The 134,121-nt window shown below is 69.7% G+C and overlaps 4 protein-coding genes across 9 annotated transcripts; 1 reads left to right on the top strand and 3 right to left on the bottom strand.

Annotated features, from left to right (window-relative positions):
• Nucleotides 1-40,019: 40,019 nt before the first annotated feature.
• On the bottom strand, nucleotides 40,020-56,713 carry PWWP2B (PWWP domain containing 2B). The gene is made up of 3 exons (XM_045854705.1): nucleotides 55,705-56,713; nucleotides 48,564-49,909; nucleotides 40,020-40,701 (listed from the first exon to the last, which is right to left on the bottom strand). Exons 1-3 carry the CDS (start codon nucleotides 55,827-55,829, stop codon nucleotides 40,691-40,693), a joined length of 1,482 nt encoding a protein of 493 aa, XP_045710661.1. The 5' UTR covers nucleotides 55,830-56,713; the 3' UTR covers nucleotides 40,020-40,690.
• Nucleotides 56,714-60,925: 4,212 nt separating this feature from the next.
• Nucleotides 60,926-75,643, bottom strand: LRRC27 (leucine rich repeat containing 27). 6 transcript variants are annotated; one of them, XM_045854268.1, is made up of 11 exons: nucleotides 75,567-75,643; nucleotides 74,672-74,943; nucleotides 72,941-73,071; nucleotides 71,766-71,824; nucleotides 71,253-71,387; nucleotides 69,674-70,043; nucleotides 68,658-68,804; nucleotides 67,778-67,871; nucleotides 67,212-67,330; nucleotides 66,377-66,506; nucleotides 60,926-61,062 (listed from the first exon to the last, which is right to left on the bottom strand). In XM_045854268.1, the coding sequence occupies exons 2-11, from the start codon at nucleotides 74,900-74,902 to the stop codon at nucleotides 61,012-61,014; spliced, it is 1,467 nt and encodes a 488-aa protein (XP_045710224.1). In that variant the 5' UTR covers nucleotides 74,903-74,943; nucleotides 75,567-75,643; the 3' UTR covers nucleotides 60,926-61,011. The 6 variants fall into 6 exon arrangements, with proteins under 6 accessions (XP_045710224.1, XP_045710223.1, XP_045710225.1 ...); XM_045854267.1 differs by lacking the exon at nucleotides 75,567-75,643 and adding an exon at nucleotides 75,135-75,417; XM_045854269.1 differs by lacking the exon at nucleotides 75,567-75,643 and adding an exon at nucleotides 75,135-75,417 and having other exon boundaries at nucleotides 66,377-66,454.
• A 6,392-nt stretch (nucleotides 75,644-82,035) lies between these two features.
• STK32C (serine/threonine kinase 32C) lies at nucleotides 82,036-114,884 on the top strand. Its single transcript, XM_045854325.1, has 12 exons — nucleotides 82,036-82,171; nucleotides 106,355-106,410; nucleotides 108,429-108,580; nucleotides 108,930-109,103; nucleotides 109,838-109,875; nucleotides 109,969-110,058; nucleotides 110,312-110,415; nucleotides 110,940-111,056; nucleotides 112,203-112,328; nucleotides 112,434-112,565; nucleotides 113,274-113,341; nucleotides 114,247-114,884. The coding sequence occupies exons 1-12, from the start codon at nucleotides 82,111-82,113 to the stop codon at nucleotides 114,368-114,370; spliced, it is 1,242 nt and encodes a 413-aa protein (XP_045710281.1). The 5' UTR covers nucleotides 82,036-82,110; the 3' UTR covers nucleotides 114,371-114,884.
• A 1,236-nt stretch (nucleotides 114,885-116,120) lies between these two features.
• DPYSL4 (dihydropyrimidinase like 4) lies at nucleotides 116,121-129,056 on the bottom strand. Its single transcript, XM_045854146.1, has 14 exons — nucleotides 128,941-129,056; nucleotides 126,333-126,421; nucleotides 125,602-125,786; nucleotides 123,665-123,829; nucleotides 122,818-122,879; nucleotides 122,649-122,729; nucleotides 121,813-121,881; nucleotides 121,411-121,531; nucleotides 120,714-120,870; nucleotides 120,240-120,381; nucleotides 119,484-119,654; nucleotides 118,933-119,112; nucleotides 117,684-117,849; nucleotides 116,121-116,936 (listed from the first exon to the last, which is right to left on the bottom strand). Exons 1-14 carry the CDS (start codon nucleotides 128,977-128,979, stop codon nucleotides 116,845-116,847), a joined length of 1,719 nt encoding a protein of 572 aa, XP_045710102.1. The 5' UTR covers nucleotides 128,980-129,056; the 3' UTR covers nucleotides 116,121-116,844.
• Between the last annotated feature and the right edge of the window lie 5,065 nt (nucleotides 129,057-134,121).

Below are 134,121 nucleotides of genomic sequence, written 5' to 3'. Positions count from 1 at the left end.
GTATCCAAAGGGACGGACGGGCCCCAGGGTCGTCACTGAGCCCCAAGTGACAACTGAGCCAGGATAGTCACACAGGGAAAATCTGGCTCCGAGCGGGCGACGCGCTTTTCCAGTTGTCAGAGCTCCAGCGCCGTGCGAGCTCAGCCTGAGGGGAGGGCAGGGACGGGAACGCAGCCTCTTCCTCCCGGAGCCCGAGTCTGACGCCGCGCCAGCGTGTGCTGCCACCGGTGGTGCCGTGTGGGCCGTCGGCAGCCCACGTGTTGCAAGGATTCTCGACTCGGCTGCCGTTGCTGCTTTGCAGCTTCGTATTAATGGGATCAGCTTCAGGAAGGTTCAGCTTCATCGTCCACTGTTCGGGCCGTCGGGGCTTCAAACACACCCTCGCATTCTTTCAAAAGAAACAAACAGTAAAAGCCCACAAGTATCCGGGCCCTTGGTCCGCAGCCGTGTGTGACGCGTGTGACTCCTCCGCTCCAGGGCTGCCGCAGCGGCGTCGCGGGTCGGCTCGTGCAGAACCGGGAGCGACGTGACCCACTCGGGGACCTGGTGGCCGCGAGCGGTCGGCGAGGAACCGGTGGACCCGGGAGAGGCGATCGCACTGGGCTGAAACGGGTCAGCAAGAAGACACCATTCTACTGAACGTGTACCCGCGTCTGAGTAGGGGCCTGCTCAAGGTTGAATCTCACAACCCACGTTCCGTGTTCCTCTCTGTCAGAATCAGCTTCTCCGGGGCCGGTTGCGGGCAGCCAACCGCAGTCCTCGCCAATAGCGTCTGCTGGCATGTGGCTTCCTCGGTTTCGAGGACAGTGGCAGAAACTGGTGAGCTGCAGTCACTGGACACCGACGGTCAGTAGCTCCGAGGGCTGGGAAGGACTCGGTGGCGCTGAGCTGACTTTCAGACTTGGCTTTGGCAGTTGAGGGTTGTTTTTTCAGTTTCAGCCACAGCGCGGGGGAGGGGAAGCAAGCCCTGAGGCTAGATGCATCCCTGAGACTTTCCCCTCAGGAACTGCCAGGAGGGCGGCAGGAAGTCGCCAGAGAGGAGCAGAAGGCACTGTGTCATAGGGTGGGAGAGGCACCGCCTGGCCAGCCGGGGCAGGGGTGGCCGCACAGACGCAGGTAGTGGAGGCCTGTCGGGCCTTCCTTCGAAAGCAGGGGTGTCAGCATCAGCTGACAGTAAGTGCTAGGGAGCCGCACGGAGCTGATGGCCCAGGTCCTCAGAGGTCAGCCACCAAGCAGCAGCAGCACTCAGTCTGATGACAGGGGGCAAGCATCTCTCATGTCACTCGTCACTCAGGTCCACGAGAAGAACAACTTGACCTGGGGGAGGACAGGTCCACCCACCGGCTCAGCAGGGATCGGCAGACCCAAAGGGACTCCAGCTGATGACTCACCGCCTGGGCAGTTCAAGCTCGTCAGGGAGTCCCTCCCTGCGGGACCCCCAGCTCTCCCCAGCCTCCTTGCCTCGTCCTGTTTACCGGGGCGTGGGGTCTGCAGGGGGCACTGCGCACAGGCCACGATACTTTGGAACTAGCTTTTCTGAGTTGGAAGGAGGAAGGAAGGAAGGGAGGGATGGAGGGAGGGAAATAGGAAAAATGAAAGAGGAAGAAGGAAAGAAGAGAAAGAGAGAAAGAATGAAAGAGAAAGGGAAGGAAGGAAGGAAGGAAGGAAGGAAGGAAGGAAGGAAGGAAGGAAGGAAGGAAGCAGGAAGGAGGAAGGAAAGCGAGCAGGGACAAAGGAAGGGAAGACCAGCCAGAGGCTGCTGCGTGCTTGTCTGGGGGCGACTGTGAAGTTACTGCTCAGGCCCCGCGTGCCTGTGTCTGAACGTGACGCCAGCTCTGTCCCACGTGCGGGTCATCCTTTTAGGGCAAACGGGGATGCTAGGCCTCGCCTTCATTAGAAAGTGCTCTGAAATATCTTTCTGTTTAAAATACTTACTCACTTCCAGCTGGTAAACACCCTGCTGAGACAGGTTCACTCCCGAACAGGAGCCTCTCGGAGTAGCCCTGGCTGTGCCAGCCGCCCCCCCACCCCACCGCGCACCAGCCGCTCTGGCCGTCCTTGACCCACAGCCTCGGGTCGCTCGGGCCCACGAGGGAAAATCAGAGAAAACCGAAGAGCGCATTTTCTTCTCATACACATCTGTGGGTTTCTCTCTCTTCAGCGTTCATCTTATTCAGAGTATTCCAATGCTATGCGACACATTCTTTTCTTTGGTGGCAAGTTTTTATTATCCCTTTTAATTATAAAGTTAAAATACGTTAATATCAAAAACAGGCCTTTTTATGAATGCAAGAATTCGTATGTATATCGGAGCAATTGAATTTTTTTAAAAAAAATGTCGCACGGCCTTCCTAAAGTATTCTCGGGCCTTTCGGTCTGGGGCATCGTCGTTAAGAATGCGATTGTCTGCCATCGCATGCTCGAACTGCCGCGGCTCGTGAACAGAAATGCTGCCGGATCGAAACGTGCACTTGATACTTGGAAACTATTGCTCCCCGTTGTCTCTGTCTAATGACTTATCGACACATTCTTCTGGGTTTTTCAGGTGGTCAATCACATTAACAGGTTTCAAATGACGGTTTTAATGCTAATTAAAAGCTAAATTAAGATACACCTGAGAATGGAAAGTAATGACAGACTTTTTTTCAAACCACAAATAGATTTAATTAAACTACTTTTGAAGTATGAGTCAAGTACAATGTTTACCACATGACCTACCATCATTCTTTCAGTGAGGTAGCCTCAGGAATAAACCGTTTCGAGCAATTATTTAAGGAGCAAGCCACCTGCCAGCCCTGCATGCCCCCCGCCTTTTTTTTTTTGCTTTGCTTGGGTCACCCAGTTGCCTCCCACTGACGCTAACCTAGGCCGGCCGGCCGGCGTAAACGGCCCCATTTTCGGCAGTGGAATTCCAGACGGCACACTCACTCACTCAGCAGCTGGCACCCTCACCTTTCCTCCCTGAAACAAGTCCAGGGTCAGCTCGTGGGACAGCTGTGATCCCAACTGTCATTGACAGATCCACTCGGGACTCAGAGCTTAGACACTGTGGATTCCGCCTGTTCCAGCCGAAGCCCAGACCACAGACCAGACGGCGTCCCTGGCATTTCGAGGGATGTGAGCCCACACCCAACCCCCGTCCAGCACTTGCTGGGCGAGGACGCCGGAGAGGGGGCCAGCCCGGCATGGCACTAGCCAGGTGGGGGGAGCGAAGAGCGGGATGTGGGCGGACGGGGTCTCCCCTGCGGTCGGAGACGGCCCCTCTGGCACCAGCAGGTGCCCCACTGCCGCACACGGGCACCATGTGGCCAAAACCCAGGCCCCGGCCCGACACAACTGCTGTGCTCCCCGGCAGGACCCCCGGGGGCCTGGCGCCCCACCCAAGCTGCAGGCACAGATGGGGGCTCCTGGGCCTGCGCCCTGCTCCCCGGGGCACAGCGAGCCCTGGTCCTCCTACGTGGGCGACACCGTGCACACAGGGCTCCGCTGTCCGGCTGACCCTGGGGATAGGGGGACAGGGCCGAGAGACCCATCCTCCCTCAGTCATCAGAATGTGCTGGGCCCCTCCCAGGGACCTGGCAAAGTGTGCCCATCTCCCTTTCCAGGCTGGTTTCTGAGGACCCACAGAGCCAGAAGGGACCATCCCCTCATGCCCCCGGTCCCTGTCCCTGCCCGAGGGCTCCCTCCGGGGACCTGGAGCCTCTGGGCACCTGCCTACTCAGGAGGGAGGAGGATTCGTTCGTGCTCCCCCTCATGACATGGGGCTCAGACGCACCTGGGTCCCTCTCCTTGGGGGCCCTTCTCCCCTGCTCTGCGGGTTCCGCCGGGACTGAGCTTACCCTTCCGAAGGGCTGGGCAGGATCTGGGGCCTTCACTCCCCAGGTGCGGGTGGGGGAGAAGGAGGCGGGTGGCAAGTTGGCTGCAGAGGGAAAGAAGAGGCCACCGGCAAAGACGGGAAAGCAGAAGTCTGAGGGACAGACGGACACACAGACAGGCCGACGGAGCCCGAGAAAGCTGGAGTCTCTGAGATAGAGACAGACCGAGACCCACGGGCCTGGCGAGGTTGCGGGCCCTGCCTGGAGCCCGGCCGGGGTTCCTGACTGCAGGGCTGCCGTCCACCCCCCACTGGCAGCCCCCGACGGCGGCACCCAAAGGGAGAGGCTGTCGGGCCAGGAGCCCCGAAGGCCACCCCGACCCCTGCTCTTGATGGGTGGCTCTCAGCTCCCCGGGCTCTTGTGCAACTCGGGAGCTGGGGTCCAAGCCCCGGACACCTCACCCGGGTGACAACATGACCTTGAAGTTGCTTGTGGTGACCACGCCGAGGGGTGGGGGAGGAGGGCCGGGAGGGCGGCAGCTGTCCAGGCAGGAGCCCTGCGACTCTCTCAGCTGGAAGCCAGGCCTGGGGCTCACTGAGGAGGGAGGGCCTGAGAGGTCCATGCGGCCGGAAACAAAGCCTGCGCGAGGCTGGAGAGGAGCGGGCTGAGGGAGGAGACCTGCCCAAGGTGAGCACACGGGTGCCGGCCCAGGGAGGGGGAGGGTGGAACGGTGTGGCTGTCAACTCAGGTCCTTTGAGGTGCTCACCCCTGCCCCCCGACCCCGTGTGGGCAGGGCGGCATCAGGGACAGAGGACTGTCACCAGTCCTGACAGGAGACAAGAGGGAGTGGCCGGAGCAGAGTCCAGGGACTGCCTGGGAGGGCCAGGATCGCACAGCCCAGGGCAGGAGGGTTGGGGAGGGAGGCCCGGCCCTGCTCTCCCTGGGCCCGGGCTCGGCCTCCCGGCCAGGGCAGCAGGGTGGCAGGAGGGACGAGTGAGGAGTGAGCATCACCCCACCCCAAGGTGCCCTCATGATGAGACGGAGGAGGACTACACTCCAAGAACTGGCTTCTGTGCATTTGTTTTCCTGAAGACTCCCCCACCGGGAAGCCAACAGGCTGGGCTGCTGCCGGGGAACCGGCCGGGGAGTGAGCCTAGGGTTGGGGTGTGGGTGGCCTGGCCCATGGGACTCGGCTCCCAGCAGCCCGCCGGCACCCAGCTCTGTGCAAGTGGGAGGAAACCCACTGCAAGGCCAGGCTGCTTCCGTAGGTCCCAGGTCCCAGTCAGTGGGGCCACGGCCTCCTCTCCGTGAGTTGGGGGTGGAGCGGTCATGGGGAGGCACCCTGGGGGCAGCCTGGCTCTCTGTGGACTGATGGGAACACCTGCTTCCCTCCCCATTGGGGTTCTGGAGATGTGCTCCCCCCACTGAGAGGCTGGGTGTCTTCCGGGCCCTTCCACCAGGGCCGCAGTCTGGGCAGGGTGGGCTGAGTGTGGGGGCTCCAGGCCTTTCCCCTCAGCTCTGGGGTGACTTCGGGCAAACCACTGTGCCCCTCAGCCTCAGCAGAGCGGCGTGCCACGGTGGACCAGGCCCCCGGGACCGTTCTGAGGATGGCCAGGTCCTGGCAGGGCACCAGTGCGTGCTGGGTGCCGTCCCAGGCCGAGTTCTATGGCTGCGGCGAAACGGCGGAGCGGGGGAGACAGCCACGGCGCAGGAGGCCTCGGCCCCGTCTCACCGAGCCTGCCGGGTGCACGTGGAAAAGGAAGTGACCTTGGGGAGGCAGCCCAGCCTTTACTTGACTTTCGAAGCATTAGCTGTGCGTGCGAACCGCTCGCTGCACGGGAGGACGCGCTCTCCGGCACAGGGGCCCGCCTGCCCGTGTCCGGCTGCGGGTGCAGAGCCAAGGCCTGGCCCGGGACAAGCGCACCAGAGGGCCCCGCTCCAGGCTGTTTCAAGCGCCGACTCAGAGAAGAAAGGCAGCTGTGAAGCGAGAGGTTCCAGGAACACGCTGGTTCCAGGAGTGACGGAGGGGAGAAGCTGGCCAACGGGCCGAGCAGCCGGGACCCCCCCCGGCAGAGCCGGGCCCCTGGGCCTCCAGCCGGCCATGTGAGTGCCGAGTGCCAGTGATTCATCCCGGGGGGCGGGCGGGGCACTGGGCGCAGGCCAAGGCAGGCGTGTCCAGCAGGGCCCCGCCGCGGGCCGGGACGCGGAGAGGAGAGGACAGCCCCGTCCTGGCCCGCCCCGCGTCTGCCCGCCTTGCCCGTGGGCCTCATCTGCCCCCAAAGCCGCCTCTGGGGCCCAGGCCGGGGTCCTCACTGGGGCCGGAGCCCTGCCGACACGCCTCTGCCAGCGGGTCGCCGGCCCGGAGGTGTCTGGCTGGACCCGAGGAGCCAGCTGGGGAGGGGACGAGGTGAGGCTACTCCGCCGTGGGGCAGAGCCCGCCCCGGCTCTCACCAGCCCCCACCCAGGCCGCTGAGCCCTGGGGCCCAGAGTCACAGGGTCAGCGGGGTTTATGCCTGGTCACTGAACAGGGTGCGCCAGAACGGCACCCCCGATGCCAGCCCCACAGTGAGGCAGAGGCTCCTTCAGCCCGTGAAACCAGCGGGGGAGGGTGTGGGCCGGGCCGAGGGCCCACCTCCCACTTCCCGAGGACCCGCCCCCCCCCCCCCCCGCAGGAGCAGACCCACAGCATCCCGCCTGACGGTGCTGGGCCCTCAGCGGCTCCTCCTCCGGCCAGCCCCTTGCTCCCCAGCCAGGGAGCTTTTCGCCTGGGGCGCCGGGGCCCCCCAGTTTTGGCCTGACTCTGGGCCGGGGGAGGAGTCACAGCCCCACCCAGAGCCCCCGCAGGGGCCTAAACATCCTCTGCTCCAGGGACCTCGGTCCTGGCCTGGGGAGGGACACAGAGCAGCGCCACCAGCACGTGACGCCAGCCGCTGGCTGCGTCATCGCGGCTTCTCGCCCCTCGGTGGGCTGGTGCCCGACCGTGACCGACGGGCGCCCCGGCCACTCCGACCTGCCACGTCAAGTCTGCAGGTCTGGCGTCTCCAGGCGCGGCCGGCTGATCCCGCCGTCTTCAGTGTCTCGGGTCAGCTGGAGCACGCGCCACCGGCCCTCCCCGTAGAGTGACACCTGCTCGCCGAGGGGGCCAAGGGGCCTCGACAGCCACCTCACGTGCACACGGCTCCAAGGCCTGGGGGCTGGGGCTCGCGGCCAGTGTGGAGACTTCCAGGCAGCTCGGAGAGGGCCGGGGTGCAGCCCCTTCCCGCCCACAAATTACGTCTTCATGAGAAAAACCCCTGGTGGCCACGAGTCCCGGGAGGCAGGCGTGGCCGTGGTCGCTTCTCTCAGCGTGGCGGCGGCACCGGGGAAGGCCCCCCCAAGGGGCTGGAGGTGGGCACGTGGACCTTCGCCTCACCGACGCCTCTGGAACGGGGAAGGACAGGCCCCTGCGGTCAGGGTGCAGCCGCAGCTCCACCGTGGGGCGGCCAGGCCCATGGGACGGCCGCCTGGGCTGTGGACGGAGCCCACGGGCGCAGGCAGGAGGGTGCTGTGTCTTGCTTCCTGGATGCTGCCTCCTGGGTGCGGGGCACCCAGGGCCTGGGTAGCTCTGGGGCTTCCAACTCGAGGGCCACCTCGCTGGTGCAGTCACGGCAGCCCCCACTGAGCCAGGCCCCAGGGGCAGTCCTGGGGGGGCGCTGTTTCCCTGGGGGGCAGCTGGCCGTGGCTGGGCTCTGCCAGCCTGCGCCCTGGGCCCCGCTCTTCCTTTTCGGGCGTGCCAGGGCGTCCGGCACAGCTTTCCTCCGGGCCCAGATGCCGGCTCTGGAGCAGACACGTCTGGCACCGACCTGTGGGTGAAGCTTCAATGGCAGAGCAGACCCACGTTGGCGGGCCAGGGCCGGTCCCCCGGGGTGACCGCAGTGAGGGCATGCACAGCAAGCAGGCCTCCGTCAGCCCCTCCTGGGCCTCAGAGCACTGGCTGCGGCCGGGGCCTGGCTCTCAAGCAGCTGCCTCCAGGGCCACCAGCTTCTCCCCCGAGCAGAGATGACCCCCCTGGGGCCCCTGCCGTCACGTGACTGGCTCACACTCACCAGGAGAGCCGCTGGCCTGGCCCCCGGTTTCCCCCGGGAACAAACCCCGGCGCCCTGATGTGGCCCCAGCCCCGCAGGCCCGTGGCTGTCCGCGGGTAACAAAAATGACCCGTGGGGACAGGGTGCAGGGCTGGCTTCTCGGGGTGTGGCCTGGGCAGTGGGCCACACACCGCGCTCAGAAGCGCCCCCTGCTGTCTTGAAATTCTCAGTCGCACGTGAACAAGGGGCTGCGTTTCCACTCTGCACTCCCGTCTGCTGGCTCTCTGGGGCGCTCTGACGTGGGGAGCCAAGAGGCACCCCCTGGCCCCATGGGGAGCAGGAGAGGAACCCAAGCAGAGGGATTTCAGCTCCTGGTCCCAGAGAGAGAGGGATCAGCTTGAGTGAGGAGGGTCAGGGTGCAAGCAGCCCGGGCAGCCCCACTGCCCCGGGGCTCGGAGAGGGGCGGCGGCCTGGAGGAGGGGCTCCGTCCCAGGCTAATAATAACCTGGACACGGCCCCAGCCGCTGGCTATTTTTAGAGTCCACGGCCAGGCCCCACGTGACCCTCCGCAGGGCCGGGCCGGGATGGGAAAGTTGCACGAGGGACGGCTGAGCCCGGCAGCCCGGCCCGGGGGCAGGGACACGGCCTGCCTGCCTTGAGCCTCTGGCCACTGGCATCCCGGCACAGCCCCGGCCCTCCGCCTGCCCGGCTCCGCAGCTCCCTCCCGTTGGCCAGGCCCCGCCCCCAAGCGGAACATGGAAAATCTGATGTCAGAATTCCAGCGTCCACAAAGAATGTGGCCTGACCTTCACCTCCCCGAGCTGCCGAGGTCCTGGGGGGCCGCCCGGGTCTCCCCCTCCTTGCAGGTCTCCAGGCCCGGGGGCCATCCCCCTTCTCCCCTCCCCAGCCCCTCACGCAGCTCTGGCCCCAGTGGCTCTGTGCACCCAAAGGTGCCCCCCAGTGTTTCCATTAGTTCCTGGTGGGGTTTCCGGAGCAGGGCACAGGGGCGGGCGGAGCAGGGGGCGGATCCCTGTCCCAGTTCTGGGCCCTGGGCTGCCCGGGCCGTGTGGGGGCCCCGACCCCCACCTCACTCCTCCAGGAAGGGGGGGCGAGCAGAGGGACCAGCAAGAGAGGTGTGCACAGATGCGTGTGCTCGTGGGGTGCTGTGCACACGTGTGTACGGACATGCATGGACGTGCACACACATGTGGCATGGCATGCAGCAACAAGAGTATTCGGGCGTGTGCCCTTGGGAGCAAACTGCTGTGTCTTCAGCGTTTCCTCAAGTGGAAACACCCTGAGTGACGGCCCCCCTCCCACCCAGGGGGAAGTTTGGAGGGGCCTCCAGCCCGGGGCCTGCATGTCCCCAGCTCTCCGTGTCGTTGGGGCTGACAGGGCAGGAGGGAGATAGCCAGGTCAGCCCCCGGTGGGCATGGAGGCTCCATGGGGACACTGGTGTCTGCGGGGGGACAAGCACTGGGTGTCCTCCAGAATCCAGGAGACCCAGCAGTGGGCAGAGACTGAGGCGCATACTGGCAGCTGGGGGTGTGGGTGGACTTGGGGAGCCCGGACAAGGCCCCAGGACACTGCGGGAAAGGACAGTTCTCACAAGCCCTGGCCCCCTCTCCCCGCAGTCCCCTGGGCCAGCCACAGCCCTGGCAAACACAGGAAGCAGACGCAGGGGAGGGGAGCTGCCTGGGGGACCCTGCCCCCCGCAGCTGTGCCCTGCCGGCCCGTCCCCTCCCTCCTCCCAAGTGCCCTCCCGTGCGCTTGCCCCGGCCCTGGGTCTGCACAGAGGGTGGCCTCCCGGGACGGGGCTGGTCAGGCAAACAGCTCGGCAGGTGTTCGCCCTGCGTCCACGGCCCCTGGGGGCGTCCCCTGCTTGTTTTGTGGCTTCGAGGGTTAGGATGCTGTTATATTTAGGGAAAAATTGCTTCCTGGGATGGATAATAACAGTAAATTGCACCTTGTTGATCCTGCCTCTTCTTTCATTCTTGAGACTGCGTGTAATGAAGCGGGGAAAACAAAGCGATGCACAAAAGCCATCTCCCAGCGCGGAACGCGTTATGCTCTTTTCATTCACTTCAGAATCGCTTGGAAAAAGGTTCCCGTTCGGAGTCACTGGCCGCCTGCCCCCGCGGCAGCCTTCCTCTTGCACCTCCCGCAGAAACCCGCTCGGGGGCGGCGGGAAACTTGGCACCCACGACACCTGGGGCCGCCGGGCTCCGCTCCGCTGCCAGGACCGCAGGGACGCCCACCAGCTGCCTGCGGACCGGCGTGGCTGGAGAGCGCCCTCGGCCACGGCAGGGCCTGCAGCCCAGGACGGGGGGTGGGCCCCGGCCAGCCCTCTCTCCGCGTCCCGTGCAGGACGCCAGGCTATGTCCCCTGGAAACCGAGCGGCCATCCGGGCCGGGGGCTGCTTCCCAAGGCAGCGGCCCTGTTCCGGGGACCCCCACCCCAGCCCCCAAGAGGCTCCGTCTGTAACCCCTGGGCCAGGGCCTCGGCCGTGGCGAGGGCAGCTCTGACGGGGCCTGAGCCGCAGGCGGACCGAGCGGAGCCCGGAAACACGCCCCCGGGACCCCCGGCCTGGCTCAGCCTCGGGGCCTGCAAGGCTGCCTCCAGCTCTCGGAGCCCGTGGGGTGCCCGCCGTGGCCGGGGAGGGGCTCCTGAGTGGGGCCGAGGCGGCCTCGGGCAGCTCCTGCGTCTGCGGCTTCCCGGGGACCTTAGGCCTGGGAGCGGCCCTGAGGGCTGGGGTGTGGCTTGGACTCGAGGACCTTGCACTGTCCTCCAGGAATGACCTCCGTGGCCGGGGCTGAGACCGCCACTGGGCACCTGCCTGGGGAGCCTCATCTGTGCCCTGTGGACAGCCAAGGACACTGAGGCCCCAGGAGGCCAGGGCCCGGGTCTCCCTGACCTCCTTGCCCCACGTCAGCTCTCGGTGTGGCCAGCTCCGTTCGCCCAGGGACCTCAGGGAGGGACGTGCAGACCGGGGTCCTGAGGCCGGAGCTCCAGCCAGCAGGTCTCCCCGGGCAGGTGCAGCCGCTCACTGCACGGGGTCCGAGGAGGGCTGACCTGGGGATGAGCCTGACACTGAAGGGTCCGTGGGGGTCCAGGTGTGTGGCCGTCATCCATGGTGCTCGGGCCATAACCTCCTGGGAGGCCAGCACTTCCCCGGGCAGGTGCGTGGGGGCGGGGAGGGGAGCATGGCCAGGGCTGGTGGGCACAGTGGAGCTGGGACAGGCAGGTGGGGGGGCGGCTGCCCCACCGTTGGAGCAGCGGAAGCCCCGTGCTGGGACACAGGCTCACAGCTCCCCGTCCCCTCGTGGCAGGGCCTGCGGGTGGCCTCTGGCAGTCCCCTCTGTGTGCCCAGCAGGGCCCCTGTGCCTGGCCCCGGGGCAGGCGCTGGTGGCAGTGGTTCTGTAAACATCCCCATTTGGAAGGTTTCCTGGGCCCGGCATCCCCGGCCGCCCCGGGGCGCTCTTCTGTGTCCTGGGAGTTGGAGACGTGAGTCACCTGCCCCAGGTCAGGACGCCCTGCCCTGGGAGGTGTCCCCACCGGGGGGTAGTGGTGTCCCACTATCCGCACCTCCCTGCACTGGGACGCCCTCTCCTCGTCGGGACAAGGCCAGCAGCTCTAGTGACCACAGCAAGAGTGTCCTCGTTGGAGGCCCGAGCCCACTCCAGTGCCCGATTGCTGGGACAGTTCCTGCCTGGCCGTGCAGCTGGCACAGGAGGCCCTGCAGTCCGCACGGTGGGACCCGGGTCTGGGGCCAGGCCAGGGGGTGTCTGCTTCCCGAAAGTGTCTGGAGAGACCCACGCTCTTTCCTGAGCGGCGATGGCCATGTGGTGGCCAGGGTGGCCGACGGCCGGCTTCCCCTGCGCAGGACAGGACGGCTGTCTCTGGGGGCAGGCCCAGCCCGTGGCCCCAGCACCCACCGTCCGCTGGGGCCTCTGCGCTTGCTCCTGGCCTGGGCTCCCTCCTGCAGACCCTCCCTTCCCCGGGGGCTCCAGCGGTCTGTGGGCCCGGCGGGTTCAGGAGGGAGCAAGCACGGTGGGCCAGGGGTGGGGGGGTGGAACCGAGCCCTCTGCAGGGGCTCTCAGCACCCACCAGCCTCCCCGCCCGCCCCCTCCGTTCCACCTCCTGGATCCACGGCCTCCAGGCAGTTGGGAGGCCAAGTCCTGGAAAAACTGGAACATTCGGTTTCTATCCGAGATTCAGAGCATATCCACCAAGAACACGTTCCTAGTCTCGAAGGCACAGAGCTGGGCCTGGGCTGACCCTTCCTGGGTGCGGATGCGTGGGGCCAGCCCGAGCCCATGGGACCCTCAGGAGGGGCTGAGCCAGCGACCAGGGGCCGAGCAGCACAGGGCTGGTCTCCAAGGTCACGGCCAGGGCCCCCTCCGGAGGTGGCAGAAACGCCAGAGCTGCCTTGGGGGCCCCCAGCTTCTCCCCTGAGCGGAGCACCCCCTCACGTGCGCATGGCTCCGAGGCCCGGGGGCTCGCGGCCAGCGTGGAGACTCCCGGGCAGCGCGGAGAGGGTCAGGGTGCAGCCCCTCCCAGCCCACGGACTACGTCTCAGGAGAAAAAGCCCCTTCGGAAACCTCCCCAGGGCCGAAGAGCGCGGGGCCGGGGTCCTTCCTGGCAGGAGAGTCGGAAGCCTCCCCGGCGTTCTCTTCTACGCCTCTTTAGCTTCTAGCGGTGCGGGGGGTGGGGGGTGGGGGGTAACCCGGCCGCTCCCCGCCCCCACCCCCACCCCCACGTGGGCCCTGGGCGGCACCAGCTCCCTCGGATGCAGAGGCTCCTGGAAACGTTCTTCTTAATAACTGACCTTTTAAGTCGGTGACAAGGGAGAGATCTAAAAAAAGGCTCCCTTTGTCGCTGACTCATCTTGGCCTAAATATCGTGGGAAGTTTCCATGACTCTGCGCAGCCGACACACCGGCCAGCCGGCCGCAGGCCTGTGCGCGCCAGCGTGGTGGAGGCCGGGCCGCGCTGGGAGCCGGGGGGCAGGCGGGGGGGGCTGCAGCCCCGCCGGCCTGCACGTGCCCAGCAGCCTCGCTCGAAGGCAGGGTCAGGCCGGGCGGCCCGCGGGGCTGCAAGGGGCGGGGGCGGGCTGCCGGGCGAAGACGTGGTCCTGCCGTGGGATCCCATGCTCGCCGCCGCCCCCGGCCTTGAGAAGAACGCCCTTTGGGTGGAGACATCCTCTTCTTCACAAACAGCTTTCTCGAGAGGCCGTCCGCACCCACCCGTTTCAAGTGCGCGATTTGGCGGCTCTGGTTTACGCACAGGTGTGAGCCGCCCTCTCCGCGGGCAGCTTTGTCTGGAGCCCGAAACCCCAGTTCACCCTCCCCTGTTCACGCCACCCCCGCCCCAACGGCCGCCCAGCTGCTTTCCGTCTCCCTGGCCGGGGGACCGCGTGGGAACCGGAGCCCACACAGGTGCTGGCCCGGTGCTCGGCTCAGTGACCACACCGGGGCCGCCTCACTCAGCATCCCAACCCCCAGCCACCGGCCCGTGGCCGTCTGTCCTGCAGAACACAAGCCCCAGACAGGTGCAGCCTCCCGCCTGTGTGCCTGACGGTCAGCCCCGGGCCCGGCCCTCTGTCCTGGACGCGCCCAGCTTCCCAGGGCTTTGGTTTCTAAACCCTTCCGAGTCCACTGGTGGCCACGCCGGCCTGATGGGACCCTGCTTCAGGGCTCGTCCCCAGCCCCCCGCTGCAGGGCCTGCCTGGGGGGGTCCTGCTCACGGGCCTCCCTGCCCAGCACCCGGGCTCCACTCAAGCTTCCAAGGGTCGGGGGGAGGGACCCTGGGCCCAGGGCTCTGGCGTGGCGGCTCCTCCAGGCCGCAGCCTTGCTCTCCACAGGCTGCGGCTAATTCGGGCCTCGCTCCCCCGCGCCGCCCTCTCCGAGCTTCAAAGCGGAGGATGAAACCACACCGGGCCCAGCTGGACATGTCCGCGTCAGGCCTCAAGCGACTTCCAAGGCCCCTGTCCTTTCCTGTGGAGCGTTTCTCAGAACTCCGAGGAGGAAGGGTTCGGCTCCGGCTGCCCGGAGCCCCTGCGGGCCACGGCCCAGTTCCTGCCCGGGCGGGTGGGAGCAGGGGCCCCACTCGGGCCGCGGGCCTGGTGCCAGCCCCACCCTGTCTGCCCCCCGGGTTCCTGAGCCGCCTCCCAGGACCTCCAGCTTGGAGGGCTTCACGCACTGTCGCCGAGGGCTCCCGGGACACGGGCCTGCGTCCAGCCCGGCCGCACAGCTGACGGGGTAGTCGGGGTCTGCAGGCTGGGTTCCAGGGACACGTCTAAGGTTTTGCTCCTTGAATGGCCTCGTGGCCTCCGCCTGCTCCCCAAAGTGTGCTCCCTGAACAGGCAAGACCACGGGCCCCCCGACCTGCACTGGGGGGCCACCCCAGTGGCAGCTAAGGAACAGCAAAGCACATGCCCTCCCACCCGACACCTGCCTGCACGGGGCGCCGCTGGGCCACCCGGGACGCGGAGCCCACGGCCTGGCCCCGCCCTGGGCGCTCAGGCGGGGGAGGGGGAAACAGCAGCGGTGGTGAGTGCCAAGGCACACGGGCAGCCGGACACTCAGAGGGCGATGTGACCTGCTTGGGGGTCTCGGTGGCCTTTCTGAAGAAGCGGCATTTGGGGGGTGACCTGAAGGGCAGTGAGGACACACTGGTGTGGCCGGCCCTCTGCCCGGCCTCCCATGGCCGTGGTCCATCCCCTGGCCCGTGGACCCCCAGGGGTGGCTCCCTTTGGCGCCCCCTTTGAGGTCAGACTGCCTGAGCTGGCTCCGGCTGTGCGTGTGTCCACGTGACAGTGCCACAGGACGCCAGACCCGAGAGGGCCCCTGTCCACTTGCTGAGCTCCACTGGCCGCCCCCTCCTGGGTTCTGGGGGAGGAGGGGAGGCTGGCGGTGGGGGTGCGGAGTCCAGCGCAGGCAGAGGGGGGAAGCCTGCCCTCCCAGCTGGTGGGGCCTGGAGTAGCCAGGCACCTACTGGCGCCTCGGTTTCCCCAAAGGCCACGAGGGCACTGGGGCCGCCCGGTCAGATGTGTGTGTTATTACGAGGGGTGTCGGTGGTGGGACTGGGTGGGAGCCTGTTGGCGATCAGGGCAGAGGGTGTGAGACCACCCCCGGGGTGCCCGGCCAGAGGCCGAGATGGACAGAGGGGACACGGGACAGAGCGGCACGGGACTTGGCTGCCAGCCTGAGTGTGGGCACCGTGTTGGGGTCCCGGGGGCTGAGGCCCGGCGTTGAGGAGCTCCCAGGCCTGCCAGCCGTTCACGGGCCGTGGGCAGCCACCTGCACGTCTGCTCTCGTGGCTCTGCGCGGGGCTGGGTCGGGGGCCCGTCCTCGGGTGAGGGAGCGCTCTGACAGCAGCCCCCAGCCCCTCCCGGTGGACGGGCCCTGCGGCTGCCGTGATGGATGTCGAGTGTCGTGGGGAAGCCCGGCTCTCTGACGCGGGGGCACGCCCGGCGGCTGACAGACGCAAAGGTTGCCGCTGATTACACCTCTCCACCGAAATGCCACACGGCCGTCAGCCGGCCCCCCTCCTGCAGCTGTAAATGGCTTATTGATCGTGGCTCGAGCTCCAGGGACCTGCAGATTGCAGAGACCCCTGGCCCCAGAGGGTCAGGCCGCTGGCCAGTGGACCCCGGCGGGTCCTGGCGCCCCAGCCTGGGCCGGACACACCCGAGGCCACACCCCAAGGACTCCCTCCACCTGCCCCACGTCTGTCTGGGCCTCAGGTTCCCAGGACACTGTGCGGCTGGGGACGGTCCCTCGGCCTGCAGCAGACGCTCCTCCCAGGGCCACGGTGGTCTGCCACTCTCTGCAGGGAGAGCCCAGCACCACGTCCTCACAGGGACAAGGGCCTGGAGCACCCACGGGAGGCAGAGGGCTGGCGGGTGTCGGGCAGCCAGGGCCCGGGTGCGCCAGCCACCGTCAGCCACACGGGAGGGCAGACCGGCATGAGGGGAGTCCACAAGCTTCCACTCCCATGACGTCTGCCCTCCAGGCCTCCGGGGCCACCTGCTGCTCCAAGACAACTAACCGAAAACACACTCAGGCTTGTACGCACACAGACGTGCCCAAATACATACCGGCACACCCACACTCACCCCACACAGATGCACACACAATCACATCCATGCACACATGTGCGCCCACACACATGCATGCACTTGTCTGCACACGCAGAACAAAACCCACTTGGGTCCTGCAGAAGCCCCCCATTGCCCACGGCGGCGAACACAGCAGCCAGAGGTAGATAAAACCGGCGCTTCGGTTAGAAGGCGAGACTAAGCGTGCAGAGGAAACAAGGGGATGGGCTCGGGTCTTCACAGGGAGGGTGAGATCTCGAAGGGGAGAGAAGCTGCCTAAGACCCAGGTGGCGAGGGGGCAGAGGGAAGACTCAGAGGCCAGAGGTGACTCGGGCCCAGAGGAGGTGGTTCCCAACCTAAACGTTTGCACTGAGCTTTGGAATCAACTGCACGTGGAAACAGGCTAAACAACTGTGCTGGTTCCAACACAGAATTAAACCTCAAAAACAACTCTGGAAAACAGCACAGTAGCGTGAGCTACCAGGGGAACAATGCGAAGCACAAGTACGATAAATCTGTGCATCTCCAAGAAAGGGGCGGTTTTCTAGAACAATGTCCTTTTCCGGAACTGTCTCAACAGGAAACTTGAAAACATCAACATCTGAGTGACTGTGGAAAGAACTGAAAGGGTGGCCAAAGAATTATTCCCAGAAATGGTGCCAGATCAGCGTGATTTCACGGGTTATCTCGGACTTTTAAGGAACAGGTAGTTCCAAAGCCAAATAAGTTGATAACCGATTTTTTTTATATGGAAAGCTTCCGCAAAACTTGGCAAATTAGCAATCCAAAAAATTATAACACAGCCCTGACCTGTGTGCCTCGGTGAGTGAGGCATCATCCCGCAGACCGCAAGGTCGCCGGTTCGATTCCCGGCCAGGGCACAGGCCTGGGTTGCAAGCTCAGTCCCCAGTCGGGGGGGCGTGCGAGAGGCAACCAACCCACGTGTCTCACATCAGTGTTTCCATCCCTCTCTCTGAAAATAAATAAATAAGATCTTTTAAAAATCTTAATACAATCTCAATTATGAAAATGTGTATGAGAATTCCAAACAAATTCTTTGCAAATGAAATGTAGTCACTGTCTTAAATTAACCCTCCATCAGTGACATGGGCCTAGAAGGCAGGAGTGAGTCAACATGATAAAATGGAAATCGTATCAATAATTTTATCGCATCAAAAGGTTCACTGAGAACCATGGTCATTTACCAGTAGGCTCCACGAAAACCATTTGATACTACGTACCGTCCATTAACCTCAACTGAATCAAAGTAATAACACACCGGTCACTTCTCTGATGAAGTGCTCTGTGGTCCCCCGCTTAGCTCCTCCTGTTTCTAGAAAACTCCTGCTCCCGGAGGCCGTGCTCCCGGGTCCTTCCAGAAACCCCTTGGGGCGCCAACCAGCACCCTCCCCCTACATCACCCCGTGGTCGTTGCCCAGTGTCTGAGCTTTGGACGCCCTGCGGACTCCTCTCTCCGAAAACGGAGCCCAGTCGCCTGCCTCTGCGGCCACACAGGTCACAACCTTCTCTCCCCTCCCCCAACCCCGTTGTTTGGGGCTGAATCACAGCTTTCCATTACATCGACGTCAGCGCTGGTGCCGTCGGGCCGGGCACCTGTCCCTCAGGTCCGTGCTGTGAAACGCAGTGTGACCGCATTCCCTTCACCACGCCACCTTATATTTTCCGGGGGTTAATCATGGCCGTGTTTTTTCATCAGCTTGATTTTTCTGTCTGAGGTGCCCAGAGCTTGCTGAATTCATGGGTCGATATCTCTTCTCCTGGGAGTTTCTGGAAAAGTCGAGGCCACCGTGGCTTCACATGCTGCTTCTGCCCCGTCCTGCACCCTCTCTCTGGAATCCTGGGTGCACTGGACCCCTGCGCAGACTCCCCAGTCAGTCAGCTCCCAGCTCCGCCCTCGGACCCGCTCCGAGGAGGGGGCCGTGGAGGTGGGGGCAGGAGGAGGGGGCCTGGGGACCGACTTCCTGGCCTGCTGTGCCAGGCGGGGGTCTCGGCCAGCAGCTTCCATGGGGTCCCCGGAGCTCTCTGCTCCTCCAGGCCAAGGTGGTCCCAGCTGCGTGCCTCCCGGGGACCCACAGTTCTCTGGGCTTCCTTTCAGCCCCCCACACCTGAGCCCCCAATACCTGAGCCCAGCCCACAACGCCCACAACGCCCCCAACACCCAGCCCCCCGTTGTTCAGCTGCCAGTGATGGACAACTCTGTTCCATGATGAATAAGTAATAAACATCCTGGGGTCATCGGTTAATTACTTGGAGAAAAGATCACTTTATATGTAAAAATATCTTCAGTAAATTAAAATCCAAGTGACAAACCGGAAAACACGTTTGCAGCGGACAAAGAGCTCTGGAACTACTGGAAAAGACAACGATCCCAGAGGAAAACGGTCGAAGATGGGACGAAACAGTTTCAGTAAAATGAAGGAGATGTCCAAAGTGAAGTGCTCCACCTCTCTGGTCGTTGGGGAGGTTCAAGGTCGTTGGGGAGGTTCAAGGTCGTCGGGGAGGTTCAAGGAGCACAGGACAACGTTCATCTCAGACCAGGCTGCCCGCCCCTCCCCTCCCCCTCCGCCTCCCCGCCCTGGACCTCAGCGGCCCCGAAGCCTGACCTTCCGCACCTCTGGCCCCCAGGAGCCTCCCCCAGGGCCACTCTGACCCTTGATGCCCGCTCCAGGCTGTGCCCTGGGATCTTCCTTTCAGAACCAGAAGGACCCTTAACGTGTTTTCCTGAACCAACTGGCAGCCTCCCCTGGAGGCCCACTTGGCAGCCCCACCAGCAGAGTAGGGCTGAGAGTTAAATCACAGGACGCACACCCCCCCCCCGCCCCCGGCAGCCCCTGCCGGTCCCACCCCGCACCTGCGGGCCCCACACGCCCCGTGCCCTGGCCTCTGGGGTCTGCGGGAATCCCCGTCACCCCATGCCCGCCCCCCCTGCCTCCCCCAGCTCCTGCCTCGGGCCTTCCCTGCTTTACGCTCTGCCCAGAACAGTCTCCCTCACCCACCAGTGCCTGCCTGGGACAAGGAGGTCCTATTCAAATGTCCCCTGCTCCCTGGGCCCCAGCCCCGCCAGGCCCACCGCCAGGGTGCCGGGCGCCAGCACCCTCGGCCTCACGTGCCTCCACCAGCCCTGGTTGCTCTCGCCCGTGCGCAGGGCAGGAGCCGCAGGGGGGCGGGGACACCATCTGCCCCCAGCCCAGGCGTGCGCCCGGCAACCCAGCAGCCCTGGGGCAGGGCTGACTGGACACAGCTGCTGGGGTCGCCACGGCCCCGGCTCTGGACGTCTGGGGGGGCATGCCATCTGTTGATGAGCAGCTCTGTCACTGAAGAGGGGGTCAGACACCAGGCGAGCCCCCCGAGATCCCGTGCAGAGGGCACTCGGCGAAGGACAGGACAGGGCCTAAGGCTGCAGCCCTGGGAGCTGTGCGCAGGGCAGGGGGCCGGGACGCAGGGACGCCGGCCGACACCGTCCAGGACGCCTGCCGGAAGTGTCTGGCTGCCCAGGGCAGGCGGCCAAGTGCCAGAACTTTCCAGGCTGTGGCGTCCTCCGCTGACAGCCCCACCTGCCCAGCCACACCCAGCTGTCGCCCCGGGAATTGACGGCAGGGGGCAGGGGTGATGTGAGGGGGCAGACCCACAGGGCCCCGTGCCGGGAGCTGCTGCCCAGGGTCCCAGGGCGCAGCCCTGCAGACGCCCGCCCTCCCCCCTCCCCTCCCCTCCCCTCCCCCTTTCCCCTTCTCTGGCTCAGCCTGGGCCACAAAGAACCTCAGAGGCCTAACCTGTCTGCATGGGACAGAAGGTGCCCGTGACCCCCTGCAGGGCTGGCCAGCTCCCACCTCTTGCCAGGAAGGCCCTGACCCTGTGGCTGCGCCCGCATCTGGGCCTTGGCCTTGACCTTAGTCCCTGCCAGACACCCTGCCCCCGCTCCGTGGAGGCCCTGGCACCTCCCAGGAGCAGTCTCTCTTCTTTGCGGCCCCGAGATCCAGCCGGCAGCCCGGCCGCCCCTCCTCAGAGCCGGGGCACCCTTGGGCAGGCTGCCAGGATGACCACTGGGACGGAGTGGCATCTTGCCAGGTCACCTGCGCCCCGGGAGGGGCTGCCACCCCCTGTGAAGACTGGAGGGGCCTGCAGGCCACCCCACCCTCCCTCCCTAGCCCTCCTCCCACCTCCCGGCCAGGACACTGCTCGGGAGGGAGCCCCCGCTTCCCCGAGCTGCCGCACGTGGGGCTGGGGCGGGGGCCGGGACCGGCCGCCGGGCCTGGCTGCCGTTGGGAGCTGTGGTAATGAGGTCGCAGCGGCCGCCCCCCCTAGGCAGCTCTCTGGGCCTTCAGGTTTAATTGCGAGTGTGTTTCCAGAAGCAGAATCTGGGGCGCTGCGAGGACGGCGGGTGTGCGGGGACGGCGGGTGTGCGGGGAGGGGCTCCCGGGCCGGCTGCGCGCCAGGCGCAGAGGTCGGGATGCTCTGGGGCTGGCCCGGGAGGGGGGCAGGCAGAGGGGCAGACCCCCGAGTGGGGAGCCCACCTTTCGAAGCCCCGCCCAAACCCGGGAGGCGGCTGCCCCCCCTCCCCTCCCGTCAGCCCCCTTCCGGACTGTTCCTTCACCAGGCACACGGCCAGGCGTGGCCTGCCCTTCCAGGCCTCCCTGCGGGGCTGGCCCAGGTGTCACGAGCCGCGTGCCCTGCCGCTGTCCCCAGGAGCCCCAGCTCAGAGGCTGACAGGATGCGACGTGGGCCAGTGGCCGGTCCAGGGAGGGCCTTCCGCGCGCCCACGTCTGGGGTGTCGCAGAGCCCCGTGAGGTCCCCGGCTGCCACCAGGGGCTGACCCGACGAGGCCAAGGACGGCCCAGGGCTGGCTGTCCAAGTCGTGTGGAGGACGGGGGGCTGGCCAGCCTCACAGCAATGCCTCCTGCGCATCTCTAGGACTGGCCGGGCGTGCAGGACCGGCGGCCTTGTCCCTGAAGCTGATGGCTTCCTCCGGGGCCCAGCTGCTGCCCCTGCAGGCCTGGCAGCCTTCCCTGCCGGCGGGGGGAGTGACCCTCTTTCCTGGGGCACCCACTCCCAGTGCACCCGCCCCCTTGGCTTTGCCTGGCACGGGGAGGGAGGTGGCTAAGTGGGGCATTTGGGGAGACCTCTTGGGAGGGACATGAGGGGCTGTCCCCACTGCCAGGGGCAGGTGCTGGAGCGGGGGCTGAGCCAGGCCGCTGGGCCTGAGTGCCCTCGGGCTCCCAGAGAGAGTGGGGCGGCGTGAGCTCACGGCCACCGGCTTTCCCTCCCGGCGGACGCAGAGGTGGGGTGCGCAGCCTGCAGCGGGGGCAGGAGGGCGGGTTTTCTGGGTTACCCGTCGGTGGGCCCACACGCCCTTGCGCACCAGCAGGGCGGCACCAGGGACTTCCTCGGAAAGGGTTTGAGAGTCATCATTTCAAAACAGGCATCCAAGCGGCACTGTGCAAAGACCAGGGTTCTGAGCTGCACTCACGCCTCTGCTGGTGGGGGGCGGGGGGGTTACTGTGGGTCGTTCTCGGGGAGCACCCTAATCCTCAGTGCTGGGCACCTCAGGGGGTCGGCGAGGTCCTTGCACAGAGACCAAGGGGGGCTTCCGGACGAGGGTCCAGGCGGGGGTCGGCGGGCTTCGCACCGGGCACACAGAGCAGAAAGAGCGGCAGGTCCAAGACGGGGTGGGGCTGGCCGGCCAGACGCCCAGCACGGAGCACAGCGTCCGGCCCGGCCGGGTGGCCCCTGGCCCGGCAGCGACACTGGCCCCACTGGGCCTGCGGCCGCTGGGCCTGCTGCCCACACTGCCCCTGCCCTGGCCCGGTGTGGCGTTCCCCAGCTACTGTCACCGCTGCCCAGGAAGAGCAAAGGCCCAGAGGTCAGCCCCGAGCCCCCAGCTCCCGGCCAGCAAGCGACCGAGTCGCAGGCCTGAGTTGGACGGAGCCCTCCCTCCCACAGCCGGGCCTCTGCAGGGCTGGCTCGGCCCGCCCGGCCTTCTGGGAGCCTCGCTTGGGGCTGGGCCGCAGCTCCCAGGAACCCCGCCAGAGGAGAAAACCAGACGGGCTTGCTCGCAGCCAGGCCCACACGGCCTTCCTTTCTGGCACCAGGGCCAGCGTGGGCACGGCTCTCCGAGGGCGGGGGAGGAGGCCTGGCGCCCTGGGCGACACGGGTGGGCCCCACCGCAAGCCACACCCCCGCCCAGTCTCTCCGGCTCCGGGGACAAACCCCCAGCGCCCAGACGGGGACACGGGCCCATTGGGGCTTGTCCGCAACAGCGCGGAGGCCAGTGGGCCGGGAGCCAGCAGGCCCAGCGGCCAGCCCGAGTGCCCAGGCGGGAGGCCCAGCGCCGGCCTCGGCTTCCCTCCCCGGCCCGGGTGGGCCTTCTCGGAGAGCAGTCTGCAGGGAAGACCTCGGCCGTGCAGGGGGATGGAGCGGAGGGCCTTCCCTCCCGGTGGCGGCAGGGGAGGGGTGGCCCTCCCGAAACCTGGGCCGGGTCCAGGCTCAGACAGAACAAGCTGGTTTCCACCGCAGCCAGAAAACTCGAGGAGCTGGCGGCACACACGGCGGCCCTGCCAGGGCGTGTGGGCGGCCTGGGCGGCCTCCAGGCGGCAGCTCCCCGTGGCGGGAGCACACGTGTCGAGGGGCCGTCGTTGTAGGACCGAGCCCAGGGAGAGGTCTGCGGGCCGGGCCCCCACCCCGGGGGCTGAGGGACCCGGACAGGGGCAGGCGTGGGCGCTCGGCTGTGGCCCGGGAGCTGCCGGCGGCTCAGGTCCAGCCCCGATGGACGACACAGTTTGGGCCAGCGCTGCCGCTTGGGGCTGGCGGCCCAGGCGGGTGGCTCAGCCCTCTGCCCCCCGTCCCCATCTGTGACGTGGGCACAGTACGCGGCCCTGAGATGAGGCGCGAGCCAGCCGCCAGGAGCTCAGCCGCCCGGACGCAGCCCCCTGGGGTCGGGGCAGGCACTGCTCCGGGACCCTCCGCATCAGCTCGGCACCCCCGGCCGCTTCTCAGAGCGACAGCTGGCTGTGCGTTTCCTGCCCGGTCCCCGGCCTGCCCCCTGGCCCCCAGCCACCGCCCTGCTTCCACAGCTGCTCCCTGGCCTCCTGCTGACGCCTGGGCAGAGCCTGGGGGTCCAGGAGGACCCTGCCCTCCAGGAGTGTGGAGTCCAGCAGAGGACAGAGGCCCACTCAAGGGGTGCAGGGTGGTCTCTATCAGGGCGCAGGGAAGGGTGCCTGCCCGGGCTGTCTCATGAGGGCTGGCCGGGCCCCTGAGGTCTGAGTGGCTCCATCAGCTCCAGGGTGCCGTGCCCGCCCGGCCTGGCCCCGCCTGGTCCTTGGGCCCACCTGTCTCCTGGCCACGTGCTCACCCAGCCTCCCCCCTGCCTGCCCTGGCTGCTCCCGCTGCAGCTCTGCCCTCCCCACCCTCCTCTCAGCCTTGAGAGGGGCTCGGAGCAGCCCCTCGCCCCGAGAGAGAGGGCCGCCCCGTCGGGGGGTGCTGCCCCCACACAGCTCCAGCGGGGCACTCCGGGGGGGCCTCAGAGTGGCGTGATGGCTCCACCCCCCTGCCACTGCCCTCGCGCCCCTGCGGGCGGGCTCCCTCCTTCGGAGGGTCTGGGTCTGGACGCTGCTAAGGTCCATGGGGAAGAGAGCGGAGAGGGGAGGAGGGAGGGAGAAGACGGGGTGACAGCCCGGGTCCCCCCACGTGGACCGGCGTCTGGCGCACTCAGGAACGGCAGCTGGTCGGGTTTGCTGACCGGGCGCCTCCCTGCAGCAGCCTTCCGGACCCGGGTCCCGGGAGGGGGCTCGGAGGGGCTGCAGGCTGCGTCCTGTGGGGTCTTCCTGGCAGGCGGCCTTCCCTCCCGCGGCCCTGACGGCCCCGATGGCCCTGGCGGAGGGCTGCAGGCCTGGAGGGGTTTCACAGGGTTTCACGGGGGGGGACCAGACCCAGAGGGCAGCCCCTCCCGCAGCCCCGCCCTGCCTGCCCTCCCCACACTGTCTTTCCCTCCCCGTTCCCCGCCCCCCCAAGGAGCCTGTCTTTCCTGACTGCAGGCCAGCCTCCCCCCTCGGTCCGGTCCGCCCCACAAAGCTCCACCCCCCTTTCCCAGGGCGGCAGGGCCGGGGAGAAGCGGCCAGGCTGGAGCGTGACTGGTGCCCGGGGCCCTGTGAAGTCCCGGCCCTGCGCATCTAATTTAGGAATGGCTAATGAGCCAGCGCCCCCAGAGAAGCGCGGCTGCTGTCCCGGTTTTGCCGGCTGCCGTCTGTCCCTCAAGGAGAAGCCACAGTGACCTGGTTTACCCACCTCCCCCCACCCGGCGAGGGCAGCCCGGCCCAGGGGCGAGCGGGGTGCGCAGCAGCAGCCAACAGCGGGGAGCCCAGCGGGGGCACGGGGCAGGCTGCCCCCAGCCGCCGGCCCTGGTTTCAGCGGGGACACAAGGACACACAGGCTCCCTCCAGGACAGAGCCGGTGGCCCTGCCAGGTCTGCAGTCACAAGGTCCACCCCTGCCTGAGGAGCCAGCGCCCCCCAGACCGCCCCCTCCCAAGCACTGCTGTCCCTCAGGGCAGGCCGAGGGCCCCTGGGCGGGGGGGGGGCGCGCTGCCGGAGAAGGTGCGGCTGAGCTGGGGCGCCTGGGGCAGGGCCCGAGGAGACGCGGTGGACGAGGGTCCTGGCAGGGCCCGGCTGGTGGTGCCCGCCAGCGGTGGCTCTGGCAGTGGCCTCTCCCCCTGCCACAGCCCGCTCCCAGTGCGCCCCCACGTCCCCTGGACACGGGGAGGTCCCCGCCAGGCCCAGCCACCAACGCTGGCTAGGCGCAGGCAGGGAGGGAGGGAGGGAGGGAGGCACCGCCGGCCCTGGGGACTGGGGTCCGACCGCTTGGAGGGATAGTGTGGCGCCCCCCAACCCCCAGCCAGCGGGGTGCCTGGGGGTCACCACACGAGCTCTGTCCCCTCTGCTGGGCGGCCAGGCCCCGCCAGGCCCGCGCCATCCTCCCCCGACGCAGGTGCCCTGGCCCAGCCGCGCAGCCGGCGGCCTGAGGCTTGACGGTTTTCCTGCGCCGGGGCGCACACGGCCCTCCTGCTCCGGCCCTCTCGACGCATCTGCTGGGCCTCTGAACTGGCCCCAAGCCCGCCCTGCGGTCAGGGCCGCTGAGCCAGGGCCTTCAGCACCCTGGTGCCCTGTCCCTGGTCCCTCCCGGGCAGGCCTCACTCCTCGGGGAAAGCCCTGCCACTGTGGGGGGCGGGCTAAGGAGGAGGGTCCTGGGAGGAGGGGGCCTGGGGACACCCGGACTCCGGCGGGGCCAGCCTGGGCCAGCCCGGCCGGCCAGGCAAGGGCAGGAGCAGGGAGGCCGCTGAGGGCTGAGCCGGGCCGTGGGCCTGCCGGGTGCTCACGGAACTACCCCGAGGAGGGTCCCACCTGCACGCAGGTTTGGCCCGAGCCCAGTGCCCCTGCCCCCGTGCTCCCCGCCCCACGGAGGTACTGTTGGCCTCCCTGGGGCCACACGGGGAGGCGGGGCCGCTCTGAGTCTCAGATCTGGCAGGGTGCCTGGGGCATGGCTGACACCCAGTATGTATTTGGTGAGTAGGGCAGAGACCCCTCGTGGTGGGGAAATAAGGCCCCCCAGGTGCCCATGTCCCAGACTCCAGGACCCAAAAACCTATCACAGTACGTGGCCAAGCAAGCTAAGGTTGCAGAGGGGGCGAGGTGGACAGTCGGCCGATTTCCAGGTGGCGAGGCTGCCCTGGGTGGTCAGGCGGGCAAGCGTGCTTACAGGGGAGGGGCAGCCGGGGGAGCTCAGAGGGCGGCGTGACCGCAGAGGGGGTTCCCGGAGAGGCTCCCACTGGCTGGAAGAGAAAGGGTCACAGGCCAAGGGAGGCGGCAGCCCGGGAAGCTGGGCCAGGCAGGACTCGCCCCTGAGTCCCGGGAGGAGCCGGGGCGACCCCGCCGGCCCTCTGACCCTGGGACTGCGAGAGGCCGACCCGCATTTCTGGAGCCGCTGCGCTGCGGTCATCTGTGGCAGCAGCCACAGGAAGCCCAGACACACCCCCCCGGGGCACAGTCCCCGTGGCTGCGCCCCGGCCGCTGCCTCTGCGGTCAGCCCCGGCGCCCAGCGTCTGCGGTCCAAGTCTGGGTGCGGACGCAGCCCCAGCGTGAGGACCGCCCGTCAGGTGCCCGGCCCCTCGTCCTGGGAGCCCTGCCGTCCCGGCCCGAGGCTCCGACAGCACACGACCAGGCCTCCCCTCCCAGCGGGCGGCTCGTGGCCACGCGGGGAGCCCTGCTGCGGCAGAGATAACGGACGCCCTCCCAGCCCTGCACTTGTTGGCCCTGCGGCCACGCCGTCCTGTCCCCAAGCTGAGAGCCCAGGTCAGGGGGACAGTCTCCTGCGGCTGCCGCTCAGCGTCCGGAGTCCGGCGGGGCGCCGGAGGTGGGGGCGGGGACGCAGGCGGCGCCCCTGGACGGGCCACGGGGCCCCCGAGTGCTCGGGGCTGGGCCCGGTGAGACGGAGGCGCACCCCGAGGACACACGCGCTGCCTGTTGGCGAGGACGCTGGAGAGGAAGTGCCCAGCAGGCCGTCTCTGGGTGGGACACCGCTTTCTTCTTTAAACTCCCACGCCTTCTGCAGCAGCACCCGCGGGGCGGGGCGCTGTGGGTTCTGGGGCATCGGGGGCATGGGCGGAGGGCGGGGTCAGTGGTCGGGGGCTCGTGGTTTCCCTGGAGGGGTTTGCAGGGTGTCTTCTCGTGCGTGCAGCGCGCCCTCTGCTGGCGAGTGCGGGCGCTGCAGCAGGCTCGGTGGGACAGACCCCCCTTCCCTGGGCTGCACCAGGTGACCCACTGGGATGGGGGCGGGGGACAGGGGGTGAGCTCTGGCAGGGCCCCCCCACCCCGTGCCATTCCCAGGAAGTGAGCAGGGTGGAGGCCACTTTCCCGCCCACCCACCCACCAGGCACTGAGGCCGCCACCGGCCCTTTCCAGAGTCGTCATGGCTGGGGGTCCCCGGGGCCGAGGTTAAGGTGGCTGTCGCCTTTGGGTGGACAGCGTCTGCCTCTGTGCTCTGTGGGTCGGGGAGCTTTTAGCTCTTCTAGTAACACACAGGCCCACCCCGCACGCCCCAGAGGCCTCCCGGCGCCCCCGCCCCGCCCAGCCCCAGCCAGGGCGGCAGCAGACACGGTGGTTTGGGTGCACTCGATGTCCGAGCAGGCTCCCCGGGGGCCCTGGCAGGAGCTCACCAAACTCCAGGTGGGGCTGAGAATGCCTCCTGTGGCCCGGGGGCATTTCCTGCCGGCCAAGGCTCCGGTGGGGCCCTACCCAGAAGCCCATCTGCTCCAGGGCCTCACGGTGCCCCCAGTGGCGGCAGGAGGAAGGAGCCCTGGCCGGGGTTCCTGGGCACGCACAGGTAGCCTGGGGTTGTGGGGCTCCCCGTGGGCACCCCAGCCGCCACATGCAGCGTGGACGTAAACACAGGCCCTCTCCTCCCCTCTCCTCCCTGAGGCCCTGCTCACCCACCCTGCTGCGCAGCTGGCGGGGGACGGCAGCTCCCCGCCATGGGCCTCCCTGGCCCACCCCACTGCCAGCTTTGGGGAGGCTGGGTCGGGGGTGCCGTGTGTGCTGGCGATGGGGTGGCTCAGGCTGCGGCAGGGAAGCTCACTCCAAAGGGAGATAGCCCCCGGCTGGAGGATTCAGGTGTCACCTTGGATGAGCTGCTCTGCCTCAGTTTCCCCTTCTATTACAGGGAGGAGGCTCTTTGCCTTTCAGCGTGAGCCTCTAACACCTGTGTGGGGAGAAAGCGCTAAAAAACTGCAGAGGATGGGGGCCCCTGGACAGGCCACGGTGTCAGAGCTCGGAGGCCAGGATGCAGTGAGGAGGCTGAGCCACCTGACTCCCCCACCCGGGTGGAGGAGGCGGAGCCAGCCCAGCCAGGCCACGGCAGGGCCCCAAGAGCAGGTCTCAGGGCCGGGCGCTGCCACCCACTGGCCCCCAGGGAAGCAGGTCAGCAGCCAGGTAGGAAGGGGCCGGAAGGCTCCAGAGCCTAGGCAGCTTCCCCAGCACACGCTGTGGGTGTGGAGCGTCTGTGCGCATCCACCTGCTCCTGGACCCTCACATCGCCGTCACCCCGGGAACATCACAGTCACTATGGAAACAGGTTGTCATAGGGACGGTGCAGAGGGACCCAGGCAGGAGGCCGCGATGCCGCCTTGCTTCACCTGAGCTCCTTCCTCCTGCCCCCGGTCGCTTCCCAGCCCTGGGCCGCACAGGACCCCCGTCTGCCGGCGAATCCGACCCAGCCGTCAGCCGCGGGGACGCCCCGAGGCAGACCCCGCCCCTGTCCCTGCTGTGACGAGGTCCTCACTGGGTGGAAGCCAGGGTGACAGAGGAGGACCCAAGCTGTGCCCCGCCTTGAGGTGGCCACCGTCTAGGGTCCCCGGCCGCATCTCCAGGGCCGGCCCGTTTCAGGGCGTGGCCTGGGGCAGGGCCGGCCCGAAGACCACCCTCCCAGATGCAGGGCCTGTGACGGGGGCGGGTCTCGCTCAATGGTCCCCAAAGGGGTACAGTGTGAGGGCGGGGACCGACGCGGCCTCTGCAGGACCTCCGTGCAGCTGACTGCCCCCCACATCCCAGGAGGGGGGACACGGCCCCTGCGTTCAGAAGGGAAACCGAGGCACGGAGCGTCCGCTGGTGCTCGGCCCAGGGTGGCCTGCCTGGAGGCGGCCTCGTGGGATCTCAGGGCCCCGCCTTCCCTGGGTCCCGAAGGCTCCTGAGCCCCACCCAGGTGGACCAGCCCACAGGTGGTACCTGAGGCCTGGGGAGCTATGCCGGGGCCCCAGTTCCGGGGGCGCTGGGAAGGGAAGGGTCTTAGGTCCGGTGCAGCCCCCAGAGCAGAGGCCCTGACAGGCTAAGCCACTGCCCCAAGGATGGAGGTGAGGCCCCGCAGTGGGAACCAAGCCTGCAGGGGGATGTGAAAGAGGTGGGCCTGAGGTCAGCGTGGGTGCCCTGGGGACAGCTCAGGCCTGGGCGCCACATGGGTGTCCAGGGCAGCACCAGCCGGGCTGGATGTGCCCCAGGGGGCAGGCTTGCGCCTGGGCCTGAGAGGCTGCCGGCGGCGCGCTCGTCAGTGCTTGTCTTCCGCAGTGCGGCCAGCAGAGGGCGCCCGCGCCCCGCCCTGGCGGAGCCAGCGAGGGAGAGGCGCAGGGTCCCAGGGCGCGCTGGCGGGTCCTGCGCGCTCCCAGCCCAGCTGCGCGCCACCGCTTCCAGGGACCAGGCTACCAGGAACACAGGTTGCTCTCCGGAGAGCTCCGGGCCCGAGGCGCCCTCCAGATGCTGGCCCTTTGGGCCCGTGGTGCTCTGCCAGTGGCTTTGACTCACCACACCCCTCCCGTGGATACCCGCTCCACTGGGTCTCCGCACCCCAGCCCACCCTGGGGCGAGACCGGTGCCCTAGTCTCCGGGGCCTGCCCTCCCCACCCTCCGCCTCCCCCACACCCCCCCCCTCAGCATCCGGACCCCACCTGCCCCTTCCTGGGCCCCGAGCAAAGCAGGAGTCCAGCCCCCTCTGGGCACGGGTGGCCCCTCCGGACCATCTCCCAAGACCACGTTCCTTCCGAAGCCACCGCGAGCCCTGCTCCCCAGGCCTTGTGGGCCCAGCAGGCAGGCGGGGGGCCCGGGGAGGGGTGGGCCGGGCTCACGTCCAGGTGCAGTGGCCAAGAGCCGGAAGCAGGGCTCAGCTGGGCATGCTCAGCCCAGCCTCCCGGGACCTGGTGGCTGATCTGCTTCGCAGCCACTGTCCGGGCTGTCTGGGGAGGGGGCAGGGAAAGGGGGACGGGGGTGGGGGAGAGAAGCCGGTCTGGACTCCTGGTCCAGGGTGCCGTGGGGTGACTAGTTCAGTGGCACCGGAGCGACTGGTCCCTACGGTCCCTTCACCGAAGACCTCGCCCGTCCGTCCGCGGGAAGGCCAAAGAGCCGCTTTGCCGGTGGGGCGGTCCCCACCTGCCCGACAGCGGACTGGGCCTTCCCTCCGCCCAGGTTCCAGCGGGAAGGCTTGACTGGACAGGACCCTGGGTGGTGGGGGGCCTCGGGGCACAGGGAGGGGCCTGAGGAAGGTGCAGCCACAGCCAGGGCGTGGGGAGGGGTTGGGCCTCCTCTGCCCCCACACAGCCTCTGGGCCCTGAGGGGGTGTCGGCCGGGTGGCTCAGCTGAGGGGCAGCCTGTGGGGAGGGCGCCTGCTGTGCGCGGGCCTCTCCTCCGGGCCTGCTGAGCCTGCGGCCCCGGCCCCGGCCCCGCGTCCTCCTGGCGTCCGGGAAAGGCCAGCCCGGGGCCCGGGGTGGCTCACACGGGAGCGTTTCTTGGGCGGCGCCCAGAATCGAGCTCTCGTTCGGAAAGACGGCTTCTCCGGCTGCGCACAGCCCGGTTTCAAGGGGGCTCCCCCGGGGGGCTGACGGCCCTCCTGGGCCGCCCGTCACTCGAACACCCTGGCTGACCCCACCTGTCCTCGCCTGCGCCCGTTTCACCCCGCACCTGGGTCCCCTCGGGACTTGGGGCCTTTCGGTGCTGCCCTGCCCTGCCCTGCCCTGCGTGGGGGCGGGGCCTTGGGACAGCTCGGCAGCCCCCGTCAGGGGCACCCCCCCCCCCGCTGCCTCGGGGGGCCCGGCCCGTGCTCTGCAGGAGAGCGGCTCCCTGGAGGGCAGACGGGACACTCCACGGCTGCCCACCCTGCCCCTTCGCTTCGTGTCTTCACTCCTTCTGTAGTGGGCGGCTTTATTTCGTTAACATGTATCATTCCGTTTTAAAACAGGCAGCGAGAACCGTGAACCAAGGCCGAGAGTCTCCCCCGAGGAGTCTGGGGCCCAGGGCTGGGCGGGGGGGGGCTGTCGGGGGCTGCCCTGCGGGGGTTCTCCTCCCTTCCTTCCTGTGGCCCAGCAGCTCCCGCTGCCCAGCGCATGGACCTCGGCTGTGGGGCTGTCCCCGTGCTGGGCCCGCCCCGCGTCTGAGCAGGGAACCTTCACTCACGTCGTTTTTAATGGAGGACCTTGACAGGCAGTTTGCTGCAGGCAGGCTGCCAGCCTCCGGCTCCCGGGTCCCCAGCCCCTGCCTCCCGCCCTGCACGGCTCTGACCTTCAGCAGCTGGAGTCCTGCCGGGAGGCCAGAATCCCCCGGCTGCTGCTGAGGAGGAGCCAGGGTGGGAAGGCTTGCCTGCCATCGGGGCACCCGCATCCCCGGGCCCCCAGCCGCCCCTCCAGCCCGCAGCTCCCTGGGCCTTCCCCGAGGGCAGCCGCTCCTCTCCGCATTCCTGAGCCCTGAAAGCCGCCTGTCAGCACAGGCCGGCCCGGGGCAGGGGCCCCGCCGAACCGGCTCTTCCAGCCGGCCGACATCCCAGGCCTCGCCCAGAGGTGCAGGTGGGCGTGGAGGGGGAAGAAGGTGGGGCCGCCGAGGATCAGAGAAGGTTCCTCTCAGTCTGGGCTGGGCCCTGCCGAGGGCTCAGGAACTCGGCTCTTGCCTGAGGCCAGTGTGGGAGCGGGACCCTCGGGACCGCCACCCTGGTGCGTCCCGCCACCCTGGCGCCCGGCGCCCAGAGGAGCCACCTTTCGGGGAAGGGCTGAGGGGAGGAACCCGCAAGGCAGCACGTGGGAGGAGGGAGGGGCAGGGGGACCCCGGGCTGTCCGCCCTGAGCTCTGAGCTCACACCAGGCACGCACACTCACCGCCTGACCCAGTGCGCGCTGGCCCACAGATGTGTGCACGCACGCTTACACACCCTCTCCCCTCCACACTCCCGGCCCTGGCAGCCTTCTCCCTGCCACCCCGGGGGGCGGGGGGCCAGCTCCGAGGCCTCCAAGGTCCTCTCCCCCACGGCACCGCTGGGGGGTGCAGTCCTCAGGCCCCAGGCCGGCTGGCAAACCGAGGCCCAGCACCCACTGACCCAGCTCACCGCTCCAGGTCCCCAGCTCCCACTGTGGGAAGACGTCTCCCACAGCTCCCCTTGGGCTGGGCGCAGGGCCGTGGGGGACCCCCACCCCTTTGCCCCTCCCCAGGTGCCCCTCTGTCCCCCACAGGCGCGTCCCTGCCTGCTGACTGGGGGGGACCAGGACCAGCCAGCATCCAGGGCTGGAGTTCAGGGGTGCTCTTGGCGCCCAGCCTGGGCCCTCCCCAAGGCCACAGGCCCCCTCCTCCCCCCTTGTCCCCCCCTCCTCACTCCGGAGCCTGCCTGTCTGTCTCTCCCCTCCCGCCTGAGGCAGCAGGGAGTGGACAGGCCATCCCAGCCGGCCAGCCAGCGAGAGGCCTTGCCAAGGCCTCCGGGTCTCCAGAGTGCTCTGCACCTGAGGCTTCCTCAGCATCGGAGCCAGGGGGTCCCTTCAAGGGAGGGGCAGCGTGGAGAAGCCAAAGAGCGCCCCTGGGCCCCCCCCACCGCCCCGCCCCCACTGCCTGCCTTCACTGGGTCTCCTGGGCCTCCCCTCCTCACCCCCGCGTGAGCCCCTTCGGGTGGGGCTGGGACGCAGGGAGGGGCAGGAGAGAGAGGGTGAGACGGGAGGGCCCCACCAGCCCCGTGAGTCCCCGGGGGCAGCTCGGCTGCCTGCCCCCTCGAGGCCACCCTGCCCGGGACCAGTCACGGCTGCTCAGCTGGGCCTCTGCCCGGGGCCATCCAGGAGGCGGCTGAAGCCCACCATCGCCGGCCCTCACCTGCCATCCTGGGGGGCCGTCCCCCGCCCCCCACTCCCAGGGGCTCAGCCAGCTCCTGTCCGACGGCACAGCCCCCTGCCCCCCCAGAAGAGAGGACACCCCTCCCCTGACCACAGCCAGGTGGCCACCAGACCGGGCCCCCGCCCCCCGCCACCCCAGGGGGAGGGCCCCCTGTGGGCAGCCCACCACCCTCCTCGGTCCTTCCCGCCGGCGCCGGGCGCCATCTTGGCTCGCTCCCCCCCACCCACCGCGAGCCCAGAGGGGGAACCGCGCTCGCTCCCGACGCTCACTGCGACCTCTGCAGGCTGCTGCTCTGTGGCTCGCCCCTCAGGCAGACACGGCCCAATAAGCAAAGACGAGAGCGTGCGGGGGACCCGGTGTGCACCCCTCGCAGGGGCCCCATGGCCCCTCAGGGGCGGGCGGGGCGGCCGGGCTCCTTCCTCCCAGGTGCCCGGGCAACCTGAGGCGGCGCAGCCCCCACGAGGGGCAACGGGCTCCCCGCAAGGGCCACCAGCCCCTCCGTGGGAGTCGCCGAGCCTCCGTGGGCGGTGCCGGGGCTGGGAAGGGCCGCAGGGCACAGGTGCTCCCCCGCTGGCCCGAGCAGGGCACACGTCAGTCCTCGGTGCCCCTCGGAAGCCGGGCACCCCCAGTCCCCGCTGAGCCCGTGGCCTCACCGGAAGCAGGGCCAGTGCGGCCCCCAAAGCTCCTGGGTCTCACATACCACGGGGCACAGAGCAGGCCGCTCCCACCGCCTGGGCGGCCCTGGGGCAGGCCACTCTCCTCTTCCCCCCACGGGGTCCCCCGCGGGCACGGAGAGGGGCAGCCGCCTGCCCCCCACCCGGTCATTCTCGCAGATGGAGGGAAGTTGGGGGAGGGGCCGAGGGGGCTCCAGGGCGACCTCCCCCCTGCCGCAGAGTGACCCAGAGACTTCCAGTCTCCCGAGCCTGCAGGACAGGAGACGTCCGGACGGAGGGTGACGGCGGGAAGGGGCAGGGAGGATGGCAGGGGGCTGAGGCTGGTGGGGTGCAAAGACCACCCCGAGGACGGCAGGCAGTGCCCGCTTCCTGCCTCCAGCCCCCTGTGGCCATGCCCCTCGGCCCGGTGCCCAGGGCGGGCTGGCCCACTGCCGCCGGCCTTCGGGACTTGGTCAGAGGCGCGGGGCCTCTGTCAGGGCCAGGCCCGGTGTGCCGCGCCAGCCTCGCCCACAGACACCGCCAGGGGGGCGCGGGGAGGTGCCCGCCCGTGCGGGACCCTCAGGCACGGAGGCGCACCCGGGCCACACGCCCACATGGGGACCCCTCACGGACTACACAGTGGGCACGTCCGCCCCAGGCACAGAGACGCACCCCGGGCCCCCCCTCCCCTGCCTGCCAACCCAGGCCCCGCCCCCACACAGGCAGGCTGCTGGCAGCTGGCTGTGGTTTCCTAGGAAACGCTGTCACCATCCTGGCGTTGCTGAGTCTCAGAGGCCTGCAGCGTGTGCCGGACAAGCCCCCGGAGCCTGCCCGGGGCCTGGTGCAGGCAGGCACGGCTGGACGCAGGGCAATGCCTGGTGGGCCCCGGGGGCCGGGGGGCCGGGGGCCAGCCCTGGGAAACCGCAGGGGCAGGGGCAGACCACCCACACCAGAGTTCCCCTGAGCTCAGGCTCTGCTGCCCCCGGCCCTGCCTCCCCCAGCCATGAACTGCGGCCCCTGCAGCAGCGCCCCCACACAGCGCCCCTCTGTGCCACGCCTGCCGTCCTGGACTGCGAGCTGGGGGGGGGGGGGGCGGGCGGGGGTCCCGTGTGCCCTCCGGGCGCAAGGTCCAAGGCCAGAGGCCTCACGCCCCCTGCTGGGCTCCACCTGGCTCCAGCCGATAAGGGACCACCTTCGCCCTGCCCCCAGGGCCTCTGAACGCCCTTGGGAGTGGGTCAAGGCGTCCCAGTGCCAGTGGAATCCAGGCAGGGCCTGGGGGTGAGGATTCCAGCCACGCCCTGGAGGTGCGGGGGGAGGCTCTGGCCCCGTCCCCAGACCCTGGCTGGCTGCACAGGTGAAGGCCAGCGCGGGAACCTGGAACACTCCACAGGGGCGGCCAGGCCCAGGGGCGGCCAGCCCTGACTTCCTGCCCCACACTCCCTGCGCCGGGGCCGGCGGGGCCCGAGGCCGGGCTGCAGTCTCTGTGCTTTGGCCGCTGCCCCTCTGGGAGCCGGGAGACCGAAGTGCCTGCGGCACATTCCTCCGCGGAGCCGCCTCTGCAGCCGGACCCGTGCCCAGGCGGCGCGGCCCAGGGCGAATGCGGGGCTGCAGAGCCGGGAGCCCCGAGTTCAAACACTGGGGCTTCCGCCTGGAACCCGCGTGGCCCCTCTGAGCCTCCCAAGCCCTCCGTGACAGCGGCTGGCAGGGAGCCTGGACGCCCTGTGCGTCCCACTTGGAGGGGGCTCGGGGAGGACCCGGGCCTCCGGGAGCCAGAGGGAGGGGCTGAGTGGGCGCAGGGCCTGCTGGGAGCTCCGGGGTTCGGGCCCGGGAAGGAGGTCAGGACAGCGCGGGGGGGGGGGGGCAGAAAGTGGGCGGAGCGCCGTGGCGGGCGGGCGGGGGGGGGGCGCTGGAGGGCGAGTCCGGGGGGCCGGCCCTGCCCTGCTCGCGCGCTCGCGGGCGCAGCGGTCTGCCGGGCACCGCGCCCCCCAGCCGGGCGCACGAGGAACCGCGAGCTGCTGCCGCGGGTGCCGCTGGCGACGAGGGGCCCGCGGGCAGGCCCTGGGCGCGCACACGGGCTCTGCCCACCCCCCACCTCTCAGGGCCGCCGCCAGCCATCGACACGCAGGCCTCGTGCTCGTGCAGGGATGGCGCTAATTAAACCACCCTCCCTCCAGCAAAGCCTAATCAAGTCCTAATTAACCGTTTTCTTCAACGAGAGAAGCGAAGTCGGGGGCCGGCGGGGGGCGGGGTTTCATTGGCCGAGGCTTTCGCCCGGGAAACGCACTTTCGCTCCCGTGGGCTCTGCCGACGCTCCCGCCTCGGCGTGGTTTCCAGAACTGGGGTCCTTCTGCGGGCTCTGGGGAACTGGGCAGGAAGCAGTGGCCTCTTTCAGGGAGAAAGGGGCCTGCGGGGGGCCGTGGCGTGTCCTCCCGCGGGCAGCGTGCCTCACGCAGGGGGGCTGGCGGGGGCTTCCCCGGCGGCCACGAGCCGCACCTCCAGCCGCAGTCCCGGGGAGGCAGGCTCTGACCTACCCACCCCCCCACCCCCGCACACATCTGCCTCGCGAGATTTGACGCCTACTCCAGCACAGCGGGGTTCCTCCCAGGCGCCCCCCCCCCGTCCTGCTCATTGAGGACATAAGTGAGCCGGCGTCCAGGGTCCAGGGCAGCGAAGCTGGGGAAACTGAGGTGATGGAGACACGGCTTCACATTCGTCAAATCCAGCTGAACAGACCACCCAAGGCACCGGCCAGACTAATGAGTAACAATGTATCCATGCTAATGAGCAACAATGTATCCATGCTGATGAGCAACAAGGTATCCATGCTGATGAGCAGCAAGGTATCCCCGCGGAAGCACAGGCCCCACACCAGTGCAGGGCGCAGGGCCACTCTCCTGCTCGAAAACGAAATGTCTACTGTTTAAACGTGTATTAATTATAAAAAATATCCCCAGACTGCCAAAGGGGCTTCTGGGAGGACTGCAGGTTTGGGGACCGCGGCCCTGGCCTGGCCTCTCTGCCTGGGGTACAACCTCCTCAGTCCCAGCCCTACCCACGGCCTGTCAGCCGCCCCAGGAAGGGGGGACACAGCAGCCCGAGAGGTCGGGGGCCTGGGCGGCAGCAGGACCCACGGCCGGAAGCCCGTGTCCCGGTCCTCAGAGCACAGCTGGGCGCAGGGTCACGTGACGTGGTCAGCGGCACCTCCGCCAGAGGCTGAGCCAGCACGGCCTGTGGGGCCGGGCACCCCCAGCGGCGCTGTCTGCAGCCGCCCGGAGGGGACCCCGCCAGGTCCCCGGCGGCGCAGGAGCGGGGACACAACGCGTGCGGCCTGTGCTGCGGGTGCGGCTCGGCCGCCACGGGAGCGAAGGTCGGCGACCAGCGTCGTGCAGGCCCCGCCGGGAGGCAGGCCCAGGCCCAGGCCACACACTGCGGCCCCGTCGAAAAGCCGGGTCGGGCAGCTCCCTGGGGGCCGGAGGGGGGACCAGAGGTCGCAGGCCGGCCAGGGGGGCGGGGTTGAGAGGAGGGGAGATGGTGGTCTCTAGAACTGGCTGGGCCGCCGCGGGTGGGTGAGTGCTGCGTGGGGGCTGCACCCGGCCCCCCGGGAGACCGGGGGTGCGAGGCCTTTGCGCTCGGGTGCACGACCCCGCCCTCCGTCCCGGGTCCTGACGCTGAGAACGCCGGCCAGGCCACAGGGTCCCGGGGCCGCTCTCTCAGGACCAGCAGCCGTTAGGGGCTCAGTGCTTGAATCTGCCTCTGGGTGAGGGGCCTGAGGGCGGGGCGCCCGCCCAGGCAGGTGGCCCCGAGACCCCCTTTGCCACTGCCGTCAGGTCAGACGTCTCTGTGGGTGGCCCTGCTGGGTGCCGTCCCGAGCCCCGCCTCACGAGAGCCCAGGGGCGGCGAGGGCTGGGAGGGCAGACGGAGCCCAGGGCCTGGGCAGGGCCCCAGTCCCCTCCTTGGGGGGTCGGCGCCCCGCCTCCGCCCTGGACCCCACTCCCCACCCCTCCCTGGGGCCTGGCGGGTGGGATACAGGTCCGCTCCGGCCCCCCAGCTCCCCACAGCCCCCCCCCCAGGGCCCACGGTGCACCCCCTCGGCACCCTCCATCCTGCCCGCCGTCCTGGCTCCTCCCCGAGGCCCGGCGCACCGCCCCCCCCACCCCCACACCCCCCACCCCCCCGTCCCGGACCCTGCAGGCGCCCACCCCCCGGGGCCGGGTGTTTGTGCCCCTAACCCCAGGGCTGCAGCACCGCCCCCCCGGGGGGGCGTCTGGAGGTGGGCCTTTGGGGGCAACTGGGGTCGGGTGAGGTCCGCAGGGTGGGACCCCCACGAGGGTCGGTGTCCTCGTCAGAAGACCAGGTCCCCGGTCCCCTCCCCCTGCCGTGCGGGAGGCACCTGCACCACACCCTGGTGAGCCGACCCCTGACCCCGGACTCCCAGCCTCGGGGCTGTGGGGACACGTCTGCCGTGCTCGGTGATGGAGCCAGCGAGACGCACCCCAGCCACCCCGACCTGCCCGCACCCCCGGCCCCTGGGAGAGGCCGCCGGACTCGCTCCGGCCTCGGCCTCGGCGACCCTGCCCGTGAGAGCAGACACTGGCACGGCCCCATGTGGGCTCCCCGGGCCCCGCCTGCCGCTGCGCCCGGGACGAGGTGGCCCGCCGTCCTGCCTCCGCCCTCCACGGCCGGTCCGCAGAGGCTGGGGGTCAGGGCGCTCCCCAGCCCCGTCGGAGGCCTGGGGGCCTCACCGCCCACTCCTGCTCTCAGGGGCGGGAAGGCCAATCCTGGCACCAGGCGGAGCTAAAAATAAACCGGCCACCGCTGCCAGGACGCCTCTGCGGGCGGGCGGTGGTGGGGGGGCAGGCAGCCGGCCCTGGCGACAGCACCACACGGACCCCGGGCCCAGCAAGGCCGCGCAGGGCGGGCACCGGGCACCGCTGCGCCTCCCACCCAAGAGGGAGGGCCCGGGAGCTGGCGAGGGGGGAGGGGTCAGCCTGCTCGGAGCACCGGGAAGACCACCCCATGCGGGCCTGTCTGCAGCTCCAGGAGCTTCCTCAGGTTTCTGGGGTGCTGCCGAGGCCCAGGCCGGCCAACCCTCCCGGCAGAGGGCGGCCCCTCCCAGGCCGGGGACAGGGCCCCCACCCAGGCCGGCCAGAGAAAGGGCGGAGATGCCGCTGGACGCACCCTGGGCAGGAAGGGGGTGGGGGCCCCAGGACGGGGAAGACCCCGGACGGTGAGTGGACAGAGCCTCGTGGCGGCACAGGACCGGAGCGCGGGGCCGCACTGCCGACGCCCTGGGTGGGGGGGAGTGGGGCAAGGCCGGCGGCGGGGCCTGCAGGAGACTTCCACTTTCTTTCCTGCTTTCCTTCAAGTTGCTCATTTCTCACCGCCAACAGGGGTCACTTTTTAATTAGAGGAAAAGCAACCTCCGGCAAAGGGGCGGTGCTGCTGACCAGGCTGCCGGCACCGCTGGGGTGCTGCACCGGCTCCGGCAGGGTCCGGAGCGCCTGGGCTCCGGGGGGTGAGGGTGGGGTCGGGAGCCAGCTGTGGTGGCCCCAGGCCCTGGCCTCCCTGGCCGTGGCACCTGGGTGCTGTGGTGACTTGCAGGTCACAGTGAGGGTTCCATAAGCGTGTGCTGTCCCCCCGGCACCCCCCGAGAGGAGGAGGCATGTGCGTGGCCCCTCACGGGGGGCCTTGCGGGGAGGCTGTGTGGGGCGCAGAAGCCACCTGCCCCCCCGCTGCACAGCGCCCCACACACAGCCCCCGCCCCCTCAGGGGCCGGGTGCCCACCTGGCCTCACACCGCCCCGGACGGCCAGGTCACGGACCACAAGCCCGAGACCCCTGCAGAGCTGGCGCTGGGGAGACACTGGCCGGCAGGGTCGCAGCGATGCGGGTCTGCTTGGCTTGGGAGGGGGTGGTTCCGGGGGGAGACGCCAGGCCGGCCCCGCCCCGGCTGGAAGAGGCAGGGCTGTCTCTGCGCCCAGGCCACCCGCGGGCCCAGGTCACATCTCACGGTGAGAATGAGGGGCCCAGGGACCCAGGGAAGGGTCTTCCACTCAGCACCGGGGAGGTGGGGAGACCAGACCCCGGGGGCACTGCCCCGGCCCTGGGGTGAAGGAGGGCAGTGAGTGGGGGGCCGGGTCTCGGCCTCACGCCCGAGGGGCCCCTCCGGCCACAGGGAGGCCAGGGGCCCTGGCCACGAGGAAGGGACGGTCACGGAAGGACGGCCACGGGCCAGTGAGGGACCTCCTGCTGCCCGCGCTCCCGGGGTCAGCTCTCGGCCTCCGGGGAGGACCGGGTGTGGTGGGGTCTCTCCCGGGGCAGCGCCCCACATCCAGCGTTCCTCCGATAAAGCCCTGCTGACCGTCGGGGGACAAGGACAGAGCGGGACCCTGCCCCAGGGGGGACGGTGACCCCCCTGCGGGCCACGGGGTCTGAGGGCTGGGCTGGAGGTGGGCTTCCTTGTGGGCCGCCTGGTGAACTGGGGGCAGCCCTCGAGAAGGTGACCCCGGCACCCAGGTGCCACCAGGGGGCGGAAGGCCACCAGCCCAGACGTGGGCCCCACCCCCTGGTTCCTGGGGTGAAAGGTGACCACAGGGCCAGGCAGGGTTTGAGCGCCGTGAAATCCAACTGAGATGGAAACGTGATTCATTTCATGCTTCAAGAAACGATCACAAAGCCTTAAAAAAACAACCCAAAGCTGCCTTCCCTTTTAATCAGACCCACCGTCTGTCCCTGCTCAGCCAGGGGCCAGTGTCCACAGTGGGGGCGGGGGTGGGGTGGGGCCGCACCGGCGGGGCCTCCGCGTGGAGGGCGTCCCCGCGTTCTCCTTACGCAGAACCCAGAAAGGGAAGTGCTCATGCTCTTCTTCTTCCCGGTTTCTTCTGGTCTTTAAAGCGACGAGACGGGAAAGGGAGCACACTCTCTCCTTCCGAAGGTGAAGTCTGTTTCCAGGGTGACGGCCTCACCTGTCCTTGAGGGCACCGCCGGGCACCTGGTGGGCCCCAGCTCTGCAGTGAGCGGGAGGGCGCCCCGCTGCTCCAGGGCACAGAGACCCCCCCAGGCCCCCCGCCGCACCGCGGGCTCGAAGCGATCGCCTGTCCCGGGGCCTGCGGGGCGGCCCTCCCCAGAAGAGCTGCTGTCGGAGTCGGGAGAATAAACACGCGAGGCCGCCAGGACGCACCGGGTCCCGGGGCTCCGTCCTTCCAGCCGCACACGCCGCCCCTCCGGGGAAGCCGGGGCCAGGCCGGCCGCCGAGCGCCCGGCACGGTTCTGCGCGCGGCCCCCCGGAAGGCACGCAGGGTCCCTCAGGCAGAATGGGGGCGTGGAGGAGGGGGGCGCCCCGAAGTCGAACAATCCGGAGAACAGCAGTGTCCTCATCACCGGTGACCTTGGGGGAAGCAGAAAGGGCAGAGGTTACCACAGGGTCACGCACTAGGTGCAGGTCCCTAGGGTCTAAGCCCCGGGCCAGAGCACCCACCCAGGTGTCCTCTTAGACTCTCCCTGGGCCTCCCAGCCCCAGCCCCACCTCCCCAGGGGCCAAGGCTGGGCCTGTGGATCCTGGCTGGGTGGGGACCCCTGGGCCCGCCCACCCCAGCAGCCCTGCACTGTCCGGGGAAGATGCAGGAGCCCGAGGGCTGGAGGCCTGGACCTCAGGACCCGCCCTGAAGCCTGCAGCCCTGGCAGGCACAGGGCTGCTGAGGGGGCACTGCTGTTCCAGGTCTTTCTGGCTGCTCCTGGCCGGGGTTCGGGGAAGCTCACACTGTACACAGGGCCCTGGCTCTCGGTCCAGAAGGACCCCAGTGTGTGACCGTGTGGGGGGCACTGTGCCCAACAGGCCCTGGAGACCCTCCCTGCAGCCTGGAGGCCCCCACGCGCCCCCCTCCGTCTGACCACCAGGTCCCCTCCCAGCCGGGCAGACCAGGTCACCCTCCCAGCCGGGCAGACCCGGCCACAGGGACAGACGGGCAGCTCAGGGCCCACTCCCCCAGAGAGAGAGAGCAGCCTGGCTTTCCGCCAAGGAAAAGCACTCTCCACCCATCCTCCACCCCACCGGCCGGGGGTGGAGGGAGGCCAGGCAGGTCTGTGAGGCCACGCGTGACCCAGGAGGATCCTGGAGGCGGGGGAGGCAGGGGCCCAGGAAGCCGGAAGCTGGGGTGGGAGAGGCCAGGCCAGCAGGAGCAGAGGCCTACAGACCTGAGGGCTGGGCTCCGGGGTGGGAGGGGCCCCAGGTCGCCCAGCCCCGCCCCACCCACTGGACCAGCCCTGGCCCGGCCCCAAGGCAGCAGCTGCTTCCGATTCGCCCTCCAAGAAGCAGTGAGCAGCCACGGTGACACCCTGGCCCTCCACACGGGGCAGCAGCCACGCACAGGGCCCCCGGGTGTGTGCGAGCCCGTGGGGGCAGGGCGGCCTCCCCCCACCCCGGGGCTCGGGCAGGCGAGGAGCCAGGTGGGCGCATCAGGCCCACCGCGCAGGGGCACAAAGAGCAGGAGGAAGGGCAAAGCGGCCGCGGCACTGCGGCTTGGGGAAGTTTGCTCCCACAGTGGCCGGGCGCCGACACCGACACCTGCCCGTGTGCCGATGCGAGTCCGGTTTCTCGGAGGAGGGTGGGGACAGGCACAGACACAGACACAGACACGAGAAGGAGCAGCCACAGAGCGAGGCTCAGCCCCGCCGCGAGCACGGAGCCTCGCGGAAGTAAAGTGCGCTCTCGACCCCCCCCCCTGCACGGGAGGGCTGCTGCCTCTCGATCCGGCACCACACCTGCATCTGGGGGGGTCCGGGGCACGGGGGGGGGGTGTGAGGCGGCAAAAGCTCCAGCTTCCACAGAAAAAGGCCCGTACGAGATGCCCGCGTGCAGAAACCCCGAAACGCGGACGGCGGGCTGGGTGCTCACGGGAGCACGCAGACGAGTCCCCCGTGAAAGCCCGAACACGCGTGATGCGGATGCCGGGGACCCGGGGCAGGGAGGTTCCGGGCGAGGGCGTCTCGCTGCGGCCTGCGTGTGGACGAGGACCCAAAGTCGGCCCAGCACGCGCAGCCCGCGGCCTCCCGGACAGACCTCCCCCGCCGGCTCGGAGGGGAGCCCCAGGCCGGTCCCGGCTGCACTGGCCCGCCCAGCCCAGCGGGTGGCCGGAGGCCCCAGGGTCCACCCCGTGAGGAGGGGCAAGTGTAGGCCCAGAGCGGTCCTCTGAGGAGGAGCGCGCCCCAGGCGGGGGCCCAGGAAGCCTGGGGGAGGTGGGACAAGGCACCGGCCTTCCCGGACCTTCCCACGTGAGGCCGCTGGCCGCGGGTCAGGGCGGCGGTGTGGTGGCAGGGAGGGGCTCAGCCCGGAGGGCCCAGAGGCCGGAGCGAACCCCAGCCCCAACAAGCGCCTGAGGGCGGGGCTTCTGCGTGGGGAGGAGCAGCCCTTCCCCAGGCCAGGCGGCTGGTCCCTAGGAAACAAACGCCCTCCAGCCACGCACGGCCCAGTGTCCCTGGGTCCTGTGGACCCTGAACTCCCAGCGTTCCAGGAGGGAGACCGTCGGGGAGGCGCCTCCGGCTGCCGCAGGGGGTGGTGCCCCCCCACAGGTGCGGAGGCCTGGGCAGGGCCCAGCCGTGCTTATCGCCACGGCCTCCCCCCGGGTAGGTGCGGCCGCGGCCACCACATGGGTCCTGGCCTCTCCCACAAACGAGCTCCCACCAAACCGTGTCCCTCTGGCTTTCCTCGGGGGGAAAGCCGTCGTGACAGCACAGCCTGGCCCCCCCACACAGGCGACAAGCGTCTGGGCCTGAGCCACAGGTGGGGACAGCAGCCCCCCCTGGGTGGGGTGTCCGGGTGGCCCCGTCTCCACACCCACTGGGGTGTCCCTCCCGAACCTCCCAGACGGCCAGGAGCTGCCTGCGAGACCAGCTGAGGAGGAGGGGCCGTCGGGGCCATGGGACGGGGTTGGGGGGGCCGCCATGTGGAACCTGCCACGGCCACCCACTCCCACCGCATTCTGGGCTCTGGGGGGGGGGGCTCCAGCCAAGGGCTGCCCAGCCCGGCGGCTGGTCGGCCAGGACCCTCGTGGGAGCAGCAGGCGACGGGCCCCACAGGAGGCGTCCTGCCCGGCACCCGGGCACCTTCCGGGCACCGCCTTCCCGACGGGAACCGAGGACTCTGAGCCCCGGGGCAGACTGGCTGCGCCTCGGCCACTGCCTACCCCCCCCGCCCCACGCGGCTGCCGGGCGCCCCGAGGACGCGGTCTTCTTAGAAACCTGCAGGCAGAGCGGGAAGTTCCCCCTGCCTTCTGGGAACCGCGGGCGGGAAAGGTCGCTCGGAGTGAGACCAGCCCATGCCCGGCTCACTTCCCTCCTCCCACCTGGCAGCCCACACTCCCGGCCGGTGTCACGGCAGGATGTTCCGGGGAACCCTCCCTCTGGGCCGGGGGGGGGGGGCCTGCCCCCTAACTACAGCCAGCCTGGGCGGCCCCAGGGCGCCGCTCTCCCTCCCGCCCGCCTGCCCACGCAGACCCAGTGGGAGCGCAGGGTGGTGCGGGCCCGGCTGTTCCTTCGGCGGCTTCCCAGGCAGGAGCCCCCCTCCGCCCGGGGAGCCACCGGGCGGCCCAGCGAGGCCTGCTGGCCTGTCTCCCCAACAGTCTCCCCCGAGATGCTCAGTCCGTGCTGGCAGGAGACCCCCACCTCGCATCCACGGGGCAGCACCACGTCAGGTCACTTGGGTGGGGGGGGCACCCCGACCCCCCTACACAGGCCCCCACCCCCCGCGGCAACTTGGCCTGATCTGAGTGGACAGACCTGCTGCCCGCCGTCTCCCAGCAGGGCCCCGCCCCCCGCACCCAGCGCCCGAGGCCCCGCCGGGACACACTGCCCACGTGCAGGCCCACGGCCCCTTCTCCCTGCCTGGCCCTCGCAGGCCAGCCGGCCTCCCAGGAGCAGGGCCACCTCCGCGAGTGCCCCGTGGCCACCGTCCCCACCGGGGACCCCGCCAGGAGGTTCGGCTGAGACCGCTCTCCCCCACCCGGAGTCTCTGGCTGGGGCTGGTTGCGAAGATGGGGTCTGGGGGGGGCTCCCAACGTAGGGCCTGCGCTGCGTGGACTCGGGTGGGAGGGAGGGCGGGGCCGGCCGGGGCCCAGAGCCTGGGATGGCGGCCAACCTGCGTCTCCCAGTGCCGAGGAGCAGAAATCACCGGCCCCCGTCCCAAACCACAGCCTTCCTGAGAACAGGGCCACGGGCGGTTCCTGCACCGGGGGCCCTGCGGCTGCGGTCAGAAGAGAGAACCACCGGGCGTCGCCAGACGCACAGAGGCAGGCGCTGGGTCCTGGCTCCTGCTCCTCCGTCCTCAGGCGGGGACACGTGCAGGCCCCGCCCCCCTGGGCCCTGGGACACGACAGGCACAGCCGCTCTCTCCGCCCCGGGGCTGGGGGGCACCGCGGGGGCGGACGTGTGCGTGATGCGCACACGCTCCGGCCCGGGTGCACCGGTCACGCGGGAAGGCTGTCGGGCACCGACTCGGACGAACCCCGCCTTTCCGTAAGACCGGATCTGGAAGGCTCGGGCCACCGGGGTGCCCCTGCGGGAGCCCAGAGAGGGCAGCACGCCGCAGCTGGCCCCCCGAGAGTGCCCTGGGGCCATCTGACCCCAGGGCAGGGGCCCCGCCTGGGGCGCACGCAGGCGCCCGCCGGGCCAGCGACGAGAATCTGGGGCGTGGGACAGAGGCCGGGCAGCAGTGAGCATTCTGGCCGAGCACCGGGCCCGAGGTTAAGGCGCCTCAGCAGCGAGAGGGCCGCCTGTGGCCCGGAAGGCCCAGGGGGCAGGGCCGGCCCGAAGCCCCTGCCCCCAGAGCCCCGGCCCCCGGAGGAGCTGCTGCAAACACCCCAGGGGGCTCCCCGGGCACTGGCGCCCCACGCCCGCTGCGTCCGCCACACACACCTGGCTGCCCGGTCCTCCCTGACGCTGGCACCGCTGCCTGGAGGAGGAGGCGGCGGGATGGGGTGGAGTCCGAGGTCGGGGCGGGGACGGAGCCCCCAGGGGTGGCTCAGAACCACAGGCTTTGGTTCCCTCTGGAGCAGAGTAACCGCGGGGACCTGACTCCCTGAACGCGGCGCGGACGTCGGCTGGAGACCGTCTCCAGAGGCAGAAACACGTGTTTATTCAGAGCGGGAGCGAGGGGCTGGTTCGGGGCATGCAGCTGGGCGGGAGGACACGTGTGAGCGGTCAAGCTCCGGAGGCAGGGTCCGGACGCTTCGTCTTCGTCCGGCCAGGGAGCCTCGGCGACCGCGCGGTGTCCGGCCACTGCCCATCAGGCCTCCCTCACAGGCCCTCGTCGGTGAGGCCGCGCGGGCTCCCGGCGGGTTTTCCGGGTCTGTGTCTTCGTTTCCCGGGAGGATCGCCGCCAGGGAGCCGAGAGCCGGAGGCAGCCAGGGCTGCCGGGACGCACGCCTCCAGGGCACAGCCAGCCAGCGGGGCCGCGGGGCCTTCTGGGACAAGGGCCCCTCGGTCCCCGAACACGCCATCAGCTTCTGCACCGCTGACCCCTCCTCCCTGGGTCCGGGCGGCCTTCTGTCAGGGAGGCTGGGGGCTTGCTGCGCTGCCCAGGAGCCCCTGGCGAGTTCGCGGGGTGGCCAGAAGGGCGCGGTAGGCGAGTGGCACCCCCAAGACGTCAGGCCCCTAACCCAGAAGCAGAACATGACCTTCCGCGGGGAAGGCCCTGCCTGGGAGGGTCCAGTGAAGGTTCTGCGAAGAGCAGGTCCCCCAGGTGGCTGCGGACGCCGTGCCGCGGGGGCCTTCCCAGAGGGAGGTGCAGGGAGCGTGGACACGGAGGAAGAGAGGCCGCCATCGGGGCGACGCGGCCGCAAGCCCCGCCCCTCTGGGAGCGGGGGCAGGGGTGTCCCCGGAGAGCCTCGGCGGGGTGCCGCTGGTGGACACCCTGATTTCGGACTTCCAGCTCCAGAACCGCAAGGATGAGTCTCTGCTGCTTCTCGCACCCAGAGCGCAGTCACTGGAGGCCGAGGCCGCAGGACGGTGAGGGGGGCGAGGGAGACTCTGTGCCGTGTGAGCCCCCGAGGTTCCCCGCCGGCCAGAGCCCGCCACCGGGGCGGCAGCAGGAGGAGGGAGGGAGGGGCTGGTGTGTGGAGGCCCGGCCGCAGCCCTGGGGACTGTCCAGCTCGCGTGCCGGCCCCGGCCTCGCCCGCGGAAGTCCACCTTCCCAGAAAAGTGACTCCCGGGGTCTCCTTCGAAGCAAACTTCTACCAGCGGGCCGGGCGGAGCGGGCGCTGAGGCTCGTGGGTGGCGGCAGGTGGGCCACCTGGCTGGTGTGACCCCTGCTCGCTCACAGTCTAGTCCTCGAGACGCTAAACCACGGAGCCAATCGGGCGAAGCCGCTTCGTGCTTCGGTGCCGCGAGAGCCCTGGCAGCCGCGCTCCCGGGGCCGAGAGCCAGAGGAATGAGGCCGGGGGAGGCCCACTGGGGCACAGGCGCTCAGCAGGCAAAGCCGCCTGGCGAGATTCCTCCTCCCGCCTCTGCCCACAGCCGGCGCCGGGCCCCAGGGCCGACACTCCCAGGGCCGACCCCTCCCGCAGGGGGTCGTGAGCAGGGCCACCCTGGGCTCCGGGGCCTCAGGCTTTGCTTGGGCGGGTGCTGCGTGGGCTCACCAGCCCTGCAACTGTCCCCCACGGCCGAGATTCGAAGGACACTCCGAGGACTGACCTGCTTGCCACTCCCCCGGTGACAAATGGACACACACGAGAGGGGCCCCGTCCACGCCGCCTCCAGACCAGGCCGAGGGCAGGAGGGCCCTGGGGAGCAGAGGGCTGGGCCGGGGCCGGCAGGGAGCACGGAGTGAGAGGAGACCCCGCGGACGGTCCTCGGGCCGGCAGGGCACAGCCACAGCCCAGGGTCTGAGGCAGGCCACAGCAGGGGGGAGTCCTGGGGAGGGAGCCGGAGGGCCTCAGGGTGTGCCCCTCGGCCCCCGGGGGGCCTCCCTGCTGCCCTAGGTCAGGGCCAGGGCCCTGCCCACCACAGGGCCCTGAGCTGGTGGGAGGTGAGCCTGGCTGGGCGAGGGGAAGTTCGCGCCCATCTCCCAAGAGCAGCTCAGGGTGGCGACCAGGCCCGGGCAGGAAGCAGGTGGGCAGACGGGGTGGGGACCAGGCCCCTCATTGTGACTTCTACCCCAGGGACCACAAACCCCAGTCACATGCTGGCGGTCCTTGCTGAGGCCTCGTGGCTCATCCCCTGGGAAGCTGCGGCCCCAGACAGGCGGGTGCCTGAAGGCCACAGAGACCAAACAAGAAGCCCAGCGAGGGTGGAGGACCGACCCTGTCCTCCACGGGGCCAGTGACCCACCGGACACACCTGCTGCCCAGGCCCCAGCTGGTGGCAGCCATCAGAGGCGATGCGCAGCATCCTGGGACCGCAGGGCGGCCCTGACACCCCGCGTGGGGACCGGTCACGCCCCACAGCCCCACACGGGGACAGGCCTCGGCCCCCAGAGGTCCGTCGGAGGGGCGGGGCAGGAAAGCTGGCACAGCTCTCCTGGAGGGAGAGGCGGAAGGTGAGACCCGGGTCCGGGGACAGACCCGGAGCCGCCTCCAGGAGCCGGGAGCGCCCACTCACCCCCCACCAGCTGAAACCACCGTCTCTGAAAACCGCACCCCTTCCTCCCAGAGTCTCCCACGGGCTAAGGAGCTCCCCCAGGGTGCTTTGGAAACAGGCCACGACCCCCGAACCGGCTCTGTGCTCGAAAAGGCAGCCGACGGCCGGCCCCCTGCTACAAGCGTGTCTCTGGGCCCCGCAAGGCTGGTGTCCTGGAGGGGCCCTCGGAGCAGTGAGGCCAGCGGCTGAGGGCCCCGACCCTCACCCCACCCCGCCCCACCCCACAGCACCCCCACCCGGAGCAAAGGGGCAGCGACGCAGACGCGGCCTGCGGTGGCCCGGAGGGGCCGCCCTCCGCACGCACGCTCGCCCGGCCAGGGAGGCCCGGTCACGTGCCACACTGGACCAGGAACCCCCCGCCTCCCGGGGCCCCGTGCCGCACGGCATCGGCGGCCTCCGACACGGCCTTCCGGTACGCCCCTCTCTTCTTCCGGTCAAACCTCAGCTTGAAACACTCAGAGAAGGGGCACAGTTGGGAGGCCGGCAGGCGTGAGGTCGTCGGAGAGCCGAACCACGAGACCTCCGCCTGCTGCTGCAGCCCCGAGGGCGCCCCGGCCCCCGGCCGGCTGGCGCTGACGGCGAGCACGCGCGCCGGCCACCAAGGGAAGCCGTGAACCTTACCCCACACGATGTCCCCCACGGCCACGGTCCTCCCGTCCTCGGCGGCGCGCGTGGAGAGGCTCTGTGCGTGCAGCCGGACTGTCAGGGGCGGGACCGTCGGCCCGGCCGGCGTGGGGGCGGCGGCTGCAGACCCGCCGTCGCCGGCAGGTGGGTCGCAGGCGTCCGGGGACGTCACTTCGGAGCCGGAGGATTTGGACTCGTCGGGGCTGTCGCTGCTGCACACGGACGCCCCGGCCGAGGTGGCTGTGGCCCCCGGGCAGCCGGCGCGGTCGCCCTGGGGACGCCGCGGGGCCTCGTCCTCCTCCTCCCCGGAGCTTCCCGAGGACAGCTCCACCAGCACGATGTGGGCGGGCGCGGGGGTGGGGGGCGCGGGCTTGGGGGCCGGGGCGCCACGCCCGAGGCCGTTGAGCTCCTCCACCAGCTCTGCCCTGTACACCGGCTGCTGCGCGCCGGCCCCCAGGCGGTGCGGCTTCAGGCGGATCTTGGGGGGCAGCAGGTCCGCGCTGGGGGGCACAGGCCGCGTCAGCTTCAGCTTGGGCACGGGGGCGGAGGGGCCGTCGGGCGGCCTGTCCCGAGCCTCCCGGGGCTCCTGGGCGCCGCGCTGGGCCTGCGGGGGCTGGAAGGGCTCCAGCGAGCCGTGCACGCGGGGCGGAATCTGCACCACCTCGCCGGCGCCCTGCGGCGTGCTGTAGGAGATGCGGATGGCAGGGCTGCGAGGGACCTTCGCCGGCTCCTCCTCCCGTCGCTCCCTCTTGCTCCTCCTGGCGGGGGCGGGGGCCGGGGCCGGGGCGGCGGCCCCCTTGCCCTCACGGCTGCCCTGCTTGCGGGGCTCCCTGTCCGGGTCGCCGCTGCCCAGTCTCCGGCGGGGCCGGGGGGCCGGCGAGGGTGCGGGGCTGGCCTCGGGGGCGTTCAGGGTGCTCTTGCACTTCTCGCAGAGCACCCGCCGCGGCCGCAGGCAGATGGGGCTCAGGGTCAGCTGGCCCGAGTCCGAGTTCCGGCTGCCGCTGCGGGACAGGCGCCTCCTGGTCCTCTTGATGGGCCGGGGCGGCGGCTGCGGCACCCACTGCTGGTAGGTGCTCCTCAGCCAGAGCGGCGGTGGGAAGGGGGCGCCTTCGAAATACGGCTGGAGCAGGGACAGGCCTCCGGTGGGCAGCGGGGTCAGCAGGGCCTGGAAGGGCTCCTCCGGGCAGGGAGGCGGCGGCGGCGGCGGCGGCGGTGGGGGGCCCGCCCCCAGCTGCATGGGCGCTGGGTCCTCCTCCGCAGCGGCTGGGCCCTGGCAGCCGTTGACGGGGGCACCGTCGGCCTGGGACAGCGGGGTGGGCGGGGGCAGGCCGAACAGGCCGTACCTGGGGGGAGACAGAAGGGGCAGTCAGGATGGCGGCGAGCCCACCACTGCCCACCACCCCACTCCCAGGCCCCCCGGGCGCTGGCCCCGAGCAGACACCACACGGGCGTCCCAGGGGGAGGGGCCGGCTCAGGAGGTCACGTGACCAGCATCCAGGCCGCGAGCACCCACATCTCGCTTCCTGGCACCACGGGAGAGCGGGCTCACTGCTGGAGCCCCTCCCCCCAGACCTGGTGCCTGAGGTTCTGGGACCGGCCTGACCCGGCCTGTGGGGGGCAGCCCCCGCGGCTGGGGCCCTCGCTCACAGCCCCCGACGGACGGCTCCCTGTACCCCACCAGAGGGAAGACCCCAGGCAGGCCCCCTGGAAGACCCCCAGTCCCCCGGCCCAGGGCAGTCCTCGGACCGGCCCCGGAGGCTGACCTGTGTCTGGGGGACAGACAGGACTTGGGACACCCAGCCAGAGTCCCAAGGCCGGGTGGGCCCTGACCATCCCCGCCGTACTCGAGCAGGGGTCCTCCGCGCTGCCCTGGCCGCCACCACCTGGAGGACTCCCCCTGCCTGGCAGGCCCCCCCGGCCCCCGGGTGGGGCGCAGCCACGGAAGGGGGCTCGAGAAGGCGGGAGGCCCATCTCCCGGGAGGACCGCCAGTGGCGGAGGCACGAGGGGTGGCCGCCCCCAGGAGCGCAGGGCCACCCCAGGCCCGACCGGGTGCAGTTCCGGCCCGAGAGCCTCGACGACGGTGGCTCGGAGCCGCGGGAAGGCACCGGCCTCGCTCCGGACAGTGAGCACGAGCCCGGCGCCCACCCCTCTCTCCCACGCGAGCGCGTCACTTTGGAACGAGTGTGGCTCCGTCTGTGCGGCTGCCCTCGCTGAGAGCGGCTGTTTTTCAGCAGAAACAGACTTCCAGCCCCGCGACGCGCTGCCAGGTCGGGGGTGGGGCGTCCCCGCCTTCCCCTCGGAGTCCGACCAGCGAGAAGGCGAGGTCGGCCACGGCCGGGCTCCGGTCTGGGGACGCCGTCCCCATCGACCGCTGGCCGGAGAGGGGCAGACCGTCCCCGAGCACCCAGGGCCGCAGGCGCTCCTGACCCTCAGATGGACGCGTGGCCGGGCCGGGGGCCAGGTGCAGAGCGCAGAGCCGGCGACGAGGCCGCACGGGCAGGCGCCTGAGCCCAGGGTCTGCCGCCCGCCCGCCCACGACACTGGCCAGCACGCTGTCACGGCAGGAACTGTGCAGGGCGCCTCCGCCCTGTGCCGCTCCAGACCCCTGGTGAAAGCTGGGAATCTCCACAGACTTCCAAGTCTCTTATTTTGCCTCTCAGACCAGGGGGCCCGCGGCTCGGGGGGGGGGCACAGCCGGGGGGGGCCACCACACCCCCGTGTCCTGAAGCGTTGTCCCCGAGGCCTCCTCGAGAGCCCGCTCCGTGGCCCTGGGGCCGGCACTCAGGCCACGGCCTGGGGTTCACTCCAACACCCCCTCTTCGTCGGCCCCCGTGCCGTGCTGCACTCCCAGGGCCCCGTGCCGTGACCCAGCCCACGCCCCCACCCCGGCCTCCACGTGTCGCCGCCCCCTGCCCCCCGGTCTGCACCCCCACACCCCCTGCCTGTGCAGAAGCAGAACCCCCGCCACCAGAGCGGGGTCCCTGGGCAGCCCCTCTCTCTCACCCTCCAGCCACCCTCCTCTGCGGGGCCCCAGGCCACCTCTCTGCAGGCGCAGGTGGGGCCGGGGGGTGGGGAGCGAGTCTCGGCCCCAAGCCCGAGGGCCCCACAGCTCCAGTCCAGGGAGGCTTCTGACCTCGTTTGGGGTGCCTGCCCCTCAGGGGAACCTGGCATGCTTCTGAGGGACGCAGGGTTCCGGGCCCAAGACCCAGGCCTGAGCCACAGTCCTTGGTGTGGGCCCCCGAGGGGCAGCCAGCCCCTGCCAGCCTGGCCCCGGCCCTCCCTGGGGCGCTTGCCTCCTGGGGGCAGTGGGGGTCCTTCCGCACAGCAGCGGCGGCGGCCCTGTGAAGGGCCCAGCTGCCAGTGGGGATGGCCCCGTGACTCGGGCATGACAGGCAGCCGAACTTCCTTCCCGAGCGGCTGCCCGGCCCAGGCCACACCCACGCGGCCTGGTGGGTGAACAGCGGCCAGCAGGCGGGGCGGCCCGGTTCCCAGCGTGGGATCCCGGAGCGGGTGCCCGGCGGCCGGGGCTGCCGCCCACTCCACGGCCCCCGAGCACACGGGGCAGGGCGTGAGGCTCAGAGCGGCCGGCCAGCCGAGGGGTCTGTGCTCTCGGCCCAGTGCTGCGGGCCCCTGACCACGGTCTCTCAGAAGGGCCTCGGCCACCTGTCCCCAGTGGGAGGAACGTCACCGGGCCCTGGGGCGCGGGCACGGGCTCACCCCAGGGCCGGCCCTTCCGGGGCGTCAAGCTGGGCTCGTGCACCCGGGCGCAGAGGCCCCGGCCGGCCCGGCAGCACCCATGGGGGTCCCGGGCCTGCCGGAGCACAGAGGCCTCTGGGGTCCCCTATGCTCAGGGTGTCAGGGAAGCGTGTCGGCAGGGGGCGTCACGGCAGCCCCCCAGTGCAGGGCCACGCAGGGAAGCCTGCCCTCCCCCAGGGCCACTCGCTGGGGAGAGCCGTGGCACCAGGTGGCCACAGCTGGCCCCAAAGCCCTGGACAAAAAGCTTTGAGAGCCACCAGCAATGTCATAATAAAGCGCAGCCGAGTGCGGCCTTCAGCCGAGTTGCTGAAGACCCCCAGCAACTGCGGGCCAGGCCCCCGGCCCACCACCCCCTCGCCACCTCCTGGCAGAAGCTCTGGAGACAGACACCTGAGCCCCGTCCCCTGGGGTGGCACCTGCCCACGGGCTGCAGGCCATGCCGCCCTTCGATGCACTGGGCGCCTCTCTCCCAGTCCCTCCAGCTGGCCCAGGGCAGGCAGCAGCGTGTGCCCAGCGGGGCCTGGGTCCAGTGTCTGCCCAGTGCACTGTCCTGGCAGCAGCCCCCTGGCGGCCCCACCTCCATTCAGGATGGGGGTGCGCCCAGCATGGAGTGGGGCTGCTCTCCTGCCTGAGGGCTGCTGGCCAGCTGTGTCTCCGGAGCCTGGGTCCCGACCCGCAGGGCGGAGTGTGGGTCACCAACGCCCGCACCCCACCCTGTCCAGCAGAGGGGCCTGGGAGCCCAAGAGGCCAGGACCTCCTGGGGCAAGGCAAGAAGCACCAGCTCAGCGTTGAGGAAGGAGACCCCACATCCGCCTGGCCTGGCAGGCAGCTGGCCTCCCCCCCCTCGGCCTCTGAGGCCACCCGTCGCCTCTGCTGTCCTCGGGACACCCCTCAGCCAGAGCCACCCAACCTGAGGTCCTCAGCCAGAGGTGTGCCCTCAGACCACCCACCAAACGCCCACCCCACCCTGTGCCCCAGCCTGGGGAGCCGGAGCAGGGCCACCAGGGCCTGTGGACCTGCGGGGGCACCCTTCTCGGCCGGGCGGCTGGGAGAGGTAGCCCACCTGCTGGCACACAGCAGGGCTCAGCGAGCGTCCGTGGGCGCGGGCGCCGGGGAGCCCTCGGAGCGGCTGCGGGTCTCGGTGAAGACCACGCAGAGCTGGGCAGCTCGTTCCAGACGCAGCCGGCTGGCCGGCCAGACGACGGGCAGTAGGCGCACGGCACCGGCCAGCCCCACACGGGCACCCGCTGGGCCCCCCCCCCTTGGCCTCAGCACCCCTCTCCCCTCTGCCAAGGGCCCCAGGAACCCCTGGGACCAGCCTCTCGGGAGGGACGGCTCCGTCCCAGCAGAGACATGGGGCCGAGTTCCTGTGCGGGGCTCCCGGGCCCGCAGGCTGGCATGTGACCGGGGACACTGCCGACCCTGGCGGCACCGGCACCCTCGGGGCAGCTTCCCCTGGGCGTCCCAGCACACCCACCGCTCTGGGACCCGAGGGTCCCCGGGGGGCGGACACAGGCTCTGCCCCGCCAGTCAGCACCCTGTCGCCAGCACATACCGAGCAGCAGCCCCAGGCATGTGAGGAAAGGGGCCCCGGGGAAGGCAGGTGGGCGCTGTGGACGCCGAGGCCCGAGGCCAGCTCCCACTGCCAGGGTCACCAGGCCGCTGGGCTCTGCCCGGCAAGCAGAGGCCGTCCCCCTGAGCACGGCAGCTCGTAGCACCGTGGGTGCAGGTGTGGACCGGGGACCCCGGGGAGACGGCAGAGGGGGCCGGGCGGGCCGGCGCGGTGCAGCCGGGCCAGGCCCAGGCCTCAGGGGGCCGAGGGCCGGGAGGCCAAGCTGGTCTCCAGATTCTCCACAAGGACGGAGTGTGGGCGGTGGGGGCCGTGGACGGGGGGAGGCTCAAGTCAGGAAGGGACCCGGCCGAGCAGAGCCGTGGCCACCAGGCCCGAGTCCTGGCTCTGTGGCAGCTCCGGTTACAGCGGAGCGTGGCCGCAGCGGGGCTGACGCCCACGTGTCCTCCAGCTGCCAGATCCCAGCCCGCCGGCCGCTTCCCTCCGGAGCTGGTGGGGAAGGGGGTGGGGAGGTGCAGTCTCCAGCCAGGTTGGACGCAGGCCTCGGGGAGGGCACCGGCGCCTCTGCAGACACCCCCGGCCACCGGTGGGCCGGCCCCCCGCAGCCTCCCTTGTCCCCAGTCCGGGCGCCCGGGGCGCAGGCAGGGGGCACTTCTGCGGCAAGCGCGGCTCTCCGAGGAGGCAGCCGGGCCCCGCAGCCCCGCACACAGAGCCAGGGCTAGGGGCAGGCCCGGGCCTGCAGCCCTGCCTGCGAGAGGAAGTGGTGGCCGCCGGCGGAGGGAGACTCCCCGGGGCGCTGGCCCGGCAGCCCCGCCGCAGCCCCCAGGGTCGCTCGGTCCCCGCGAGCACTCCCCGCCGCAGCCACCTCCGGGCAGGACGAGAGTCACCGGGAGGCCGTGTGTTGAGTCACGTGACTCGTGCACAAATGGCTTCTGGCACATCTCACGAGGAGAGAGTGTCAGCGGGATGGCAGGGGGAGAGTGGCGGCCGCCTCGACAGCGGCAGAACCGGCCGCGAGGCGCGGAGGGAAAAAGTCCGGCATCCGCGAGGGAAGCCGGCGCGGGGACCGGGCGGAGCGCGAGGCCCCGCAGCAGCGCCCAGACCTCCGCGCCTGGGTGATGCCTCATCATTTATCTGCCGACAGCTCACCGCCACGTGACGCGGCGTCCAGGAGACTCTCCCGCAGCAGGGGGCCCGCGGCACAGGTGCGGCTCTGCGCGGGCCCGCCCACCGCCTGCGGGGACCCTCCGGGGAAACCAGCAGAACTTGTGCCTTCGCTCCTGCACCGCCACCCCCCCCCGCCCCTCGCCCCCCGTGTTTTAAACGCCACCGCCGGACACGACTGCGGGCCACCGATGGAAACCTGGGCCCCAGTCGCCCCGAGGAGCCCGGGGCGGCGTGACATCAGACAGGGCAGCACCGGTTGAGTAACTAACGCGACGAGCCCTGCGCATCTGAACCCACTGCCCCCACCCCGACAGGTGACAATTCCGAAAACAGCCTAATTCAGCAGTGCGTCCTCACAAAGAAAAGTGCGTTAATTACGGCAGAGGCGCGGAGTTCCCGGGCCGGGATTCCGCCCGCCCGCCGGCGCCCGGGCCCCTCCCGCCCCCAGCCCAAAAAGTAGCAACGACTTTGAGAGCCACTTTCGCCCCTGAGTGGCGGCCGCGTCCGCGCGCCCCGGCACCGGGGCTGGGCAAACCGAAAGCGGGCGCCGGCGCTGCCCTGCACCTAGGTCCGGTCCCGGGCTGGGTCGGGGTCCCAAGGGGATTCGGGGGGCGCCCGGCACCCGCGCCTCCCTCTGTGCTCACTTTTTCGTGCAGTCCAGCAGGATCCCCGCGAAGCTCCGCTGGCCGTAGCTCACGGTGACCAGCAGCGCGCCATTGACGACCTGCTCCACCCGCACGGGCAGCCGGCAGCCGGCGCGCGGCTCCATGCTCCCGCGTCCCGGCCGCCCCGCCTGCCCGCCGCCGCCGGGTCAGCCCGCGCGTGACGCCGCCGGCCGCCTGACGTCACAAAGCCCCGCTCGGCCAGCCACCGCACGCGGGCCGGGGGCGCGGAGGGTGCGCGGGACTCCGGCCCGCTCCGCCGTCCCGGAACCCGGCTCCACAGACGCGCGCGGGGGCCGCGCCGCCTCCGGAGCCGGGCGTGCAGACGCACTGCGCAGCTCCTGGGCTCAGGCAGGGCGTGCGCCCGGCCTCCGGGTGCGCTGGTGGCGAGCGTCCGCGGAGAGGGCCCGAGAGTGAGAGGCGAGGGGCAGCGGGGAGTCTTCGCCAGCGACGCTCCGGGGCCCCTCCCACACCCCTGCCCCGGGCCTTCCGGGGCCCCTCCCACCCGGCCCCGGGTCTCCTCCTCTGCTCCCCGCCCCCCAGGCCGGGACCCTGGGCCGCCGCCTCCGGCTCTGGCGCCCCGTGGCCTCCGGGCCCTGAGGGGAGGAAGTCCCGGCGGAGCAAGCAGGAAGCTGGTCGGACCGGGCGGAGGGGACGCGGGGCGCCAAGGGGACACAGGCGTGCTCGCCGCGGCGGCCCGGTCTCTCCCTCCGGGGTGGGTGGGGGGCGCTAGGCGGCTCCGGTGTGCTCGGGCCCCGGGGCGAAGAAACGTCGCGCGCCGGGCTCCGGGTGCCCTGTGCACCCGGGGCGGCCGCGCCAGGATTAGGGAGGGCGATCCCGTCTCCAACTCCCAGTCGCAAACCTGCCGCCCTGGGTTGCTAGGGAAACAGCGGGCTGCGTGCGACCCCGCCACGGCTGGAGGGGCCGGATCGCCACGCGGCCAGTTCACAGCGTGGAGGGACATTGGGGGGAGAACGGGGCCTGCGGCGCGCAGCCGGCCTGCGACGCGGAGTGGGACCTGGAGGTGCGGAGCAGACGTCGGACCCCCGCCCACGTCCTGCTCGCGCGCGCCTTCCGCGCGAACCTCCCGACTTCGGCGAGCACTTGCGCGCAGGGCCCAGCCTGTTGCAGTGACCTTGCCCGGAGCCCGGCCCGGCCCCCTGAGCCGCGATTGCTGCGCCTGGCTGGTCACCGGAGACTGGCCCGCAGCCGGTTGTCCTGGCGACCCGGACGCCGCCCGCCGCCAGGCCCCGCCCGGCCCCGCCCGGCCGCACCCTGCGTCATGGCCGCCACCCCTGGCGCCGCCTGGGACGGCGGGGCCGCCGCAGCGGCGCTCGTGTTCGCCCTCAGGCGGCCGCGGGGCGCAGGTCCGTCGGAGAGGAGCCTGGGCGGAGCCGAGGGAGGCCACAGGGACCTGGTGGCGCCTCGCCGCCCCTAGCAGTGCAGGGTTGGGGGGCGAGGCCAGGGGCGCTCCTGTCCACCCCTAGCAGAGGCGCTGAGCAGAGGCTGGCCTCCAGCCTCCGCAGGCCCAGGTCCCAGCTCACGCCAGAAGGGCTCGGCCCGTCCTCCAGTCTCTCAGGAGACTCTCTCCAAGTCTCGGATCCCATGTCCCTCCTCCCTAGCCCCTGAAGCCACCGGAGAGGCTGCCCAGCGCTGCCCAGCGCTGTCCTCCGGCTGGTGCAGCCTGTGCCACACCCCGTTCTGTGCCTCCCACGAGCTCCACAGGACTGGAACAAAAGATGCTCTGGTCACCTGGCCGGGTGGCTGGTGGTGTCTCCCGCACCGTCCCCACTCCCTCCAACCGGAGCTCACCCCCGGGGGCTGGCCCCGGGTGGGTTCATCCAGCACAGCCGAGGGCTTCCACAGCTGCCTGATCCGGGGGCCAGAGCCACGGGTCACAGACCACGGTTGTCTGTGGGGCCGGTGCCCAGAGGCCACGGGTGTGAGGGCCAGGACGGGCCCCACGGCTCGGACACAGGCCACCCCGCAGCAAGTGTCCTGCTGGGCAGTTGCCGGAAGGGGGAGGTCAAGATGAGGATCTCGAGTGTTGGGGGCCGCCCCGCCTGGTCTCAGGAAGCTGTAACCCGCCCCCCCCCACCCCGTGACTCAGGCTGAGTGAGAGACCCCCGGACCAGGAGCCACGGAGGAGACAAGTCTCATTTCCCTGGCGTGGACGCTGCCCGCTGTAATGCCTGGCTCCCTTCTGCATTGCGTGGTCGGCAGTCAGTGACGGGTAACAATTCTCTAGGAGAAGGAACCTCAGACAGACGCGATCACGTGGGGCGGCCCAAGGGAAGAGGCCGTGGGAAGGAAGGGGTGATGGCCGTCAACCCTGCCCCCACCTTGGCTTTGTCAAAGCCTGAGTCCTTGTCCTTGGGTGTGAGAAACCCAGGTCTCCTGGCTGCCTCTGTCTCCTGCCCCTCTCAGGCCTGCGGGGCGGTGCAGGCCAGACCGGAGACGGGGGACCCCCGGGGTGATCAGGCCTGGGGCGTAGAAGATGCAAGGTCCTGTGAGATCTGCTTGCTGGAGGCTGCTATTAACTTGGGGTTTGAAGGCACAGGCAGGAAACCTTTGGGATCTGTAGTCCGTTCATATATTAAACCCCCAAACTTTGCCCAGAATCACAGCAGTTCTGTCCCCACCTTTGTAAGTTGTTGACATCTCTGGATCTTTTCTGCCAGACTGTGAATCCACAAACTAAGTCTGTTTTCTCAATAAAAATCTGCTTAAGTGTGGACACGGGGCTCTCCCCACGTGAGAGAGGGTGGCCGTTCTGTCCTATTTCCCCACAGGACCTGGTCGTCTCTGTGTGTGTTTCTCTCCTGTTTCGACGAGCCATCCGCAGCGTCCTGTGCTCACTGCAGGCAGGTGGGCACGCGGCACTTGAGAGCCAGAGCCTGGTGAGCCCCTCTTGCCCTGTGCTGGTGGCCACCCTAGGCCCAGAGCAGAGTGGGGTGCATGGCCGACCAGGCTTCCCTCCCGGCATCACCACCTTCACCTTCATCATCACAGTCATCAGGCACCACCACCACCGTCACTACCACCGCCACCATCACCACCTTCATCATCACAGTCATCAGGCACCACCACCACCATCACCACCATCACCACTATCACCACCTTCATCATCACAGTCATCAGGCACCACCACCACCACCACCACCATCACCACCGTCAGAGTTCTCCCCAGCATCCCCAGCAGCGAGGCCAGCAGTGGGCGCCCCCAGCCCAGGCCATGGTCGGGCTGATGGCAGCAGCAAACCTGTGCTACCACCCCGGCAGCGCCCGCCCCACTGGTGTTCCACGGGGCCAGAGTAGATAGATGCTCAAGGGCCCTGGTGGGGGGCTGGCGCCTAAAGAGCTGCCCCCACCCCGTGACTGGTGCCTTCCCATGTCCTGTGAGGCGACACTCCAGGGTGGCCCTGAAGCCCCACCAGGCCCAGATCTGGGAGCCCGGAGGGTGCAGGCATCTGAGCAAGAACGTTTTCAGGGCAGGGCCTCTCTCTCCCAAGCAACTGCTGTGGTTTCAAAACCACTGATCTGCAGCGCCCCCTCCTCTGAGCCCTGTTTCTGAAGCTGCGCCTGTCCCCCATGCTGAGCGGGGGCCCGTGCTCAGGCACGTGCGAGCCCCCAGGCCGTGGCGGGGCCCGGAGAGGTCCAGGGGACAGAGGCGCCTGGGCACCGCCAGGTCCACGTTGGGCCTGCGCTGCAGGCGGCTGTCGATGCCCTGGGTGGGCAGAGGCAGGCGGGCCGGGGGCCCACCCTGCGCGGTGCAGCCGTGGCAGCGCGGTGCAGCCGTGGCAGCACAGGCCACGGCTGAAGGAGCCACGCCGCGCTCGTCCGTGGCCTAAGCCTGAGGGAGGTCTGGAGGCTTCTGCTCCGTGTCCCGAGAGTCCAAGCTCCTACGGAGGGGCACGTGGGGGAGCCCCCAGGGGCTCCTGCGTGGCTGGCCACGTGGCCCTAGGTCATGCAGGGGTGGTGAGGGCCCGGTCCTGGCCTTGTCCCTGCTCAGCAAGCACCGGGAAGGACAAGGAAGGGGGGGTGGGGGGCGGCGGAGCAGGGGTGGCACCTCCAACACCTGCCTGGCCGGGGAGGACGCAGAGGGGCCGTCACCGCCAGTGGGCGGAGCGGCACACAGGACCCGGGGCGGGGGTGGAGCCGGCGGAGTCCCTGCCACCGGAGCAGCCAGCCAGACACACGGACGGGCACCGCAGGGCTGAGGCCAGGCCGGTCGCCACCACGGAGCGCTGACCCCGAGTTTCTTTATTGATCGGTTTGAGACACACACAGACGTCGACCTGCCGTTCCGCTCGCTCGTGCACTCGTCGGCTGACTCCTGCACGCGCCCCGACGGGGCTGAACCCGCGACCCCGGCGCGTCGGGACGGCGCCCCGACCGGCCTTTCTGCTGCAGCTGTCTCCCAGGCACCGGCTTCGCCCGCCCGGCTGCTGGGATTCTTGGGGCAAAGGGACTTCGGGGGGAGGCGGTGGCGTGGCTGCAGCTGGGCCCCGGGCGGGACATGTGTGTCCCAGAGACCGCAGGGGCGAGGAGGGCCTGGGGGCGGTGTCCCTCCGCCGGGGCAGTGCGTGCAGAGCAAGGCCCCGGACCCGACGGCGGCTGGACGCAGAGCCGGCGTGAGAGATGGCAGGGCCAAGGGCTGACCAGGGCCAAGGGCTGACCGGGGCGGGGTCTGGGCGCCCCTGGGGCGGGGGTGGCCCTGGCCGCATTCCACCATCGGCTCGCAGGGCAGGGGTCTGGCCCCAGGAAGGGTGAGAGTGCTCTGGAGGGACAGCGAGCTCACCACTGCCCCTCGTGGCTGTGTCGCCTGGCGGGAGTCGGCGAGTGGGTCCCCCCCCGCCCGTGGAAACAGCCGAGTCAGGGACGCCCCGGTCCCGGCTACGTTCGTAAGGGCCGGTCGCTAGAGACGAGCACGGGGGGCCTGGTTCGCAGTGTCCTCTTCCTCCTCCGACGGCAGCTGACACCTTCGGGGCCTCCAGAAAGCAGCGCAGGTGAAAAACAAAACACAAAAAGCAGGCTGCCTGCGCAGAGAGCCGTGGGGACAGGGAGACCACGGCCCCGGGACCCCGCACGCCCAGGGGAGCCCGCCGGCGCTGGGCCCAGCTGCCGGGCTGGAGACACATCTGTCAGCGCGCGCGGGACTCTGCCGTCAGCAGCTGTAAACGTTTTCAGGTGCTTAACACTTCGTGTTAGAAAATACGTCCTGAGGCCGTGCGGCCGGTGGGCGCGGTGGAAGGTCCCCGGGGAGGGCCGGGCGCTCACGGCGGCTGCTCACGGCGGCCCCGGGTTCTGCTTCACCGCCTCGTCCTGGAGCTTCCTGGCCTTCGGGGAGGGAAGGGGGGACAACGTTAGCCAGCCAGGCGGGCCGGGGCCAGCCTGCCGCGCACACTGTCCTGTGGAGGGCCCTGTCCCCCGAGACTTCTCTGGGTGGCTTGGCCCTGCCCTCGTGAGGACAGTCACACTCCCAGGGCCCACCCGAGGGTCCCTGTGCACAGCTGTCTGCCAGCCAGTGAGGAACGAGGGGAATCCACTCTCCTGGCCCCGCAGCCGGCACCAGCCCGACCGGCCGGCTGGCGGCGGTGCCACTGGAGACGCACGGCAGCCCGGAGGGGCGGGGCTGCAGTGGCCGCCCCACCGAGCACGGACGCGGCCGGCACCCCTGCCACAGAGGGAATCCCTGCGCCCGGGGCCTGGAGCAGGCTCTGCCCCAGGAGCCCTGGCCCCGGCCCATCCGCTGGGCCCGGGCGTGACGTGGAGGCGACAGGTGGCCCGCCGGTGGCCAGCGGCCAGCAGGGAGGAGCAGGCTCCTCCCGCCTCTGCCCTGGGAAGCTGCCCAGTGGCGCTGCGTCCGCGGTGCCTGCCCTCCCACCCCCAGGGAGGGCCTGTCCTCGCGGGGCCTCGGCCCCGTCTCCTGGGGCACAGCCTGGACCCCCGCCCGCGGCCCGGGCCCCGTCCCCGGTGCAGACGCGCCGCAGGCCCGGACACCGGGGTGGGCGGGCGTCCTCACGACCAGCGAGCGAACATGAGATGCTGCCAACCCCCTGCTTACGTTCTCTCCCTAAGACGTCTGTGTTCCTCGTGGGATCACTTACACTTTGCTTTCTCCGCCCTTGTCCCCGAGCCCTCTCAAACCTCCCCGCTCAAGTCCTTGGATGGCCCGTCTGCCCTGTGCAGACCCTGGGCCCCTGGCCCCCCGCCTGGAGGGGCTCCCCTCCCTGGACACAAACCCCTCCCTGTCCACCCTTGTTTGGGAGCGCGCACTTCGAAGAGGCTTCCGGAGAAGGACTAAGCAGGGAGTAGCTTTTTAAGTCCCTCCCTCCACGCTGGCCCTGGCTGCCGACTGGTCGGAGCAGACCACCACCAGACTGTGGACGCAGCCCCGCTCCCCAAGGGGCCACAGGGCCACGGGGCCATGGGGCCACGGGCCGGGCCTTCCCTCCCCATGCACTCAGGACGCGCCGCTCCCTCGGACGGATGGACGACACGGGGCCTTCGGTCTGGAGACTCGTCCCCTCCAGGGCCTGCGGCGCCCCCCGCCCCCGCCCCCGAGGGCTCTCGGGGACTCCGGGCAGCCGGCAGCCACTCCCGGGGACAGGCTCTCCTTTCTCCTCCGTTCTGCTTCCTCGGGACATGCTCAAACTCACCCATTTAAGTTCTTTGTAATTAAAATTTTTCTAACTCAGCCCCCAGAATCCCTGGTTATCTGAGCGTCCCGTTTCCACAGCTGCTTCCCGTCGCCATGTCTTCTGCCACGGCCCCGAGGGCGAGCCTGGTCTCGGTTCTGTTTCCCGCCACGTCTTCCTGTCCCAACGCACTCCCGCGGGTCTGTGGGCCTCAGCCTCGCTCCACCCGGGCCGTCCGTCCGTCCAGGCCGGGGCCCGTGACTCTCTCCCTCTGCTGATCCAGGCACCGGCCCACGGCTAAACACAGGGGCCGCTGGTGGGTGGGGCTTCCCGCTGGGAGGCGGCCCTGCCGGTCAGGGTGGGGCGGGGCAACCAGGGCCAGGGTTCCCAGGTCCTCTGTGCAGCCGGCCGCCCGATATCCTGGGCGAGGACCCCGCAGGCTCACGACTGCCGTGCACACCTGGCCCCAGCCGTGGAGGGGCCCGATCCCCACCACTGAGCATGCTCAGAAGGGTCTTGGGGCCTCGCCGGGGGGCTGGGGGGACTCCAGGCTGAACCTCTCTAGACCCCAAGTCTCCAGCGGAGTGGGTGGGCGTCAGGGAGCTAAGCGGGTGGCTGGGGCTGGGGACGGGCCACGGCCAGGGCATACCCAGCTCTCAGTGCGCTTTCAGTCTCACAGCCTGCGCCCTTGGGGCCTGCGGGAGGGGCTGCTGGCTCCCGAGGGGGTGCCTGGCGGCTGCCCCCACACTTCCCACCAGGTGGCTTCCTGCTTCCAGAGCGAGGCCACTGGCCTGGGCGTCAGGACGCAGGCTCAGGAGGTGGAGCGGGATCTGGGGGGACAGCTCTCAGGGCTGCAGACTGGCGCTCCCCGGCTCACTCCAGGACTCCACCTCAGGGCCCGTCATGGCTGCCCCAGGACCTGCCATTACGTGTGCATTCCAGGCAAGCTCTGGGAGTGCATGCGCCTCTCTGTTCACGTCCCGTTGACCAGAAGGTGGTCACGTGAGGTTGGAAGATGTGGCCTTTGGCAGGTGGCCTGCGCTCTGACATGCGACACTGGGAGCGTTGCCCGTCACGGTGGAGTTGCCACAGCCCCCGCCCCCCCGGGCCACACAACACGCCTGCTGCCAATGGCACCGCTCTCCTCTCTCGGCCCGGGGGTCCTGCGGGCGGCGTAAACGGACGTCGTTGGACAGGACCCTTGGTGGGCGCGTCTCGGGAAAACAGCTGCTAACTGGGGTCCTCCTGAAACACCTGCCCGCCCACCCGCCCTCGCCACGGCATCTCGGGAGCCCCCGCCCTGTGCACCGCACACCACGCCCCCACCCCTCCGGGTCGACTCGCGGGCCTGTGTCTGAGTCAGCGCGGCTGCAGCTGCTCAGAGGTGCAGACTCCCGTCGTGGGTCACGGCCCAGCCACAGGCCGGCAGCCGCGGAGGCAGGGATGGCCAGCCACGTGGGAAGACGAGAGTGAAACTGGCTGATGGGGGCCGTGTGCCCCCCACCACATTCCTGGGGTTTGAGCCTGTTCTCCCGTGGCCCCCCAGTTCCAGGACGGCCCGGCTCCGGGGCGGCGCGGCGCAGCAGGGTCTCCGAGGGACGCACGGGGGCGCACGGCACTTCCGTCTCCTTGCAGGTGCCGCGTGCGCACCGCCGCGAGTCCTGAGACCCCGCTGGGAACCAGACGCTGACACCAGATGTGAGACGCTCGACGGGATGTTTCAGCCACAGGCGAGCAGGGCCAGGCACGACCACCCCGTAGGCCCGGGCCCGAGCCCTGGGGGGCGCAGCGCGGAGCTGAGTGCGGGCTGCGGGCTCCCACGTGGGGGTCGCCGCGGTGCCGCTGCTCACCCCTCAGCCTCCCGGGCCTCAGGGTCCCGACCGGGACACGGGCCCCGCCTTCCTCGCGTGGCCGCTGGGCTGGTCTTGGACCGGTCCCGCCGCCTGGCCGCCGTGGCTGCCCGCCGGCCGCTCTCTGTGGGCCCCCGGACGCGCCCTCCCCGTCAGAGGGCGCCGGGGGAGCACGGCGCGGAGCACAAGGGCCACTGCCTGGGCTCCGGGCTCCAAGGAGACTCTTGCTGTCCAAACAGACTCGCCGCACCCGGGTTTCTCGGGGGGCCTCACGCGGCCCCACCAGGCGGCCTCCGCGTCTGCGCCGCAGACCCCCGCGGACCGTGTCTGGGGGCGTCCTCGCTGTCCGCCGGCCCGCTTTGGTTTTGGGTGCGTACGCAAACCGTCGTGCCCTTCGGGTCAAACTCCACTCATCCGTCGCTGTGCACCATCGGTGACTGGTTGGGGGGTGCTGACCTCGGACCCCAAGACCCTGCTGTAGCTGCCTTCTTGGTGGGTTTTCGGAACCATCTGCCTGGACAGTGACGCCGGCTGAGGACACAGACAGTTTCTCCTCTTCCCCCTCGAGCAGGACGCCGTCGCCCGTCCTGCGCCACTGTGATTGCTGGGCCCCCCGCCCAGTGCTGGAGGACGGTGAGGGGGTCGCCCCTGTTCCTGGCTGGGGTGGGGCGGGGCGGGTGGAAGCCTCTGGCGTCTCGTCAGAGTGTGACGTCGGCGGCAGCGCTGGTGCGCGTCCTTGGTCAACTTCAGGAGGTCCCCTCTGCGCCCAGTTCGCCGAGAGTTTTACGCAAACAGATGGAGGGTCTCATCATTGGCTTTCCCTGCTTCTGTCCCAGGGTTGTGGGACTCCCCCTCTTTAGTCCGTGGGTGTGGACGCTACGTAAGCTGACCGGGCAGCACTGGGCACGGCCGGCCGTGCACACCCGGGACGGGCCCCACCTGGTCCTCGTGGGAGGGCAACCCTCCTCACATGCCGAGGGGCCTGGTCTGAGCGCGCGCTGGTCAGGACTCGGCGTCTGTGGCCACGAGAGACCGGTCTGCGGGCCCCTCTCGGGCGACGTCTCCGTCTGGGTCCGGTGCCGGGGCCGTGCTGGCCCCGGGGGACTCCCGAGCGTCCTCCGGAGAGAACGCCGGGAGGAACTCAAACCACCCACGACCCTGCTCAAGGTTATCAGCTCGTCTTCTTCCGTAGCGATCCGCCGACCCAAACTTGTTCTTGCGAGTTTTGGCAGGTGGTGTCGTTGAAGGGGCCGGCCCATCTCAAGTGGGTTATCGGATCTGTGAGCACACGGGGTCGCTCGCCCCACAGACAGACCCCGGAGTCGGGGCCGGAGGCGGCGGGCCGGGCACACATGTGGAAACCCTGAGGGGCAGCGCCGGGGCGCCCGGACCAGAGTGGGCTGGCCTGGAGGTGCAGGGCTCCCCGGGCGGGGCAGGCAGGGTTGGAGGGGCGGCATCCCTGTGGAGTGACCCAGACCCTGCTTGGGCCTCAGGAGAGCAGGGACACGAGACGGGCCCTCTGGCAGGTTGTGGGGACTGTGCCACTGGCTCTGGGGACAGTCTCGGTGCAGCCCAGCACCAGCGGGGGGCCAGGCCAGTCTGGGGCAGCGCGGGGGCAGGTTTTTGAGAACAAGAGGTGCAGAGGCCTCCAGGATGGGCCCTGGCGATGCCCTCGAGGCCTGGCAATGCGGGGGGAGGGCAGCAGCTCCTCTCACGGGCTGGGCAGAGGGACTCAGTAGGGCTCACCCATCTCCGTGGCAGGATGGACGTCGCCTCCAGCTGGGCGGAGAGGGGCTGACCGTCCCACACAGACACCAGGCGCTCCGGTCCGCCAGGCCAGGCGAGGCCCGGCCCCGGTCGGTCCCCTAGGCAGCGGCAGCCCTGGGCCCCACCGGCCCTGCTGGCGCGAACGCTCAGAGAGGACCCGCAGACACGCCCCAGACACGCCCCAGACACGCCCCGCCGAGTCTCCACAGCTGCGGCGAAGCTGTGGCCAGGCCCTGGGCGACTCAGGGCCCCTGTGGGCTCCCACGGGGCACCGGGTGCGCCTCTCCCCTGAGCAGGCGCCCTGCTGGGGCCGACCCCCGCGGCGAGGCCCGAGAGCACCCGCACCCCCGGTCTTGGTGGCACCACCCGGCCGGAGGCAGAGCCGGCGACACTCACGATTTCCGGGTCCTCGGCAGCCTTCCGGATGGCCCCCAGCGGCGCCGGCCCTCCGAACACCGCTCGCTGCTCCCGCACCTGCCAGAGGTGCCGTCTCAGCCTGTCCTCCAGCGCCCCCTGGTGGCCGGCTCTGCGGAGACCAGGGCCACGCGCTCAGGCTGCCCTCAGACTTTCCGCTCCCAGCGGCGGCCGACGGCACTTTCCTTCCTCCCTCAGGCGTGCACGCTGCCCTGACACGGCGATGGCGACGAGGCCCCCCCTCGGCCACCCCCCCGCGCAGGCCCGGAAGTCCCCCCTACCCGACCACCGAGTGCTGCACAGTCAGGGCCCGTGCCCACGCAGCGGCGTGCATGTTCACGCCAGGGGCGCAGCGCCGGCGAACCCCCACCCGCGGGAGCGGGACACCGCACTGGGGCAGCCTTCTGAACACGGGTGCTCTGGGGCGTCGTGGCGTCAGGGCCGTCCCCCCCGCGCCCCGACCCCAGGCACAGGCAGTGCTGCTCGAGTGGCAGAGAGGCCGAGGCCCCGGCAGCACTTGCAGACGGCCGCGGGCAGGGGCGTCCCCTCGGGCCGAGAGGGCTCAGCCAGGAGGAGAGGGTGTGGGGGACGAAGACCCCGAGCAGCTGCTGTCCCTGCGGGGGGGGTCCCCAGGGGACGTGCGCACACGGGGGGGGGTGACGGGTCGAAGGGCCACAGCAGCCCCCACAGGTCTGGGCCCCGCCCATCAGGCGCTGGTGGAGCGCCGAGGCCTCTGAGCCGGGGTGGGCCGGTGGGGTGGTGGGGGCCTGAGCTCTGGGGGCACCCACACGCCCGCCCGCCCGCCCCAGGGACCAACCTCAGCGTGTCGCCGCCTCGCAGGGGCCTCTCCTTGCCCTGCGCCCTCTGTCCAGGCGGGTGCGCCGGCGCTCTCGCCTTGTCCGGCAGATCTGCGGCGAAGGGCCCCTCGGATGCCACCTAGGGGAACGCGGCACGGTGCTCGCGGGTCCCAGGGGTTGCCGCCATGGGCACAGACGCCGTCCCCGAGGACACCGAGGGGTGACTGCAGGACAGCAGCTCCTGCCCTGCGGTCACCCCCAGCCTTGGTCTCGGGCCGGAAGGCCCCCGCAGCGCCCGGGGCCGCTCCCAGGAGGCCTCGAAGGCAGAAACACACGAGCGGCCAGGGCTCAGGCCTGGGGAACCGAGGGCACGAGGCGCCGCACAACCACTGCTCAGCGGCCGAGTGCCCGGCCTCCCGGCGGCCGAGAGGACCAAGGGCGGAGACCCGGCGAGATGCCCGAGGGCACACTGGGCTCCCGCCGGCACCCACCGCACCGCAGGGCTGACCGGCGAGCCCAGCACTCAGCCGTGGGGCTGTTGGCCGCCCCCCACCCCGCACGGCCACCGCCCGCCTGCCCCACGCACCAGCGTCCGCCGGGGAGGCCGCAGCCGGCCGAGCTCCTCCTTCCTCCTCAGCGCCTGGGCCTGCTCCCGCCACCGCTGCAGGACCCGCTGGTCTCTGGAGAGAGATAGCACGTCAGTGGGGGGGGGGGGGGCGCTGCAGAGTTCACACGCGTTTCTACCGTCAGGCACCAGGCTTCACGCGAGAGCCTTCGACTCCCGGTCCGTCCGCCCAGAGGGCCAACGCCCGCCCGACGCACACCCCAGGCAGAACAGGCGCCCCCCGGCCTCCGCCGGGCAAGGCGACAGGAGGCCAGGCCCCGGGAAGGTTTACTCACAACGGGCCGCCCCCCGCACAGGGGCAGGGGTCCCCGGGCTGCACAGGAGGCAGCGGGGCTGCAGCCACCCCAGGCCCCTGGACGGGGGAGGAGAGGCTGCCGGAATCCAAGTGAGGAGCATGGTCAGGCCACCGGGAGGGACCCAGCAGGCCCCAGGGGCACTCACAGGGAGGGGTGGGGGTGTCAAGTGCTCCCTCCTGCCCGACCCCGGCCAGGGCCCCCCACTGGCCAACCCAACCAGAAAGAGAGGCGCCCCCGGGCGTTGTGGGAGAGGTCCATGCCGGCCTGCAGGCCTCCCGAGGCCCGGAGCGCAGGGAGGGTGGTCAGCCGGCAGGGCAGGGCAGAGACTGAGCGCGGACGTGACTGACGAGACGCAACTTTCAAGCAGCCTCCCTCAGAGTCACCTGCCGGCCAGGGCGTTGAACGGCGAGGAGGGCGGGTGAGGAAGAAGGAGGCATCGAAGGCAAGGGAAGGCGGCAGGCAGGCAGGCAGGCAAGCGAGGTGGGGGGCGGGCACGAGGGGCCCGGGGGCGGGGCGGGGAGAGGCCCCCCCCGCCAAGGGCTGACCTCCTGCGCTGCTCCATCAGCGCCTGCTTCTCCTGCAGCTCCCGCAGCGCCGAGGCCCGCCTCTCCTCCAGCCGCCCCGCCCAGCTCGCCGCCAGGTACGCCGAGGCCGGGCCGGGCAGGGCGCCCCGGAAGGAGGGCGCCGTCCTTCTGCAACGACACGGGGTGCGTGCAGCCGAGCACCCGGCACACGCAGAGGACCACGCAGCAGGCAGACACACGCCAGAGCCCACGCACGGCCCGAGAGCTGGGCTCGCGGCCGTCTGCACGCGGGGCCGGCCGTGGCGGCCCCCGATGGCGTGCCCCCCCGCACTCCCGCCCCCAGCGCCAGGCGGCCCCAGGGCTGCGGGCTCTGCCCGGCTCCCGAGTGACCCGGACGCGCGCTCACTGCCGCTCACAACGAAAACGACAGCGGAGGGAGGAGGAGGTCGCTCACAGCAGGCCAGACAGTCCCGCCCCTGAGTGGACGACGCCGGACAGACGGCCGGGCAGCCGTGGAGACCTGCGTGACCTGCTCCCGCACCCCCGGGGCTGCGACCGGCGACACCGCAAACGTGCGTGCCCGGGAAACCGCGAGCCCCCAGGACAGGCGGGAGGAGCGCAGTGGGCGCCCGGCCCGGCCGCCTTTCCCGCGGACGGCGGGCTCCGGGGCTCCGGGGCTCCTCGGCCCCGGCCTGCTCAGACCGGCCGCTCACACAGCAGACCACACGCACACGACACACATGGTGCACGTGTGCGGCACACACACATGCATGTGCAACATGCGGTGAACACGCGTGCCACACAGTGCACACACGCTCTCTCAGACACACGGGACTGGGGCTCTTCCGCTGCGTGTCTGCCTCATCGGGGCCGCGCGGGGCTGACTCGAACCCGCAGCGCGGCTGGGACCCACATGCAGCCGGTGACGGTGGCGCAGCAGACACCCCCCACCCGGCGTCTTCGCGGTTACCAAGTGGTTTCCAGCCTCGCGGAGACCGAGGAGAGCCCCCCTGCCCGCCCCAGGCTCCGGGACGCACCTGAGGGCCGGCCGAGGGCCGGGGCGCGCTTCCTCCCGGCCGCCGCGCAGCATGGCCCGCAGGTTCGGGGGCAGCTCGACCGCCAGGAGCTGGTTTTCCAGGACCTCCGCCTGCTCCTTCTCCACGATCTCCTGCCGCAGCTTCCAGAAGCGCCTGAGCTCCTCCTCCGTCGGCCAGTCTTCGCCAGACCGGGCGCACCTCCGGGGCTCGCTCAGCTCCGCAGCTTCCGGGAGCCCAGCCCCCTCCGGCTCCTGGGAGTCTGTGGTCTCTCTGTTGGGTGCGTGCTCTTTGGGCGAGTCCCAGCGGGGATGCGGCGGCTGGCTCTGGCTCTGGCTCTGGCTTGGGGCCGTCTTTTCAGGGGGCGGGGGCGCTGGTGAGACAAAGCCCCGACTCAGCCGACCCCGCTGCCATGCCGGCCCCACCTCTGCCAGTTACCCCGGTCTCTGCCCGCCCGGAGCCCACGCGCCTGCTGGGCTGGCCGGCGGCGCGCTGGTGGGCTTCTAAACAGGCTCACCTCCGGCTCCGGGTGAACTCCGTGAGAGCCCACCGGCCTGCAGCGCACCGCCCGTGGTCTCTGCCGGGCTCCGCGTCAGGACGGGGAGCCACAGCGCCCCACAGACGGGGGTCTGCTGGCCGCCCAAGGCCCCTGCTGCGTGCACAGACGCCCGACAGGACGGGGGGCCCCCAAACCTGGGCCGGCACGGGCTCCCCAGGCAGACAGCCGCGTCCACCCCAGACACACTCTCGACAGCGCGGACCACCGCCGCTCTCCTAACAGTGCCTCTGGGTGGCTCTCGTACCAGTGACCACAGCCTCGGCCTCCCGAGCCCCCCCCATCCCCCGCCCCCCGCTTCCCACTTCTCGCCCTTCCCACGTTGACTGCGCGTCGACGGCAAACACAGAAGAGCAACGGGCTGAGACGCAACAAGGGCGGCGGCGGCCTCAGAGGCCCGTCGCTCCCCGAAACCCTGCTCTCCAGAAAGCATTCCCAGCGCCAGGGACTCGCCGTCTCTTCCTCACGGAGAAGCTGTCTCCAAGCGCAGCGTCCGGGAGGCGAGCTCGGCAGACGAAACGGGCGAAGGCCTGGGGTCGTCGCTGTGCCCACCCCGCGCGACCCCGTGGCCAGGGTCTCCTGTGGGACACGTGCTGGGGCCACACGGGACCCACGACACACGCATGCATGGGACGGCACACACCCGACACTGCGTGCTCCCGACCACCGCGTGCACGGGGCTGCTGTTTTTAAAGAAGAACCGTTACGACCCGGGTAGCCACGGCCTGAGGACGAGCCACCGTTCAGACGGGGCCCTGACGCAGCCTGGGGTGAGGGCTGTTCCGTGATGTTCACGCCAGGGGACCTGCGCCCAAACCCACCCAGACCGGCCCTGAAACAGGCCCTGGGGACGCCGCTGGCAGCACAGGGCCGGGAAAGACGCGGCCCCGCTGGCCGGCAGGGAGGCCGCTCGGGGCCCAGGTGCCGGGAGAGTCCGGCAAGGACGCGGGAGGCCCCCGGGCCCCGGCCACGAGAAGCGCTGACCCCGGTTCCCGTGCAGGTCGCCACGGGAACTGCCCCACCGACCTCGAGGCGCCGGCTCCGTGGCGCAGGCGCGCAGGAAGCTCAGGATGGCGGCCGGGCCCTTCTGCACCACGAGCTGGGGCGGGAACTCCACGGGGCAGCACCTCAGGTTCAGGGCCCGCAGTGTCCTCACGTTGCCTGCGGGGGGAGAGCCGGCCGCGTCTCACGGGCCGCCCGCGCGCCGGGGACGCCGGGCGGCGACTGCCTGCACGCCAGGGAGAGGAAGGCCCTGCTGAGGGCTGTGGGCGAGACGACGGGCCCGGGGCCCGAGGTTTGCGCCGGAGAGAAGCTGCAAAGGGGGCGGATCCGCAGGCCCAGGCCAGCCCGGCCGCAGAACTAGGTCAGTCGCACAGGCGGGAGCCGCAGCCGAGGCCCTGGGGCGAAAGCACAGCACGAGGCTGACGGGACACACGTCCCAATGTCGGGCCCCGGGGCCCGCGGGCGCGTGCATGCCCCCCCACAGCCCCAGCGACCGCGTGTCACAACCTCCTCTTACTGCGTCGCTGCAGCACTCACCCAGCTCCACAGGTAACATCTTGATGGGATTCCTTTCTAGGAGCAACGTCTTCAAATACCTTTAAAACAAAACAAAAGAGGCATCGTTTAAAAAGCAGAGGATCAAGTGGCCATCCTAAGCGACGCCTTGCCTTCGCGTGAAGGGGGCGGGTCTGCGGAACGAGCGAGCACGGGTCTCCCCGGCCCCGCCCACACCGGGCCCACCCACAGGCCCAGGCCCCGCAGGCTCCCGGTGGCCTCCTGGCTTCCGCCGCCGTCACTCCCGTGCGCACTGGGGCCGCCCTAGCACACTTCCCTTCCGCCCCTGCCCACATCCAACCTGCCCCCGCCGCTCCTTCGCCCCGCCTCGTCCAGGGCGTCACCCCTTGCTCGGGCTGCCGCAGTGGCTTCCCCGCCGGCCCCTTGCCCCTCCGAGAAGCCAGGGCAAACCCCAGCCCTCCACTCAAACCCTCTGTCGGAATGAAATCTGAAACAGCAGCCACGGCCTGTGAGCTGGGCCGACCCTTGGTGACTACACCCCCCTCCCACTGTCCCACCCCGGGGCCTTTGGGTGCTTCCTTTGCCCGGAGGCACTGACACGGAGGGAGGGCCTCAGCTGTCTCTCGCAAGGTGCCAATGGAGAGAGGACACTAGCAGCAGGACTGAGCCCCGGAGGGGCGGGGCCAGGAGGGCAGGGGCCTCGGCGCACATGGCTCCGGGAGGCAGGGAGGAGGCCAGCCACCTGCCGGCTGCCGGGCAGGGCCCACACGGAGTGGACAGCGAGGTGCGGCGTCTGATCTGGATGTGGGGGCGCCGGGGGTCCCTGGAGCCCGGGCAGCGGAGAGCACACACCCACTTTTCCAAAAGGGGAGGAATCCTCACTGTTCACCCAGAAGCAGCAGGACGCACAGGGGCCCCAGGGGGCCGAGGGCCCTGCTGGGCCTCCCACCCTTCGGGCGGCTCCACACTGAGGGTCACAGGTGGAAGCAGACACCGCAGAACGGGCATGGCCGGCCCAGCGAAGGCACGGTGGCCACCCGAGTCCCCTGCGCCTCTAAGTGTCCTGTGCCCGCGGCCGTCACACCTTCTGGCCGGCCTCAACGACACTACGAAGCGACTCTACTCTGACCTCAGACTTCGGCCGGGGGAAGGCGGTCGGCAGATGCTCGGAGGGCCGGGGCGCCCGGGTGACGTGCCTGTGCGAGCCCACCCCAGGGGGCAGCGCCTCGATCCTGTTGTGCCGCAGGTCCAGCCAGGTGAGGCTTGGCAGCAGCTGGAAGAAGTCCGGGGGGATGGCACGCAAGGCGTTTCTCTGGAGGTGCAGTTGCTTCCGGGGGAGAAAAAGGCCCGTTTCAAACACGGGGCACCCTGAGCGCGTTTCCGACAGAGCCACGAGGCCCTGCAGTCGCACGGGTCGCGCGGCAGAGAACCTGAGATGTCCCACCTTCCGCGGCTTACCCAGCAGCTGCGGGACCGAGCGTGAGTCTCTGGGACCCGTGCGCCGCTGTCGGGGCCCAGGGCGCATCCTGACCTGCAGATGCTGCCTCCTGCACAAGGGCCGGCAGCTCACGCACCACCGTGTGCACACGCCGCTTCTAAGAAGCCCCCAAACACCAACCAAACTCTCTCCCTCCCTCCTGGTCCTGTGGCAGCCCTGCCCAGTGAGGGGCAGCCGTGGCTGGGCCCGGGGACGTGTCCCCAGGAAAGGGCTGGAGGACACACCCTAGGTCGTCTGCTGTGCCGCCACCTGTGGTCAGCAGCCACACAAGGACAACCCCAAGCCGCTGTCCCAGGGTGCTGGACGCCTCAGCCCAGGGGGGTTGAGCCGCCAGCGCAGAGGAGGCAGCGGCTCAGGAGGGAGGGGACAGAACTCTGGGCACCGACGGGGAACTGCACATGTGACGTCAGAGCCACAGTGCGGAGGGCAATAGGGAAGTCGTGACACCTCCACTGCTGCTGCGTGTGCCCATGTCCCGCTGTTGCACGTGCGTGTGAGCTGCTCTACTGCGCCAGCAGGGCACGGGCGCTTGCAACACTGGCCTGGGAGCCAGGCTTTCTGGGTTCGAATCCAGCCTCTGAAACCTGTTAGCTGTTTGACTTGGAACAAGTTCCCAAACCTCTCTGAGCGCAAGTCCTCACCCATGAAATAGGTCATGGGACCCACCTCCTGGGTGCACTGGGGGAGCAGGGCGCGGCACCCAGCAATGCCCGGCCAGCACCCGTCGTGACGGTGCTGCTGTTCCCACTGCAGACCCCGAGCCTGGCGGGCACTGCCATGCTGCTGGGCGCACTCAGGAGTGTCAGCCGACAGCTGGACAGGGCAGCACGTCGGGTGTGTGACGGGTAGTGGACGCTGCACTTTACCTGTCTTATCACTGAATCCTTCTGACCACCCATGGAAAGTCTCTCACTCCCCCTTCCAGGGGAGACAGATAAGGCCCCGCTGACGACGGGGCCACCAGAGGACCGGGCGAGCCCCCTCGCCACCTCCCCGCATAGCTGGGACCCGACCCCAGAGTCACAGGCGGTGATGGGCTCGTCTGGCAAAGCGCCAGGCACGGGACACCAGCCAAGCAGGCGGGCGAGAAGCAGTCTCCACCGGTTCAGTGTTGCCTGGGGCTTCAGGGACTTGTGTTTTAAATGGGAGACTGGGGGTGTTTCCGGCCGTGGTGCCCACCACCGGCTCTTTGGTCCCCGAGACGTTCTTGAGGAGAGAGGACATCGGAGCCCGACCCTGCGAGGGGCCCCCATTGGCCGGTCCCCATGTGCACTGAGCAGGACACAGACCCTGCGGAAGGAACTCTCTCGCTCATTCTAGAATTTCTCTCCTGGAGAGAAGGCTGCCCTGCCCATGAGAGCCCGGGGTGAGGCGCTCATTTGCATCTGCACAGCGCGGGGCACACAGCACGCCAAGACGCGCCGCTTACTTTAAGGGTGGGAATTTTGAGGACGTCTCCCAGGTGCTGAAGTCCGTTTTGACTCAGGTCCAGGACTGGCAGGGAGGAGAAGAGGGCCCCCGGCACCCTCCCGGGACTGTCTGTGGAGGGCGAGGCCGGCGGGCTCCCCGCAGGCGCGGCGCTGCTCTCCCCCGTGGCGCAGCTCTCCGAGGCGGCGCTGCCGTCCGGGGCCGCAGCAGCCCCGGCGCCGGTTCCCTCCATCCGTCTGCGGGAGGACACGCCCCTGCGCGGCCACCGCTCACCTGCAGACGGGAGGGGACACGGCACAGTTAGGACCGCGGCTCGTTCACGGGTGGCGGGGCTAGCGGCACGGCCGGCCCGCTTACAAAACCCTCCTCTTAGATCGGCATCGTCAAGCCGACTTTTAAGTGAAGTTGGCTTAAAAACTCCTGGGACGCGGGGAAGGCTCCGATTACTCCGTCCCGCCGCTCACTCGGTCCCGTGGAGCCCTGCGAGGTGACTGTCTGCGCCCGGGGAGCGCGGAACAGTAGCGGCCGCGTCGGAGAGGAAACGGGTCGGCCGGGGCCCGAGTCCGTCCACAGCGCCCTCCTCCCCAGGACCCGGCTTCAGGCCCCGCCCCGACGGCGTGGGGACGGCCCGGCGGTGCGGGCCGGGGTCGGGCCGGGGCAGTCGCCGCCCTTCCCTGCGCCGCCCTTCCTTCTCCGGGCCCCCGGCGGCCGGGACCGCCCCAACGCCCCCGACGGGAACGACGTCTGGAAACCCGGAGGAGCACAGCCACGGGCGCGGCGCGCGCCGCCGAGGCCGCGCCAGGGGCCGGGCGGTCCAGCCCTCGGGGCGCGGCCGGCCCCGGGCGCCGCCTTCCTCCCGCCTCCCGCCCCGGCCGCCAGCTACGCGCCCCTCTCACCTGCGGCGTCTCCCTCCCCGCCCCTCACCGGCGGCTCCTCCCTCACTGGCACACCCGGCCGCCGCGAGCGCCGGCGCAGAGCTGCAGCCGAACAATGGAGGCCGCCGGCGCCCGCGGTCGCCATGGAGACGCGTGCGGTACGGGTCCCCGCAGGCGACAAGCCGCGCGGGGGGTGTGGTGCGCGTGCGCTCGGGGCTCCTGCCGGCCGCCGCGCTCTGCCGGGTCCCAGCGCTGGCCCACTGCAGCCCGCGATCTTCGGGGCAGGGGCGAGTGCGCCGGAGCCCGGAGAGCCACGGGGCCCGAGGACACCCGAGCGCACGGGAAAGTCGCTTTTCGGGCCTGCCGCCGGTGTCCAGAACTCGAAAGCCCGCGCGTGTCTAACTGGGCGCCTCACGGGCAGACCTGGGTCCTCCAGTGTCTCGTCGTGCCGTCACAGGGGGCAGCGGGCACACACCTTGGCTCCACCCGTGGGTGCAGGGCGTGGCGGGCAGGGGCAATTGGAGGTAGACTGAGGGCAGACGACCTGCTGCAAACTGGACGCCCGGAGCTCCGGCCGGAGCCCCAGGATGGGTCGTCCCCGTGGGTGTCCTGCCGGAGCCGCGCCGTCCCCCCATCCAGCAGGCAGGATTCGCCCCCCACCCGGGAGCCGGAGAAGCAGAAAGCTGCCCTCCTGCCTCCCACAGCGAGGACCACGGGCCGCAGCCACACCTGGGCGCCGGCCCTGCCCTTCCCGGTGTAAAGACGTCAGGGCTGCTGCCCGCCCCCCGATCTCACGAGAAATTCCTCTGGTAGCCCGGCTAGAAGACCCCGGGAAAGGTGTGTTCCCCAATCACGGGCTGACACTTCAGTCATTTCTGGTAAGCAGAGCACAATCTCTTATCGATGAGAAAGCGGCAGTGGCAGGCGAAGCAGCTTCTTAAGAAACCTCGACTACAAAGGCTGCGAATATCTCTGTCTCACGAAAGGAAAGTCGAATGTAGGAAGCGCTTTAGCTTTCAGTGTCAAACTAGAGACTTTCTGAACACAGACTCGCTTGAACAGCTGGTGCCCGCGCGGAGATCATTGCTCTCAGGGCAGTGTCTGACGGATGCTCGTCACCTTGAAATTCACACGGAATAGGGTAAAAACTACTGTGGTGTATCCGTTTCCAACCGCTGTAGTAACAATCACGAAAAACGTGGCTCTGGGCGACAGCCACGTGCCTCCCCCACAGTTCCGGAGGCCAGACGCCTGACCCAGCGTCCCTGAGCGAGGGGGGGCAAGGTGTGGACATGCATCAGGACACACGGACCAAGCCGTTCACAGCGGCCTCGAACGAGGACGGGGCAGGGCTCCAGTGGCCGGAGCAAGAGAAAGTGCTGAACTGGACGGGCAGCAGCTGCTCACAGCCACAAGGAGGAATCTCAGAAAGACGAAGTCTCGGGACATCCCCCACGGCACAAGCGTTTCTCATGTGAGTGAGGCTGCCCGAGAAGCTGCAAGCGCGAATGAGAGGACTCTTAAAACAAGAGCGGGCCCTGGCTGGCGTAGCTCAGTGGATTGAGCTCGGGCTGCGAACCAAAGTGTCGCAGGTTCGATTCCCAGTCGGGGCACATGCCTGGGTTGCAGGCCACGGCCCCAGCAACCGCACATTGATGTTTCTCTCTCTTCACCGCTCGTTTCTCTCTCTCTCTCTTTCTCCCTCCCTTCCCTCTCTAAGAATAAATAAATAAAATCTTAAAAAAAAATAAAACAAGAGCGGTCAAAGGGTGGGTTGGCCCATAACCCAGGCTGAGGGCGGGTAGCGGACACACATGCCCGTGGTGGGTGTCATGGGCTACACGTGCCCCCCAGCACTCACATGTTGAAGTCCTACCACCCTCCGAACGTGGGTGTTTGGAGATAAGGCCTTTCCAGAGGTGAAATGAGGTCACATGGGTAGTCCCAATCCAATAGGACTGGCCTTCTATCAGAAGAGGACATTGGGACACAGATACACACGGAGGGACCACATGTGAGGACACAGGGAGAGGGGGTCCTCGAGGAGAGAGGCCACGGGAGAAACCAGCCCTGCAACGCCTTGGTCTCGGCTTCCGGCCTCCATGCTGTCCGAGATAAAAGTCTGTTGTTTACGGCGCCCCGTCTGTGGTGCTTATTACGACAGCCCCGGGAAGCTGCTGCGCCCCAGGTGTCGGCTGCCTGGGCCCCGCAAGGACCCACACCCTGACCTCGGAGGCAGGACAGTGCCACCGTCACGGGGGAAGTTATGGTGGCAACTGTGCTGCAGGGTGGCCTTAGCTTCGTAGCTGCAGGAAGACAGAGCGCTCCTTCTTTGTGAAGGCGTCAGCACGCCTCAGAAGTCAGGTGGGGGGAGGAACCCACCCCACCCCGTTCTCTCCTCCCCACGTGCTCCTTCCCTAGACCAGCCACTGGGCCCCTTCCACAGCCTAATTTTAACTTGGAGGCACAACGGGGTGCTTCCAAGAGGACGGTGACGGGGTGGGGGGTGGCTCCGGGCTCCTCTGCGTCACAGCAGGGGTGGGGACAGTCAGCCCTGCTCTCTGGGGTCCTGCTGGCGGAGGTGAGCAGCCCCAGACTCGAAGGGCAGTACAGCTGGTGAGGGCCACCTTACCCACCTGCCCCAGAGTGACGTTCTCCCAGGAAAGGTACTGTGGGAAGTGTCACAACCTCCACACCCACGACCCTGCCGCACATCCCCCCACTCGCCGTGGGTCGACTTTGCTTCCGGGTCAGTGAGGGTCTCCTGTCAGGGGAACGAGACGGAGGTGGCTCCTGGTCAGTGTGGGCACGCAGGACCACCCTGGAGCACGCGGGGACTCTGGCGGCCGCATCACCCCCTGTGTTCACAGCTGGCCCCCATTCCAGCCTTTGTGGCCCCCAGCACAGCACCTTCAGGGCTGCAGGGACCTGCCTGCTCTGGGCCAAGGCCGCGCCCAACCTTTCCTCTGCCCTCTGACCACACTCACTGTGCACCCCCAATCAGCCTGTGTTGGGAGCCACCCTGCTTGGTTTCAGGAGCTGTAACCCCCCCATGGCTAAGGCTGAGTGAGTGACCTTCAGACCTCAAGCCACTAAGGAGACAAAGCTTATCTCCCTGGCAGGGGCACCGCCTCTGCTCCTTTTACTCCACCCTGCCTGGCCCCCAGTGCTTGATCAGTTAGCCAGTGACGGGTAAGATTCCCCAAGGGGGGAATGGCTGAAGACAGGCACGATCACTGGGGTCCTCCAAGGAAGTCTCGGGGGGCTATAGCAAAAGGGGGCGAGGGACCCTCGCCCCTTGGCTTTGACAAAGACTTCTGTCTGCGAGAAGTCTCCTAATCTCTTGGCTGCCTTACTTCCCTGCCAGACTTAAGCCGGAAACAATGACAGAGGGCGGTGCAGCCCTGGGCTGGAAAGGGTGGTTTCCCAGGTGATCAGGCCTAAGAAAGAATGCATAAAATCCCGAGAAACCTGCTTTGCTAAGAATGCTCTCAATCAAATGATAAGGGTCTGAGCAGGAAATGAGTTTGTCTCCCAAAGTTCTGTAGCCCTTTAGCTAACACATCCTGACTCAGAATAAGCTCTCGAAGTATTGTATGATACTTCTTTGTATGTTATCTACTGTTTGATCCTCACTGCCTGACAATGATTGATGAGCTTTACCTGTATTCCTGTGCAAATTGAAAGCCAATAAAAGCTTGTCGGCAAGGGTCGGCCCCTTGAGAGAGTGGCCAGGTGGTTCCAAGGTGCTCTCCCCTTGAGAGTGGCCATGCCGTCCCTTTTCCTCCACAGGACTCGGTAGTCCCTGTGACTCTATCTCGTCTCATCCACGACACCGTGGACACTGGGGCCGGTGTCCGAGTCGAGCCTGTGTTGGCTGTCACCATCCGATCCCGAGCAGCCCTGGACCTCGCCCCGGGGCCAGGGACAATCAGGGAGCTGTGCCCCAAAGCCGCCGTCATGCCATTGGCTGCGCTGGTTCCTCCTCTTTCCTGCCGGAGCCTGCAGGGGACCCCATGTCTAGGGCCCCAGGGGGGTTCGGGGAGCCGCTCAGTCTCTCTGGACGAGGTTCTGCTTCCTGACAGGGGCAGGGGCCTGGCGTGGCTTCAGGGATCCTGGTCCGAACTTAGACCCCCCACCAGCCCCTGCAGCCCCCTCACTCTGTCATCTTCTGGGCCCAGTGTCCCCGAGCCAGGCGCCCCTGGCCCCTCTCTCCAGAGAAAGGCTGTCCAACCTCAACTGCCCCGCGTGGCAGAGGCACCCCAGAGCTCTGGTGGCCCATTCAGCCCTTCCTGCCCCTCCGCCCCCCGTGGGGCCGTTACCTGTGGACCTGCCATCGCTCCCACACCCACCCACAGTGACCTCTCCGGCGCACCCCTTCATCCAGCGACACGTTCTTCCCACTCATGTCCTCCGTCTCGTCCCCTCTGTGAGGGGGGGGGTTACATATTTTCACGCCTCTCCTGCCCCTTCAGGGGCCGGGGAAGGAGCGGACGGAGAAGCGTGGCACTCTGCCCCGGGGGGCCCCAGGCTGCCCTGGCTGTGAGGGGCGAACCCTGCGGTGCCGACCCCTGCTGTGAGCCCAGGGGGGAGCCAAGGACGGAGCCCAACCTGGGGGCGCCGAGCACTGGTCTCCACACACGTGAGATTCGCCCGAGACCCAGGCAAGCACGTCAGCCAGGCCAGGCCCACCGAGGCGGTGCCGGCGTAAAAACAAGCCGAGTCTCAACGGCCCGGCACCTCGTCCGCTTCTCCCTAGCTAGTCCTTCACGTCCCTGGCTGCTGGGCAGGCGGTCCCCACGTGACGCACGGCCCAGGAGTGACACAGGCCACCTCTGCTCCCATTTCACTGGTAAAGCAGGTCAAGGAGCCACCGTGAATGTCAAAGGGAGGGGGAGAGGCAGTGTCCCACCCCCGTGGCGGCAGGAGACGGAGCACAACAGCCAGGAGGTGGGCTGGGCCGGGAAGGGGAGCAGGGAGGGGGCAAGGGCAGGACAGAGCTGAGTGGCTGGAGGGTGTGTGTGCAGGGAGGGGCCCCGCAGCCAGGCGTCCTCAGAGTGACCACGAGGTGGGAGAAGGCCCTCCTGGACATCTCGAGGTAGGACGGAGCGGTTGGCTCTGTGGCCTGGCTTGAAAGCAGAACTTACACAGGCTAAGGGTTCCCAGAGTGGGTCAAACAACCCATAACAAAAAACAACTTTTTGGTGACAACAGTCTTGGGCGCAGGGAGCTAGGCGACCTCACCTGGCTGTGCGAAGAAGGGCGGAGGTGCCTGGTGCATGGCGTCAAACCGCGCCTGGCGCCCCCCCCCCCAAATACACTGCAAAGACCGTGGGGAGTCCAGTTGTCCGAGCCCAAGCTCCTGACAGACCTGGGCAGGGCAGGGGACCCCGGGCACCTCAGGCACAGGTCCCCGAGCGGCCCTGGGGCGTGGACTTGCGCCAGGGGCTTCAATTCAGCCCCGGTGACCTGGCGGCCCGCCGGGAGGGGGATCTGGCACCCAGCCAAGGAGACCCGGAGAGCGCTGGCGCACGTGCTTAGCGCCGCCACCGCCCCAGGCGCGCGAAAGCGTGCGCGCGCGCACGCAGGCGGGCTCTAGACCCACCGCCTGGGGAGGGGCTCGCGCCCCAGCCCTGCCGGCGCCTTCCCCCACCCCTCCCTGGGCTCAGTCTCACGAGCCACCTGCACCCCCGGGAGGGATCCGCATCCGGCCCAGCACTGAGGGGCTGCCAGTCCTGAGCGCTAGCCGCCTCGGTCCCGGCGCAGCCCTTTCCCGCAGCCCCATCCCGGGCCCGGCGCGGCCTGGCGCGGCGCAGAGCCGCAGGCTGACGTTTAAGGTTCTCAGATCGGGAGGCGGCAGTCCGGGGCCGCTTTGTTCACGAAGGCAAGGGGGTGGGGAGGCTCGGCGGGGGACCTCTAGTCTCCGCCGCCTGGCCCGGCGGAGCTATCCCGGTCCCCAGGACTCCATCCTTTGGGGGCTTCCAGGATACTTGCAGGGGACAAGGGCCTTTCTTCCCTCGCTCTTGCCCCCGCGGCCCAGTCGATGCCACAGCCCCAGGGTCCACGCGGAACCGGCCCCTCCCGAAGTGATCGGCGAGTACAAGGCACCGCGAGCAGCCACCCGCGCCAGTCCCGCCCCGTCTCCGCCCCCAGCGCTCGGCTGCACCCCGGCTCCTTCCCGCCGGCACCGCCCCGGCACCGCCCCCGCGCGCTCGCACTCGGCGGAGTCCGCACGGCCTCCAGGACCCTCGAGCGCTGAGGCTGGGGCGCAAGGCGGCTGCTGCCAGCAGCTCCCACTCCCGCTTCCCGCCGGCCGGCGGGCCATGCCCGGGTCTCCGGCCGCGGCGCGCACCCAGGCCTGGCGATGAGGAGTGGCGCCGAGCGCAGGGGCAGCAGCGCCTCGGCGCCCCCCGGCTCGCCGCCCTCCGGCCTCCCGCGCCCCGCGGGCCCCGACGCGCCCCCGGCCGTGCAGCCGTCCGCCACCGGCCAGCCTCGAGCCCGGGACGCGGGCGATGCCCGCGCGCAGCCGCGCCCCCTGTTTGCGTGGAGCAAGTGGAAGAAGAGGATGAGCTCGTCCATGTCGGGGGCCCCGGCGCGGAGGCCGGTGTTTGACGACAAGGAGGACGGTGAGTTGGGCCGCGCGGCGGGGACTCAGGCCTCTCTGCGGACAGCGTTGGGCCCCTACACGCTCTCGCAGGAGGGCCGCGGCAGTGGGATTTCTTGGCATCCAGACACTGAGGCCACCGGGTGGGAAGGGATCCGAGACTGCTCTGTTTCCGAGGAAACTCGCAGGCCGTGCTGGAGGTGCCCACGCGAGTCTATGGCGCCCGCCCGCATCCTCCACCGTGTCCAGTGGCGGTGGGGCGGCTCCAGGCTTAGGTGCCACGCACGAGGGCTGTGTGCTTTTATTTTCCTGTGAGGGACCCTGTGCAGCTTGGTTCCTTACTCTGCACCTGTGCCGTGCCCACTGTCAAGGGGCATGGAGCCCACAGGTGGCTCGGAGCCCCTGGCCCCTGCTCTCAGCCTCTGGGCTGACGGGCGGGCGCAGGTGGGAGTGCAGCACAGGCCGCCCGCATGCCCGACCTTTGCACTCGGAGGTGCCGCGGAGGGGGCCTTGCCCCGTGCACAGGCCTGCCTTTCCTGGAACCGGGCTGCTCGGTCAGGTCCTCCTGCAGGCGAAGCTGCCCACCCAGAGCACAGGTGCTCCTGAGCGGCCACAGGGAGGTGGGTGCTCGTGTGACCGGCAGCCGTCCGGCCGGCCACGCCTCCAGCCGGCTGGGCACCAGGCACCGTTGCAGGGAAGGTGGCTGCTCGGTGTCCACCTTTGGGGCGCTGTGACACATTCACACTCAAATGTTCAGCCCTTTCCTGCAGATGCCACGCAGATCCCTCAAATGGTATCGTGATGACACATTTGATATTTTTTGACATTTTCCTAAAATAGTTGAAATCTGCATTTTTTTTTTTTCATTTGTAGGCAGGCTGCAGAGGTACAATGGATCTTCCATAATTTTAGAGCACAGCTCAGCGTGAGAGCCTGAGCTATTTATTTCTGATAAATAATTTAAGCATCGTAGGAAATTACAACAGTCCGACCTCAGGCCAGTGTTGGCGGGTGTGTGGGCCGGATGCCGCCGGCGTCAGCGTGCCGGGAGCTGGCTATGGGGCTGGGGCGGGGGCGGGGGCTGGCCACGGGCCCGGGGAGTGGCCCTGGACGCGCACCCCGAGGTCCGGCTTTCAGGACCAGCCTCGGGCTCTGTGTGACCCTCCCACTGCGCGTGGACTGGGGAGACAGCAGCATGCTCTGCTGGAACTGTCTCATGCTCCCCGTGCTTGTCTGAAGCCGAACCCTGCAACACAAGGGGAGCCCAGAGTGAACTGGGAGCGAATCAGGAGGCAGATTTACGTCCAGCCGCTGACCGCAGGACGAGGCGGCGGCGGAGCGTTGCCGGGTTTCAGCCCAGGCTGGCGTCGGCCCGGAGCCGGCCCGCTCTCGGCCCCCGAGAGGTGCTCTCGGAGGCGGGGGCAGCGACACAGCGCAGAACGGAGGCACACCCTGCCTCCCGCCGGTCAGGGTGGAATGTCTCCGCGGGCTCCGAGGGTCGTGCCTCAGGGTTCGAGGATCGTGAGAAAGGCAAAGGGAGCCCAGAATCCCTGTAGGATGCTCGAAATCTGATTGGAGAATTACTTAGCAGTCCCGCCCCCCCCCACCCCCGTGTCTGCCTGTGCAGGGGAGGCACAGACAGCAGCCAGCTGGGCCTGAGAGAGGTGAGAACTGGCTACAGGTGCTTGCTTTCTAGCACGTAGGGCCAGGGATCGCCTGCTTGTCACTGAAAAGGTGATCGGGGCTTACCTGGGCTTCGGTGAGATGAGGAGCCCTGGGCTTGGTGGCTGCAGACACTGCCTGGGTGGGCGGCCGCTCTGTTGCACTACTTTTCCACGGTTGCAGGGCACCCTCAGGGCACCCCCAGGGCACACAGGGTGCAGGAGTCACAGCCGTGCCTGCAGAGAGAAGGCGCAGCTCCCGGCGTGAAGGCCGTGGGCTTATCTGAGTGGAAAGCATGGGCTTTGGAGGGGCAGGAACACCATTCAGGAGGGGGCTGTGTCCCCGGGGCCCGCCTCTTCTCCAGGCTGCAGCGCAGTTGCCCGTCCCCTGTGGGGAGCGCCCCGCGCTGGGCCCTGCAGCAGGGTGGGCTCCCAGAGGCGCCGGGTCGTGTGGGGGCTGCTGACTCCCCTTCACTGGCGCGGCACGGTTGCTATGGCAATGTGAAACCTTTTTTCTGATTAAAACACCCAATTAATATATCAAATGTGGTGTGCAGAGAAAAGGGAAAAGAAAATAAGGGGGCATTTGAACAAAGCACCAGGTAAATGGCAACAAAAAAACGTAGCCGTGATGTGAAGTGTCTTCATGGGCCTCTGTCCCTGCCCGTCCCGACGGGTCTGGACCCACCGCTGCCCTTACCTAGCAGGGCTGGGGGCGTGTTTGGGGTTCTCTGCACCTCGTCTTCACCCCAGAACCAAGGGCCAACTTTTCTTCTCCCCCTCCAATCCCCTTCTTCCCTTTCTATCCCTCCAGACTTCTTGGGGGGGGGCAGCTCTTTTTAGGGACCAGACTTGTAGGGGACATGCATTTCCTCCGCCACTCTGCCCCGGCGCTGCGGTGTCAGGCAAGCCCCTCATGTCTCCTAGCTAGAGGGGGCTCCCGCACCTTCCTGCCCTTCTCAGCTGCTGTGGCTGGTGGCACACCTACCGTGACACGCGCTTGCTGGTAGGCAGAAACAAACACCGCCGTTTTACAAACACCGTCAACAGTTCAGCAGTGAACATCCTCGTCCCGTCGTCTTCACGCACCTGCCTGATTTCTTTGGGATCAAGTCCTAGGAATGGCTGTGCCCTGTTGCAGGAGTGGCCGTGTAAGGCGGCCTGTTGGCCCGCCTGGCCCCTGCTGTGAGCCAGCAGCGTCCCGGGTGCTGGTCTCGGTGGCGACCAGCGGATGGGGCTGCCGCAGGGGCAGGGGGACTGGACAGAGGGGGCAGCCGGGAGGCCACAGCAGACGAGGAGACCTGAGTAATGCCGGCAGGGCGGGAGGGTCCGGGGCGGAGAGAAGGGGAGGCCCCCTGTCCTGGGGCGGCGGGCAAGGGAAGATCGCGTTTGCTTCTCTGGGGCCAGGAAAGGCCTCTTCCTGAGCCCTGCCCAGCTTTGGGTGTTGGGGATGTTTTCCTTTCTTTTCCATCCTCACTGGAGGACATGCTCATTGGTTTTAGAGAGGGGGGAAGTCTCGGCCGGGGGGGGTGTGCAGAGAGAAACATCGACGTGAGAGAAACACCCATAGGTGGCCTCTGGTTCGCACCCGAACGTCGGACTGAACTGCACCCCAGGCGTGTGCCCTCACCGGGAATCGAATCCGTGACCTTTCAGTTTGTGGGACGACACCCAACCGAGCCGCACCAGGCAGGGCGATGTCTTCGCTTTCTGAGCATCTGAACGCTGGGAGGTGGCATCAGCCCCTCGAGTCCCTTTGATTACCAAGGAGATGGGCCGCCTGTGCTTCCCGGGCGTGGGGTGTGCGCCCCAACCAGCGCCTCCTGGTCGGAACCGGGGTGCCGGCCGTCCTGCTCCTTCTCCCTGTTCCGAGCACATCCAGGCTTCCCTGAACAGCACCCCGCGCGCGGGCGCGCGCACACACACACACACACACACACACACACACACACACACAAGCTTATTGATTACCCGGCAAGGCTGCTCTTCTGGTTTGGGGGTTTCCGGGTCTTTGGGGTACCGAAGGGTTAAAGGCCGTGGGCCCAGACCCACCAGGATCCTCGGTTCTGGCCCGTCGGCCGCCTCGGGTGCGCGTGCGGAGGCCCGTTCCCAGGCACCGGGGCGGATGATTCCGTTGGGAAAACTCCACCGGCGCGTCCCTCTCCCGCGCCCGGCTTCACTCTTCACGCCGCGCGCAGAGTTCCGCTCGGACGAGCACGAGCATTCGACGCGGAGGGGGAGGTTTCCCTCCCGCAAGCCCCGCGGGCTCCGTGGGTGAGCGCGTTCGGGCGGGGCGGGTAGGTCTGAGCCGCGTCCGCGCAGCGCCGGTCGCGGGTTTCACCCAGCGGCGCACGCGATCCTTCCGCCGGTCGCGTGTCGCGCTGGCTGGCGCTGGCGCGGAGGAGCCCGCCACTGTGACAGTGTCCGCCCTGTGAGCGGCCACGCCGCCCGGCTTCTGCGCTGTGTCCTTGGGCGGTGTGGGTGGCCAGTCAGGTCACCTGCCGAGAAGGACTCGCTGGCTACCTCCTGGGGCCCGTGCTCCCTGGTTCCTCGTCGCACTGCCCAGAGCCCGCAGGGCCGAGGGCGCGGTGGTGGTGCTGCGCAGGCGCGGGACAGACCCCTGGAGGTTCCCGGCGTGGGCGGGGCCCCCGCTTGCTGGGTCCTGTCCAGGGGGCGTGGCCTTGAGTTTTAACCGGAGCCTTTCCCTCCTCTCCTGACCCTGACCAGCCGTGCGAGGGAGGGTGGCGCTCTGCGAGGCTGATGGCAGCTCGCCCCTTCCCCACCACACGGACGCCCTGGTGGCTGCAGAGGCCACTGCGTGGGGGTGGGGCTCGGGCTTCCGTGGGGTCGGAGGGCACAAAGCCCAGCCCACCTTGCGCGTTCATCCCCGGCCCCTCGAGGCACAGGGTGAACCAGGCCACCCGAGCGACCCCGTGGCATCCGGCGCGCCGATCTCCCCGAGGCTGCCGAGGCTGGTCGGGAATGGACTCGGGACCTGCCGTCACACTTCTTTATGTAACAAATGTCAGCTCTGCGTGTCTATCCATCTGGCCGTATGCTTTAAAAAGCTAAAAATAAGGCTGTTTTCTTTTAAAAATGCAACCGCCCAGCTCCAGTTGGGGAGAGCTGCAAGAACGCGCTGGAGGCCCTTTCTGCTCCGGGACCTCTCCGAGGAGGGGGCGCCGAGGTCCGCTGGGGAGGTGAAGGCCGCCCCCCCCGCAAGGGGGTGCTACAGCAGGGCCCGCTGCCCCGGCAGCTCCTCTGCCAGCTCCTCTGCCCGCAGCGGCCCGTGGGGCCCGGGACTCTGCATTTCCAAGCAGCCCCCAGTAGAGGCCAGCGCTGCGGGCCTGTGGCCGCACTCCAGTGCCCGGCAGGCGTGATTGCTGAGTGGGGGCTGGACTTGGTCCCCCTGGCACCGCCCCGACGCAAGATGGCGGCCTCGGAAGATTGCAGACGGGCCCCGCGCGGCGGCAGTGCACTGTATCTCTTTCAGCTTTGTTCCCGTTTCCGAGTCGTCCCCGGGTCTCTCTTCTCAGGCGTTGCCTGTTGCCGGTGTAACCGAACTGCAGCTGGCATTTCGGGCCCCCGGCACGGCAGCCTGAACCTCTGCCTCTACTGGGCCCCTCTCCTCGGGCTGCCCCCCTGGCAGGCGGTCTTCCCGAGGGCTGCATCCAGACGCTGCGGGTCCTGCTCCCACACCCCTGGGCCTTGCTGTGGGGTGCTGACGGGGTGCCCTCTGCCACACCTGGCAGCCCCTCCCAGGGAAGCCCCGGGCCCGCTCTTCAGGACCCTCTTGAGCAGGTTGGTTCCCCTGTTAAGGGCCTGTGGCCATGGCCCCGGTACCCTGGCTGGCAGGAAGCTCGGAGTGGGGTGCCGCCTCCCCCCCAGGGGTGGGCACCCACTGGCCGGGTGCCCGGGAGGACGTGCTGGGCTCCTCTCTGTTCCCCAGACGCCGGGCGGTCCGGCACGCCGAATGATTTCAATGACCAAAATTAGAGACAATTCGGGAGAAGCTGTAATTAATGAAATTACTGTTATTTTTAAAAACTGGGATGCAAGCTTCATCAAAAAAAGTTTTTCGCCTTGACCTAAAATCTGTTGTTTTAAAAACCGAGGCATCGAACCGAAGTCAGCGTGGCTGGGAGGGGAGAGCAGGGCCTGGGGCTGGCTCGCTGCGGCCTGGCTCCTCGGGCTGCGAGACAGGTCGCTTCTCCTGGTCCCCGGGGTCCCTGAGCGTGACCCGAGCCCCCACCCCCGGCCCCTCGTCGGTCTCTGCGCGCTGCCGGCTCGGGCGCGGCCCCCTGAGGACCGCGAGAAAGCCCTGCCCGACGACTTCTCTGAGTTGCGAACCCGAGGAGATGGTGTGGGTGGGAGTCAGCATCGCCCCCGACTTATTAAAAATAGGAGCTGAGCACACCCCGCTTCGCACGGCCGTTTGAGAGCCGGCTTCGGAAAGGTCTCTCTGCCTTCGGCACTCGCGTCACGACGCCTCGTGCTCCTGTGCATGGAAGAGAGCAGCGGGCAGCCGCGGCTTCTCCCTGGGTTTCCTGGGCGTGGCTGGGCTCTTGAGCCTGCCGGGTACCACCCCAGTTCCTTCTTGCTCGTACTGCTGGGCAGGTGGGGAGGCCTGCCGTGGTGGTTGGTGCCTCTTCCCCGGGCCCTCGGGCCCTCCCCGGTCAGCTAGCTGCCCACGTTCCCGCAGCACCGGGGCCCCCGCGGCACCGAGGTTGTCAAACCTGACCCTGTGCGGGCCCCGGGGCCCGATGTGAGTTACTTGTTGCTGGAAGTGGGCTACCGCACCGCTTAGTGACTCGACAGCTGTTTTTATTAGTTCCCGTGATTCTCTGGGCCGGGAACGTGGACCGGGCCCAGTGGGCACAGGTCTCTCCGCCCCAATGTCCACGGTGGCTTTCTCAGGGCGCCTCCCTCGACACTGGGATGGCCCGAGGCCAGGGCTGCAGAGGGACCACCCGGACTCACGTCCCGACGCCCCAGCCCCCGCTGCCGGCCGCTCTCCCAGTCACCCACCTGCTCATTGACACCCCCCCCCCCGCCCCGCACCTGGTGGCTGAAATCAGCAAGTGACACCGCACGGTTTCCGAGTCGGCCACTCAGGAGCGGCTCACCCGTGGGCCTGGCGCAGGCCCCTCGTGAGGCTGCAGGTGGGTGTTGGCCGGCTGCCGGCACCCGAGGGCCCCCCCGGGACTGGCGGACCGGCTCCCGGGCCGGGTCCCCCCCGGGGCTGGTGGCTGGAGGCCTCTGTGCCTCACCAGGGCGCCTCTCCGCCGGCCGCTGGCGCGCCCTCACACATGGCCTCGGCCCCCCCGTGACGTGGTGCGTTTAGGACCCGTGTGCGAAGTCGCACACCGTCACTGCCACCGCATCCTGCGCATCAGAGACGCCCCCCACCGCGCAGGACTCACTCGGAGGGAGGGAATAGGCGCTGCCGTTTGGCGGCAGTAATGCCGCAGAACCTGAGGACGAACTTCGAGTGACCCCAGTGGTCCCCTGCAGCCACAGGGCCGCACCCTGCCGCCAGGTCTCTGCAGTGGGAGAGCAGGACTCCCGCCGGGGGCCCCACCAGTGGCTGTCCCGGGGTCGTGCTTGCTGGGTCGTCCCTGTCCCGTCCTGGTTTGCCCTGCTTTCTGAGTATCCTCCTCAGCCTGGTTTCTGGGCCTTGTGTTAGCTCCTTGGGCAGAAAGGGCGGTTTGCACAGGCAGCACGTGGCAGAGACGGGGAAGGGGAGAAGACACGCAGCCGAACAACCAGGTGCACGGGAAGGGTGGGCCAGGACCCCAGAGGTGCCCTGCCCCATCGGGCTGGGCGTGGCTCCGCGCAGCTGGAACCCAGGGGTGGGCCTGGCGACCAGACCTGCAAGGTGTGGGGGCAGCCAGAGCTGAGACGGGGCAGCCAGTGGGGCAGCGGTGGGCTGGCAGCCAGGCACGCAGGGCCGCCGGCACCGAGAAGGGACTCCCGAGTGCTCCCCTCCACGGCGGCTCTCGAAGAGGGTGCCACGAGACACTCACGGTGGGTTGGTATGGATGTACAAACATGTGTTCCTTTTAGAGTCTTCTCCTCTGTCATCTGGGTCCCTGTGCCCTTCTCCCAGAGCCCTCGGCAGCTAGAACATGCCTCCCCCAACCCAGGCTCCGTCCGGCTCCCCACCTTAGCCTGCCGGCTGGCCCTGGGGCTCCTGTCCAGGGCCACCACGCTATGGGAACCGGAGAGGGAGACGGCCAGCACTTCCTGCGTCTGTGTGGCTGTGGCCACCGCACCGGCCTGTCAGCTGGGTGTGGTTATTAATAGCCGTCTCTGTGCTCTTAGACGTGTCCCGGTTTGGATGATAAATCGTACGGCCACCCGTCCAGCCGCCTGACACCGTTGCCCGGTGAGCCTTCTTCCTTTGTGGCTTTCCGTTACGTAACCAAGTGGCAAGCAGCAGCAGCGAGACGCCCGGGGTCTTACGTAAACCCGGCACCAGTGCGAGACCCGTGTGCCGTCTGCCGCCCCGCCTCTCCCTGCACACCCGAGCGCGGCCAGAGCGCGTGCCGCTTTCAAAAGGCTGTGCCCCGGGGACGTGCTGCACAAAGTCCTAGGTTTACGGAGCCGCCGTGAAGGCACCGCGGGAGCGCTCCTACGTCCCTCCCCCGCCCCCCCCCCCCCGCTGTTCCCACCCCGAGGGGGTCTGGTGCACGCGTCCGGACTGGTGAGCCGACACCGACACATGATCGCGTTGGCCGGGGAAGCGGACCGAAGGAGCAACCGCGAGTGTGTCTGTAACGAGGGTGATTGACAGACAGACGGACGGACGGACTTAGGGGAATCGGCTCCCGTGGTGCGGGGGGGCCCCGGGGGGGCCAGCACCGGGGTCCGGCCCGAGTCTGCAGCCGGACCCGCACGAGACGGTGCAGCGGCCGGCCGGCCTCCCTGTGTGAAGGGCCCGAGGAGAGGAGGCGAGGCCCTGGCTCCGCCGCGGGGCAGGCGCAGGGTGGGCTCCCCTCCCCCCCGTCCGGGTCTCGTCCGGGCGTCTCAGCCCTCTGGGACTCAGTCCTCTGTGACAGACGGTCCCCTGTCCAGGCCCTGTTGCTGAGGGGCCCCTGCCCACGTGTGGGCCCCCCGCAGCCAGGGGCAGGGCCCCCGCCTGTTTGGCCTGAGCTGTGTGTGTGGCTTCGGCCGGGGCGCGGGCACCTGCCCCTGTGCCCCGCCCGAGGTGGGTGTGGACCCGACAAGACGGCACCCCTGTGCGCCCAAGGCCACGCGCAGCGGCGAGCACACGGCGCCGTGCGGGACAGCGGGCGCGGGAGCCTGAGCACGGCCCGCCAGCGCCATGTGCACGACTCCCCCTGAGCACGGAGAGGCCTCCGGGAGGACGCGCTGCGGGTTCCGCGTGTGACCGGTGCGGCGGCGGAGACACCGGTCTGTCACGGGGTGTGGGGGCGGCGGGGCTCAGGGCTGCGGGGAGCTCAGGTTTCCTGGCCCGCTGCTGAGCCCTGGGCGTGCCCACTTCAGCCAGTTAATCATGCTGAATGCTCGTCACGGGTGCGTGTCTGTCTGTTGTGTGTGTGTTGCATGTCTGATGGGCGCGAACCGAAAGCTTACGGAATATTCTAGAAGCACGAGTGCCAGGCCCCCACCCAGAAATCCTGCTCCACGGCTCCGCGCAGCACGGCGCCCGCGCCCGGAGGCGAGGGAGGTGTGGGCCTGGTTCTGGGAACCACGGGTCCCAGGGCGAGACTTGGCCCCGGATCACCTGTGACTGTGCACACGCGTGCCCTCGTTCCTGCTTCCTGGGCCTGAGGGACCTCTGCCTGTAACGCCTGCTGCCCCCTCAACACCCCCCCCAGCTCCAGGCCCCAAATCCTGACCTCCAGGAAGTGTCCCCAGGCCCAGGCCAGGGGCCTGCCCTGCGCTGTCCCAGCCTGGCCCCCCATCCGTAGGGCGTGGCCTCTCTCTGACCTGGTGGCCCCCGGAGGCCCTCTCAGTGGCTCAGAGGACGCAGAGCTGTCTGAGGTACCGGCCTGGGTGGCAGCACGGCAGGTCCCAAGCCCTGGCTCCGGTCCCTGGCTGTGAGCTCCGTGAGGTGCCAGACTCACGTTTTAGAACGTCGATGCCTCATCCCCCGGCTCCCGAGGGTGGGCGGGCGAACTGTGGGTCTGTGTCTCCCTGGGGTGGGGGGGGCATCGTGCAGCCACTAGGAGCCGTGGAGCCAGTCAGCAGCTGCTGCGTTCTCCGTCGGCCGGCCGCACCTGAAGCCGAGCTCCGGCCCTGCTCCCCTCTGCAGCCAGACCGCTCAAGAGCCCTTTGTCCTGCTGTGCCCAGTCCTTCTGCAGCCGGGTGGGACTTGTCCCCACGGCCCCAAGCTCTGTGAGGCCCCTCCCGCCGGGCTGGGTCTAGTGCCCAGTGCCCAGCCCTCCTCACTCCTGTCCACTCGAGGGCAGACTGGACACTGTGGACTCTCCCCTGTCTTCCTGTGGCCCACAGGATGCCCACTGCCCCGATGCCCCGCCCCCGACTCATCACGCTGGAGCACCGCGGGCCCCCCCCCCCCCGCCCCGTACACTCACGCATCGGCGATGTCGGGCTTCAAACGCCGTCCACGCGCCAACGACTCCCGGTTTGACCCCCTGGCCAGGCCCCCCCCGCCACATTCCAGACCGTTCCGTCCTGCCTCAGACGTCCCACCACCTCTCCCACATGTCTCGCAGGTGTTTCAAATCCAGCACGTTCTGACCCGCCCCGCCCCGACCCCGAGAGGGGCCCGGGCCGTTCCCCCGCAGCCGTTGGCAGAGCAGCCACACCACCCCGCTCTGCCCAGAGGCCAGAGCGGCCGCCTGCCAGGTGTGTGGGCGGCCGGGTGGTGCAGCGGTTCGACGAGAGCACGGCCCACGACGTCTCCACAAAGCCCACGTCAGCACTGTGGCCCCCGGCCCGCGCCTGCTCTGCTCCCCCAGTGGGGGCTCTGCTGTGATGTGGGAAGGGGTGCGGTTCGTGGGCGCTGATATCCTTCCTCCCGCCTCTCCCACTGAAGGGCCAGCTGGGGCGACAGCGGCTGGCCAGCCCTGGGAGGGAGGCCTCGGGGGGCCTGACGCCCTTCGGAAGGGTCGGGGCGCAGGGCCCAGCGTGGGGCTGCGTCCGGGGATGCCGGGGGTGCCGCCCCACCCACAGTGTTCTCCGTCCAGGGTCAAAGGCCATGGCTCTGGGGCAGAGCCACCCCACCTCTCCAGGCGACTGGAGCCTGTGGCCGTTGGGCAGCCAGACCCCAGCCTCTGTCCGTCCTCGCTGACGGCCCTGCCTTCTGCAGTGGGCGAGCCGTCTGCTCCAGGCTGTGGGAGCAGTGAGCCCAGGCCCGACGCTCAGGGGGACCGTCCGGGGGAGCTGGGCTGCAGGGTGAGGCAGGCGCAGCAGTGGGGGGGGGTGTCTGGGCGCGGCCGGGGGGTTGGGGGAGGTGCAGAGGCGATTGCACCCCCTTCTGGTGAACATGACGGGTGCATCTCGTCAGCGGCAGGCACCGCTGCCTGGAAGCCTCTCCCCAGGTCAGTGCGGGAACTCGTGTGCGGTCTGGTTATGAGACGTGTGTCGGACCGGAGCTCGGAAGCCGGATGGCAGGCCGGTGGGTGCCCTGTGTCCAGGCTGGGCCTCCACGGAGGGTCCTGTGCCTCCTGGGGACCTCGGCTGGACCTCCGCAGGCTGAGCGGACGGCTGGGCTGGAGAGCGGGGCATCGGCCACCCCGACCCCGGCTGGCTCCGCACGGTTCGCATCGGGCACGTGGAGCTATCTGAGTAGTGGGCCGGCCCGTGCACCGTGGGGTGCCGGCAGCATCCCTGGCCTCTATGCACAGAGGCTGGTGGCCCACATCTGCATGGGTGACAGTTAACCCCACCTCAGACACGGCCACACGTGTCCACTGCGCTAAGCTGCAAGGAACGGCCCCCAGCAGGGAGGTGCCGTCAGGCCACGGCTCACGGTCGGGGGTCGGGGTCGACTTCGAGCATCTCCAGGAGGCCCCGCCCCTGACACCAGGGCCTCCGCTGGCCTGGCAGACGGGGCCAAAGAGGCGCCAAGAGGCACAGCCCCAGGTGAGCCTCAGGGCCGGGCCAGCGCCTGCGACCCTTGAGGCTGCACAGCCTGGCCCCACAGGCCGGTTTCGCCAACGCCAAGGCCTGCTTGTGGGGGCTCCGGGTGGACTGCCCTGACGCCATCTCAGCTGTTCTGGGGGCTGTGGGTCTGCATGAGTGTGCGTGCGAGCACAAGTGTGTGTGCAAATGTGAGCACAAGCGTGTGCACTACCCTGTGTGGACGTGTGTGTGTGAGCAGAGCAGGGCGCGGGTGTGTGCGGGTGTGCATATGTGAGTGTGTGCACGTGCTGGGGGGTGCAGTGATGCACACGTGTGAGTGTGCAAGTGTGCGATCGCATGGATGTGTTTATGAGAGTGTGTGACTGGGAGTATGGGCATACATGCATTTGCATGTGTGAGATGTGTTTGCGTGACTTGTGTGTGTGAGAGATTGTGTTTGCATGTGTTGTGTGTGTGGCCTGTGTACGGGGAGGGAAGTAGCGGCCGAGACCGGCCCTCAGTCCAGCGAGGGCCGGTCCTGGCCTGCCTGCGGACTGCCCTGGCCGTCCACTCCGCGTGGACCGCTTTGCCCATGGAGGTGCGAGGGCCCGTGGGGGTACTGCCTGCTGCCCCTGATGGCACTCTCCGCCTCTGAGAAGTGGCTGGCATCGTGGTGGCCCCGTGTTTGGGGAAGGCAAGACCGACCATGGTCATCGTCCACCTCTGGGCTCGGCCTCCCGTCCCCTTCTCTGTTGGGGTGACAGGGAGGTGGACCGTCCACCTCCTGCTGCCAGCCTCTGGCTCACTAGGCGGGAGGTCAGGAATGCCGTCCTGTGAGCTCCGTGGACCTGGGGCTGTGTGGCTGTGACCCACTGTCTGCTGCCTGGTCGGTGCCGAGGGCTGGGAGGCAATACGGTTGGATTAGCTTGCCTTATCACGCCCCTGAGCCCCCCGAAGGCAGGGGCGACGGGCAGCGCCCTGTCCCGGGGGCTCCTGGCCTTGGGCAGCTGAGCCCCTGCCCTCTTGCCGGGGGACGGATCTTCCGCCACAAGTGCAGCCTTACAGCGAGAGCATCGTGGGCTGAGAAAGTGGAGGGGACAGGGTCACCCGGCGCTGGGCAGTCCTGGCTTTGGACCCACGTGGGCGTGTCCAGTGGACTGCCAGGAAACTGTAACAAAATGAACTCTGATTCCTTTTAATTAAAGAAAAATGCAATGCCCCAGAGAAGACACATTTGCTCATCCGCCGACCGAGTTAATTGAAAGGTTCAGAAAGTGTCCGTTAATTACCACTTCCTCTGCGGCGGTTCTGCGGCTCCGAGTGAGTGCGGGCCCTCGGTTGCTCCCCGTCCTCCGGCGTTTGAACAGCACCCAGCGGAGGATGGACCCCCGGAGGGTGTGGGGGGGGGGGGAGCAGCAGGTCCGAGGGGCGGCGCCTTCTGCCCGCCGCGCCCTGGGGGCGGGGCCCACACGCCAGCTCCGGGAAACCCCTGCGGCGGCCCCGGAGAGAGAGCGGGGAGGGCGAGGCCGCTCGGGGCTCCCCAGGGCCCGGTCTGAGCTGAGCACTCAGCACCAGCCTGTGGAACGGTGCGAAGCGGCCGGGAAGGGAGAACGGGCGAGCCGCGTGTGAGGAGGCGGGGCTCCGCAGTCCAGGGCCGGGAGCGGAAAGAGTTACTTTTAGGGATGGTGTTACTGACGCGGAATTTACATCACACGGAGCCCATCGATTTTAAGGACGTGATGCAAGGAGTCCCGGGGGGACTGGTCGGTCCTGCGACCCCCGCTGCAGTCCAGGGGGGCCATCCCTGTCGCCCCAGAAAGGCGCCCACAGCCCCCCCTGCAGCCATGCCCCGTGGTGCTCGGAGCTGCCCTCGGCCCCCACGCCCTTGCAGTGCCCGGCGGCGACCTTGGGAAAGGAGTTTTTCGTCTGACGAGGCCCAGTCTTCATCAGTGTCTTCCTTGTGTGGGCCCTTGTTGCGTTGTCTCTGGGAAAAACCGGCCCAGCTCTTCACGGTCACAAAGGTGTTCTCCTGCGCTTGCCTGTGGCATTCTTATGTCTCAGATGTTAACTTCTGTTTCCATTCCATTTCCAGTTGGTGTGGGTATGGATCTGAAGGAAGGGCCCTGGCCTTCTCTCTCTCTCTCTCCCCCTCTCTCTCTAATTCTCTTTGTCTCTCTTTCTGTCTTTCTCCTCCCCCCTCCCTCTCCCTCCCCCCCGGCCCCTGTGTGTCCGTCTGTGTGACCCAGCCCTGCTTGCTGAAGGGTCTGTCCTCCCCACTGAGGCCCCCTGGCCCCTTTCTCGAAAGCCAGCTGCACCGTAATCGTGGGTCCCTCTCTGGACCCTGTTCTGTCTCGTTGCTCTGAGTCCCCCTCACACCGCGCCACGCGAGACCGGTGGCCACAGCTTCCCGGTGAGCCCTGCGGGCAGGTGCGTGCACCCCCCAACCTGGCGTTCCTCCCAGCCTGTCTGGACTCTCCCGGACTCGCTGCCTCTGCACGTGTGGGTCAGAACCGGCGTGCGCGTCCCCAGGAGCGGCGGGCTGGGGTGTCGACGGGGACTCACCTACCGACTCGGGGAGAAGGGACCTCGTTCCCGAGTCCGTGAGCGGGGCGTGGCATCGGCCTTCCGTCCCGCCCCCACTGCTTCGTGCCAGCTCGCGCCTGTGCACTCTCCCCTGTGCGTCTTGTACTTCCAGAATTATAAACTGCCGCGTGTCGGCCGCACCCTGGAGCTGTGCTGAACGCACCCGTCCCAGGGTCTGGTCTGCGATTTCCTAGGGTTGTCTCTGCCGCAGCCGTGCCGCTCCCGCTCCCGAGGAGGGGCACTTTGGTCTCTGGCGTTGTACACGTCCCCTGCACCGCCCGGTGTCCTGGGCGCCGTGCCGCGCAGACGTGGAGAGAGCAGACGCCGGCTTGTCCCTGATCTCGGAGGGGCCTTCAGCGTCCACGGCGTCAGTCGGCCGAGCGGTCCGGGAGGTCCGGAGCCAGACCGAGGGGTCTGCCCTCCCCGGTGTGCGCGCAGGTGGGGGTGCTGCTGTTTAAAGTCGCCGACGGTTGTGGGGCCGTGTCCCACGCCGCTTCCGTGTCAGTGGAGGGGATCCGATGGCTTTCCTCCGGAGCACCGGCCTGGCATCGCCAGACTCGACCGCCGACCGTGTCGTCCGCGGCCTCCCCACGGGCCTGGGGGGTTGGGGGGGCGCTGCTCTGGGTTTTCCGTTCTCCTGCGTCCCGGTCTCATTTTGCTCTGGGGCTCGCGCACAGAACGGTCGGCGGTGCTCGCCCGACGTGTCTGTCGGCTGGAGTCCCCGGGGAAGCCGTCCCGGCCTGGGGTCCGGGGGTGGGGGGTGGTTAATGCCAGTTTCTCGAGCAGCCACGCGGTCTCCAGGTCTCCGCCATTCTCCCGCCAGCCCAGCCAGTCGGCCTTTCTCAGGGTGGGATCTGTCCGGTCCACCCGGCCGTTGGCGGGAAGCCGCGCCACACCCCTTCGTAGGGCCCAGTCCTCTCCTCCTCCTGTGGGGCCGGTCTGCCCTCCGCTGCCTCCCGTCTGGTTTCGCCGCCCCCGTCCCGGCTGCTCCCGGCGGCTGCGGTCGCGTTCACTCCGCAGGGCCCCTCCCATGCCCCCCACCTTCCACCCGAGGGCAGTGCCCCCTTCACCGCTGGCGACGAGGCTCCCTGCCTGGGGGTCTGTGGGAAATTGACCTGGACTCTCCCTTCCAGTTCGCACTGGCGGGGTACGCTTGTTTTCACCCCCTCTGTGTCCTCGAAGGCGAGGCAGCTGTGTCATAGACGCCGTGGAGTTGAGTCACACTTCTTAAAACAGATTTTATTTATTTATTTTCAGAGAGAGAGGAACGGAGGGAGAAAGAGAGGGAGAGAAACATCAGTGTGTGGTTGCCTCTTGGATGCCCCCACTGGGGACCTGGCCTGCAACCCAGGCGAGTGCCCTGACTGGGAATCGAACTGGCAGCCCTTTGGTGTGCGTGCCGGCGCTCAATCCACGGAGCCACCCCAGCCAAGGCTTGAGTCTGACTGTTTAAAATCCAGTCTGAAAATGCCTGCTTTTTAGCTGGACGGTTAATCCACTCACTGGAGTGGAAGCATCCGTGGGTTTGAGTCTGCCGTCTGCCGTCTTGCTGCTCTTCCTGTTTCCCACCTGGTGTTGTCCGCCGTCGGTGTCCCCGTGTCCGGACGGGACTGTCCTGGGCGGCGGCGCCTTGCTCCCCGTCTGCCCAACACCACAGCAGGTCCCGGCCGCGGCCCTCCTGCTGCCCACCTGCGTGCAGAAGGCCGGCGGGTCGGCGTGGAGTCTGCTTGGGGTGGCCTTGCGGCCCGGGGCGCCCCTTCCCACCTTCCCCACGGTGAGCGCCCCCTGCTGACCTGCTCCCACCGGGGCCCCGGGTAGCCGGAGCGTGGTCTGGAGTTCTTGGGCCTGTGTGGTCCCAGGCTCTTCACCGCCCTGTCCCTGCGTCCACCACACGCCTCCTTGCAGTCGGCCGGCAGGGACGCCCCCAGGGCCTCGGCAGCAAGTCCCGGAGCTTGGGGGCCCTAACAAGGAAGGAGACCCTGCTCTGCACCACACAGGCTGGGGGGTGCTGCTGGTCCAGTCCTCCTGTCCTGGCTGCCCCGCCACCGCTGAGCCCCTTTCTCCTCCGGGACCCCGGGACTCCGCTGGGCGGGGCCTGCTGGGCAAGGAGCAGTCAGTCTGGGGGTGGGCTCCCCGGGACAGTGTGGGGAGAGTGGGGGCCATCTGGGGTCGGGGGGTGCGGGTGGGTGGCAACAGCCGGTGGCCTCGCAGCCACCCCACAGCCAGACTGCCGCCCCGTGCCTGGCCCTCCCCACGGCAGCCCCTGAGCCCTGCTCTGCCCTCCGGTAGCCCCCAGCTCCAGGGAGCAGCTGTGTCCCCCGGGGACGCTGCTCAGAGGGAGGAGGGCTGTTTGGAGGCTGGTGGTCCCGGAGCCCTGGGGGGGTGACTCGGAGCCTTTTCTGCACCTGCCCCTGGCTCTGGGTCCCTGCCTGGGCACCCGCGGCCAGGGAGGGGTCACGAGAGTCTGCTTTTTTCTGGAGCGCTGCGGCGGGTGGCTCTGCGAGGCCCAGAGGGAGCGGGTCGTGGGGGCCCCTGAAGCAGCCCCGGCTCCTCCTGAGCCCGGCAGGCGAGGGCTGCCCCCAGGGGAGCCGCCCACAGGCAGGCGTGGGCAGGAGGGCTGAGACGCAGAGCAGGGGTCCCCCTTCGTGGGGGGTGGAGGGCGGGGGTGGGAAGTTCCTCCTGGCCATGCGAGTGGGGCGGGCCTGTCCCCTCCAGCCCCCCCCCCCCGACCCCCCTCAGCCTCCCGGAGCTGAGGCACTCGGTCCCGACCCCTCCGTTTCTCCCCCGGTCAGGGTCAGTCGCCGGCGGGGGGGGGGTCTTCTGCTTTCAGCGGCCCGTGGCCGGCACGGACCGTCTCCCCAGCTGCTGCCCCGAGTGGGAAGCTCCCGCGGCTGCGCCGTCACCTCCTCGGAGCCATGTTCTCCGAGCGACGTTTTCGTTCCCTGGACGGCGTTTCCAGCCTGGGTTCCGGGACCACACGTGGGGGGGGGGGAGGGGGGTGGCTCACCAGGACGTCTTGCTCTGTGTTTGAAAAAGCCGGTCCTGTCCCGCTGGGGAGACGTCGGCCCAGCCCCTTCAGGCCGGAGCGCCCAAACCAGCTTTCTTCCCCCCGGGGGCGGGGGTCGGGCCGCGTACCTCGGCAACAGCCCGGCCGGCTGTTTATAGGTCTAATAAGCGGAGGAGGAGCGTAAGGAAGAAAACGGAGGAGAGCCCGCCCTCGCACGCCCGGGCAGCCCCGTTGGAGTGAAAGGGGACCCGCGGGCGAGGCCCCGACCTTCGCACAGGCTGGCGGACCGGGAGGGCCCGCCTCCCGCGTGCGGTCCCCGAGACCCGGGGCTCCGCCCCCAGGGCCCTCCCACTTGCACGAACCTCACGTGGCCTCCACGCGGCCTAGTCTTGGCGGCACAGGAAGCCCCCCCCCCCGCATTTGCCGTCCCCACGGCTTCCGAGTCACATCTGCACGGGGCCGTGTGACCCGCCCCTGGCGCACGCACCTGGCCGGTCTGGGGACTGTGAGGCTGTGAGTGTCTCCAGGTGCTGATCTTGAGGAGTTTTTGCGTGGGGGGGGCCTCACAGCGTCGGCACCATCACCCGAAGCGCGGAGCCCCGCACCGCACCTCCCGCGGCTCCCAGGCCGGCGCGCCTGCCCCTGCACCGCACCTCCCGCTCTGGGCGCACCCAGGCCTCTCCCTGGCGCCTCCTGGTGGCGAGGACCGACGCGCACACATGGGGAGGGAGGCGACCGCCGGCCAGGCCCCTGCCTTTTCCGCCGGGCTGGCTTTCTCTCTGGTTTGCGTAGGTTTCTTGTAATTAAAGGAGATTTACCCTCACGTGTCACATGTATTGCAAATGCCTTTACCCCGTTGTAGTATTTTGATTTTTTGAAACTTTGTTTATTTTTTCTCTAGGCGGAAGCCTTACATTTTTTACGGATGGAACCCACCCGCCGGAGGGAGCCTTTCCTTGGTGGCTCCTGGGGGGGGTGTCCCGCTCAGAAAGGCCTCTGTCTTTCCAGAGTCGAGAGCACCCTCATCCGTTTCTTCGTAGAACTCATGGGCTCATGGTGTGTGAGGCCCGCGGGCCACAGGCCACTCAGCTCTCTGTGACACCCCTCTCGGCCGCCCAGCGGAGGCCGGCGGGGTCTCCAGGCTCCGAGGCTTCCTCGGAGGAAGAAACCGCTCGGGCCGCAGGAGAGGCGGGACCCCCAGGTTCCCGAGAGGCCAGAGGCCTGTGTGTGGTCCCAGCAGACCCCCGCCTGGCCCCCGCGTGCAAGGAAGCAGCATAGGGCCCTGGCTTCTCTCCAGAGACTTCTGGCGGGGCCGGGCCCGCCCCGCCAGGCCACCCTGTCCCGCCCCCCGGCGGTCGCGCGCGCGGGCCGAGGCCGCCATCCCACAAACCACAGCTCCCGAGGGAAGGCAGCCCCGCCCTGCCCTTCCAGCTCCTATTTTTGGAAACACAGGAGAGCAGAAGCCTTAGGCTTCCTCCAAATAACGCCTGTCCTTAGTTCTATCCACTGGGGCCTGAAAGAGGCCCGCCCCTTCCCCAGGACGGCAGTTCAGCCTGGGGAGCTACATCCTGGCCGTTCCCCTGGAGACCAGGGTTTGCTCCGCTTGGTGGGGACCGGAGGGGGAGGGGCATGTCCGGTCGCCCGGGAAACCAGCCCGGGAGCCGCAGCACTGCGTCCCTGCCCCTGCGGGAGTGGTGTGCGCAGGCAGCCCGCGTGACTCCATCTGGAGGCCTGGGGGCGGGCGCAGGGTGAAGGCCCGGGCCTGGGCGGGGGGACTCCCGGAGGGGGAGGGTGGAGGCTCGTGGGCGCCGACTCAAACCGGCCCCCGAAGAAAGGATCGGCTTTTCCGTGTCTCACGACTCTCCTTAAAAACCTCCTCTGTTAATCCTTCCCTGGACGCGTTTCTCCCTTCTGGTTTCCGTGAACTGGAGAAACCGGTGACCAGAGCACCGTGCTCCAGAGACGCTGTCCCGACAGGGAGCGGGCCTGGCTCCAGGCTGGTGCCCAGCTCCGAGCCCCGCCCCGGGCCCCTCCCCGGGCTGCTGCAGCCCCAGGGAAGCCAGGGGGCGAGTGCCCAGTCGGCTGGGACTCCCGCTGGGACTCCCCCGGGTTCTCTCCCCACAGAAGGTGCAACAACGTTGCTCCCTCGCAAGGCCCCCAGGCGGGAGGGGGGACTGCCTGGAGGCTGGCAGTCCCTCATGGAAGGGCCCTGTCCTGTTAGGGGCTGGGCCCTCGGGGCGCGGGGGCCGTGGGCTGATTCCTTGGGGTCCCCGTCATGACCGTCACCTCTGCTTTTCCCTCCTCTGAGGTGCGGTTGGTGTCCCCCCGAGACTCAGGCCCGGCCAGGCTCCTGGGGAGGAGGCCCCTTCTGCAGGGGCCTGGGGGTGTCTGGGGCCCTCCCTGGTCCAGCGAGCGTCTTCCCGGACAGGCCAGGGCCCGAGGGCCCGAGGCCTGCACACGCGGCAAGGCTCCTATCCAGAAAGGGGCAGGGCCCGGCTGGCTGTGAGCCCGAGTCTCCCCGGCCCGGAGCCTTGGGGAAGTGTCCGCTGGAGGTGTGGCCCCCCACCTGCAGAGCCAACCACCAGGCGATTTACTAACCTTTAAATATCGACTTCCCATAAACATTCACAAATCTCTTCCCAAAGAAAAGGCGGGAAGTGAAATCACGTGTGCACCGTGAGGCAGAAGTTAGGACAGCGCGTTGTCCGCGGCGATGCAGCCTGGTTCTATTTCCCCGGATGAAGGGGCGGGGGGGGCCCAGGCAGCTGCCCCACTGACCGCACTGGTGGTCAGCTGCTCCCCGGGCAAGCAGAGCCCTCGCCTCGTGGACCGCCCCTCAGCCTGGGACGTTGGAGCCACAGGAGTTGTCCCCCCCCGCCCAGCCGAGTCCCGGCTTCGGGGAACCCAGGGGCTCCGTGGGGCAGGGCAGGGCAGGCTGTGCTGGGGCGTGGGCAGCCCTGGGGCTGTGGGGTCTCTGCCCAGCGGGCAGAACCTCTGCTGTCCTCCGGCCACTGGGAGCGGCCTGGCCGTGCTCTGCCGGACGAGCCCTCGGGTTTGAGACGGACGCCGCTCTCGCCGTGGGCCTGGACGCCAGCCCGGACACGCACCGCGTCTCGCGAACACTGGGGCTCACTCCCTGTTCTCAGCCCTTCCCAGTCTCAGCGGCTGAGGCCCCGAGGCCCCGCGTCCGGCCAGGAGTCCTCCCGGTGGGGCCGCCCCGCTGACCTGGGGCCGGGTCGGTGCGGGGCGGCGGCCTTTGCCATCTGCCCTTCGCTCCTCCCTCATTCGCTCCTCACGTGCTCCCAGGCCTGCGCTGGGTGTGGGGGACGGGGCTGCAGGGGACTTCGCGGCACCCCCAGGTGACATGGCAGTCACCCCAGCCTGGGCCCGCCCCGGCGGGAGGCTGCGCTGTGGGTGAGGCGCCCTGCGGTCACAGCGGGCGTCCCGTCGTCCACGCGCTGGGAAGCGGGGAAGGCTGAGCACACGGCGACGGGTCTCGGCGAACACTCGGGACGCCAGTGACGGTGGGCGGCCGGCTCGGTGGCTCCAGCTGCCCCACCCCCGCGGTGCCCCCAGGCAGGGGCGCTCCCAGGCAGAGGGCCTTGGGGAGGGCCTGGCAGCGCTCGCTTGGTGAGCAACCCCCTCTGGGAGAGACACTGGGCAGTCCTGTCAGCTCCGGAACGGCCTTCACGCCTCAGGGGCAATCTGCCCGGCAGCCCAGCCTCGTGCAGGGGGGAGGCGGCCCTCAGTGGCGCCGCCGCGGGGGCGCTAAGTGGCTGCGAGGCCCCACGCTGCCTGCACTCGCTTCTCCCCAGCGCCCTGCCCGCCCCCGCAGCGGCTCGCAGGACGGCTTGAGTCACACACACACACACACACACACACACGTGTGCGCGCACACAGGGGGAAGATCGGGCTCAGCAGCAGCACCCACAGGCGGCATCTCTCCCTACGGCTCGGAAATTGCCAGGATCCCAGAACCTCGAGCGAAGGCCCTGGGTTGGGCGAGTCTATCGGAGCACCCAGCGGGCCCGCGCCAACGGGCCGAGTGCGGGCCTCCCGTGCCCCGCACTGGGCGTGCGCATGAGGACGGCTACCAGCACACGCACACGCACACACACACAGAGCTGCACCCCCCAGGAACACACCGGCACGTGCACCACATGCAGGCACATGCCCTCACGCGCACGTGCACCACAGAAGGCATGCCGGCTCAAAGTACACCGGTCACATGCACACGTGTACACACGAGATGTGCGTGCATGCACATGCAGGCACACGTGCATGCACACGCAGACACACGTGCATGCACAGCCTCGGGCACACACCGGGGTCACGGGAGGTGACCACTAGGCTCCAGGGTAGAAGTGCGTCCTGGGCTGTGCACACTCGTCCCGTTTGGGTCCGGTTTTAAGGGACCCGCGAAGGACACCAGGGCCTGAGCTGGGCGCCCTTCTTCCAAAGTGGGGGGTCCCCAGGGCGGCGGGTCTGCGCAGCACAGCCCAAGCCCAGGGCACTCTCGTGGTCGCTGGAGAAGCCTCGTGGGAGACAAGGGTCCAGGGGGGTCGGGGCCGGGCTGGGGGTCCCAAAAGGGGGACGTTCTGCGGGCACAGGCGCGGGGACAGGAGAGCAGACGGCAGAGATTCTGCGCTGGCCCAGGCCGGGCCCCAGGCCGAGCCGGCTGGGTGGGTGGCTCAGTCTCAGGCCCAACCTGCTCCCCCTGCCCCCGCCCCCCCCCGCGTGGGCTCCGGGCAGCCCACCTCGAGGTGGCAGCTCTGGGCAGCAGGGATGGGGAGGGGCTCGGCGTCACTGCCCTCACCCGACCCGGCCGCGCCGCCTGCTTGCTGCCCCAGCTCCTGGCTCCCAGGTGAGACAGCTGAGGGCGGCAGGTGACTCGCCCTGGTGGGTCCACGGCTGTGCTCCCCGCATCAGACCCCCCCAAAGCGGGGTTCCCATGAGCTGAGGCCTCGGGCAGTGCTGAGGAGGGAGGGCTGGAAAGATGGGGTGCAGTGGGGTCAGGGGTCCAGGGGGCTGAGGATGGCCAGGCGGACAGGAGGCCTGGGGGTGGCGCCCAGCAGGGGGGTTGGCGGGGGGAGGGCTGCCAGGGACTTGGGGGTGGCAGCCCCTGGGCTGGGGATGCCCATCTGCCCACCCGCTCGGAGACTCGGAGGCCTGGCAGAGGGCGGAGCCCGCCTGGTCCGGGGCTGCTCTTCCCTGGCCAGTCAGCCCCCTCGCTGCCCTGCTGGGCACACCCGCCTCGGGGCTCGGGGTTCAGGGCTCAGCAGCTGCCCAGGCCTGTGTCTCCCCCTCCTCGTCCCCGGCCCCCACCCAGCTCCCGGCCCTCAGCGCCCTCCGGTTCGCCCCTGCGCCCTGGGCTGGTTCCCTGGCTGGGGCGGGGTGAGGTGCACAGTGGTGCTGGGGGCCTGTCCCTGCTGGGGGTGCTGGCGGGGGCGCTCGGTGGGGGCCTTGGACAGCAGGAGCCCTGCCCCCTGCCCCGGGTGACGCCCCTCAGGGCCGGGAGGAGCTGGGCCCGGCAGGCAGGACTGCCGTAGGATCTGGTGGTTGCCTGAGCCTCGAAGTTAGGAGCGCTTCCGGTGTGTCTGAGGCTGTCGTCCTGAACCTCGAAACGCAGGTCCAGCTGGTCCAGACCCAACAGGACCCGGGGCCCACGCCGGGCATCTGGGAAGTTACCCCCGAGCCTGTTTTTGAGCCAAAGCTTTGCTGGAAGGCGGTGTGGGGGCGGCTCCAGGAGCCCGGCCTGCAGACAGGGGCACCTGCTGGCTCCTGGCTTCCTTCCAGTCATGCAGAGTCCTGGGCTCCGGTGCCTTCCCGGGCCCCACAACCAGGACTGTTCTGGACCAAGGCCCCCAGCTGCCTCAGCTCTGCCTCCGGCCTGGCTCAGAGCCCGGCTGGGTTTGTGCCCCAGAGATTTCAGGGTGCCGGCCTGGCTCCTGCCACGGGCTGGGCTGTGCGGGGGAGGGGCCTCAGGTGCCTGGAGCCCGAGGGCACGGGGGGAGACACCGGGGCGGGGGCCCTGCCAGGCTGGCCTGGGCCCCGAGCGGAGCCTGCTCCCTGCCTGGGGCAGAGCGGGGTGGAAGGGGAGAGCCGCCCGTGCAGGCGGAGGGGCCCTGTCCTCCGTCCCGGTGCGCAGCAGAGCAGGCGCCGGTTCAGAACGGAGCTGGGAGCCCACAGAGCGTGGTTGGACCCCGCCCCCTCCTCGGGGGCTGACGTGGGCCGTGCTGTGCGTGGCGGGGCAGGGCAGGTTGTGACAGGCAGGGAAGCGGCCGTTTCCAAGGTCCCCTCTGTCCAGGAGGGGCTCGCTGTCCTGCTCTGTCCACGAAGTCGGCAGAAGTAGGAACCCGGGCGGTTTCTCATGGGCCTGTGGGCCAGGCCTCAGAGAGGCGGGGCTCCGGGGATGAACCCCGGGCTGGTGCAGGCTCCCCCCCTCAGAAACATCCAGTGACCCCTCAGGGCAAATCCCTCCCCCCCCAGGAGACTCAGTAGGAGGCCGAGGTCCTGCCCCCGAGGTCCCGGCAGCCCCACAGAAGGCCCGGGGGCCTCCTGTTTATGAGTCTGTGTTGGCCGGGACCAGCTTCCTGGGGAGGGGGCTCCACTGGGCTCCTGCGACTGCAGCTGAGGGGCCCCTTCCGTGCATTCCTGTCTGCAGGTGGGTGGCCGGGCCCTGCCCACAGGGAGCCCGGGAAGAGGGGGCTGCACGGCCCCCAGGCTCCACCCCGCTCCTTGGCCCCAGCCTCCCCTCCTTGCACGGGAGCTGGAGCTCGGCCTGCAGCCAGCACCTGGCCGGAGCCTCGGGGGGCCCGGGGGCGGCTGCAGGGGGGCGCAGGTGGCAGCACCAGGCCTTGTCGCCAGCCGGCCTGACGCCCTCCCGTTCCGTCCACAGTGAACTTCGACCACTTCCAGATCCTGCGGGCCATCGGCAAGGGCAGCTTCGGCAAGGTGAGGAGGCGCCCGGGAGGGGCCCGGCGGGGCCGTGGCGTTGGATGCCCCTCCTCTCAGCCCACCTGCTCCCGAGGGGCAGGCCCACCCGCGTCTGCCGGTGCGGGGGGTGTGCCTCCCGGTCAGCAGGCCAGCGATGCCGGGGCACAGCGGGCTGTCCCCGAGCTCACAGGTGCTGGGGCGCCTTAGCCCAGGTGTGGGGGGGTTACCGCAGAGCACGCAGCCTGCACAGCTGCCAGGCCGTGGGGGGCCGAGACCCCGATACCCCCTCCCTGTCGGGGCCGAGGCTGCTCTGGTGTGGAGCGGCCTCCAGGCCCTGGGGCAGCCGCATGGCCCCCCCTCGTGCCCCCACCGGGGCCGGCTCGGAGCCTGCCCCTCCCCTCTCCCGTCTCCTCTCGACCCCCACCACCCGAGGGCTGCCTGTTGTGTCTGGAGATCGGGGCAATCACAGCTCAAAGGGGCTCAACGTGCTCTCTGCCAAGGCCGTGGTCAGCCCCTGGACGCGGCCTGGACGGGTCTGTTGTAAAGGAACCCCTTCTTTTCAGCCGTGGGGTGGGGGGCTCCACAGGTAAGCCCCCCCATGCAGGTGTCCGGATGCTGCTGCTTTGATCTCTGGGCCTTTGGGAGGGGTCGCAGGGAACTCGAACCCTATCGATCGGCTCCCTTCACTGGATTACGAAAGAGACACCGAGGCCCAGGGCGGTGCAGCCGAGCAAACCGGCCCCGGCACACGAACCCGCCATGCCGCTCTTCCTGGCGAGAGAGAGGGGGGCAGCACCTCTGGGTGGGCGCCCGCGGGGCACGGTGGCTGAGCAAACGACACGGCCTCACGGCGGTGAGCGTGCCGGACGCCGTCGGCTGGCTGAGACAGCCTCCCGGAGGCCGGCAGGGTCCCGGGCTGCTGGGCCCGGCTCGGCTGAGAGTGGGTCCCGTGCGCGGCCAGGGCCTGAAGTCCGCGAAGACACGGGGGCTGGAGGCCAGTGACTGTCCGGCGAGAGGAGGACCAAGATGAGACGCGCAGGCCACTGCGGACGGGGCCTGCCCCCTCCTTGCAGTCGCTGCAGTCGCTGCGCCCCTGGGGCTGGTTTCCGGCCCAGTGGCATGTCAGACCGAGGCCCCACCAGGGCCGGAGCGGGTGCATGTGGGACACGCGGGTGGACCCCCAGGAGGCTGGCCGGGCAGGCGCCTGCAGCCAGCGTGCCGGCTGCTCCAGGTCTCTGGGGGGCCCACAGATCACGCGGGGGCGACCTGCAGGGCCACTGTCTGTTAGGGCCCCTGGGGCTGCAGCTCCACAGCGTGGGAGCACGCCCCGGTGACCCGTGAGCTGGACCGGTGAGCCCTTCGGCCAGGCCGGCTCCGCTGAGCTCCGGGATGTCACTGCGGAAGGGGGCAGCGGGCCCCCAGCCTCTCCTGTGACACGTGACCCGACCCCTTGACTGCGGCCCTTCTCAACGGGGGCGTGGTGACCTGTCCTTGCTGGTCTTGCCACGACCGGAGTGGGGGCACAGCGCTGGCTCCTCCCCCCGCACCCAGGTGCATGGCCCCGGATCCCGGGTCGGACTGAGTGTCCTCGGCCACGAGGGAGCGCGGCCAGCACCCTCAGAGTCCGTGCTTCTCAGCTCCCCCGACCCCGGTCCTGTCTGCTGTCTGCCACCGTCCGTGGGAGCCGAGTCCCCACTGCCAACCCTCGGCGCAGTTCAGCTGAGGGGGCCGGCGCGCAGGGTGGGGACCGGTCACCCGGGAGGCACAGGGGATTTGCCAACAGCAGCTGCCGTGTGCAGTGGGGGGCGCTGCCTGGGGGCCGGGCCCTGGCCGGGGGGCCCCTGGCTCATTCCCCAACACCCCTGCGAGCCGGCTGCGGCTCGGAGCCCTGGGAGGGAACGCAGGGGTGGATGGCGGTGCCGCCGTCCGCCCGGGGCCTGGCCGGGGAGGGACTCGGGCTCCCGCTCAGGTGGGCCGGGTGCACGGAGAGGCTTGTCCGGCCACGTCCCCGCCCCGCCCCGCCCGCCCGCCCGCAGGTGTGCATCGTGCAGAAGCGGGACACGGGGAAGATGTACGCCATGAAGTACGTGAGCAAGCGGCAGTGCATCGAGCGGGACGAGGTCCGCAACGTGTTCCGGGAGCTGGAGGTCCTGCAGGGGCTGGAGCACGTCTTCCTGGTGAACCTCTGGTGCGCCCGCCGGGGCCGCCCTCTCCTGCCCCGGGGCACCGGCGGTGCCCAGCCTCCCCCCCCACCTCCCCGTTCACTCACAGCCCCCGCCCCAGTCCGCCCGCCGTCAGCGTCCACGGCACCCTGCGCTCGTGAGGGCCCCCCACCCGCAGGGCACCCAGCTTTCCCACAGAGGAGGCCTGGGGCCTGCAAGTTTCTGGCAGAAAGTTTGGGGGGCTGTTTCCCCCTCACAGGGGGACTCCAGACCCGCCCCAGGAGGTGGGGACCTGCAGGCGGCAGCCCCCTTTCCCGTGGGAGCCGGGGTGCCGGGCGGCCCCTGCCGTCCCTGTGCCAGGCCCTCCCCCCGCAGGTACTCCTTCCAGGACGAGGAGGACATGTTCATGGTGGTGGACCTGCTGCTGGGCGGCGACCTGCGCTACCACCTGCAGCAGAACGTGCAGTTCTCCGAGGACACCGTGCGGCTGTACGTCTGCGAGATGGCAATGGCCCTGGACTACCTGCGCGGGCAGCACATCATCCACAGGTGCGCGCCCACCTGCGCGGGCCAGTGGGACCCGCTGCGGGGCACCACCCTCCGGCAGCGCCACCTCACGCTCCCCCGAGGACCTGCCCGTGGGGCGGGCCCTCCCCCGGCGGCACCCCCAGGGGCCGGCACACACAGCCCTTGGGTCTCGGGGACGCCGGGGTCTGGCCCCGTTGGGGCGGCCTCCGCCTGGTCATGGGGGCCACAGGGCCCCGTTTGCCCACCTGCCCTGGGCCAGGGGACTCAAACCAACACCCAACGTCAGCTGGAAGCCGGTGGAGTGAGGGGGCGGAGCTGCGTCCGCGGGACGCGAGCCCGCGGTGTGGTCCGCCCTGGAGTCCACGGCCTGGATTCCGGCCTCTCCGCCCCCGCAGCCTCTGCTGCCCCGGGCGGTGCAGACACCCACAGTGGCCCCAGCCCCAGCCCAGGCTCTGGGAGGGAGGGTCTGCCGGGGGGGCCGCTTCTGCCTCGGGGGGCTTTGGCTCCCTCTGTGTCCGGGGCTGGGCTTTTCTCTGCTGTCTGCCTGGTCCAGAAGGTGGGGCGGAGGCCGCCCTCCCAGGGGTCAGGGGGGCTGGTCTGCGGGCTCTGTCCCCGAGTTGTGTGGGGCCCCCGAGCCTCATGGGGGCCCACGGCAGGCCCCCTGCAGGGGAGCGCCCAGCCCTGCGGGGTCACGGGGTCACGGGGTCACAGGGCACGGACAGGAAGGGTCTCTCCGCTCCCTGCTCTCCCCGCAGGGACGTCAAGCCCGACAACATTCTGCTGGATGAGCGAGGTGAGCAGGGGCTGGAGGCCGCGGGGAGGGGCACCCCGGCCCCGGGGGGCGCCGCTGGTCCCTGGACAGCCTCCCCGCCCTCGCTCCCCCCAGGACATGCGCACCTGACCGACTTCAACATCGCCACCATCATCAAGGACGGGGAGAGGGCGACCGCGCTGGCCGGGACCAAGCCGTACATGGGTGAGCGCCCCCCGCCCAGTCTCACAGGAGCCCGTGGCCAGTGGGCAAGTCAGAGTGAGGGGCGGCCACGTTTGATCCGTGCGGGTGACATGCAAGAGGCTACGGGTGTGACAAGGAGACCCCTCGGCGCACACGGCGGGTGGTGGGACCTGCCCGCGGGCCAGGCCGTCTGTGGGGAAGGGCCCCGGCCCCAGGTGCCAGCCCCGGGCCCACGGGTCAGGGGGGCTCAGCCTCTCCTTCCCTCTCTGGAAAGCTCCGGAGATCTTCCAGTCTTTCGTCAATGGCGGGACCGGCTACTCCTTCGAGGTGGACTGGTGGTCGGTGGGGGTGATGGCCTACGAACTGCTGCGGGGATGGGTACGGCTCCTCCGGCTCAGCTCCCCTGCCCCGGGCCCCGGCCCCAACCTGGCGGCACCCCAGGGTGGCCCCTGGCGGGGAGGGGGCGGCTGCCCCGCCCCGGCGCCCACAGACACCTGTGCTCTCCATCAGTGGGGACCCACGCTGTTTGCAGCCCTGCCCTGGGTGGGCACCCAGTGCTTGGGCAGCAGTGGGGTGGGGAGTGCTGCGGTTTCCGGGGGTGGCCAGGCCTGTGCACTGGGCCTGGAATGACCCTTCCCCACCCCAAAGTGGGGGCATCCAAGGGACCCCACCCCCTGAGGAAGGCAGCCTGTCTGGGGCCCATCCCCCCGGCCCCGGGCCTGGGGTGGATTAGCGCCCTCTTCTGGCCAGTCCCCACTGAAGCTGCAGCCCGCCCAGGCGCCCCTGTCCCCGCCTGGGGGGTCCCTGGGGCCGCTGTGCTCAGCCCGGGCCTGACCGGGGCGAGGCTGTGGGGAGCGCGGGGGGGGGGGGGGCCGCTGGCACAGCGCCATCTCCCTGCGCAGAGGCCCTACGACATCCACTCGAGCAACGCCGTGGAGTCGCTGGTGCAGCTGTTCAGCACCGTGAGCGTCCAGTACGTCCCCTCCTGGTCCAAGGAGACCGTGGCCCTGCTGCGGAAGGTGAGCCCCCCCCGGGGCACGGGGCCTGGCCTCCTGTCCCGAGGGGGTGCCGTGTGGAGCCCCCCGCTTCCCGCAGGTGTCTCTCTCTGGCGGGCCCCCCCCACCGCCGTCCGCGCCGGCTCTGCCCTCCCATAGCCGCCGGGCCTGTCTGTGCACCGGCCACTCAGCCCCCAGCCCCGGGACGGACGCCCAAACCAGGCGCAGAGGGTTCGCTCTGGGCGGGTCCCCCATCCCACGTGCCGGAGGGCGGTCGTGGGGGACGGGGTGCCTGCCGCGCTGTGCTCTGGCCCTGCTGCCCCCGCTCCCCTCGGGCAGGTGGGCAGCCACCCCGGGAGCAAGCAGAGAAGCCCCGGGACCCCCGGCAGCCCCCAGGGCCCAGAGCCGTCAGGGGCGGGGCCGCGGTGCTCCCGCCAGCTTGCTGCCCTCAGGCGGGGCTGGGCTGTGCCCTTGTCCCCCCTCTGGCCCCACGGCTGCCCCCTCGGAGAGCTTCACTTGAAAGACAGGGGCCCCTTGGGGCCGGGAGTGGGAGGGCGCTGGACAGGCGGGGCCCCGTAGCTCCCAGTCCCGAGTCCTACCAGGTCCTCCTGGGCAGGCCTGGCCCCTGCTTGGAGACCTTCGACCCTGGGGTTGTAGCCAGGCAGCTAGAGCCTCTCCCGTGCCCAACAGAGCCTCGTAATCCGGCTTTTGCCCCGAGGAGTGCTGCCCTTACCTGCCCAGGTGGTGCCCAGGTGTCCCCAGGTGGGGCCTTGGCTCTCAGAAGCCCGAGTGGGGAGTGCTGGTGGCCCGCTCACCGAGCCCCACCCCTGGGGAAGCCTTGCCCGGCGCACGTGCCTGCCCAGAGCCTCGTGGGGCTGTGTGGCCGGAGCTGCGGTCAGGCGGCCGCCCGGCGCTTGGCCGGGCCGAGGCCGCCACCTGCTGGCGGATTTCAGCAGACCGTCCTCTGCCGCCTCCTCGGGCTCCTGGCGCGGCCAGACTGCGCACCCCGAACCCTCCCCTGGCGGCGCCCCTGCGCCTGTCGGGTCGTCCGCCTGACCCCTGCACGTCCCGCCCTTGGGCCCCCGGCCTGGACGGCTCTCCCCGGGGAGGGCGCTGGGCCGCGTCCCGAGGGGCGTCGGGGCGGCCCCCTCTGACGTGGACCCCTTCCAGCTCCTCACTGTGAACCCCAAGCACCGCGCCTCCAGCCTCCAGGACATGCAGGCCACCCCCTCGCTGGCCCACGTGCTGTGGGACGACCTCGTCCAGAAGAAGGTGGAGCCGGGTTTCGTGCCCAACGTGAGTGAGCTGGCAGGAGGCCAGGCGGGGGGACCAGGGTGGCGGGCGGGACTGGGGGCGGGACCGCAGGTGAGCCCCGCACCTGCCCGCCCCCCCCTCCACCAGAAAGGCCGCCTGCACTGCGACCCCACCTTCGAGCTGGAGGAGATGATCCTGGAGTCCAGGCCGCTGCACAAGAAGAAGAAGCGTCTGGCCAAGACCCGGTCCCGGGACAGCAGCAGGGACAGCTCCCAGTCCGTGAGTGGGGGCTCCGGGGAGGGGTCCTGCCCCCTGCCCTGAACTCACCGGCCACTCTCGCCGGCCGCCTGCAGCCCCTCGCTCGGCCCGCCTCCCCGGCTGCCCAGCGGGGCCCTGCGCACCAACGGGCCTGCGGCCACTGCCCCCCACCCGTCCCCGGCGGCCGAGCTGCTGGAGCGGCCAGCACGCGCTGTCACGGGCCCCCTCCCCGCTCACACTGGACGTGGCCCCGGGGGTGGGCCCTCCCTCGTCTGGCCAGTGTGGGACCCAGCCCGGTCCTGTCCCGAGAACGGGCTTCTCGGGCGGCCCCTGTGCCGGCCGGCCCCGGGCAGGGCCTCTCAAAGCAGGCTTGGAGACCGGATTCTGTGCGCGAGTGACAGGTGACCCGAGGACCCAGGAGGAAGTGGGGGAGGGGGAGCCGAGCAGGGTGGTCTCCCACCGGGTCCGGTCACGGGGACACGGCCTTCTGTGTCAGCATCCGCTGAGGCAGGGGGCTGGGCGTCTGCCCGGGGAACCCTCTGGTCTCTGGCTGAGGGCCACCCGGGAGGTGCAGGCCCCTGATGCTCTGGCTGCCGAAGCAGAGTTCGGGCTTTGGAAGGGGCCCCAGGTGCAGCCTCGGGAGGAGAGGCAGATCAGGGTGGAAGAGGCTCCCCCCGAACCTGAGGGCAATGAGGGAACCTGATCTCTGCGCCTTGTTCTGATTAACAGGAGAATGACTACCTTCAGGACTACCTTGATGTGATCCAGCAAGACTTCGTGATTTTTAACAGAGAAAAGTGAGTCCATGGGGGCGGGGGGCGGGGACCAGTGGGCAGTGATGGGGGCAGAGAGGAGCTGGGGGGATGGGCCAGTCCTGAGCCCCAACAGCCACATGGCCTCAGTAGGCCCAGGGGTCTGAACACTGGCCCTGGGGGGCGGGGAGGTAGGTCTGTGCTCAGTCCCCCTCGGGAGGGGCTGCTCCAGAGCTTCTAGTCGAAAGCTGGGGCCAGTGGCCAGGGCCTCGGGGAGACACTCAGTGGACTTCCCCCGGGGGGGAGGCCTCCTGCACGTCCGCTGCCACCACTCAAGCAAGCAGCCCACTCGGCCAATGTGTATGGGGCACCTGGGACCGGGGGGCGCAAAGGCCGTGCTGGCCGGCAGGGAGACCACAAAGACCCTCGCCCCTCCTCAGTGGAGGGACAGAGCCCAGAGCTGGGCGACCCCAGGGGAGGAGTGGCCGGGTGAGGTTGAGCACCTCCTGCAGAGGTGGCCTGGAGCTCTGGCCCAGACGGACAGCAGGTGGGGTGGTGCTCCTCCTGCCCCAGTGACCAGAGGACATGTGGGCACTGGTTTAGGACCCAGGCTGCCGTCCCAGAGGCCTAGGTGGGAATGGGGCTCAGCCACGGTCTCTGAAAAGCCCCGTCCCAAAACTGCTGACCCCAGACCTGTGATGACCAGGCCCCCTCTCAGCTCCCGGCCCTGCTGCTCCCTGCCCTGCTGGCCTCCTGCCCGGAGCCTGCCCTGCAGCCACCACCAGGGGCTCCCTGCTGGGCCCCCGTGCAGGTGACGCCCAGCACCGGTCTGTGTCCGGGCCCCCAGCCCTGTCCCTGGAGGGCCCACTCTGGAGCGCTCAGACCCGCGGCTGCCGGGCTGCTGGGGAGGCCACACGAAGCCCCTCCCGGTGCTTCCCCTTCCCCACCAGGCTGAGGAGGAGCCAGGACCCCGCCCGGGCCGCCCCGGAGGAGGCCGAGGACGCAGACGGCGAGGAGCGCCCCGCCCCGCCCACGTGCGGCCCCGTCTGCCCCTCGGCAGCGGGGAGCAGCTAGGAGCTCCCGGGCCTGCGGGGGGTGCTCAGGCCGCACTGGAGAGGGGGTGCCGCCAGAGGGACAGAGCGGCTGGCGGGCGGAGGCCTGGCGTCAACCTTCCCACTGAGCGGCCCCACTGCAGCCGGCCCCACCCGGTCCCGGCCACGTTTCCTCGGAGCAGCCGGACCACCAAGCTGCCACTGGGCTCTCGGACATGCCTGGTGACGAGAGTCAGTGAGCAAGGAGGGCGGCGCCACGGGGGACCTCTGATCACACGTGACGGTGGTCCTTCCTGGTGGCCTCCTGACCCCCTGACTGGCAGGGGCCAGGCCACGTGCATGGTGGGGCAGGCATTCTCGTCCCCGGCCACCTCTCGGCCGCATGCAGGCCTGGCCCCCAGCCCCACTGCCGCTGGCTGCCTGGAGTCCGCAGCTCACTCCCCGGAGCTCGGGGGCGGCCCAAGGTCCCCGGTTCTTGTACATGGAAGGGGAGGGTTGCGGGCCGGGAGGCAAGGACGATTTTATAAATACGAGTGTTCTGGCACTGTCTGTGGCGTTTCTGTACACTCCCACCCCCGAGAGCGACGGCAGACCCGCCAGGGGCGGGGTTTCCATGTCCTGCGCCTGCCGGGCCGTCTCGCGGTTCACGGGGAGCCTCTGTTCAGGGGTCGGGCAGAGTGCTGTGCTCCCCAGGCCCGCCACCCGGGGCTGCGTGCCGGGAGGCTGTGGCAGGGGTGGGTCCCGGTGGGCAGTGGAAGGACAGGGACCAGGACCGGTCCAGCCTGAGCTCGCTGAGCCAGGTGCAGAGCAGAGGGAGTCTTGCTGCCCCACTCGCTGGGCCGCAGACACACCGCTGGGCGTGCCCACCTGGGGGACTCCAGCCAGTGACCCGAGGGGAAGGCCAGGGTGCAAGGGGGGCAGCACTGCAGGGTGGGACAGACCCCAGAGAAAGTTCCGGTGATGTCAGAGGCCGGGTGGGGCGGGGGTGAGGGCAGTCTGGGTTTTGTGCAGACACGTACATTTTACGTGCGACTCTGGGACCCCAGGACACAGCGGCCGGTGTCCCGGGGCAGGCGGCAGGGCCGTGGGTGGGTCTGGCTCCACGACTGCCCGGTCTCTCGCTGAGCAGGGGGCACGGTACGTGGACGTCAGCCTGGGTGGAGCCCCCCCGCATCAGCTCCGGGGCTGCAGTGAGCTGCGCGCTCAGCCAGGGGGAGCCCCCTGAATGCGGGGGGCCAGCAGGACAGACGGGGGAGCTGCCCTGGGCCTGACGCTCCCCTGGTCGTCCCAGTGACCGTGACCGTCTGCTTCCGGGTTGGGGTGTTCCATTCCTGGGGTGCAGCACTAGAACCATTTTTAGGAGGAGGAGGCTGAGGCAAGGGCCGCCCAACAGTCCCTTGTTCTGGAACATTCCGGGCAGCCTGGCTTCAGGTGTGGATCAGAGCCCTGGGCTGCTCCACCTTAAGCTCACGGCCATGTCGCCCCCAACCATCTGCTGTGGCCCGTGCCCACCTGGTCAGGATGTGGTTGGAGGTCCTCCTGGTCCAGCCCTGTCCCTCTGACCCCCTGGCTGCCCCGACCTGCAGGCCCAGGTTTGGGAGCACCGTTCCTGGGCCCCTTTCCCAGGGGGAGCCCCTCCCCACCACATGGACCCAGCCCTGCCCCTTCCACGGCCGGCACTGTGCCAGACTAGTGGCCAGTTGGGGGGGCCCAGGGTCCGGCGCAGAACCCACTCACGGGACGGAGAAGTGGGCAGCTTCCAAACAACGCTTTTAATCGGGCCAGCCCCCAGCAGACCGGCGACGGAGCTGGGGTCCCGGCTGGGGTGGCATGCAGGGTCCTGGCTGCGGCGGTCCCCACCGCATGGAACTGCTGCTCTACTCGACTACGGCGACGCACGGCCTGCGACGGCAGGGGGCGTCCTAGCTACGGTCCTACTCCGCCCTGGGGCCTGCGACTAGGGAGGCCTGGGTGTGGTCCTCCGGGGGAGGGCGTGCAGCCGCGGCGGCAAGGCTGGGCCTGGCTCTGTTCCCTGTGGGTCCCTGAAGTCACAGCGACCCCGATGGGGCCCAGCTCACGGGGCGCCGCCGCTCCTCGTGCCCAGGAGGGCAGGGGGTGGGGCACAGGCTGAAGCTCTGCAGGGAGCCCGGTGGCAGAGCTGGGGCTCTGAGGGGCAGTGGCTGACACCTGTGTGTGGTGAGGCCCCGGGGCCCCACCACCCCGGGGTAGGGATGGGGCAGCAGCCGCGCCTACACGGGGCACCCAGCACTCAGGCCGGGGCAAAGACGGGAGCTGCCCCTGGCAGTGACCCCTCCCTGGACGAAGCTCTTATAGCGGCCCCGGGGCCCCCGAAGGAGCATTCCCGGAGAAGGGAGGGGAGGCCCAGCACCTTTCAGAGTCGGTTTGACCAAGGGAAAGCTAGCGGGTGAGCCCGGCCCACCCCACCCAGTGGGGACGGCGCCCACCCACGTGCTCCGCCCGGAGCTGGCCCGGCGCCTAGGACAGCGAGGTGATGTTGGAGCGCCCGCCGGGGGGCGCCATGATCTTCTGCGCCGTGCGCCGGGCGATGTGGTCGTCGGCCTGAGACCCTGCGGAGACGGGCGTGTGGGCGCAGGGAGGGGTCCGGGAAGGCAGAGCCTCCCCCCGCCCCGCCCGCCGCTGTGGGTCTCTGACGCTCCCTGGGGGGCCCTGGTGGGCAGACCCGGTGACGGGAGGGTGCTCCTGTCACCAAGGCCCTGGACGTGCAGGACAGTGGGGCCCTTGCAGTGGGCAGGGGGGCTGAAGGTCACGCCGGTCTGGGGCACAGGCCAGCCCGGCCTCATCCCTCCAGGGGGTCTCAAGGCTGCCCCCCAGCATGCAGATTCCCAAGGGGGTGGGCCCCTTGTCTCGGGTGGGGGGTGAGCAGGGGTGGCTGTCGCCTCCCCAGGGGCAGGCTGGCCCCACCCAGGGGCTGGAAGGAGAGGGGGCGCCTGGCTCGGGGCTCAGCACTGCGGGAGGCTCGGCCACACAGCTGGCAGAGGCCGGAGACGGGCGGCCTGTGCACCGGGGCCACCTGAGCCCTCCCCCGTGTGGCAGCACACCCTCCCTCAGCGCCCGCTGCAGCGGGGCTGCCACGGGGCGGGGCAGCTGGACTCCCTCGCGGCCCCAGAGAGGCGGGGCAGCCCACACTCACCCTGGGCGCAGAGCGACAGCCCCGGCGCAGAGCGACAGCCCCGGCCCAGGCCCACACGGGGGCAGGGAGGGGCTCCCCCTTGGGCCTCACACCCCTGGCCCCTCACACGGCTGGGCCCCCTGCACGGCAGTGGCCCTCGCCCCCGGGCACAGACCCAGCTCACCAGACAAGCTGAAGCCCGACTGGTGCAGGTTCCGCACGGGCGGCACGGAGACCTTCCCTGGGCAGGACCCGCGGGCCTGGGCGCCGCCCCCAGGCTTGGCGGGCACCATCACCTCGTGGACCGGCCCGTCGTAGAGACCCCGGGGCACGCCATGGATCTCAGCCAGCTGTGGGTGGAGGGAGCTGGGTGTGAGGGGGCCAGGCCACCCTGCCGCTGCAGGGCAGGGGGCTCCTGCCCAAAACTTGGCCCCTCCACTCGGCTGGGCCAGAGCCAGCGGGAACTGGTGGTGGGTCCCCCTTGCCAGGCTCAGGAGCTCTGGGGCTCCCTGCCAACGGGCATCCACCTGTGTGCATGGATACCCACCTCCCTCCCCTCCCACCTGCACACATGTGTACATACCTCCCTCTCCCACCTGCACACGTGTACATACCTCCCTCCCATCTGCACACACGTGCACACACGTCTCCCTCCCCTCCCACCTGCACACACGTGTACATACCTCCCTCCCACCTGCACACATGTGCGCACACGCCTCCCTCCCCAGAGGCCGTGCCCAGCACTGCAGGCCCCCTGCCCAGACAAGAGCAGCCCTGCAGAGGAGGCGGCTGTTTGGCATCTGAAACCAGCCGCCCCACGGCCTCTGCCTCCTCGGCACCCGCCGTCCTGCAGCCCTGGCACAGCCCCCCCACTCCAGCCTGTGGGAGCCCCAGGATGGGGGCCCCTGCACGCAGCTCCCGAAGCCGGAGGCGTTTCCTGGCAGCCGCCACGACAGACGGGAGGCCCATCGGTTGGAGCGAAGCCTTCAGATGTGCTTGTGCTTCGGCCTGAGCCTGCCCCGGGGGGTGTGGTTTACACCCATGACCGCTGGACTGGGCCTGAGCTCAGTCCCGGGGGACCTCTGACCAGGTCCTGCCCCCAGGGTGGGGGGAGTGCTCCCAGGCAGAGGCACAGGCCAGCGAGAGTCACTGCTGTGGGACACCCGGTCACGAGGACTCGGCTGAGTCGACCCCCGCCCCACAGCCCCAGGTGCAGGACGGGGAGCCCGTCACCTGCGTGCACCTCAGGTGTCGTCCCCTCTGTGCCTGGCTGTACGCGAGGCTGGTCTGCCATGTCACAGGCTGCGCTGGAACCCAGCCTGCAGCGGGCGGGCGTGGGCGGGGCTGGCCGGGAGCAGAGACCCCCCCCCGGGGGCGTGGCAGGTGCACGGAAGGCCCGAGTGCTCCCACCCGGCCCGCGGCCCGGGCCTTACCCGGTTGCGCGCCTTGATCCTCTTGTAGACGAAGTCCGGGAACGTCTTCCGGGGGATGAAGCGTCCGGCCCCGGGGGTGACGCACAGCTGCCCGTCCTCCAGGACCACCCTGCCCTGGCTGATGACCACGGCGGGCGCCCCGCGGCACTCGACGCCTTCAAAGATGTTGTACTCCACGTTCTGGGGAGGCAGGGCGGGGGTCCGGCACCGCCCCCAAGGCTCCCCTGGCTGCCCCCGTCCCCGGGGGCCCGTGTGCCCGTGTCTGAGGGGACGCAGCCCACTCGGCTGGGCCGGAGCCAGCGGGACCTGGCGGTGACCTCCCGTGCCCGGGCCTGCGCCTGCTTCTTGGGAGAAAGGGCACTTGGATGAGCCCGCACTAGGGGGCTGGCCGCAGGAGTGGGCAGGCACGGGGCGCCCGGCCACAGAGTACAGAGGGACGTCCTGGCCCGTGTCCCCACCGAGACGGGTGAAGCTGCCCACTGGCCGCCCGCCCTGAGGCCCCTGGGAAGGCCCCCCCCACCGACCCTGACCCGGGGCCTGGCCTCTCTCACCAGGTTGTGGCTCTTGGCAGAGATGATCTTTGTGGCCTTGGGGTTCCACAGAACCAGGTCGGCGTCGGAGCCCACAGCCACCCGCCCCTTCCTCGGGTAGAAGTTGAAGATTTTGGCTGCATTCGTGCTGGTCACAGCGACGAACTCATTCTCATCCATCTTCCCCGAGGCCTGGGCAGCGAGAGGGCGAGCCGAGGGGTCGCACACGCCACAGGGACACGTGGCCCCCACTCCCCACGTCCTGGGGGCCAGCAGCGATCAGCCCGCACGCCCAGAGCATGTAGATGGTAGATCGGGGGGTCTGGCCCAGCCCCCCAGCTTCTCCCTGTCCCTGTGCTCACTCTGAGGGTGAACGGACAAGCCCCCACAACATCTGTGTCCCTTGAGGCAGGTGACCGTCCCCCCAGACGGCCAGGAGGCCTGGGGCAGCAGAGCTGGGAGAGGAGCCGGGCCTGGGCCTGGGCCTGGGCCCGGGGAAGGGCCGGGGGTAGGGGTGCGGGGGACAGACCGTGCCAGGCAGGGCTTAATGCAACGGGGAAGGGGGGCGCAGGTGGCTCTTGCTGGCCCTCTGCCGCCTGCACAGGTGTGACGTGAGGCTCGGCGGGGGGCCGGCTGCAGGGCTGGGGCTGACGCCTGGGCTCCGACTCCACTCCACGCGGGGCGTTGGCTGGCTCAGCGCTTCCCGCTCGGATGAACCAGCAGGGCCCGACACAGCCGGCTCCGGCTCAGGAGACACGCCCGGGCCCTTGGACTTACCACACACTTCTCCCAGACCACGGACATGCGCTCCTCCACGCCGTTGGTGCCCTCGGGGATGAGGGTGAAGTTGTCTTTGCCGACAGCCTTCTGGGCGGTGGTGAAGGTGCAGTGGGCGCTGCCGGTCACCTGGAGGTCCCCGCTGGGAGCAGGTGGGTCAGGGGAGCCCAGCGGGGCCTGGCCTCCCTCAGCCGGCCAAGGCCGCTCAGCTTTACTCCCCCCGCTCTGGGGCCAGTGACCCAAAGGGCCACAGGGTGTCTGTGAGGCTGGCGCTGGGTGAAGCCGGTGCCTCAGGGTGGGGGCGGGGCGGGGCGGGGCGGGGCGGGGCGGGGCGGGGCAGGTCAAGGTGGATGCTTTGGTGGGCCGTGGGGTCCAGGGTTTGTGGGGGGGGGGGAGGCTAGAACCACCCACGCGCCAAGTTCATGCCCTGCACGGAGCACACAGGCCCCCTGGGGCGGCCCAGGGGCCCCTCACCTGGACAGCAGGGCGGCGAGGTGGTCGGCAGTGGTGGCGTCCGGGCTGATCGGGGGCGACGTCACGAAGGCCGCGGCCTTTGCCCAGTTCTTGCTCCAGTAGTGTGAGCCGTCGGCGCCCAGGCTGGCGGTGGTGGGCTCCCCAAACACGACCAGCCCTGCGGGGCGGCCCCGGGTGTCCCTGGGTTTCCTGACCCTGCACAGCCTGTCCCCTCCCCTGGGTCGCCTGGCCCTGCTCCCTCGCACCCCTGCCGGGGGCCAGGCCTGCTGGGCACTGCGCTGGGCCACAGGGCGGAGTAAGGCTCCGCCCCCTCCCTGTCTGCACAGACCCCGGTTCTCCTTATTCACCCCACCCCCCACCCCTTTGTGGGCGCTCTGTGGGCAGAGGGCACCCAGATGCTGGATGCGCGGAGTGTCCAGCCAACAGTAACATGGGCTCCGGGTGGTGGCGGGGGTCAGCTGGGCCTGGTCCCCGAGCACTCGCCCCTCCCCCGGCAGGCTCTGTCGCCCCAATAGGCCCAGGGTTTGCCTCAAGGGCCCTGGTGAGCAGCCGCTGCTCCAAGACGCCACACAGGGAAGTGGGGGGCGGGCAACACCCTCGGGGAGGGCGCCCGCCCGGGTGAGGCCGATTTTCAGTGGGGCCTGACCCCCGACCCCCGACCCCCTGCCCAGCACCCAGCCCCACGCCCGTCGCTCACCCTTGCGCTTGGCCCGGGCCACCACGTCGGCGGCGGCCTTGCTCATCACCTTGGTGACGTACAGGGGGCAGCTGGCCTGCTTGGCGATGGTGACGGCTCGGAACACCGCCTCGGCCTCCACCTGGGGACAGGGGGCTCAGGCAAGCGCGGGCCTCCCGGCCGGAGCGGGCCCACCATCCCCCTCGGGCCCTGGGCCCGGAGGGGCCACCCCTGGGTGGGTGAGGACCCACACCGCGGCTGCAGCCTCGAGCCCGGGGCTTGGGGTGACCCGTGGGCACGGGAGACACGCGCCTGGTGGGGGACAGAGGCCCGGCCACGGAGCCCGGACCCGCCCGCAGGGGGAGGCGGCATCGGGGGTGCAGTCAGTGCTGGGGGCGCACACGGGGCGGGCACGGCACCCACCTCCTCGGGGCGGCTGAGCGCGTGGCCCTCGGGGCCGGTGACGCCGAGCTCCAGCAGCCGCTTCTGCTCCTAGAGACGCCGACAAGGGGCCCCGTTCCAGCGCCGGCGCACCCCCAGGGCCTGGGCCTCGCCCACAGGGAACTCAGGTGCAGGGGGCACGCTGGCGGGGAGACTGCCGCTCCCCGGACTACAGAGGAGGGACCGGGGCTGGGAGAGGGCGAGGGACTCGCCCAAGGTCACTGGGCGGCCCCCGGGCTTGGCTGCCCTGCTGGGTGTGCACAGGGGTGGGGTGGGGTAGGGGGGGCTCTGCACCTGCCCCAAGGGGCCCCCTGAACCTCCCAGGGGCCCCGCAGCACCTGCCCCTGCGGGAACTGGAGCTGAGGGGCCACCAAAGGCACAAGGAGAAAAAAGTCAGGTGCGGGGCCCGGAGGTTGTGGGCACCCCCCTCACAGCCCCCCCCGCCCCGGAGTGTGACGGAGGGACAGGCTCTAGTCCCACACGGTGCTCTCGGGTCAGCAGGACGACCAGGGCCAGCCCCACGAGGGGCCTGCACCCGGGGCCTGGAGGAACCCCGAGTCTCAGCCACCCCCACGGAGCAACATTCGGTTTGGGGACGGTTTGGGTCAGTGTGATGACCACAGAACACTCTGCTCCAGCTAAAAGCTCCCCCGACTCCCCGGACGCCCTGCCTTTCTGACCTCTGACCGGGCAAACGACTAAGCTCAGTATCGCCCCCCTCAGGGTCTGTGGGACGAGGGGCGCACAGGCCAGTGTCCGGGGGGGGCCCGCCCCCCGGCCCCCCCAGCCCCCCCAGCCCCCCCAGGCCCCCCCCGCACCTCCTCCACGATGTCCCCGTTCTCCGCGTGCACTTGCGCCAGGGCCCCCAGGTCCCGGATGATGCTGAAGATCTCGTACATCTGAGGGGAGAGGCCGTGGGTGGCTGCGTCTCTCCAGGGGCCGCCCAGAGACCCCTGCCCGCCCCCTCCCCTGGGCGCCAGCCCTTACCTGGCCGTCGGTGCACTGGCACCTGTCCTTGTACGCCATGAAGACCAGGAAGGAGTTCACGCCTGGGGGAGGCACAGGGTGGGGGTCACGCCCGGGAGCACCCTGCTCCTTGTCTCCGGAGGCGCTGTCCCCCCAGCTGGTGGCACGGGGCCACTCGGACACCAGCGCCACCGACAGACACTGCCCAGCAGGCAGCGACAGAGGACAGAGGGCCCACACCACCCCCGCCCCTGCTCCTCACGCCCCAGGATCGGGGACTGGAGGCCCCCAGAGGCAAGGGCCAGTGAGACGCTCACAGCCCCTGGGGACCCCCCGGGCCCTTCCTACGGTCACCTGACTTGGGCCAAGTCCCCTGTGAGGCCGGGATGGGGTTTCGGCCTCAGGACTTGGGGTGAAAACTCACGGCCCTGACAAGGGGCGGCCCGTCTCAGCACCCGAGGGTGCGGACGCCGCCTCCTTCCGAAAGGGCCTCGATCTCCCGGGAACACAAACAGTGCGTTTCCTTCACCCACAGCCAGCCACGAGGGGACTGGGGTGGCAGCGGCGGGTGCAGTTACGGGGACAGTTAGAGGAGGCGTCCCTCAGGCACGGGGGCAGGGGACCCTCAGTCCGGACCCTCTGGAAGCAGACCGGACCCCCGAGGGACTCTTGTCCCAACCCCCCGAGGCCTGGCCACCGCCCGGGGTCGGAGGGCGCAGCGTCCAGCAAGGCGGTGCCTGCGGGGGGGGGGCCTCCCACCGAGACCAGCGAGACCAGGGGCCCTTCCCAGCCCGGCCCAGCCCCGCCCGGCCCAGCCCCACCCAGCCCCTCAGCCAGCCCGGCCCAGCCCCGCCCCGCGGGTGCTCACCCTTGTCCTTGACCAGGGCCTCCAGCTCCTCCCGGGCGCTCTCCTGCCAGCGGGGCACGTCCACGTGCAGGGAGTAGTCGCAGCACGCCCCGCGGTCCGCCAGCTCCCGCCACTGCTCGTAGGCCGCCAGCAGGCTCACCCCCACGTCGGGGAACACGTGGTCCACTGCGGGGGCAGCCGCGTCAGCCGAGCCCCCCTTCCCGGCCCCTGGGGACAACCCCGGCCTCCCAGGAGGTCCCGCCCCCGAGGGGGGGACCGGGCACAGAGCGGAGGCCGCAGGCCCCTCCCCGGGGGCCCACCCTGCCGGAAACCCGCCGTCAGTTCCGTCCGGAGAGGCACCGGCCCCTCTGAGCAGAGAGACGGCTCCGGGTCCCGTCCCCTCGCTCCCTGGTGCACACGCCACACCCCAAGAGCGCAAGGGGCAGCCAAGGGCCGCGACCTCCTGTGCGGGTGCCCCTGGGGGTCAGGCAGGGAGGCGCCACTGTCCACGGTGCGGGACCTGGGAGCCTGCCCAGAAGGGTGGCGTGGAGCTGGCCTCCCTGGGCCTCCCCGGGCCTCCCCGACTGCACACGCCTTAGTCAGGTCAGGGCCACCCGGCCCCTGCGGAATCTGGGGGTGCACACAGCCCCGGCACCGGCCCCCCAACCCGCAACCTCACGTCCAGTGTCCACACCCGCTCACAGCCGCCCCAGGGTGCTGGCAGGGCCTGGGCCCCCTCCAGCACAGCCCTCGCGCGGGGCCCTCATGTTTCCACGGCTCCGCCGGCGAGGCTGGGGCCCTGCGGTGGGGGTGCCCGTCCCACCCTGCAGGCCGTCCCCGCGCCCGCCGGCTGCTGGCAGGTGGAGGAGGCAGATGGCTCGGCAGAAGGCAGCCCATGCCGGCAGCCTCTCTCCGTCCCCACGGCGACACCTCACAGCGTGTCTGAGGCCTGGGCACTGGCACAAGCAGGTGACGTCAGGCAGGAAGGTGTCCTGGCTGGCCGGGGCCACCAGAGACCAGCAGGAGCCGTGGCCGGACACGACCGTCTTCTGGGTCAAACCGAAGACGGACCATCAGTCGGCTTCTTCACTCCGAGGCTGAGGCAACTGCCCTGGTTCTGACCTCGGCCAACCGTCCCGTGTGACGAGGCCCGGGCCCCGGCGGCACTCACGGTGACCACCCAGCGCCTCCCGCACAGGGGCTCCCCGGTGTGCACGAGCTCCCTGCCGCCGCCGCCCTCACGGGCGAGGAGCTGCTCCCTGAGGTCTCGTGGCCAGAGCTCGGCGGAGCAGGGCCCACCCGTGTGCGAGACCGGGTCTCCGGCGTGGCAGACCCGTCCGTCCTCATTGTCCGAGGCTGGGAGCGGGGCTGGGCCCGGGGCCTCGTCCAGTCACTCTGTCCCGGCCCCTGAGCTCACGGAGAGCGCGTCCCTGCACGAGGCACCTGTCACACGGGACCTCCCGAGGCTCTCACGAGGACAGCACGCGGGCCGGAGGGGCTCATGCCCGGCGCAGAGCCGGCCTGACGGGAAGGTGACCCAGGGGGCTGCTGACGGGGTCAGAGCGAAGTTTCTGTCATCCTTTTTCTGAAAACGCAGTGCGCCTCTTGAACTCTTCCCCCCGGAGGCAGGGACTGGCCACTGCCCAGGCCTCTGCGGCGTGAGGCCGGGGGGCCAGCGTTCCAGGCGACGCACCGCTCGTGTGTCCGGAGCGTCTGGTCTCCAAACCTGGTCCTCGGCCAGCGGCGGTCCCCCAGGAATAGTGAACAACGGGGCGCTCTCCCCCGTGACCCACGGAGCCCCGGGAGCACCCCAGGGCTGGCCTCACGAGGGACCAGCACGAGGGGCCAGGTGACCGGGGAAGGCACTCCCGGGCCCCGTGACGGGGACGCGGCAGAGGACGAACGGGACGGAGGAAACCCCCACCTCGTGACACGCCCCCCGCAGTGGGGACACTCACGGATCATGGTGGTCCCTCCCGCCAGGGCCGCCTTGGTGCCCTGGCAGAAGTCGTCGGCCGGGGTCATGCCCAGGACGGGCATGTGCAGCCTCGTGTGCACGTCCACGCCCCCCGGAAGGACCAGCAGGCCGTGGGCGTCGACGGTCCGGACGCCCCCGGGCACGACGAGGTTCTCTCCGATCTGTCTGGACGCAGCAGAGGGGGAGGCCGCGGGTCAGAGGTCAGAGGTCGGAGGGAGCCCCAGTCTGCGCTGGGACGGGCTCCCAGGCTGACTGGGGGGTGGGGGGTGCGTTTGGGCTCCTGTCCTTGGGGAACAGGGCCCCACGGCCAAGGCCCCCGGGACCCCGTCAGAGAGCAGGACGCCCAGCGGAGCGGCTCGGGTGGCCGGCCTGGGGGACCCGGCCCTGTGCGCACGCCACAGCCCTGGGGGGTCCACGGGGGGGTCCACGTGCCCTCCCCCGACTGGTGGCCGGAGACGCTTCGCACCACAGGCGGGTGTGGCCGACGACCCTGAGCCCCGAGCCACACCAAGGCTGGGGTGACGCAAGAAGCGTGGACGCCGCCGTCCTGTTTTCTGAGACGCACAACTAGCAGGTGGCAGGAGTCCCGCCGCCCCAGGCCAGGGGACACACGACTCGCACGCATGCCACGGGACGGCACGCCCCGGACAGCACGCCCCGGACGGCACGCCATCAGTGTGCGTGCTGCGACCCGTGTCGGCGGGAACTTACTTTATCAGCCCGTCCTCCACGTAGAGGTCGGCGTGAAAGGACTGGTCGTCGTTCACGACCTTCCCGCCTCGGATCAGAAGGCGGTCGCTCTGCCGCACACAAACAGAAACACGGGTGAGTGCCCTCCAAACCGAGTCACATCTTCAGTGCATCTCGCTCCAGGCTTGTGACGGAAACACTCGGGCGTCGTCCGAGCACGGGAGACCCAACGGAAGGGCCAGCGGCACTTGCCATCACGAAGGGGGGGCGGCCCCGCCCACCCGAGGGCCTGGCGCCCACCCAGCGCCCCCAGCACCACCCCTGCTGATCGGCGGACCCCCCAGAGCCGCCTCCCACACTGGTCAGCAGGGTGCCCCCCACCGAGGCACCAGGATGAAGAGGGAGCTGGCTCTACTCTGCTAGGAAACGACCAGGTCAATGACACCGCTGTGACGGAACGGGCTGGAGTCTGGCACCGGACGCGGCGCCCGGGCTGAGGGTGGAGGCCCACGCACGTCTGCGCCTGGTCTTCCAGCGGCCCCCCCTCCCCCCACTGCCTCGGAGACACCACACACAGGGCCGTGAGGAACCCGAGAGGAGGAGGAGGAGACACGATGGGCGACGGGGGAGGGGCGTGGCGGCATCCTGGGGGCGGAGAAGGGCCTGTCTGGGGGGTCTGAGGGGCTGAGGCTGGAGGCCACACGCCCGTGCAAAGGCCCTGCGGCAGGAGGAGCTTGAACGGACACAAGACACAGGAGGGCACCGGGGGCTGGAGACCTCCTGCAGGTGGGGTGAGCAGCCCGGGCCGGTGGGGGGGGGGCGCGTGCTGGGCTGTAGCCTAGAACCTGGGCGGTTTCCGAGGCTGCCGGGGAGGAGGGGCCCGGGGCCAGGGTTGCAGGGCTGCTGAGACGGGGCCCAGAGAGGCTGCTGGTGAAGAGGCCACAGCAGGTGACGTGCCAGGAAGGCATCAGGCGAGCGCAGGGGCCGGTGCGGCCTGGAGGCGCCGCCCCCCGGTGTCGGGAGCCAGGCCAGCTCCCCTGGGTCCCCCGCAGCACGGAGCTGGGGCCCTGGGCGGGGCTGACCTGACACTGGGCGGCCATGACCCCTTCCAAACGTCGGGACAGAGCGGGGCACAGTGCAAGGGCTGTCGGGGTGACGGCCGGACCTCGGGGAGGGGAATGGGGAGAGGGGCAGAGTGCAGACCCGTGCGGCCGAGGGTCCCCCACCACCTGGCCTGTGGGAAAGAGGGCGCCCACCCAGAGGCCAGGCCAGAGCTCCGCCTGGGGTTCCGGCTCTTTCCGCTCCATCCGCCTGAGGCTGAGAGGGCCGAGCGCCGACCCTGGAGGGCGTGAGCTCGGGGAGCTTCGCAGCCGGTCGATGGCCCAGGGCCCCTGGGCCTGTGGACGCCGTTCCCTGTCCCCACTGACACCTCACGCCCTCCGGGTCGCAGGTAAAACCCCCCCGGAGTCTGCGGCCGGAGCGGATAATTCTACAGTTTACTGTGGCTGAATCACATCCCCCCAACTTTCATGCCCGGTGAAAAGAAGTGATACGAAATTCACATGCCAACCCTCTCCCCAGGGAGGAAGAGCCTTGAGATCTGCTGTCCCCCACCCCCCACCCCGGACTCTGACCCCCTTCCAGGGGTTGGAACCCAGAGAGAAATGCAGTCGGGATGGGGTGCAACACTCAGGGTTGGGGGGACTTCCCTTAAATCAGCCGCCTTGCCCAACACCTCCCTCTGGGAAAGGGTCTTCCTGCCATCCCCCCTTAAGCCCTACTCCCACCCACACCCCTCCCCCAGCCGGCCAGCATGGGGGAGGAGAGGGCTGCTTGCTCCTTGAGGGTCTCAGGAAGTGAGCTGGCAACCCCTCCGCCCCTCCCCTGCACACAGGGGCCCAAGCTGGAGCTGGGTCGGAAACCCTGCCGCCCGCCGCCGTCCAGCTGGCGCCCCGGTGCTCCCCTCCCTCCCTCGCTGGCCCCAGGCGCCTGGAGGGGCGGCTTTGTCTCCTGGCAGCAAAGGGCGGAGGGTCCGACCTCCCGCACTGGTGCGAGTGGGTGTTGGGGGGGTCTCCTCCTCCCAGGGCTGGGGGTGCCCGCTCTGCACCTAGTGAGCTCGCCTCCCCGGAGCCTCCGAACCCCGGATTCACGCTGGGGTTCGGTTCGGGCTGCCAGGGTCTCCGGAGAGCCGCCGGGCAGAGTCGCATTGTCTCGGAGGGAACAGGAGCCCCGGACACCGCGCACGCTGCCCGGGGGGCGGGCGCCCTGAGCGGCGGCTGCGCTGCCGGCCGAGGCTCCAACAAAGGGCCGAGCCCGAGGCGGGAGTCCGAGACCGGACCCACAGCCTCCCTCTGGCCACCGTGGGGAGGGAGGCGCACCTGCGCGCTGGAGAAACGGGCCTGGCCCGCGCCCTCCCCGAGCTGAGGGGTGAGTCCCAGGAAGCCAGCAGGGCCGGGCCTGTGCGCTTGGCTCCTTAAGGGGGTCGGGGCGGTGCTCGAGGAGACCCCAGGCCCGGGAAGGGCCGGGGCCCAGACAGAGGCTTGTGCGGGGCTGGGCCCAGAGGGCCGGGGGTTCTGGAGCGGGGAGGAGGCCAAGGCGGTGGGCAGAGGGGGTCGGGAGAGGGGCTCACCGTGATCCGGGGGATGCTCTTCTTGCCTTGGAAGGACATTCTCCTCCTCCTCCGGCGGGTCCGGCTTGGGGGCGCGGGGCGGGGGCTGCTAGGGTCAGGCGCGGGGACGTGGGGGTCCTGAGTATCCGAGCAGGAGCGCTCAGGCCCTTACGACTGCGTTCCAGGCCCCACCCCGCGCGGGCCACGCCCCCGAACAAGCCCCTCCCTCGACGGGCCCCGCCCCCTCCCCCCGCGGCTGCTCCATTTGCATTCAAGTTTCGCGGCGGCCAAGCTCAGTCCCCTCCGTCTAGTCCGTCACCTCCCGGCCCCAGGACCCAGCACTGGGCCGCGCCGGGACCGGAAGCCCTGGGTGGGTGCGGACCCTGTGCCACTGCTGCCCGCGCGAGGTGCGAACCTCGCCCCCGGGGGGAGGGTAGGAGAGGTCGGTCAGGGTCTCGCCAGGCCAGCCAAGGCCCCGCCGCCATCCCCTGTGACCTGAGGCACCCAAGGCCACGGGGGTGGAACCCCATCTCAAGTTCAGGTCCAGGCGCTCCCTCCGGGAGCCCGACTCTGCCCAGGAAGGGCTCTGCGGCCCAAGCCGAGCTCCTTCAAGGACAACCCGCGCGGGGTCGCACGGGGTCAGAGCACTGGGCTGCGCACTGACCCCGGGATAGGGCCGTGCAGGCGCCCCCCAGCGAGGCTGCTCCCTGTCCGCTACCCAAAGCTTAGGGACCGGAGGGAGGGGACAGGTTGGAGAGAGACACACGGGAAAAGGAAGAGACACGGAGATGGAGAGAGGCACAAACAGGCGACCCAGAGCCCAGGACGGGCAGCCGCCATAACCCCGGCCCCAGAGGCCAAGACCCCGGTCGGAGCTGGGGCTGGGCTGGGGGAGCGGAAGGCGAAACACAGAAGCCCCCGGACCCGCCGGGTGCAGAGAGGCCCCGCCTCCGGCCCCGCCTCCGGCCCCGCGTCCCTTCGGGGGTGCTGGAGGAGGTGGGGCCGGAGGATGCGCTCCGGGCCCTCGCGCCGCCCCCACGCCGGGCGGCCTCCAGATGTGGGAGTGCGGGCGTCTGGGGAGTCAGGGACCCACCTCGCGCTGGCCCCGCCGCCCACAGCCTCTGCCCTGCGGCCACTACCTGCCCCGGGCCGCCAGCCTGGGTCACCAGGGCCACCCTTGAAGAGCTGCTGCGGCCGCCCGCCACCTTCGCCCGGCTCTCGCAGGCCCTCCGCGTGGCCCTGTGGTCCGCTGTAGGGCTCTGTGGCGGAGGGCCCGGTGGCCGCCACCCGGCACGTCCAGACGCAGGATCTTGTTCTCGATGGCGGCCTGCACACGGCGGAAGACCCCGCTGGACTTGGGCCGGGACCGGGGGCTGCCTGCGCCCGGCGTCCCCAAGGATGTGGGCACAGGCTCCCGGGCTCCAGGGGCTGGCATGCAGCCATGGCGGGGGGAGGCAGGTCCTGGCACTGCCTGCGGGCCCAGTGGACCTGGGCCTAGTGCTTCCCTGCCCCCCCCCCCCCCCGTCCGCCCCTATCCCAGAGGCTGCAGGTGCCATAGGCTGACCTGGCCCCAGGGCGCGCCCTGTCCCAGCCAGAACCCTCTGCTCCCCTGGAGCACGAGGGGTGTCCAGGCACCCGTTGTGGGGGGTGGGGGGGCCCCGCCACAGGCTGGGAGGCCCTGGCTCCAGACATTTCCATGTTTCTGCGGGGTTGGCCGGGGAGAGTGAGGAAGTGTGTGCATGCGCCCTGAGAACTGCTCCCGGCCGCTCTCAGAGCCAAGTTCAAGGTTGGGGAGAGAGCAGGCACAGCAGGGCGCTCCCGGCTCGCCCAGGGCCAGGGGTCTGTGCTGCAGCCCAGGGGCCCTGCAGGTGGGTCTCGAAGGAGAAGTCGCTGCCACCCCTGCGTCCTGTCAGTGTGGACAGCAAGTCACCACAGGCCCCGGCGCCCCTGACCGAGCACCCTGAGGGGCACGGGCGCCCCGCAGGGCTAAACCGCCGCCGCCCCTCCCACCCCAAAGCCCACTCCTTCACCCACCTGGGGGCGAGGGTCCCAACGTCCATCTGCGGCCAGCCGTTCCTGCTCCCAGTGGAGTCCTCTGCTGCTCCAGACCTCCTGAGCGCCCTCTCCTGGCCCCCCTTCGACACCCCTCCGGGGGCTGTCCGTGGCTGCGGCGAGACTGCACTGAGATGCCCGCTGCCCCGCCCCTGTGGCCAGCAGGTCCCCGCTCCCCTCCCGGCGTGGGAAGAGGCAGGGCCGTCCCCTGTGGACCCGGACACAGAGGTGGCCAGCACAGCCCAGCTTTCATGCCTTGAGAGGAAAACGCTGCTGTTCTAAGGTTTGTAACAATTTTTATTAAAACTGTACAATAACTTACAAATGAGTAAAAATTCTCTGGTGTGTACATATATATATATATACGTATCGTAGGAACCACAGTACAAAAATACGTGTAAAATGCGGTGGCGCTCGCCGGACGAACCCGCCCCAGCCCAGTGCGCGCCGCCCCGCGTGAAGCACACCCCACGTCCGGCACGTCGCCGCGTTGTCCTGGGAGCGCTGATACCGGCCGGCGTGCCGCCGCCAGAGAAAGTCCTGCTTCGTCTTTTGCATAAATTTACAATAAAGCTTTTAAAAAATGCGCAGTAAACAAATACGGGACTCGGTACACGTATCTTACAACGGGATTCCCTGAGCCTAGACGTGAGTCCGTCACCGTGTCAAAACACACAGCCCGCCCTCAGGCTCCGGTGACGGTGGCGGGGCGCTGGCCAGCGCAGGCTGACGTGACGGTGCCCCAAACCCAGTCCCACACCCCTGCTCCCCGATGCCGGGGCGGTGTGCGCCTGCGCCGGCCGTGTAAGGCACGCGGGTGGCCGGAAGGCTCGGGGTTCCGCACGGGCAGAGCACTTTCCGGAAGCGCCGGTCTCTCAGCAGCCAGGACCCTGGACCGCGGACACGGGGTGCACACCGGTCTGTGTCAGCAAGGGACACGGGGCTCTGCTCGGGGGCACGCACACAGTGTGACACGGAACAGCTGCAGATGTGCCGGCGGCCGGTGGCGCCGAGGGCGTTTGGGGCAGCCCCTCGGGGCCCCTCCTCCAGGTCCGCTGCCGCGCGAAGTGTCCCCACGCAGACCCCCTGCGGGAGGAGCCCGCAGGCCTGCAGCCACAGGTGCGCCCGAGGGCTTGGGGAGCGCTCCGCGTTCAAAGCTCCTGGATCCTTCAGGCGTTCCCTCGACAGGCAGGTGGCAGCGACAGACGGCCGCAGTTTGCTTTTCGGTCCAAAGCCCAGTCCTGAAATGCTGGGTTTTAGGATCAGGTGGACCCGGTGCCTCTGACACGTGGCCAAGAACCATGACGTCCAACCAGGACAAGGGACATCGCACCTCGGCCTGTGCTTCCAGGGTGGCGGCAGGGGTGCGGCCGGCCGGCGCTGGGAGCGTCCTTCAAACATCCACTGGGCCGTCTTCTGTTTCCCAAATACACACCCCTTTCACACACGCGCACACACACACACACACACACACGCACACACACCCCCCTTTACAAGCGTCGGAGTGCACTTCCACGCCCCTCTCTCCATGTCCAGTGCCCTTTCCGAGTGACGAGCTGTGGCTAGGGGTGTCCAGGGGGGTGGCTGGCGTGTGGAGTGCTCCGGACAGCATGTGGAGCCGGGACGACCCAAGGACACGGGGCGTGACTCTGGGTTTCGAGTCCGTGCCGTTAGGTCCTGCACGACGGCCGCCCGCACGACGGCCGCTCCCTGCAGGTGAGCACGTGCCCGGCCACCTGGGCCCCGCAGCCCTTACACCTCCGTCAGCTCGTCGCCCATGCCCCCGTGGGGCCTCTCACCCATGCATCACGACCACCACCGCCATTCCGCCCGAGCACAGCAGTGCCCAGGACGGCGCAGTCGGCGGGACGAGACACGGGAGAAGCCAACCCCCGCCCCCAACCCGCCCCTGCGCTGCTCTCGGCCGGCCGGAGGAGCCCCGCCCCGCCCAGGGCTTGTCCCTGTGAGTCAGCGCGGCCTCCTGGCGGCCAAGCAGCTCCAGCGGCCAGTGCAGCACCGCCCAGCGGGTCCGTGCAGGCCCCCGGGAGGGGCACGTCTGTCTGACCCTATGAACGTCTCTGGTCTCGGCCGAGGGACCCCAGCCTGCTCCAGCCACCCCTGCAGTCGCACCAGAGTGCAACCTCTCTTCCGACACAGATGCGAAGGGCCGCCCCCCCCCCCCCCCACCTCCAGACGGCACAGGCGGCGCCCACCAGCCCTCAGGGACGCGGAGCCTTCCCTCTCACGCGGGGCTGGAGGTCGGCCCCCACCGGGCTGCACGCTGGCCGCCCCGTGTGCTGGCTTCTACGGACGCCCCGGAGAGCTCCTCCCCATGCACAGTCCTCTGGTTGAGCATGTGTGTGCATACACACCACGCACACACGTGTGCACACGCACACACAGGCACCCCCCGCAACTTCTTCAGCTCCGAGAGCAGCGGCCTCAGACGGTCCCGCGGTGAGGCCCACAGAGGTGCTGACGTCACACGGCACCCGCATCCGCGGCCGAGTGCCGGGGGCCGCCCCTGGGCCGTGGCCCCGAGCCCTTGGCGGGGAGGGCACTCCTACTGAGACTGGCTTCGCCCGCACACAGTTTCCTCTGGAAGAGAGTGAAGACAGAAGCTTTACTTTGGCGTCAGACCCCCCCCCAGACCCTTGTGGGGCCCCACGCACGGCAGGGAGGCTCTGGAGGAGCACCGTGGGCCGCGTCCGCACCTCCGCCCCGCAGAGACCGACGGCCCCTCCCCGGAGGTCGTGCGGCCCCAGAGGGGCGGCTGGGAGCCCCGGGCATGACGCCGTGTGCACACATGGCCTCAGCCTTCCCCCAGCGCCTGGGGAAGCCGCCCACGTCTCCACCCCGAGTTCGTTTCTCCTCACCACGGAGGAAGCGGCTCTGGCAGCCAGGGGCAGCCAGGGAGGGCCTCCTAACAAGGAGGGTGGGCCTGGAGCTCACCGGGGGTGGAGCAGGGTGGGGCTCACGGGCGCACCCCCGGGGGTCACAGACATGGGACACCCCTCGGGTTTCTCATGCAGCAGAGGTGGGGCCCGTGCTGTGGGGTGCTGCGGTTTTGGCACCTTCCCCCAACTCCTGAGTCAGCGGCAGCGCCCCCAGGGGCGCCCCGCGGACAGACCACTGCCCCATGCTCTCCTG

The sequence above is a fragment of the Phyllostomus hastatus genome, unplaced genomic scaffold (genome assembly GCF_019186645.2).
Source record: "Phyllostomus hastatus isolate PE091 unplaced genomic scaffold, TTU_PhHast_1.1 phas_scaffold_1066, whole genome shotgun sequence".
Lineage (NCBI taxonomy): Eukaryota > Metazoa > Chordata > Mammalia > Chiroptera > Phyllostomidae > Phyllostomus > Phyllostomus hastatus.
The sequence above is the reverse complement of the archived record's forward strand: the minus strand, read 5'-3'. Positions and strand labels throughout refer to the sequence as shown.

Bases quoted from the DNA above. Each gene is read 5' to 3' on its own strand.
- PWWP2B (XM_045854705.1), bottom strand. From the start codon at position 55,829: ATGGAGCCGCGCGCCGGCTGCCGGCTGCCCGTGCGGGTGGAGCAGGTC. The intron at 49,910-55,704 runs GTGAGCACAGAG...GTCTCCCCCCAG, and splicing joins CTGCTGGACTGCACGAAAAA to GTACGGCCTGTTCGGCCTGC.
- LRRC27 (XM_045854268.1), bottom strand. From the start codon at position 74,902: ATGGAGGGAACCGGCGCCGGGGCTGCTGCGGCCCCGGACGGCAGCGCC. The intron at 70,044-71,252 runs GTCGGTGGGGCA...TTGTCTCACCAG, and splicing joins CACGGAGCCGGCGCCTCGAG to CGCCCCCGCCCCCTGAAAAG. The intron at 67,331-67,777 runs GTGCGTGGGGCA...GCGTTCCCCTAG, and splicing joins GGCCTCCCCGGCGGACGCTG to GTGGCATCCGAGGGGCCCTT.
- STK32C (XM_045854325.1), top strand. From the start codon at position 82,111: ATGAGCTCGTCCATGTCGGGGGCCCCGGCGCGGAGGCCGGTGTTTGAC. The intron at 82,172-106,354 runs GTGAGTTGGGCC...TTCCGTCCACAG, and splicing joins GTTTGACGACAAGGAGGACG to TGAACTTCGACCACTTCCAG. The intron at 109,876-109,968 runs GTGAGCAGGGGC...CGCTCCCCCCAG, and splicing joins CATTCTGCTGGATGAGCGAG to GACATGCGCACCTGACCGAC.
- DPYSL4 (XM_045854146.1), bottom strand. From the start codon at position 128,979: ATGTCCTTCCAAGGCAAGAAGAGCATCCCCCGGATCACG. The intron at 126,422-128,940 runs GTGAGCCCCTCT...TGTGTGCGGCAG, and splicing joins AGAGCATCCCCCGGATCACG to AGCGACCGCCTTCTGATCCG. The intron at 122,880-123,664 runs GTGAGCACCCGC...TGCCTCCCCCAG, and splicing joins GGCCCTGGTCAAGGACAAGG to GCGTGAACTCCTTCCTGGTC.